Source organism: Microtus pennsylvanicus, chromosome 2, assembly GCF_037038515.1.
Source record: "Microtus pennsylvanicus isolate mMicPen1 chromosome 2, mMicPen1.hap1, whole genome shotgun sequence".
Taxonomy (NCBI): Eukaryota; Metazoa; Chordata; class Mammalia; order Rodentia; family Cricetidae; genus Microtus; species Microtus pennsylvanicus.
This window is the reverse complement of record NC_134580.1, coordinates 47089782-47233960: the sequence shown is the minus strand read 5'-3', so window position 1 is coordinate 47233960 and position 144179 is coordinate 47089782. Positions and strand designations below refer to the sequence as shown.

Here is a 144179-nt window from a genome sequence, read left to right as displayed (position 1 = left end):
TGGGGAGCTGAGGAATCTAGTCTCTTCTCTAGACCTGGGGTTTAAAGCCTCTGAAGAGTTTTCCTCCCCTAATGGGTTGGTCAGTTTAAAGAAAGCTGGATGGTTGATTGGCCCAGAACTGTTGAGTGACATGCCCTGATCCAGTCTTGAGCTTGTTGAGCCAGTTCATCAGTAGAGTCCATGGCCTGCTGTTGCCTCAAGTCAGGAGGGTGAAGAAGCTGGCTATACTGGAGATTGGCCACCTTTATTACCTAGCCATGGCCCCTCTCCTTATCTGCCTACCAGGGAGTCTGAACTGTTTCGAATTTAGAAGATTTGCTTACTTTTGCAGAGCCCTGGGGTTCTGCCTCTATCAGCATAGAAAAGAAACAGCGGTGCAACAGGGGTGGCTGAAGAAGAAAGTATCCTTCCCAAGGGGACATTCCAAGAGGACCTATGAGTCAGCACAGTCAGAAAGAAGGCGGGGAATGTCCCAGGAGGAACTGCTCAGGGACAGGGAGTTTACAGAGTGACAAGAGGCCCTCGCTCATCATAATTCAAAGCAATGAAATATTCAAACTACCTGTTCCCCCTGACTGCTGGTCCATCCTGAATGCACCCATCAGAGATCCTGGAAACCAGCCTATCTCCTTTGACTTGAACATTCCTTTGACTTTTGACTGCTATACATAAAAACGGTTTCCTTTAAATAAAAAAAATCAGTAAATACAGAGTTAACATGCTGTAAAGTTTTAGATAACAAAGGATAAGGGTCCAGACTCATGTATATTTGCATTAACACACATAGACTTAAATACATAAGACAATAATGTCTTTCTTATGATACTGCTGCACACAGCTTCTTCCCCAGAGCAGATGTGTTGAACCAGCTCTGACCATTCCTTCGCTGATGCCATTTGGGCTCTTCACAGATTTTGGAGGTTGCAGATACCCGTGGAAGCCTATTTTCCCACATGTCCTTGTACACAAGTACACCCTACCCCCTGTTCCTGCAAAGTGGACTTGTGGGTGGGAAGATTTGCATTTGACCTTTTCAGAGAGGCTTCCAGTTGACACTTTAAGAGGATAAACCATTCTGTACTTAAAGCGACAGTGACTATCCACGGTCTGCCTTCTTCCTAGAAATGATGGTACTCTAGGAAGACGTTTATAAGCCAAAGCATCTTGAGGCTAGGCAAATGGCACAGTGAAGTGCTGGCTGTGCTAGTGTGAGGAACTGAGTTTGGGTCCCAAACACATACTTAAGAGCAGGGCATGGTGACACGTGACTAAACACCAGTACTGGGTGGGACAGACAGGCAAAACAATGGGGTCTTACTGGCCTGGTCCTGGTGAGCCTCGGGTTCAGTGAGTGGTTTTGTCTCAAAACCAAAAACCAAAAGCCAGGCTGGGTGGGGAGGGATGACTCAGCAGTTGAGAGTAGTTGATGCGCTTGCAGAGGACCCAGGTTCCATTTCCAGCACCCTCATCTACAGCTTGAAAACTTCCTGGAATGTTCCAGTTCTAGGAGGTCGGCTTCTGTCTTTGGACCTCTGTGGGCTCTTGGACGCGTGTGGTGCACATCTACACCCTCAGACATGCAAATCATACAGAAGAATAGACGAGTAAGTGGAGATTAAAGAAACAGAATGGGGAGTGATAGAGGAAGATGCTGACCCCTGGCTTTACAGGCGTGCACACATACACTGCACACACGCCATTATATCTTCAAGGAAGGAGATCTGGCACCTTGAGACATTTCTAAGGACTGTGAAAATATAATCAAGGATCACAATAGGCAACGAGACAGATGGAGTCTTTGAAAAAGAAGCCTGTTCGTCAGATATAAGAGCGTTGACCGGTTTTTAGAACAATTTGTTTTAAAGGTCACAGTAGAGTATCAAGCTAGCAAGCAGAAGTTCAAGGCTGGCAGTTCACTGGAGACAGGAGGAGTCACATCTCAGCCTGGCAAGAGGGCTCTGCCAGTAATGGCACCTGCCACCAACTCTGAATTCGATCACCAGGATCGCCATGGTGAAAGGAGAGATCCGACTCCCACAGGTTGTCTTCTGACCTCCATATATGGGGCTGTGGCATGCGTGTGTCCACAGACACACAAAATAAGTAAGCAGATACAGTAAAAAAGTAAAACGAGCCACGTCTTGGTTGTTTCATAGATGGAGCTATGAGAGAACAGTAGAGTTTTTGGGCCAAGGTGTTTAGCTTCTCCATCTCTCAGACTGTGCATAGAATCTTGTGAATATTGAAGGAAATAATGAGTTTAATCCAGCGCTTGGCATGTAATGAGCCTTCGTTTCTGTAAAGCTCATCATTGAGGCAATTAACACCAGCAGCCCAGCTCAGAACCAGCTGGAGCAGAACTGAGGATTAGCTGAATTTGGCCACTTAACTGCTCAATGACAAGGGCAGTTAAATTGCTGGAGATTTGTTCTAACATTTATTATGTTGTTGCAAGAAGAAAGTGGGATTAGTCAAAAGGTTGCATTGTTTACGGAGAAAAGAGCAACTCTATATTTGGTTAGAAAATGCAAGAATTCAGTGCAGGATGCATATTCCCGCTTCTCTCTTAGCGGCACATGCTGTGCTGCGGGAATCTGCTGACAAGCACACCTGTGACGTGTACTCAGCATCCAGACAGAGTCCACAAGGCTGAAGTGGGGTCTTGGTAGATGAAGGGTAGTTACTGAAAGTTCTTCAGGTGGTGGGTGGGCCAAACACATCCAAAATATCCTCCAAATACCATGACCGAGGGGCTGGAGAGATGGCTCAGCAGTTAAGAGTGCTTCCTGCTCTCTTAAAAAACCTGGAGAACTGGAGTTCAATTCCATTGCCCATATAGGCGGCTTACAATTGCCTGGAACTCTAACTCCAGGAGATTTGATGCTCTGTTCTGGCTTCTACTGTCACCAATACATGGACAAACAGACAGACACACACACATGTACGCAGTGAACATACACACACACACCCCTAAGTAAACATAGCATCAATCTTTAAAAAAAAACCACCTAAGTACTGTGAACAAGTTTGTGACATCTGTCCAGGTGGCACACCTGCCTGAGAGAGTAGGCCAGTAGAGGGATCATCCGTGGGTCAGACATGCTGGAAGTGTGTTGGGGGCTGCAGACCCTCAGACCCTGAACTTTCTATGACCTCTTGCCTGCTGGAGGAAACAACTTGTTTTCCTATGTTTGCAGCTGCTCTGAGCAGGAAACCCATGTGAGGTTCTGATAACAAGGAAGTGGTTTCTGGTGGGCTTGCAGTAGAAAATCCTGAGAGCTAGGGTGTGGCCACTAATCAAGGAGAGCACTATATAAGCTGCCTGGAACACAACAAGATTGGTATTCTTGCTTCAAGAGTGACCCCTGTCTCTGTGTGTTTTACTCCCCAGACCCTTGCCTGACCGTGGTTCCAGGTGGTGCAGGTGGGGATAAAAAACATAGGCAAACTTCTTGAAGAGGCTGCCATCTGCCTATTCTAACATTGCCTCTCTCAGCAATGTTGCCTTCCCAATTCCAGCATCTCCATAAAAGATTGCTGTTTGTCATATCTTACAGCATTTCCTCTTCAGAAACTTGGTATTCCATTACCTCAGTATCCTCTGACTTCATGGTCTTTGTTGTCCCTTTGGTCTGAGTCAGAGCCAGGGATTAAAGTTAAGTTTGCCTTGAGAAACACTAGTTGAATGAGGAAAGGGACTGGTGTTTGAGAAGCCTCTGCAGGCAACAAAGAGAAGGTGAATTGTAAGGATGGGGGTGGATTCTTAAAACAAAGTCTTTCAAGAGGCAGAGTAAACTTGTAGAAAAGTAATAGGAATAATGAAAAATAAGCCATGTAAAGATGGAATATACACAGAGAATCTGGATTATGTATATTATTGTGTTTTCTTTGAATTTTTTGACTGTGAAGGAGCTAAGTACAGAGAGACAGTTCATTGTATGGACTGCTAAGCTAAATTAATATATATACTTTAAAGGTATCTTGATTTCAGAATTTGGTTCTAAGGATTTTTTGCTTTGGAAAAGAGGTTCTGTTTTTGTTTCCACAGAAGATGAGAACATATGGATTCCTTTCAGACTAATGTCGTTTGATGGAACAAGACCCCCAAAAGGTCACTGTGAACACCCCCAAAAATTACTTTGCCCAATATAAAGCAGGAAGTAGTTTGAAGAGAACTATGCCCAAATTTCCTAAATGATTGTTTCAATTGCCATGCTTTCCCTATGGAGGCTGGTTGAAGAGTCTATGCTTACTGAAGGTTGTGGGGTTGGGGAGCAGCTTGGGGAAGTCATGGGCATGCTGGAGGATATCTGGGATGAAGAGTCCCTGGTATCATGTGGGGGAGGTCCAGGGAGCTGGGGGAGACTAATGATATAGAAAAGGGGGGAGCTGGGGGAGCCTGAGGAGGCTTGGATCTCAGATAGTAGTGATTCGGAGTCATCTCTCGGGACTGAGTCTATTCTTTTACCTAGTCCTAGGAGAAAAAAAATCCCTTTTACTGCCCCCCCTCCCCGCTAGTGAGGGGGAAGTAGAAGAGTTGTGGAGACAATTGGCAGAACTTGAGTCCAGAAATATCCAGGCATTCCCTGTTATCAAAACTGTGGATCCCCAGGGGGATAGGCAGAGGCTACATCAACAGTTTCAGTTTAAGGACATAAGACAGCTTAAAGAGGCTGTAACTGCTTATGAGCCACATGCTCCCTTTACTGCTGCCTTGGTGGAGTCCTACATGGATCAAAATTTGACTCCTAGTGATTGGATGTGGCCTTCTAGGGTAGTGCATAGTGGAGGGGATTATTTGATTTGGAGGTCCAATTATCAAGAGAATTGTATGAGACATAGCAACATGGAATGCCACAAGTATCTTTGAAAATACCTTGCAGTTAGACCTCCTGAGTAAATTGGGAGCATGGGGACCTTGGGAGAGGGTTGAAGGGAAGGGGAGAGGCAGGAAGGGGAGCTGAGAAAAATGTAGAGCTCAATAAAAATCAATAAAATTAAAAAAAAGAAAATACCTTGCAGTTAAACCAGAGCCCAAATAAGACTTTCCATGCAGCTGTCTTCATGTCTATGTAAGGGCCATTTTTCTTTCTTTTAATTAACCATACCTTAACTTCTCTCAAGTTTCATGTCATTTAGGCAGCTGTTAGGCCAACGACACAGTCGTTGTTGTGGTCGGTGTGCCAGGCCTGGTGCCCATCCCCATGAACGTTACCCACAATGATCAGCTGGTGCTGAGTTGCCCCCACTGAGATTTCGGGATCACCATGTTGGTCACTATGGTCCCTGTTGTGGCCTCTGCTGCAGCAGCTGGAATTGCCATCAGCCAGATGGTGGCTGTGGCAAGCACTGTTGATTCCCTAGCTGGACAGGTTGCCATTGCCTCAGAGACCCAACATTCCCTTAATGAGCATCTTTGCCAGGGCATTTTCCAACATAACCTACAGACCGCCCTTTTACAAGAGCAGCTAGATTTCTTATGAGATTTGCATATGGTTAGTTGCTCCTCTTCCTTCCATCACATTTAAGGCCAGTCAAGAACCTTAGTGCTATTGTCGATCAATTGAATTCTTATCTTAAGGGACCATGGAACACACAACTTCTTAATTTTACTGTGCCCCTTGCTAGAGATCCACTTCCATAGATTCTCTAACTAAGGATATTCTTTATTGCCTAGCCTTGCTGAAAAGCTGGTCTGGGACTATTGCCCTAGGAACTCTTATAGCTGGAAGGTTTTTATTGTTCTGCCTCTTCAATAGCAGCAGCAGCAGCAGCAGCGATTTAATATCCCTACTAAGCAATTAATGCTTGCCCAAGTAAGTGGGCTTCCTCTGAGCGCAGTATGGGTCAACATGGTACGAGAAGGCCAGTGAGCCAGAGACAGGTAAGACAGCAACCTGTCACAATCAACCTAAGACAGAGGCCTTGCGTGCTGAGGCAAGTGTTCTTGATGATGGGTAATATGTGAATTTGCACTTCTGTAACCTAAGACAGGCCTGGTCTAATTATGTAGAAAAGGAGGAGCTGTTGGGGGCTGCAGACCCTCAGACCCTGAACTTTCTGTGGTGTCTTGCCTGCCAGAATAAACAACTTGTTTTCCTATGTTTGCAGCTGCTCTGAGCAGGAAAGCCTTATGAGGTTCTGATAACAAGGAAGTGGTTTCTGGTAGGCTTGCAGTAGAAAATCCTGAGAGCCAGAGTGTGGCCACTAATCAAGGAGAGCACTATATAAGCTGCCTGGAACACAACAAGATTGGCATTCTTGCTTCAAGAGCGACCCACGTCTCTGTGTTTTTTTTACTCTCCAGACCCTTGCCCGACCGCTGTTCCGGGTGGTGCAGGCACCACAGAAGTGCAGGGCGGTGCAAAGCTGTGGTGACACAGAGAGGGACTGGAGTGGTGGGAAAAGGTGTGTGTGGAAGGTGTCCAGGAGGTAGGAGAGCCCTCATCCTAGTCTCACTTGAGGAGAAGGGGGGGCAGGTAAAAGACAAGTTTGTTGAAGCAGAAAGAGAGGTAACTCTTGCCCCCAGGTCAACTAGGACTTCTGAGAGTTCAAAGCCAAACTATGGAACTTTGGTGCATGTTGGTATTGGTTTGCTGATTGTAATTTTTTTTTGAAACAGGGGTTCTCTGTGTTTAGCTTTGGAACCAGTCTTGTAAATCCTTCTGTAGACCAGACTGGCCTTGAACTCACAGAGATCAGCCTGCCTCTACCTCCTGCGTACTGGGATTAATTTTTTTATTTTTAAGATTATAATATAATATAATGACATAATTTTCCCCAATTTTTATTTTTTCATTTTACTTTTCTATTTCTTTTTTTTTTGTCAGGAAGGTGATTTTTCACTCAGGAGGCAGAAGCAGGCAGATCTCTGAGTTTGAGGCCATCCTGGTCTGCGTAGTAAGTTCCCGGACAGTCAGGGCTATATGGAGAATCCCTGTCTCAAAAAAACAAACCAACAGACAAACAAACAAAAAAAAAACAAAGCAGAACAAAACCAAACCAAATAAAAACAAAAACAGGTGATTTTGACTCATTGTAGAAAATTATAGAAAAGAATTCAGGGAAACCCCTGTAACCTCATCAGGGCAAGACAGCTCCTCTGAAGAGTTTGCTGGATTCTTCACAGCCTTTCTCCTGATGCACACGTTTTCTCGAAGACCATGCTTAGCACTGTGGGCATGGTTTGCCATGGGACTTGTCTCTTCTCCATAGCATTACATCATCACATGTCCTCAGAGCTGGTCTCTGAGCAAAATTTTTAACAGCTGCCTAATATTCTGTTGTATCACCGAGACATTTTACCCAGCCGTATCTTATTTTTAAACATTTATGTTGCTTCCATTTCCCCCCCTGCTTATCAGTCACATCAGCCTGGTTATTCTTATACATAAATCTTCTGTGTTTCTGACTGCTTGGAAATGGAATGACTGGGTCAAAGGGAATACCAGTGTGATACTCAGAAAATGATACCCGTTTCTGTTCTCGGCTGGTTTCTGTAAAGCCTGGGAACTGAACAGGCGCTATTTATGTGTCTCCCTGGATTCTCCATATCTGGCCACCCACCACTACTCAGAACCTACTCTTTTTTTCCCCTCCCGATCTCCCAATGGGAGTAGAGCTGGAATCACGTCAGTTTATTAAGAAATACTTGTTTTAGCTTATTGCCCATGGAATGTTGAGGACTCTTGGTTTCTCAGGGCTGGAGATGGTACATTTTCTCTCAAAAGTCTTACAATTCAGCAGTTGAGAAGGAAGATCCAAAGAGATCCTCAACACTTGTCCCCAGGGAGTGTCCATCCAGGGGAGCCCAGGTCAGGCTCATGGGAGAGCGGTCAGAGAGAGACTCAAGATTGGGGCTTGGTCAAACGGGGTCGTCATGGAAACCTTGGATGCGGATGGGATTTCTGGGAACACTGTTAAAAGGGAAAGTAAGAATAGAGGGCTTGTTTGGAGCCTGGGGCATGGTGTTTACAGAGGAAGAAAAACCAGCTATGGGAAGCTAAGGATGGGTGACCTTTTCCCAGCTGTGACCACTCTGGTTGTGGAAGTTGTAGCTGAGGCCCACTTGGAGTGTGTTCAGGGAGAGGCACGTGAGCATGTTCGGAACAGCTGGCATGGAGCAGGCTCGTCTGAGCACTGTGGTCTTCAAATGGATGTGAGCTTTGGGGTGCTCTCTGTGCTACCTCTTTGCCCATCCTGCCTAGGGTAGGTTGTTGTCTCTCCTTCATTGGAGTAGCATCAGGACTGGTCACACCCCCATTTCCTACCTCTAGGACAATAGAGTTGCCATGTACAGGGACTAGGACTATCCCAACAGACCAGGGCCAACCTGGCGGAATGTGAAGCTGTCTTCCCAGCCTCCTATTTTGGGTTTCCTCTTGGCTGTCTTCATGCTGGTTTATCTCTCTTCATACCCCTACAGTACTTGGTGTACCAGCTCAGGAACTACTGGTATTTATTGCCAGACTTATTGCACAAGTCCTCCTGAAAGAGGACATTGTCTGATTTCTTTAACATCTCTGCCTGGAGGAACTGCAGACTAAGGGATAGGGCTCACCTTCCCTTCTCTATAGCACACACACACACAGAATAATAAATTTCCCATGGTCTTGTTGTGGCTGAAAGTGTCTAACATTGGTGAGGAGGATAGCAGGTTAGAGGCTTGGGGAAAAGGTGAAGATTAAGTCATTGCTAAGGCCATCTGCTGAGGAGTTCCTTCCTTGCTTAGAGAGGTCAGCCCCTGCTCTGTTAGGACTTTCAACTGGGGACTGATGAGGTGGCCCGGGGGGCAGAGGTTCTTGCTGTGCAATACTGATGTCCTGACTTTGATCTCTAGAACCCACATAAAGGTATAAAGAGGAAAGAAACTCCACAGAGCTTTCCTCTGACCCCTACGTGTGTGCTGTGGCATACATGGCCTTACATGCACATATGCCACCACCACCACTGCTCGTGTGTACTGTGCACAGTAATGTCAAGCTCCTGTTATTTTGTACAAAGGATCCTAGCAGAACCAGTAAGTGGCTCTCCATAAGCATACATGGAGATCAGAGGATAGCTTTGTGCTGTATAATAATCATGGTTGTGGTCAGAGCTGCCTTCTATTAGGAAGCCTACAGGCTACAGTCGGGGTGCAGGATATTTTCTATGCATTTGCTCATGCATTCAAATCCTTCCTCCTCTGTCCTCAAAGACAAGAGTGAGGTCAGGTTATTAGGAGAAGTCTGTCTATAAAAGCAGGGCTAAATGCCCAGGCCTTGCCCAGAATGCTGCTCTTACAATATAGGAGACACTTAGGGTATGGGATTGGGCAAGAAAGCCACAAGTGTGGTGATCTTTCTGGAAGGCTATCTGTGAAGCATTTTATGAACAGTTGGTGATTCTACTGGGGTCCTTTGTACAGGAAATTTACAGGAAATAAGAGGGGCTTGATTTTCCTGTGTATAAACTAGTTCGCAATAAGGCCTCTTAAAATCTCCCCTTGGTACCCAGGAGGGAACGTGGAGTGAATAGTAAACACTAGATGACATCACTGGATCAGTGAAGCAGAAAATTTCACCAACAGGGGCTTAAATGTTCAACCATCTATTGTTTTGCTTAGGAGCTTGAAGCAGGCATGCTGAGGTCGTTCCACAAATTCTAGTGTTTTTTCAAGTATCCAGCATCATTCTTCATTTCTGTATCTTTCCCCTTAGCTTCTCATTATCTTAGTTCTTGGAAATTTATGGCCACAAGATGGGTAAAATGTCTCCAGGTCTTGTATCTAAATTCAAGGGAGAAGAAAAACATTTGTGTGCAAGGGTGTGGTGGGAGATGAGGTGGAAGTATTGAATGTGTGTCTTAGGGTTTCCATTGCTAACACCACCACCATGGCAACTCTTATAAAGGAAAACATTTAACTGGGCGTGGCTTACAGGTTTCCAAGGTCCATTGTCTTTATTGCAGGACATGGCAGTGTACAAGCAGACATGGTCTTGGAGAAGTGTTGTAGGAGCTGTGGGCTGCATTCCTGCCGCCTCAGCTCCCAGCTGCCTGGCTAGCTTATGCCCCGAAATAACAACACACAAATTGTATTCTTTTAAACACTGCTTGGCCCATTATATCTAGCCTCTTCTCGGCTAACTCTCGCACATGGACTAGCCCATTTCTAATAATGTGTGTAGCACCCCAAGGTGCGCTTACCGGGAAGATTCTAGCCTACGTCCATCCTGGGTTGGAGCTTCATTGCTTCATCGTGTCTGCTCCAGAGAGCAGAGCTATCGAGTCTGAGCTCACTTCCTCTTCCTCCCAGTATTCTGTTCTGTTTACTCCACCCACCTATGTTTTAACCTACGAGGCCAAGCAGTTTCTTTATTAATTAACCAATGACCTTCCTCCATCAGAGAAGGAGCTGAGAGTTCTACATCTTGATTGGCAGGTAGCAGAAGGAGTCTCTATACTGGGTGTAGCTTGAGCATGTATGAGACCTCAAAGCCTGCACCAACTGTGACATGCTTCTTCCAACAAGGCCATGCCCACTCCAACAAGGCCACGCCCACTCCAACAAGTCCACTCCCACTCCAAGGCCACACCTTCTAATAGTGCCACTCCTTGAGTCTATGGGGGCCATACCTCTTCAAACCACCACAATGTGACCACATCACAACTGGACCCTTTATAGGGAAGCCTCTCATGTGACTTTCTGTTTCATTGACCAGAACAAGGTCAGATGGACAAGCATAGTCACAGGGAGAAGCTGGGGGAATGGGAATAAGTTTGCCATCCCCAATCAGGCCAGTTTTAACTCAATCTGGGAGGCAGATGCAATGCTTTCCTGAATGAAATTGGGATTCTGATAAGGAAGAAAGGTGGCTCTGGATAGGTGTCTTCCATAGTAATAACTGGCATTGGCTTTTCAACCCTCATGGCTATCCCCACACTGACACCGTGTATCAATAGTATCCCTGTTTCAACCCACGAAGCTAGCAGTGAAGATGGAGATGTGATTCGCCTGAGATCAACTGCTGCTGAGAGCTTCTCATGACTTGTCTTCTATTCTTAAGAGTCATTTCATGTGCTTCCTTTACAATCCCCCTTAGTGCCCATGCACCCTGGAAATTCGCGAGCTTGCTGCCCGGTGGAATGCTGGCATGGCTACTGTCAGGTGTCAGGGTTGCATTGGGGGACTGGGGGCTGTTCCTTTGGAAATAGCAGGAGAGAAATGATCCGTCTTCACTGTGTAGCCCAGCCTGGACTGAAACTCACAGTCTTCCTGCTTCTACCTCCAGAGTGCTGGGATTATAGGTGTGTGCCACCAGACCAGCAAAATATCTGTCAGCCTTGAAGAGCCTGTACCGGCGTTTGGAGGAAGCTGCCATGGAGAGGAGCTGGTATCTTTGAGGCCTTCTTAAGACCAGGACTAGAAAGCTGTATCTGGAAGAAGAGAATTTCACCGAGTAAAGGTTTTTCTATCTGCGGAGGAACACTCATAGTTGCTTATTTTCAGCACTTTGGCTGGTAATTAGTTTCTGGCTTAACTACTACCCCCTGCAATAAGAAGTTCTGACCATGTCTGCCCTACCAGTCGTGAATCTTCTCTTGTGGAGCAGGAGTACCAGGAAATGCTGTCCTCTGAATATGATATATGATATCATATATATATATGTATATATATATATATATACATATATATATATGATATCTAGCTGGCTGTTGTATACACAGGACTGTCACAGACCAAGTCAGTTAAAGATAACAGCATGGATTAGGGAAGGGCTTCTGAGATCCTGCCCCCTAACTGAGGGGCTATTGGTGACTCATAGCTGCTGGAGTAACCTTTTTTTTTTTTTCCCCGAGACAGGGTTTCTCTGTAGCTTTGGTGCCTGTCCTGGAACTAGCTCTTGTAGACCAGGCTGGCCTCGAACTCCCAGAGATCCATCTGCCTCTGCCTCCCGAGTGCTGGGATTAAAGGCGTGCGCCACCACCGCCCTGCTGGAGTAACTTTTATTTAGAAGTATGTTCACTGGTAGGTTCTCCATGCCCAAGTGGAAGACGCCACACTTAGGAGCATATGGACAGCACCAAGTTGACTCAATAGGCAGGGCTTAACAGAGCTGAGAATCCTGACTGAAACCTGTTGGTGATAGGATGGGGCTGGCAGCTAGAGTGATCCCTCATTGGCCTATATCAGGATGTGGCAGAGCCTATGGCTCCTCTGCAATGTCCCCTTCTTTGGTGAAGATTGCACAAGACTGTGGTTCCCAGGATTTTTGGAATATTATCAGTGGTCCTGTCATAAAACAGAACACATTTAAACAACCCAGTTCCCCCAAGAGCTTTCATATCTTTATGGACATTGAAAAATGAATTTTAAAAGTTCATAAAATACCACATCTTGGGATAAAGTCTAATGGTACAATTTTAAAGCTCAAGCTAGAGGGATAATTATATTTGAGTTGAAGATGTGTTTGTAATGTTGAATATGAAGTTTGCTACTGTCTTCTACACTTTCCTCCTTGACCGTCTTCAAATCCAAGGTTTGCTTTGGCACCTGCCTGACACCCCCCACCCCGTATTCAATGGACAAAATTCCAACTTTCCTACTCCTTTTACTCACTTTTTATAGTATATGCTTGTATGTAAATGTGTGTGTGTTTGTGGGTTTTGTGTGTGTGTATTTGTGGTTGTGTGTGTATTTGTGGCTGTGTGTGTTTGTAGGTTTTGCATGTGTGTGTGTGTTTGTGGGTTTCATGTGTGTGTGTTTGTGGATTTTGTGTGTGTGGTTGTGGTTTTGTGTGTGTGTATTTGTGGTTGTGTTGTGTGTGTTTGTAGACTTTATGTGTTTGTGGTTTTGTGTGTGTGTTTGTGGTGTGTGTGTGTGTGTATCTGTGGTTTTGATGCGTGTAGGTTAGAGGTAGATAGTGAGTGCTTCCCTCATTACTCTTCTGCCTTCCTTTTTGAGACCCTGAACCTTGAACTCACCATTTTGACTAGGCCACCTGCCTGCAAGTCCTGGTGATCTTCCTGTCTGTTTTCTCCCACCCAGGGCTGGGGTTATGGCATGTGCTGTTATGTCTGGCTTTCGTGTTGGTACTGGATATCTGAGTGGGCCCTCACTTTACCCACTGAAACATGAGAATCATTTCTTTTTGTTTGTTTGTGTTTTGAGTCGGGGTTTCCTTGTGTCGCCCTGGCTGTCCTGGAACTCAACCTGTTCCAAGTCAAGATGAGACTTGGCTGGTCTCCATCTCAGAGATCCCTGTCTCTGCCTCCCAAGTGCTGAGATTAAAGGTGTGCACCACCACTGCCCTGCTGAGTATCACCACTTTTAAGAAGACAATGATGGGCACTGGAGAGATGGCTCAGTGGTTAAGAGCACTGGCTGCTCTTCCAGAGGATCTGAGTTCAATCCCCAGCAACCACATGGCAGCTCATGACTGTCTATAACTCCAGTTCCTGGGCATCTGACACCTTCACAGCAGTGCACATAAAAATAAAGTTGAATGAATTATGTAAACAAGTTCATGTGAAGTTTTTTTAAAAGGAGGCAGTGATGGGTAAGTTTAAGTGTCAACTTGACTGAGATAAAGGATTCCAGAGAGCTGGTGAAACATGATTCTGAGTGTGTCTGTGGTTGTGTTTCTCTTCGGTCCTCCAGTACCCATTTATCACTTCTCTTCTGTTTATCTCTCATTGGTTCTGTGACAAGGAGCACACGGGAGCCAAGTATAGGGTTTGTGAAGCCACAGCACAGCGTAACTTCTTACCCTTCTGTCTGAGGGAGCACAGGGAATGGAGAGAGAGCTCTGTGTGCGTGTGGCCTTTGGCCACTTAAAGGGACCAGCATTTATGAAGGAGCAGGCCCATGACCTAACATGTTCCCATCAGCCTGGGACTGTTGCACTGAGTGCTGCTCTGAACACTTGGCAAGTGTGCTCTAATCCCTCTGTGATGGATCTTACATAGAGAATTGCTGGATTGTGATTATAAATCCACAACTTCGCTTGCAATATAAATTGCTTCCCACTTTTTGTGTTTTGGCACTGTTCCGATAGTTGAACATTTTATGGTCTCCCTTCAAGGTCACCAGCTGCCTCCACATTGCCAATCCTGGGGTCCTTTCTGCTTTCCATCCCAACTCATTAGTAACTTTTGATGTCATTGACCCTTTTAAAAGCATACGCCCCACATGGAGCCTGGCTTCTCTGGCCTGCTTACTACATTGGTCTCATTGGTCTCCTATTCTCAACGTGTGAATATTGTGGTAGCCCAGGATCACCCCCCGCCTAGGTTTCTTTTCTCTTTGTGTACATTCTCTAGGCCTTCTCCTCTGACTCCTGACTAAGCACTGATGACTGTCAAGTTTGTTGCTTCATACTCTGGGATGGCTATTTTGGTTGTCAACTTGACTACATCTGGAATTAAATAAAACCCCAAAATGGCTGGACACACCTGTGAGGGACTTTTACTTAATTAAATAACTTGAAGTAGGAAGATGGACTTTTAATCTGGGTCTTTGAGGTGGTAGGACACACCCCTAATGTGGACCACGCCTACTGCTGGATGTCCATATAAGGGCATGGAAGGAGGAAGCCTCTCTCTTTTGTTTGTTTGTTTCTTTTTTGTCCTTCTAGCAAGTCCATTCCTCATTCCTCACCGGCACGAGAGCCGACCTCTTCAGGATTCCAGCACAGGTTGCAGACCCATGAGACGTCAGCCTTGTGAACTGAACCCAGCTGGGTTATTGGACCTTCCATTCATAGGCGATTGTTGGATTAGCTGGATTACAGACAGCAAGCCATTCTAATAAAGCCCCTTTCTGTGTACATAGAAAGATTCATTCTATAAGTTCTGTTAGTCTAGAGAACCCTAACTAATACAAACCCAAACCCCAGACTCATCTTACTATCCCCTCTCAGAAGTCTAGAAACACCTCCAACATCTCAAAGGAGTGCTCCAGATCCTGCCTCATTTCCCAAGGAGGCTGCCCTGTGCCCCCTTTCCTGGAAACGGTAGCGCCACCACTCTGTCTAAATATGAATATACATATTTATATAAAGTAAATTAAAGGTGTGTGGTGATGGTACATGCCTTTAATCCCAGCACTCGGGAGGCAGAGGCAGGAGGATCTCTGTGAGTTCAAGGCCGGCCTGGTCTACAAGAGCTAGTTCTAGGACAGGCTCCAAAGCTACAGAGAAACCCTGTCTTGAAAAACCAATATATATACCAGTTTAAATTTGTCCTTTCTCTCATATGTGACATCCAGCCCATGAGTCAGTCTTCTTGGATCTATATTTGAAGCCTGCTCGGAATCCAGCCGTGCTCACCACTTGCTCAAACCACCACCACCTCTCACCTGCATGGTGGTGGGGCCCATCTATCTTCCTGGCTTTCTCTCTTACCTTCCAGTCATCAATTTCTGCCCAGCAGCTTGAGGAATTAACCGTCCCCCAAACCAAAGCATTAGCGCCTCCTGACCATCCCACCCCTTCAGCTTCCAACCTTACTCACTAAAACCCCAAACCTTCACACGTCCTTCTAGTCTTCTCTAGTCTCATTCTTCTCTTGGATTTTACCTCTTGAACCCGTCTCCCTACTTAACAAGGCTATCTGCTAACTCCCCTTGAGCACCTGGCATCTTGCTGATCTAGACTTGCTGTGCGCACTCAGCCCTAAACATTTGCACTGGCGCTTTCCTTGTTTGCAGCATTGCTTGGTTTGTTTGGATCATTTCTCTCCATTCTGCTCTCTGAGATTAAGTGCCACCTCCTGAGTGACTCTTTCCTCCCCTCCAGGCTCCCTTCCCCACTGCCTTTTCTCCCTTTTCTCCCTTCTTGTGTCATCACCTAACCTGAAATGAAAAGAAAGCTTATAGTTACATGTTTATATCTTTGTTTATTTGTCCATCTCTTGTGTACACAGTTGGCGGTCTTTGATGTGTTTAATGTTATATCCCTAAGGCCCAGTACATCTAACACAGTGTCGACTCTTAATAGATATTTGTTGAATGAATGACTATATGAACTAACTACTTATAAGCCACATAAAATATACTTCAGAGTTTATGGTTTGAATGCAAAATGCCTCCCACAGGATCTCATTTCGAATGCTTGTTCTCCAGATGGTGGCGCTGCTTTGGATGGTTGTGGAAACTTTAGGGGTGGGACCTAGCCAAGGGAAGTAAGTTCCCAGGGACCAACTTTGATGCTCCAGCCCCATTTCCTTCCTGCCTGGCTTGTTGCTTTCTGTTTTGCCACTAGGGAAACAGCCTCTGCCACATACTGGCATAACTTTCCAACTAAGTTGATCCACGATGCCTTCTCCTCCATGATGGATAGAAGCCCCCTGAACCCCTTTTACCTCCCTCAAATCACCCTGCCCCCATTGTGCTTTGGTGGGACCTCCTCCACCCTTTCTTTTGGTGAATTCTGGGAGACTGAGAGTAAGCCAAGGGATTATTTTGCTTTGTGAGAAGCTAGCTTTAAAAGCTCATGCTAACATGTGTTTTATCTCTTCAAATTGTTGAGATGGTGGTGGTCTGATTAAGATGTTCTTCCCAGTGACCCATCCTGGGTGGGGGGCAGGGCCTGTCTACCACAAACAAACAAGCAAAAGGTCCAACCAAGGAAGATGTGTTCGTTCCTTCCCAAACCCATGAAGGGAAAGGAAGAGCTAAGACCAATTATTTAGGAGGCCCAGTCTTTGACTCATACTTCAGAAGAGGAAGATTTTGATTCTGTAAAGGGTGGGTGGGCCCCAGGTGGTCTCCATATTTTGAAGTTCCATGAAGACTCCATCGCAGGCAGAGAGCTCTGCCCTTTGACCTCTCACTGCACCCCTGCTAGAACTGCTGTCTCTGGTAGTGGAGTTTTCCCCTTTGCTTTTTAACTGATATAAATTGTTTTACAGTTATATATGTGACCCTGAACTTGCACAGCCGGACCACTTCCTGCCTAGGCAGGAAGTTTCTCAGAGTCTTTGCATGCAGTTCTGCCTCAGCTCTTGGCCTCTGTGTTCCTCTGTCTGGAATATTCGCCCCCTCTGTGGGGCTCTTATCCTTCATGGCCAGGTCACCTCGAGTTCATTTTACATACTCTGCTAAGATGTCTGTCCTACAGGGATGGTCTTTTAGGAAAAAGAAAGCGAGAATCCTTTCCATTTTTTTCCCTAAACAGTTCCTGTAAACTAGCAGGTTCTCAACCTGGGGGGGGGGGTCACAATTCCTTTGGGGGCTGAGCAAGCCTTTCACAGGGATCACCTATCAGATATACTGTGTATCAAATATTTACATTACGATTCATCACAGTAGCAAAGTTACAGTTCTGAAGTAGCAGCGAAAATAATTTTGTGGTTGGGGATCAGCTCAACACAAGAAACTATATTAAAGGGTTGCAGCCTTTAAGAAGGTTGAGATCCACTGCTGTAGACTAACTGAAGAACTGCGGGCCCACCCCCTCCTCTCCCCATTTCATTTACCCCACTGGAACTTCCTGAAGGAAACCTTTCCTTCTGGGCTTCTCTGCTGCCTGCTTGGTCCTTGAGGAGCATCCTTATGCGTGTCCTGGTCTGACCCGTGTCTACCTTATTCATGCTGGCATTCCCAGCTCCTCCAGTGTGGTCAGAACTGTGCTGGAAAACAATTGGGCGCGTATTTATTGCTAATGTTGATGTGGGCTCTGACTGTTCCTGGAGCAATGGCGTAACTTGGTCACCTGCTATTGGTGTGGCTTCTTGACTGCCTGCCTAGCCACCCGGTCGTCCATCCAGACTGGAACCTGACCTGCTTCCGACCTGCTCCTGCAGTGCCGATTGGTATATCAAAGCCCATGGTGGCCTTCAGGCTCCCTCGGTATCTCAATTACCTTTACACATTTCGAAGTACACGCTAGCTAGCGTCCTAGCCCTTCTCACCTCCTCCCCTATACATAGCTCCCTCATCTCACTGGCTACTCCTCCTTTTCCCAATCTCACTTCTTTCTTTCCCAAGAGACAGCCTTGGCAGTTTGGAAAAAACTTTCCTTTTCTGCGAATGGAGCAGCCATTTCAGTTTCTTTACTGCATCCCCTGCATACAGAGTTGGAAGCATTGAGAAGATCCAGTGGACTATAACAGAGAGAAGCTGGAATGCTCAAGAATGCCCAAGAGCTTTGTGGCATTTTCTGTATATGTTGGAAGATGACTCTTGTTATCTGTTGCTTATTTTTGGGGGGCAGCCAAGTTGTTAGAACATAAAACTGTTCCCAGCCTTTGAAAGACTTTCCCAGAGCAAAAGAAAGGAAGTTCCTGAGTTAGGGAGGTGAAGAACTGGGGATTCTCCCTAGGCAAAGGAGGGCCATGTTGGTCTGTAGCAACTCCTTTGATACTTCTAGCCCATTAATTCTAATTATCTCTGACAGCTTGGTTAAGGACATCACTCTTGCCCAGTATCCAAGTTACGAAAGCCAAGTTATTTTTGTGATGTGGTTTGGTCCACAGTGAATAAAATTAACTGAGGGTCAGTGTAGTGGGTACTATATTGGAGGATTTTCAGGTATTTTTTACATTGAAATTATAAAATTTTATGTGCATTAGTGTTTTGCCATGGGTTTCGAATTGGAGTTACAGACAATTGTGAACTGTCCTGTAGTTGCTGGGATTTGAACCTGGGTCCTCTGGAAGAGCAGTCAGTGCTCTAAACCACTGAGCCATCTCTCCGGCCTCCATGTAATATATATATATATATATATATATATATATATATATATACACATACATACATATATATATATATATATATTTGGTTTTCGAGACAGGGTTTCTCCGTAGCTTTTTTGGTTCCTGTCCTGGAACTAGCTCTTGTAGACCAGGCTGGCCTCGAACTCACAGAGATCCACCTGCCTCTGCCTCCCGAGTGCTGGGATTAAAGGCGTGTGCCACCACCGCCCAGCCTCCATGTAATATTTTTAATAATTCCATAAAATGGGTCTTGTTACTTTTGATCTATAAGTGATGAAACCAGTATTTTACAAATGACGCAACTAAGGCTGAGATGAAATAACCGGTTCAAACTTACGCCATCTCCGGTGTCAGAGGCTTGGTTCTTCCCATAATGCACTTGGCTTCTTAGAGCCCTCTGTTTGTCATCCTGTAAGGTCAGTGTTTCCCTGGGTGGGGCTTCACAGCCACCTGGCTCCATGTTAGGAAGACTCAAGGATTGAATCCAGATATGTGGAGCCCATTTAAGAGAGCAGAGCCACCCTGGCTGTCCTCTGCGGCAGACTCTATAGGTGCTTCTAACGTCATTTATGCCTGGAACTCTCTGGGGTGGCAATGGATATCTCAAAGGACTCCAAACCCTCCAGATTCTGGAGCGTTGATTTCTAGACTTGATCTTGGCCTGTTCGCCTTCTGCTCTGGATCCTGTCGTAACGAGGGATGGAAACCAGTGAACCCAGACCGACTGACCAATCTTGGCTGCTTATTATCATTTTCAAAGAGATTTTATTTTAAATTATGTGTATATGTACATCTATCTGTATGTAGGTTTGTGTGCACGAGTGAAGTGTCCAGAAGGGGCTTTGGAGCCTCTGAAGCTGGAGTTATGGTCTGTTGTAAGCCACTCTATGTGAGTGCTGGGAACCAAACTCTGGTCCTTTGCAAGAAGAGTGTACTCTTTAACCACTGAGCTATTCCCCCCACCCACTCAAGTGAGAATAATCAGAGTTGGAAGTACAAGGTTCCCCAGACAAGACCGACCCTGGATTCTCAGCAGCAAAGCACGGAGGAGTGGGTCTTGCTCCATCTGGAGACACTTTAACTAACCCTAGTGACTGTTGAGAAAAGATGAAACATGTGCTTGAGTTTGGCTTCTGGGGGACTTCAGAAATTTTCGAGCAAACTTTGGTCCTTGGCTGTGGCCTGTCAAGTAACTTTGCCTTTGTTATTAAAGGCTTATGAATTGGGCATTAATATTACTCCCATTTTGTTGGCACAGAAACCCAGATTTGAATAAAGGCCTTAAGCTACAAAAAGGTCATAAGTGATTAATTTAAAGTCACATAACTTCTATGAACCAAGCAAGGGGTCACATGATGTTCCAGGCCTTGAGAGGTGGAAGCAGGAGGATCAGGTGGCCAGGGCTAGCTTTGGCTACAAAGTGAGTTTCCGAATATCACAGGCTGTACTAAACCCTGTTTCAGAACAAGCGGACACATGTTCTGGTAGCAAGTGATATTTGCTATTAGAAACTAACCCCATGCGCACACCAGGTCTGGAATCTCTCTAGCTTCTTTCACTTTTGATGGGATAAATCAACCAACGTTTTATTCAGTGGTGCTCATATTGAACTGGATACTGGTAGATGCTTCAGGGACTTCCACAGTGTAAGCCAGTCTGCCCCTGCCCCCAGACTCCCAGTGTGGTTAGAAACATGCTTGTATTTAAGAACCTGCAGTGAGTTCTATGGGTTTGCTGTGGTGCTTGCTCTGTGTTTGAGTGTGAGAGGCTGTGTGTGTATGTGTGTGTGTGTGTGTGTGTGTGTGTGAGAGAGAGAGAGAGAGAGAGAGAGAGAGAGCAAGCGAGCGTGTGTGTGTGTGTGTGTGTGTGTGTGTGTGTGTATTCAGGGTGAGGAGTCCAAGGACAGTGTCATCTATATAGTGAAGAAAAGACAAGATGGAAGATGGGAGACTGAAGACGTGGGGAACTAAGCATCCTGCCTGCCTGGGGGGGGGAAAGAGAATTCCCTATGGAGGTCAGGTCATGTTCAAAGTCAAGCACAATGCATTTGTTTAGGCAGCTGATCTAAAGTCACTGATCTTATTGGGCTGAGGATTGAAGATACAGGAGGAGTGCTTGCTTGGCAGCCCCTACTGTGACACTTTTGTGTATTTGGATTAAGAGCCAAGTGGCATACGTATGCTTTCCCCACACCCCTGTGTTCTCCCCTGCCAGTTTTAAATGCTAGCCACAGAGCTTACAACAGACTTCTTGGTGCTGGGTCTTCCTGTTCTCTCTGCTGTGTGGACAGGAGGCCAGATGACCATGTCTATGCCTTCTCGGAGGCTACCACCTGTTGCTGTAAATCTGAGGCGATTTCATCATGTCTTTGCTCCGTTTACTTTCAGTATCTTATAACTGCATCTGGATGAACAATCTGTTGTCTTCTGTCTTGCGGCAGCTTGTACAGTCACAAGGGGATGTTTCCTGGGCTGTCACTGGGGGTTTGTGAACACAAGCTGTGAGTTCAGAGATGGGAAACGACAGTGCTTAGCTTTGATGGCTGTTGACCTGCTCATTCTCCTTAACTTGTTATTGGGAAAGACTTTAAAATAAATCACTGTTGTGAAGGCCAAGCAGACCCTCACCACCATAGGACTGTTGCTCCTATGTGGGGTCTTTAGTGATATCAAATGGATCTCTAAATGGTCTCACTGAATAAATCATCAGGCATGTCCCTAAAGTAATGGAGGATTTGGAGTAATGGAGGAAGAGCTTCCTGGATATACGCTTTACTTCCTCCTTCCTCTTCTGTCTATACAAATGAACGTATTTTTCATAGCCATTTGAGGGTTAAGGGCAGACATCCCTTTACCCATAAACACTTCAGAGTATATTTCCTATAAGCAGTGTGCGAAAGAATTGGTCCTGGGGTGGGGTGAGAGAGCTAAAAAGCAAGCAAACAAACCAAACATACAAGAAGTCCCAGGCTGTGCCTGGGAACAGTTAAGTATCTGGGGCATAGGGTCAGCGTGGGTACTCTTGTAAGCCTTTTAGATATCTCAGTGTACAACCAAGGCAAAGAATTGATGTGCTAATGGACAGGAGAGACTCACACATAATAGGATGGCTTAATACGTTGCAAGGAAGGAGGAAGGGCCTGAAGGCCAGGTTTTGGAATGGATGATAACAACTTTGGAGGGTGACAGTTACACCAGCCAGTTCCAAGAACTCATTTTAACATTGAGAAACTGATGGCCAGTCCCCAGTTTGTGAGATACTTGCATCACTTAGTCCATGGTGCCCATGAGGGCTAATAATAAAGATTGTACAAAGAAGTTTCATACCATCAGCTCAGATGCATGAGTTGTTAGTCCGTTGTCACATCTGTTTTATTTCTGTCTGTGTAGACATATTTTTCCTGAATCATTTGAGGACTGAAGGGAGACTCTGGACAACCAAACACTTTGGCTCATCTTTCCAATAAACAGGGGTATTCACATGACACGGTGATGAGGCAAAAAACAGGGACCAAACAAGTGAGCAAGGCACAGTCTTGCTCTGCTGCAAGGACACGAAGCGCCAACATTTTGGCAGAGACTGATTTGCCCTGGGAAAAGGGCAGATGGGGGGCAGGGAGTGGGGGAAGCTGGAGGTGGCTTTGTGTAGTTGATCCTAAGTTGTAAATAAGGATGAAATTTAGAAAAAGCTGACAGTTATTCATCAAGACCTGGCCGTTTGGGGTCTAAGATTATAGAAGTTACTTACGGCTTCATTTCTTGGACTGTCATGAGGGGGTAGCCATGTGGCTTCTAACAAGACCACATTGAGCAACTGATTATTATAGGTATAATAATCCCAGGCTGATTATTATAGGTATGTGCTTGGCTTCCTGGGTGGACCAGGGTTGCAGTTGGGGGTTAAATTTCTGTTTTTATATAGGGTTTGTCCATTGTCGTTTTGAACAATCAGTCTCCCAGCATAATGTTCAAGCTGAGATTTAACTTTGGATTAACAGTGTAAACTAGCCCTCCATATTCAATTCTACAATTGCCCGTCGTATCCTTCACAGGAATTCTCTCTTCCTTCTCCCCAGCCCAACTGCAATGAAGACCATCATGCATTTCACAATGTGGCCATGTCTTTCACACCTCTTAGTTTTACACACTCCCTCCAGTTTTGTTTATTTTTCAGAACATTAACTTGTGTGTGTGTGTGTATGTGTTCCTGTGTTCGAGAATGAACACACATGAGCCTGTGTGTGTAGACAGGTATGCGGAGGCTAGAGATCACCCTCAGGTATTTTCCTCAATTGCTCTCCAATTTATTTATTTATTTCAAGACAGGGTCTCTCGCTGAATCTAAGCCTTGCTGATTGGCTAAGCGGGCTGGCCAGCAAGCTGATTGGCTAAGCGGGCTGGCCAGCTAGCTGAGCACAAGATTTACAGGTGATTGTTAGTGTGCCTTTTTTTTTTTTGACATGGGTGCTGGAAATTTGAATTCAGGTCCTCATGCTTGCACAATAGGCTTTATTGAATGGGCCCTCTCTCTAGTCCCTACATTAGCATTTTGCAGCATACAGGCCAGCACTTTATACTGGGCACACCCTACCATGTGTGTATCAAGTGGATATGAAAGTCCACCCACAGGCAGGCAATCTCCGGCGGCCCTTCTTCCTGAAGCCTTGCCCTGGAGACTCGGAACTGTTTGGGTTTTTGCAGCCCAGGTGACAAGATCATCAGGTCTCATCTTGGATACAGAAAGTCACGTCTACATGGAGGGCAGAGGGCAAGCCTATAAGCAGAGAGTGGTACTCAGAGCCGCACTCCTTAACAGATGACCCATTCCAAGGCCAAGAGAACTTCTGAAATGCGCTTTGGTTCCAATTTTGGAATTAAGTTCTTTCATAAGTTCAGCTTCCTGCTGCACTGTCTAAATGTAAACATTGGCATGCCAGCCCCCATCTCCTCCTCCTCCATTTTCTCATCTCTGCCAAGATGCCAGAGACATTTTCCAGGCCCTGAGGGAGAGAGCCAGGGTGTTGTTCTTGCAGAAAAGGTTCCTGTGGCAGCCATAGCCACAGGAGGGTGGAAATAGCGTTGTGTTCTTTAAGAACATCAGACATGATTGATCCGATGCAATTCATGATTACCGATTGCATTTTGGGTCAAGGAAGGAAATTGTGGGGAAAAAAACATTGCAGGCTGGTCTGTGTCACTGTCGAGCTTAGCCCTCAGTAACCTCCAGATCCCGGCGAAGAGGCATTTCTCAGTTTGTCAACCCCCTGGATTGTGGCTAAACTCTCCCCTGTCTCTGTCCTTCTTAGTACACCGAGCAATAACAGGTTTTTATTTATGGCTGATTGAGCTAAAATAAGTTTGCAATGTGCAGCACTTAAGTCTCTGGTGTTCGGTATCGGATTGTCTGGCTTAAACCTTTGCTGTCTCACTGAGTGTTCCCAAGCAAAAGGCTTATCTTCAGCTTCCCACTAGGGAAATGGGGACAGTATTAGCTGTTTACAGGACTGGAGTGAGGATAGAATGCCTCAGTAAGTGACAGGTTTAGCTTAATGGCTGATAAATCATAATCCTTCACTGAATGCTAACGTAATTATTACTTTGCTTATCACTGAAGTGATGACCAGCTAAAACTTGCTTTTGGTTTTTGGTGGGCATGATGGAAGGAGTGTGGGTTTTGGTTTCAACCAGATCTGAATTTCAACCCATCCCTGTCTGGCTGATATTGAGCAAGCGTTCTGAATGTGTAGAATGGGAAGGGTTAATGTCTCTGTAGTTTGTCTGAGGAGCTGACAGGAGCATCCATTCAATGTGTCCAGGGCAGTGCCTTGTCCTGAGTGGGTGCTGAGTAATGGCACCTGCTAGTTCTTTGTTTCCCTCTCAACCCTTCCTGGCCACACGTGGGTGAGCACCGGGTTTTAAACAGAAAGAGAGCAGCTATGTTAACTTGTATCAAGAATTAAAAATCTTTAGGATCATTATGACCGTATCTATTTACCATTTAATGAATATGCACACAGGTCTAGCAGGCTCTCATCAAGACAGTTTTCTTATCTGGGAGTTTTCTTAAGGCTTAGCTAAGAGAGAGGGAGCATCGTTGTGTTCTGGTTCTCTCTCCCGCCCACCAGTCTTCATCCCTCTTTATCCTTTTCCATTCTTTTCTTCTCTTTTCTCCCCCCTTCCTCTCTTTCTCATCTCCTCTTCCTTTTCTTCCTTGTACCTTCTTTCTCTCCCCACCCCCTCCACCCTCTTTATTTGGCATTGCTGAGGCAGCATTGGAACTTAGATCCCCCTGCCTCCGGCGTGCTGGGATTACAAGAATGCACCACCACACCTGGGTTATAATACCCCCTCCCTTTTTTTTCTGTTTGGCATCTCCAACACAGGGACCCAAAGACTTAGTCCACATCCCCATGGTGCATCCTGGTCTCTCCTAGGAATCTTCTCCACTCAGTTTTTGAGGTCTTTCCCTCCTAAGAACTATTAAGTTGCTGGTCTTTTGTAAGATGGGCCAGCTAAACTGGGAGGTCAATGGGTAATAAATAGTAGCCAATCAATTTTAAAGAGAGAATTTGTGGCTCAAAATCATAGATATTTTAGGGTGAAGAGAGCACCATTGAATAACATTGTATACATGTATAAAAATGTCTTGTTTTTACAACTAATATGCATCAATATTATAATAAAATAAAAACTCCAAGCTCATCACCAGAGACAAATCAAAAGCCACTTAAATCGTATTTGCTTCTTCCAACTGACTGTGGGAAGCGGTCAACAGACCACCAATTAACTCTTTGGTTTTTTTCTTTTTCTTGGTCCCAAATGAGCGCTTAAGCCGGAAAGAACACACAGACCGTGACCCGTTCCTGTGCAACTGTGACAGAACTGGGGCAGCCCTGTACCTGTAAATCAGTTTTCCTGTCGGAACTCCTCGGAGCAAACCTCCAGAGACATTCAACCCTAGCCAGAGTTCACCCACACTGACTAGCCCTTTGAAATTTTATCTGCAGATAATGGCAGAGTCCCAGCAGCGTTGCCTTCCAGAAAGGACCTGTTGTCTGTGACAGACTCCAGAAAAATCTCCAAGGTCTCTGATGAGATTTGCCTTTTTGGAGGAAGAATTGTAATGAGGATTATAAAAGTTTCCATACCGTGTCTTAGACAGAGATCTTTAATCTGGCAAGCATGTATATTTTAAGGTTCAAAAATTGGAAGACAGTCAAATCTTCAGGTTCAATTTAGATTAAACTACTGATTCATGAGTACCTAGGCTTAACCATCTTCTTTGCTGAGGTTTTATTGACACAGAATTTTCTTAACCCTGAGAGCTAACCAAACTGGAGACTACAAACAGCCCACACTGAATTATTAGGGCTCAAGTCAAAGGTAATTTGGGGATATAGGGTGAGGGAAATTTGGATGTATGAGTGTGTTGGGTTTCCCTGTTGAGTATGCAAGTAAGAATTTTAGTTCATGAAATCAGAATCACACGACACTTGCTTACAGTACTGCTTGGGTCACTCTAATCCTACTAGAATGGGGATTTGGGTGGGAGATGGTCTAGAACTTTCCATCTTGCATCGATTGCCCTTGTAGTTCTAATATACAACAATGGCTGCTTTTAATGATATGCAGCTTCTAAATTTTCTAAAGGTTATTTATCTCCAACCAAACTGAAGACAAAAATTGTTTGGCTTCATGTTTCTGTCATCTACTACATAATGACAAAGTGTCCTTGAATAGTGGTTTAAAACAATAATTTCGTTTTATTTTACATTTTTGGGCCATGTATTTGGACAGGGCTTAGTTAGGTCACTCATCTCTGCTCCACGTAGAATCTGGAGGTCAAAAGATCCATTGCCAAGATGATGCCCCCATATGACTAGCATCTGGTGCAAGTGGCCAGGTAGGGGCGCTCAACTGGACTGTTCCTGAGGAGACTTCAGTTCCTCCCCAGCTGACTTCTCCATGGAGCTTGGAATTTCTCACAGTGTTTGCTTGTAGTTTGATAAGAGCAGCAGTCAGCATTGTGGCCCCAGAGAAAAAGCTCACCTGTCACTTGATTTTAACATAAATCTTTATTAGAACACAACTATGCTCATTTATTTCCTCTTTATCAATGTCCCACAGCAGCGCTGGCGAGTAGTTGCAGCAGAGACTTTGTGGTCTAGAAAAACACAGGTTATTTGCTCCCTGGCTCTTTGCAGAAAATGTTTGCCAATCTGTTGTCAAGGGGTTGGTTGATCTGTTTAGCCTTTTCTCTTCCTTCTTGATTATTTCAGTGGGCAAGTTGAAGGAGTCTTATTTCCATATTTCTGTGGTTTTAGATATTTCTCTCCACCAGAGAGGTTCTCCCTTAGCTTGTACATGGTGGAGACTATAAGCACTCTGAACTTCTTAAGCTAAAAAGGTTAGCATCCTTTATTTTATTTGACCAACTGGTAGAACAGATGACCCAGTGGTGTGGGAAGTCCTTCTGTATATGTGTTGCTTTTATTAGTTAATGAATAAAGCTGCTTTGGCCTGTGATAGGGCAGAATAAAGCTAGGCAGGAAAACTAAACCAAATGCTGGGAGAAAGGAGGTGGAATCAGTGAAAAGCCATGGAGCTGCTCTTAGGAGACAGTCTCACCAGAACCTTGCCAGTAAGCCACAGCCTCGTGGTGATACACAGATTAAAGGAGATGAGTTAGTTTAGGATATAAGAGCTAGCTAAAAATATGCTTGAGCTATTGGCCAAAGAGTATTGCAAATAATATAGTTTCTCTGTGATTATTTTGAGTCAGGATGGTCAGGAAATAGATGAGCAGCCTCTGGCAACAACCCAGCATAAAGAGACAAGAACTTTTAATTGAATGAAAAGATAACAGGTTTGGGAACCATCAACTTTAAGTCCCAAGCAGACATTTATTGTTTATTAGCTGTCCAGGATCTAGTCTACCTTTCTGTAACAGTAATTGATCCCCCTCCCCACAAGAGTTGCTTTGGTAGAATCAAGGGGCCTCTTCCAGTATCATCTTACACAAAATTAGACATGTGACCAAGGGGATGGATGGAATATTAAACTGATTCATCCCAGTGACCGTGGCCTGCAAGGCCACCATCTGTCTTTCCTTGTTGCCTAGAGCCCGGCTGACGCTTTGACTATGGCTCATTTTCAGACATATTTTCTAATATTTCCTTTAAATTTCATGAGCTATCTGGTGTACTTTCAATTCTGTAATTTACAATAAAAATAGTTAATTGGATTATTTCTAGTGAAGAATCTTCTCTGTGGCAAAAAGAACAATTTACAGAGTTAAGAGACACCATGCAGAATGGGAGAAAACATTTATAAGCCACCTGACAGGCAATTCATATCCAGTATATGTGGGAACAAAACAAAATATCTTATCACAGTCAGAAGAAGGAAAGAATCCAATTAAAAATAGCCTAAAGATTTGAATAGACATTTCTCAAAAACAGATTAATGACTAAGAATACGGGGAAAATGTTCAGTAACATTGATCATTAGGGAAATACAAATGAAAACCCACAGTACAATATCACTTCAGCTCCATTGGAATGGCTAGCATCAAAAGACAAAAGACAACCAACCAAAAACCCAAACAAAACAAGTGTCGGCAAGATGCAGAGAGCAGGGAACCCAGACAGTATTTGTGGGAATGTAAATTAATATAGGAAACAGTATGGAAATTCTATAAAAATAAAAATAAGACCATATGACCCAGCCATCCAGCTAAGGAATGACATAATAACAAAATTATTATGCCAAGAAAATATTTGCATGCCTATATATATCGCAGCACTACTCAGAATAGTCGATATATAATTAATTAAGGTGTCTATTGTTAGATAAATAGATAAGGAAAGGGTGATAAATACACAAAATGAATATTATTTGTTACAAAAAGAATGAAATGCTACAAAAATTAATTTATATTAACATGGATGTATGTGAATATTACCATGTTGAGAAGAGTCAGACCCAAACACCACATGTTTTTATTAATCTGTAGGGATTAATATGTCACACTCACAGAGAAGTGGAATGGAAATGTGGTCATTGGAGAGTGGGAATGAGAACAAAGACAAAGCTAGATCAGATGGAAGGCACCAAGGTAAAGAGGAGGGATTCGCACGGGTGTTCATGGAGGGCACCAAGACATAGAGGGGGGATTCGCACTGGTGTTCATGGAGGGCACCAAGACATAGAGGAGGGATTCGCACTGGTGTTCATGGAGGGCACCAAGACATAGGGGAGGGATTCGCACTGGTGTTCATGGAGGGCACCAAGACATAGAGGGGGGATTCGCACTGGTGTTCATAGCACAACAGAATAGCTATTATGTGTGCCAATCTACAATAGATGTAGAGAGAACCAGAAAGGAGCATGAAAGTTCCCAGGATAAAAAACAAATGCTTCCTACCCTAACGATAGAAGAGATAGATAGCCGGGCAGTGGTGGCATGCCTTTAATCCCAGCAATCGGGAGGTGAGGCAGGCAGAGCTCTGTGAGTTCGAGGCCATCCTGGTCTACCATCTACAAGAACTAGTTCCAGGACCGCTAGGGCTGTTACACAGAGAAATCCTGTCTCAAGATGGAAATAGAAAACACTATCCTGAGTGAGGTAAGCCAGACCCAAAAAGAGGAACATGGGATGTACTCACTCATATTTGGTTTCTAGCCTATATAAATAAAGGACTTTGAGCTTATAATTCGCGATCCTAGAGAAGCTAAATAAGAAGGTGAATCCAAAGACAAACATATAGGCATCCTCCTGAATATTAACCTTCATCAGGTGATGAAAGGAGACAGAGACAGAGACCCACATTGGAGCACCGGACAGAAATCTCAAGGTCCAAATCAGGAGCAGAAGGGGAAGGAGCACGAGCAAGGAACTCAGGACCGCGAGGGGTGCACCCACACACTGAGATAATGGGGATGTTCTATCGGAAATTCACCAAGGCCAGCTGGCCTGGGTCTGAAAAAGCATGGGATAAAACCGGACTTGCTGAACATAGCGGACAATGAGGACTACTGAGAACTCAAGAACAATGGCAATGGGTTTTTGATCCTACTGCACGTACTGGCTTTGGGGGAGCCTAGGCAGTTTGGATGCTCACCTTACTAAACCTGGATGGAGGTGGGCGGTCCTTGGACTTCCCACAGGTCAGGGAACCCTGATTGCTCTTCGAGCTGATGAGGGAGAGGAACTTGATCAGGGGAGGGGGAGGGAAATGGGAGGCGGTGGCGGGGAGGAGGCAGAAATCCTTAATAAATAAATAAATTTAAAAAAATAAAAAGAAACCGAGAGAGAGAGAGAGAGAGAGAGAGAGAGAGAGAGAGAGAGAGAAAGAGAGATGGAAGATCTTCTAACCCTGATTTGACCACCACATGCTGTACACATGTATAAAATTATCATTCTGTCCTCCATAAATACATATAAATATTATGTCTCAATAAAAAAAAGAGGGGGGAATTGGCTTCTCTTATTTGTAACTGTTGCTCTTAAATTATTATTAATCATTATTATTATTATTGCAGTATGTATTAACAGCATCAGCAAGGTTCATACAATTTGACCTAGCAATTGGGTCTTCCTGTGCGTTTGCCTAGGGCAATGACAAGAGCTGAAGAAGGTCTTATCAAGTTATATATAGCTAGAGTGTGGGCTCTGAGTTTGCCAGCCTGGCTACAGTCCTTGTTGGCAGTTGCTATATCACATAATCTCTGGCCAGTTCCTCAGACTTCAACCCAGATGTGGTTGCCATTCTTCCAGTGTTGTTCACATTGATACTTCCTTCCTGAGGTTCACGTCCTCTGGTCCAGGTCCACTTTCCATTGCAATGGCAAAATACCTGAAGCTAGACACTTTAAAAAAAGATATTCTAGATTTTGGAGACTAAAAATCAATGATGGGGAGTGTCTTGCTTGTCTCACCGTAGTTGCATTATAGCATGGTAAGGACAAAAAGAAGACATCGTGACTTCGGGTGGTTTCACTTTCTAAGCAACTCTCGAGAGAAGAGACTTACCCTGGGAAATTGGCATGGCGTCTTCCCAATGGCAGCCTCCTCCAGTGACTTAGTTCTAGGTCGTACCCCTTAACACTACCTCAGTGAGCACCAAGCATCTAGCACATGAACCCTCTGGGGACAAATCACCTCCACACTTTGGCATGTCCAGTGTGGTTTCCTCCCCTCTTAGACAAGGTGACCTGGTTGCTAGCAAGATACTGTGAAGATGGTGGAATGTGACCTCTGAGCGCAGCCGTACACACTGTGGTTTCCACTTCATCCTCTCCAGCGTTGCTCTATATGGAAGACACACAGCCGGGATGGATGGTGCTTATGTGGAAATATGCAAGCAGCTGGGACCCCCTGTGGTGTGGGTGAATTGTCTTAGAAGCTCAGCTCAGCTGAGTGTGGAGGCTCCAGATTGGTTACTTCTCAGGTAGCCACTCCTTCTTTCTAGTCATTTTCTGCTATCCTCTTTCAATTATTTAGACGTGTCTTCCATTAATCTCCGGAAACCCAAAGAGGTGGTAGGTTGAACACTGGAAAAGCCAGAGTTCCAGTTACAGGATCTCTTTCCCCTTAAGAATTTAGCTCTCATTTCTAGGGCAGCACCTGATAGTCATGACCCCAAAGATCAGTGAATCATGCAGTCATGGGTTCTGGAGATAATTTAGTAAGACTGAAAGTGCTGTCAGGAGTGTTTTGGCTGACATTCTCCAAAGTACTGATTGCTCCTCCAATTATGCAACTGGCCCCTAGACCCACACTGTGGTGTGATTTGAGTCTCACCCAATTAAGCATGTGACACAGGACTCTCACCTGGCACAGCAAGCTCTCCTGAAGGAGCTCAGGTTCTCGTTGTAGCCTAGGGAAATTATTCCAGCCAGGATAGTTCTCTTTGCTTGCTTCAGAGGAGGGACAATGCACCAATATTTATCCTTTCAATTATCTTTTCCTTCTGAACCAAGGTCAAAGATGATTTGGGGAGCCCTATCATTGATTTCATCTCCTAGCTTCTTGCAGTGTTGTTGGCTTTCCTGGTATAGGAAAGATGTCTCAGGCTGCCTCAGCCACCAATGTACTACGTCCAGTAACTGTGGACGCATTTATACAGAGGAAGATTTTGTCTCCTACCCTTGTAGACAATGTGGGACACTAGAATAGAAGTAATGAACTCGGTTTCAAACCCCACCTCTCTGTAAAGGACATGTCATGAATAGAGTCGTTATTATATTTTTCTGGGCTTAATTTTTATCAGCTGAGTAGAAGGATAGAAGGTGTGGTGGTTTGAATGAGCATGGTCCCTGTAGGCTTCTATGTTTGAATCCTTGGTCCCCAGTTAATAGAACTATTTAGGGAGGATTGGAGGTGTGGCCCACTGGAGATTGGCTTTGGGGTTTAAAAAGCACACCCTAGAGCCAGTTTCTCTCTTTCTTCCCACTGCCTGTGGATCTGGCTGTAAGTGCTCAGCCTCCTGCCTGCCTGCCTGCCTGCCTGCCTGCCAGCCATTGTGTGTCCACCATGATGACCATGGGCTAACCTGTGGTGTGTGCCTCTTCATAGGAATAGAACAGTAACAAAGACAGAAGGTTTTCCATTAGCTTTACCATCTTTTAATTTTCTTTGCAAATACTATCTACCAATGTTTTCCCTTCCATTCAATGAAGACTTTTTGAATATTTATTGTGTTCAGCATTTTAGGCATTATTAAATATATGAGTTTTGTTGTTATCTTCTAGTTTAGTTTAGGGGGGAAGAAAACATATCTTTTCCATGTCTATACATGTGTCTGTGTGAATGTCTGCCACATGGGTACCCTCAGAGGCTAGAAGTGAGTGTTGAATCCCTTAGAGCTGGTTTATAGACAAGTTTGAGCTGCCTGATGTGGGTGCTGGGATCCAAACTGGCTCCCTCTGATGTGGGAGTGTCATATATCAATCTGTTGATTTCATTGGTTAAGCAATAAAGAAACTGCTTGGCCCTGATAGGTTAAAACATAGGTGGGAGGAGTAAACAGAACAGAATGCTGGGAGGAAGAGGAAGTGAGCTGAGAGACGCTCCTGGGTAGACTTGACAGCTCTGCTCTCTGGAGCAGATGCCATGCTCCCCTCTCCCGGGCACACGCGATGAAGCTCCGACCCAGGATTGACGTAGGCTAGAATCTTCCCAGTAAGCGCACCTAGTGGTGCTACACAGATGATTAGAAATGGGCTAAATTAATATGTGAGAATTAGCCTAGAAGAAGCTAGATAGAAATGGGCCAAGCAGTGTTTAAAAGAATACAATTTGTGTGTTGTTATTTCGGGGCATAAGCTAGCCAGGCGGCCAGGGTGCTGGGGACGCAGCCTCGCCGCTCCTATTACTACTTTCCTCTGGAAGGGCAGTACACACTCTTAACTGCTTAACTATTTCTCCAACCTCCCAGAAAACACATCTTAAGAGAAGAAATGGGAGGGAGCATGGGTGCTTCAAGGGGCTACCATTACTACACTCCTAAGAAAAGGTCTTGAAAAGGAGGTGATAGCTGAGACGAAGCCTGATCACCCATAATATTTCTTGATTGTATGGATGAACAGGAAGGAGTTTACCACAGGAATAACTACAGGGAGGACATTTTAGGCAGGAAACAGCAAACACAAAAATCCCAAGGTGGAGAAGACCTTAGCTTTGAACACTAGGAAGGAGGCAATAGATTGGAGCACAGTGCTGTACACAGAGCACTTGGAGACACAGTCAGACATAAACAGCCCCCAGAGATAAGGTTTAGGAGTTGGCTGTATACTGAGCGCAATGACAGAGTCACCTAATCTGATTTATATTTCAAAGTAAAACACTTTGCGGTGTGATACCACTTCCTATCACCAGAATGACCAGACAATACAAATGTTGAAGTTGTGGGGCAATGGTAACTCTCACTCACTGCTGGTGTAACCAGTTTGGGAAACTGATTGGCTGATCTGTAAAGCTGAACCCATGTATGCCTCTGAGTCAGCCCTTTCATTCCCCATTCTATACTGCATATATATATATATATATATATATATATATATATATATATGCATACTGCATAATACACCACTGAAGTTCTGCACAAGAGTGCTGCACTAACTCCAAATAAGAAACTAGTGGATGCTTACTGAGAGGTTAACACATGTATCTACGGTGCTGAGCTGCAAAGCTCAATACTATAAGCAACAAGAATGAATGAGCTTTAAGTGCATATGACAACATAGTGAATTTTACAACTTAAGGTTGAGAAAAATATGCCAGAATGACAAACTCAGACTAACTCCATCTGTACATAATTCAGCCGTTCTAACAAGCTAGAAATCAGTGGTAGTTACCTTTGGAGAGCAGCTGGAAAGGGAACAGATGGGGCTTGGGATCCAATATTGTCTTATTTCTTGATCTGGATGCAGCTTCCAGGAATGTGTTTGGTGGACTTCTCTAAATATCTTCTTGTTCTTGGCCTGCTCGAGCCAAATGGGCTTTGATCTCAGAGATACGGATTGATAAAGATGGAGGACTATTTACTTAGTGCCACTGTTGACTGTCATGTACTTTTACATTTATGATTACAATTTTCTCAAGGGTCGTGGGCAGATGAGATACATACATGAGGAAATCTTCCCAGAGTCCCATTCCTATTCCAGGGAGAGATGGATCTCAAACTCAAGTCCTTGGATCTCATCTGAGGCTTACTGATGTTTCTGTTTCTCCACGATGCCTCTCTAGATGGGAACAACTGGTCCCTTAGGCCCCCATCACCTCCAGGACTCGGGAAAAGCTACATTTGCCTTGGAGCAGTCCAGTCTTGAAACTTATCCAGGACTTCTAGATGTTATCTCTATTTATACAGTCTTATCTCTAACTACCTTTAAAAAGCAAAAACAATGTTTTTGATTAGGAGGGTTGAAAATATTGTTAAGACAAAATCAGGTTGGAGGCCCATTAAACTCTCTGGGAGAAATGGTTATTTTCACCATCAGGTCTTCTCAGTTCCAGTGCATGGGCATATGAAATTGTGTGTGACACATTTTTTTTTGTAACCACAAAATTTCATGAATTTCCAGTCACTGAATAATGGAATAAATCGTCATTCCAGACAAAGAGAAGGGGGCAATTTTGAGGACAAAAGTATTTCCTTGAAGACTTATTGAGAAACAGAAGCCTTGGCTACATCCACAGGGAACAAGCCATTATGGGATAAGTGTCCTGTGCCTTAGGCACGAATGTGAAGGTCACATTGTCCAATTAGGATGAGGGGCTGGAGGCTAAGCATCAGAGCTAGTTAGTCTGTTTCTATTTATTTATAACTGTAGCGAATAGCTAAACATTGTTTGTCAGTGACAAACAGGAAAACACTTTGACCAGTTGAAGAGAGGAGGCCACCAAGGAAAACTGTCCCTATAGAGTAGGTCCTTTGCTACCATTCTTGTTTGGAATCTGTATCAGTTACTCCTGTTTCTGTTTTAAAACACTGTGACAAGGATGGATTTATGGGAAAGTTTATTTTGGCTGACGGTTCCAGATGTGCAACCCATACAATCAGGGTAGGCATGGTGGCAAGGAGATGGCCAGGGTGGGAAGTGAGAGATCACATCTTCAACCTCAGAAAGGATAGGGAGAGACTGAAACCCCTCAAGCCCACCCCCAGTGACATATTCCTCCAGCAAGTCTCAACGTGCTAAAGGTTTGCAAACAGAGCAACCGACCAGGCCAAGTGCTCACGTACATGAGCCCGTGGGGATTTCTTATTCAAACCGCCGCAGAATCTAATCAGGTGGAGGCTGTTAATTCTTCCGCACATAAAAGGACTCATGGGTCTAGAAGGCGAGCCAGGATCTTTGAGGTGGGAGACCACTGAGGGGCTTAAACATCAGATAAAGTGGATTTATTTCTTCCCCGTTCCCACTGGAATTGGCTGGAGGACCCTAGTGCCAGGAAAGAGTGGGTGAGGAGAAGAGAGAACGGAGCTGTGTTAGTTCTGTTGGTGACACTCTGACTCAGTCACAGAAACAATGTATAGAAGGAAAGACTTTGACTCACAGATTCATGGGGTTGAAGTCCATCATTGGGAGATTTGGCTGTAGGGGCAGTCAGTGTCCATCATGGTTAGAGCATGTGCTAGAGATAGTTTCTATGGCTGCAGATGAGAGAGGAGAGCAAGCTGGCTGGAAACACCGAATAGGATATCCCTTTAAGGCCTGCCCTTCGTGACCTACTTCTGAAGCCCAGATCCTAACCTTCCAAAGATGCCCAACGCCTTCAAAATAATACCATATGTACCAAGTATTCAAACTGTTTCTTAGTTGCTTTTCAACTGCTGTGAAAAACACAGTGACTGAAAGCAACTTACAAAAGAAAGTGTTTCATTTGGGGCTCATGGTTCCCAAGGATTAGGGTCCATGACCATTTTGGCAGGGAGAATGGCAGTAGGCAGGCAGGTAGGCGTGGTGCGGGAGCTGAGAGTGTGTATATGTGGTGTGTACATGGGGTGAATGTGTATATGTGGTGTGTACATGGGGTGAGTGTGTATATGAGGTAAGTGTGCATATGGGGTGAGTGAGTGTGTATATGGGGTGATGTGTATATGTGGTGAGTGTGTATATGAGGTAAGTGTGTATATGAGGTAAGTGTGTAGATGAGGTAAGTGTGTATATGGGGTGAGTGTGTATATGCAGTGAATATGTACATGGGCTGCATGTGTATGAGGAGGCCAGACATTGGTGTCAGGGGTCTTCCTTGATGACTTTTTATCTTATTTTTTAAAGTAGGATCTCTCACTGAACTAGAATTTGCTGATTGGTTGCACTGGCTGGCCATCAGACTCCAAGTTGGTGGCTGTGCTTGATTGTCAACTTGACCACATCAGGAGTGAACTAAACCCAAAGCTGCTAGGTATACATACCTTTGAGAGAATTTCCTTGACGGAATCATTTGAGATTGGGAGGCGCAGCCTAAATCTGGGCCACACCTTCTGGTAATATCCTGTATAACGAACATGGGAGAGCGGAGCTTTTCTCTTTGCTCGCTGGCCTTTGCTCTTCTGAACAACCATTAAATTCTTGGACTTGACTTTGAGAAGCAGCCTTGTTGGGGCAGTAGGACCATAAACAGTAAGCCACTCTATTAAATCCTATTTATAAATATATAGACTATACACCGAAGGAACGTTCTAGTTCTGCCTGTGTTGGGATTATTGGCAGGTACTTCTCTGGGCTTTTATGTGGCTGCTAGCAATTGAGCTGAAGGCTCAACAGGTTTCCTACCCTTCCCCCTTTCTCAATTGTGCTGCATCCTAGATGTTAGCTGTATTATTTACCTTCTAATCTCTGTGACCAAAACATCTGATAGAATCCACTCAAAGGGAGGGTAGGTGAATCTTGGCTCACAGTTTCATAGAGCTTTCAACCCTTCATGGTGGGCAGAAAGCAGAGATTTTGACAAGAACCTTCCAGGGCCTACCCCTCAGTGACTCACTTCCTCCAGGTACATCCTATCTCTTAGGAGCTCCACAGCCTTTAAAATAGTTTTCACAAGTTGGGAACTAAGAACTCAAACCATGAGCTTGTGGAGGAACATTTCAAAGTCAACCCACAACATCTGCACGGGTGTGCTTACGTGCATTTAACCCCCGCTTCCTGGTGGCCTGCTCTGTTTCTGGAGCCTCAGGCACAGACCTGTGAACATAGCAGTCCTGCCCTGATCTACATGAGGTAACTGTTAGGTCGCATGTCAACTCCCTAAACTCAGGAGAGGAAACAGACTCATAAATAACTGTAATTAAAGGTACAACGGGAAGAAGGGAGGGTTGGGAGGGGATAATGTAGACAGGTTGAGGGCTGCTTTCCACAGGGCAGCTGGGGACAGATGTGTAGGGTGCTGGAAGACCATCCTGTGACTCGCCATGCCTGGGCAGGCTAAGTGAGCAGCAAAGGTTTTCCATTAGGTTTCCATTATCACTCTCTGATCTATTTCTTCAGGGTAGAGTGCCACAATTGTCACTCCTGTGGTGAGCCACCAGTGGTCTTGGTTCTAGGTCTATACCTAGAGTCAAGGCCCCTTTAAACATGTTAGCGTTCTTTTTCCCTTCAGATAAGCAAGCCAAATAAAACAGACTGGAGGTGGTGTTTCGCTCTGTTTTCTTTGCCAGCCCTGGACAAAAGATCCCACCTCAGAGGTCCTGCTAAGGATGTGCCTGCCTTGCTCCTTGGTTCTCCTGTCAGCATGGAAAGAACTCCTCTCTAGCCCCCCACACAGCCCTTTCCACGGGCCTTGATTTATTCTTTGCCCGGAGGAGACTTTCTGGTCTCAGCACGTGGGTGGAGACGATGGTCTTTTGAGGGAAGGGCAAAGACAGTCTCTGATTTTGAACAAGGCAGACCTCCAGGCTTATGTCTTCCTAAGTTACCATCATTGTGGATTCTTCGATTCCCAGCTGTGTCCCGAACGCTCCATTTTCTGGACCACTGACAGTACGGGAAGGTGACTGGGGAATTGGGGTTCATAGGCCTTGACACTTTAATTCAATCAAATAAATGAAACAAACATGAAAAGAGACTCGTGGAGATCTTTAGGGAAAACAGAAACCAAATTCCCCACATGAAGAGAGAGGAATGGCGTTGGAAAGGGGTTCTGGAATTCCTGTGAGCTTGCAGGAGAGCCAGCATTTCAGAAGCTGACCCCACTCCCAGCAGCTCCTGCGCTAAATTCTGCTCCAACATGCTGTCACCACAAAGGGTCACAGTGAAAGGCAAGAGCAGGATGTGGTGGGTGACACTGTGCACACAGAAGAGTCCCCTTAGATAAGTCTATATGCCTGGTCCTGTAACCTCTCACAGACCCCCAGCTCCTTCTTATAAACATCTCTCTCTCTCTCTCTCTCTCTCTCTCCTCTCTCTCTCTCTCTCTCTCTCTCTCTCTCTCTCTTTCTCTCTCTCTCTCTCTCTCTCTCTCTCTCTCATCTATCTATCTATCTATCTATCTATCTATCTATCTATCTATCTATCATCTATCTATCTATCATCTATCTATCTATCTATCTATCTATCTATCTATCTATCTATCTATATCGTGTGTGCTTGTGCACATGTGTGTGGTTGCAAGTGTGTTCGAGGCAGAGGACAACCTGCTGGAGTCAGTTCTCTCTATTATGTGGGTTCTGGGGATTGAACTTAGGTCACCAGACTTGGTAGTCAGTGCCTCTACTTGCTGAAGCATCCACTGTCCCTCTGATTCTTCTAGAGGGACATTTGCCAACCATTGGAGTTGTAGGAGGTTGCTTAAAAGTTGTACCTTGTGCCCATTTTCCCTATGCCCTTTGAGTCTGTAAAATGATTCAATACCCTTGAAAAAATTCAAGACGCTGAGCATCTTCTTGGTGTCAGGCCCAATGCTAGGAGTGTGGGATCTAGAAAAGATGACCCCTGATGATGTGGAGATGTTGGGATGACTTAGTGTTCTGGTGGTCCTGCAGGGGCAGGGTGGCATGAAGACCGTTAGAGTTCTTGAAGCACAGGATATCTGCAGTGGGTCAAGCTGTGCCTTCTCCCAAATGCGTGTCCACATAGAAGCTCAGAGTCTGGTCCTGTTTGAAAGTGGAGACTTTGAGGGCATAAAGGAGGAAACCGATGATGGCTGGCTGCATTTAGGCCTGGAAACCTGATGAGAACATCTCCGTAAAGATGGCTCAAGAGGAGAAGGCCATGTATATGAGGCAGGGCATAGGCCAGTGAGCAAGACAACGACGATCCTGGAACACTGAGCATTCCTGGAATCACAGAGGGAGAAGCAGGAAAGCCCTCCTCTAGAGCCTGTGCAGGGACCAGGTACTTCCTCCTCCGGAACCACGAAGAATGCCTTCAATTCTCCTAAAATGCCCAACTCATGTACGTTGTAAACGTAGCCCTCGGCAATGAATGTCATGCCTGAGGACCCAAGACAGTCCCGAAGAAGAGCCAACAGACATCAGTCCCTGCTCCCTTGTCCCTTTTCTATCTGGACCAAATATGCTGGGTGGATTCCATTGCTCTGTTGGCTCTGTGTATGGACCAGTGGCTGGAGGTGGAGGGACTCTTCCTTGTACTCTCTGTGGTTTTCAGATTGAGCACAATGCATTGAGCACAAGGGATTCTGGGCTCGATTTGCTGAGCTTCTAAATGAGTGAGTGAATGCATGAGCAGAGAGAGGAGTAATGTGGAAATGGGGCAGGAGAACCTTCCATCAGAAGGGCCAATTGCTGACCCTTGCTAAAAGTAATTAGGAAGGTTTCCCACTGGGACTGTATAGACCAGCCAGTAGCAAGGGCAGGTAGACATATGCATTGACAAGGAGAAAGTGTTCGAGCTGCGCCCAGTGTCCTTCTATGGCAGGCACCCGATGGCTCATTATCTGTGGTGACCCCTCAGGGGGTTAAACATTCCATTTTCAGATGTGGACTGTGAGGCTTTGAGAGAGAAGGCTGCTGGGAAACCACTGTCCTGCCAGCGAGGAGCAGAACTGGAATCTGATCCCGGGTCTTCTGCTCCCAAGTTTGTGTCCTCTGCATTGCGCTGCTTACGCCATCAGCTGCCTTTGGGAAGGGGTAGTAGTCACGGTCCCCGAGGCTGACATAGAGCTTAATGTCTTCCAAAGTCTAGATCACTAGAGGAGGAATTCTCTGGAAAAATGATCCAAGAAGATAGCGAGCTGGCAGAGCACCGGGGTTCAGGGCCAATCCCTGTGTACCTTCAGCCGGTCTCGAGACGCATTCTCTGGGCAAAGCGGTCATTGTCTTCCCTATCAGATTCCACTCCATTACAGAACGATGTTCATTATCTTCAGATCTTCAATAACTTAGATTTTATTTTTATTTTATATGTCTGGGTGTTTTTGCCTGCGTGTCTGTCTGGGCACTAGCAAGTGTTCTGAACTCCCGAACCCTCTCTCCAGCCCCACCTTTGATCAACTTTAAATCTCAGACATCATCCGAGTTCCTACCTCTTTTAAGTCAGTCAGTCTGGTAATTACGTCCTTGCTGCTCCAGAGTTGCACGGACCATCCAGTGCCCTGGAGGCCAGTGCCCTTTTTCATCTTCTCGTTTGTTCCATCATCTGTTAGCCAAGAACTCAGTGAGCATGACCCTGGGCTCTCCAGGGACCAAGATTCTGCTTTGCCTCCATGAAGAGCTTCTCTTCCAACTTGGCCCAAGAAGATCCTGTGATTAGAGGGTTGGAAAAGTAGGTCAGTTGGTAAAATGCTCGCCGTGCAAGGATAGGGATTGGAAGTCAATCCTCACTGCCCATGTTAAAGGCTGGGCATGGTGGCATGCCTGTAATCCTAACACTGAGGATGAGATGCGGGCAGGGTTTGGGACACGAGGATCCCTGCAACTTGTTAGCTGAGCAGTCTAGTCTAATAGTCAAGTTGCAGGTCAATGAGAGACCCTGTCTCAGAAAACAAGGTTATTCAAGGTAAAACAAGGTTCAAGGAAGAATGACACTTAAGATTGACTTGCACACACATACACGCACACATATACACACACACGCTCCGACTTGTACATTTGCCACATACCTGCATGCATATGTACACACATAGACATAGAAAAGAAATAAGTTCCTGTAATGGTACAATGTGGAAAAGGCTAGAACCCAGGAGGAAAGACAGGGTAGGAAGCTGGAGAGAGCTTCACAGAACAGAGGAGATGAAGGTTGGGAAAGTGACCGCGAGGGAAGTCATCATGGCGGAGGGAGCAGTGGGCGCTAAGACACAGGAGTGTGATGGGTGTGGCACGGTGGGCATGGCATGAGGGAGCTGAGGGAGATCTGGGAAGGGTGCAGTGTGTGAGTAAATGCAGTCATAGGGTGTCCTCTGGACATTCGTACTTTGTTAGAGATGGTGATGTCAGTCTCTTCTAACTCAGGGTTTGGTTGTGAGGGGTAGATCAAGACTATATTCTTTCTCACAGAGAGTGGCTGCAGAGGAGTCAGCCATTGGGAGGGCGAGTGGTGACTCTAGGCCTTGGAGGTGAGTGTTTCTCTGGAGCCCCTGGTACTTATAGACAGAAAATCAAATCAGGAGGGGTCTGTGTGGGATGGACCATGACAGCCTCTGATGGGTCTTTGACTCAGTATCTGGGTGGACATGTCTGTGTGTTTGATGGTGACCCCAGGGCAGCCAGACCTCCTTTCCAGACATCTACTGTGAGTTGGGCTGAATAGGCATTGCCCAGCTCTGAGGACTGGCCTCTCCTCCAACCCTGCTCCCATCGTCTACACTCCCTGACTCAGTTTCCCCCTCTGCTACTGCCTTTTCTCTGTCAGCTCCTTTCCCATTCTGTCTGCTTACTCTTTCATCATGGGACGTGGGGGAGGGGGGGAGAGGGGGTTGACATTTTCTTTGGTGTTGTCTTTGCTGGCCCTTAGTTTCATCTCCTCCTCCCTCTCTTGCTGTCTGTGGAGAGGATTAGTCAGGCTGCTCGACATTTTTTTTTAACTTGAAACCTTTTAGTTTAACTGCTGCTAACTAAATATACTGTGACCTCAGCAGCAGTCTGCGAGCTGTACTCAGTCAGTGAGACCAAGGAAGAAGACTCATGCCCAAAGCATCTTTCTCTTTCGCTTTGGATAGAGATTATCCTCTGCAGACTGGAAAGGGCCGTTTGCACGCAGTGCAGTTTGGACTTGGGGTTTGGTCATCAGGGGTTTAGATGTGTAGGTGCATAGATGTCTTCCACCAAGACATCCCGGACTCCCAGAATTGGCCTGTGGCATGCCACCTTTCTTTATGAACCCTAGGAAGTGGTTCACATAGTTCTTCTGTCTCCCGGAGAGACTTGGAAGAACTTTGAATAACCACAGCCCAAGGCAGCTTATTAATGATTAGACAGAGGAGAAGGAAATAAAGTCAAGTCTCCTACAGGATATTACAGACAGCGTGGCTTTCCCATTCCAGAAAACAGGCTTCTTTAAAAGTATTTCTGTCTCTAGGCTCCTGGCCATGCCGTGTCATACCCACCAGGACCCACCAAATTCAGCTCAGGGTGAGAAAGGGGGCCGGAGGGAAAAAACAGAATGATGCTTAGCTGAGGAGCTTGGGCCTGTATCCAGCACCTACACAAACTTCCCTCTAAGGCAGACACACACACACACACACACACACACACAGAGAGAGAGAGAGAGAGAGAGAGAGAGAGAGAGAGACAGATAGACAGACACACACACACACAGAGACCTATAGACACATGCACACAGAGAGAGACAGAGAGAGGGAGAGAGATACACACATGCACACAGAGAGAGACAGAGAGAGAGGGAGAGAGAGACACACATACACAGAGATCTCAGAGATGCTGTGGATCTGACAGCTTTCTTCACTTACCAAAATCTTAGTTTACTTGTTATATGTTTATGGAGGATCTACATTGACAGTCAGTGAGAGAGCCATGGCAGGGCAGAAGAAAGCAGAACAGATAATAGAGGGGGGAGGCTCATCAATTCATTGCACACAAGATGAGGGTCTTTATTAGTTTTCTTGTTTCAATGACAATACATCTGGCAGAAACATAACTTTTTTATTTCATCAGCAGTAAAAGGAGCTATAATCTCGACTGCATTTATATAATTAATTCAGACACTTCTTCCAAATAGGTTTTTAGTTTTTTCCCTTGGTTTATGTGGTGAAAAGATCTATTCTAAGATAATATTATCCCTCTGCATTGAAATTCCTCTGGGAGAAATTCTGGAAGGCAATACAACCAGAATACAAGTAAGATTTGGATTTACCCTATCCTTATGTGCCTCCTGTATGCTGTGATTACCATTAATGAATAAAGAAACTGCTTTGGACCTATAGCAGGGCAGAACTTAGCTAGGCAGGGAAAACTAAACTGAATGCTGGTAGAAAAGAGGCGGAGTCAGAGAGAAGCCATGTAATCCAGCCAGAGATGGACATCGGAACTTTACCTGGTAAGCCACAGCCATGTGGCAATATATAGATTAATAAAAATGGGTTAAATTAATATGTAGGAGTTAGGCAATAAGAAGCTAGAGCTAATGGGCCAAGCAGTGATTTAAATAATACAGTTTTTGTATGATTATTTTGGATCTAAGTGACCGGGAATAAATGAGCAGCCTCCTGCAACACTCACCCGCATGAACTGAAAGGGTTTAAGAAAATTCTAAACAGATATGACCTATTTTAGCACACACATGCACGCACATGCACACTTTATGTGTATGTGTATTTTATCTGCATATATGAGCACCATGTGTATGTCTAGTGCCTGCAGAGGTCTGAAGATGATAATATACAATTACATATATTTTCTGGATTCACCCATCCAAGGAGAGAGACATACAAGAACTGAGACTTCAGCCATATCCCCATTTAACAGTCATGGAAATGAGGAGACAAAACTGAGCCATAGTGAGGAGAAGCAAGAGCAAGAGGCATCGTGGAAGTGTGAAGAGGAAAGTAGCTCAAGGTGGAGGGCAGGCAGTGATGTGCTGTGTGGTCAGTTGACGTGGGCAGGAAATGCAAGTGGACTGTTTGGGCAGTGTTCGCATCGCTGGGTACCTTTCCAAGTTCGTGTTTAAGAAGAGATGGGACCAAGAGCCTGATTAAAACATCTTCAAATAAAATGGATTTGTTGGTAGAATGCTTGTCTAGCATGTACAATGGGTTTGGTCCCCAGTGAAGCATAAGCCAGGAATGGTGGCACACACCTGTAATCTCAGAACTCAGAAGGTGGAGGCAGGAGGATTAGAAGTGCAAGGCTACATGGTGTATTTGAGGTCAACCTGGGCACATGAAATTCTCTTTCAAAAAGGGGGAGGGAGTTAGAGAAAGGGGCATCAGGCTGAGGGAAGAGCCGACGGTCAAGCAGTGCCCCTGGACCACAATATCACCTCATGAAGAGCCTGAGGTGAAAGCACAAAGGAGAAGCTTTTGCAACACTGGGGAGAGAGACACTCCAGCATGCAACGCAGAATGGCGAAATTTATTCCAGATGCTCCCGTGGGTGGGAAACAACTTTGCTTACGTCCTGAGATTGCCTGGCATTGGCCAGGACAGGACGGGGTAGAGAGTAGCCATGGTGGTCTTCCGTGCATATGGCAGAGTAGGACTCTCGTTCTCCACCAGGCTGAGTGAGGGGGTCACCTTAGGATGCTTTTCAGAGAACCCCTGTGTATCCATCTTGAATGGGACTCAGTGATGTTTCCAAATGTCTTCCCTGTGATTATATCATCTGGGCCTCACTGAGAGCCTCTTATGGGCACTTCAACTTTTCCACGGGCCTGACATTGAGGGAGCATGAGGGGCACTTGGAAGTAAAGGGGCCACAGGGAGGGACAACCCTGATATCCAGAGGGCAATGGTTGCTGTTGTTGCTGAGGAATCTGTTGGCTGTCCCCAGAAAAGTCATTCTTATAACACTTACTGAAATGAAACCCCACACTAATTCTGCAGTTTTAAAAGATCATCTGCCAAAAGCAAGCTTTTGTTCTGCTCTTAAGTTTTTCGTTGCAGTATAATTTTACAGACCCTAGGTAGCTACTGAACTGAGCCTACTTTCAATGTACCGTATCCACAGAATGTAGGGACACACAGTCATAGCCACAATAGTTTTACAGGCTGACAACTGACCTGAGTGATTCTAAGGGTCCTCTTGGGCTAGCCCTCCTATTCTGGATGTTAAGGATGAACTCTGTGTGTGTGTGTGTGTGTGTGTGTGTGTGTTCATCCATCCATGTCCATAATTATTTTTTTTCATGTCCATAATTCTTTGTTCCTCTGGGAAACATCCTCTGTCTTTTCCATGCAGTTTGGGCTGTCAATCAAGTAGTTAACCCCACTTCCATCTGGAGGGGTGTGGTACAGACTTCGCCAGTTATTCTAGTGCAATTTCTGGCATTGGTTCAAGAGGTAGGGGTGGAGTTAGAAAAGCATCCACAGGCTTTTTTTTTTTTTAACTACTCTAGAGAGTGGTAGTCTTGACTTCTGTCAGCTCTAGGCTTTTGGAGCTGTGTTGCAATTTATTGCATCACACAGCATTTTAACCGAGATAAGTTCCCATGGCCTTCATGTGAGGCCGGCCGTGTGGGGTATGCACTGGAGAGTCAGGCAGGCGTGGTCAAAGAGTCTGTGAGGTAGCTGTCCGTGGGACGTCCAGGTGTCCGTCTCGGGGTCATAGCAGTCGAAGGAGGCTGAGTCCTCAATGTTGCAGTCTGTGGTCAGCCTCCGCCCACCTGTCACATACAGCTTGTTCCCCATCACTGTGGCCCCATGGTGCATCCTGCGCTCCTTCATGTCTGCACATTTGACAAATTTGTTGGACCGAGGGTCATAAGCAAGAATCCTCCTCGTGTAACCTGAAAATGGAATAACACGGACAGCTGTGGGTGGCTCACCCAGGGCTGTGGGCCAGCGGTTGCAGCTTCCTGATCCCTGCCTACTCAAGGGTGGGATTCTGGACCAAGGCCTGGGTGTTCGGGCACCCTGCTGCAGCCTGGCATGTGGAAGAACTGAGGCTGGTATCTGGATCTCTCTGGCTATGGTCCACATTTAGGCAGCCATCTAAGTCGTCTGTAGAGTAGGGGTAATTCTGCCTTCCGGGGGCTTCTGCAGCCCAGTTGGCATTTTCATCTCTCCTACGTGGCCCAAGAGATATTGCCATTCAGGGAAGGAGACCTTCTTTGAGAACACAGAAGTGAATTCCCATGGCAGAAAGTTATTTTAAGGGTTACTATTTTACTGACGGGCAAACCAAGACATAGAAAGATGAGTAACTTGCAAAAAGTATATAATCTCTTAATGATAGTCATTTAAACCCAGGTCTCTTTGACCCCTAAACCAGACCCCCCCATATATATACATGTGTGTGTGTGTGTGTGTGTGTGTGTGTGTGTGTAATGCATTTACAGAGAAATGATGCATTGGTAGCCATTGTTGTTGTTATTAATAGTATCGTTGTTATTATTATTATGTATTACATTTTTTGAGACAAGATCTCACACTAGTTTGGTCTGGCACTCACTCTGTAATACAGACTGGCTTCTGTGTTAGTTAGTGACAATCCTCCTGTCTCAGCCTCCCAAGTGCTCAAATTATAGGTGTGAGCCATTACACCTAGCTAGTCTTAACTCCAGGAAACATCTCTTCTTCACTGTGTCTGGAATGATCCTGCTAGCTTTAGTTTTATCCCGGCAACAGCTCTGCAGAGTGGGTACAGTTCCATCTCTTGTTTATAGAGCGAGACTGAAAGAAGCTTTTAGAATAGCTTTTCCAGTTTTGCACACTCTCCTCAGAGGATGGATGTGCTTTTCGGAAGACCTGCCTTGTCTGTCAACAGCCATTTTCCCCTCAGAGCTGCCGGTTTTGTTCCCCACAGTCAGTCTCTGTTCACTCACCTCCCACAATGACAATCCTCTCTCCCAGTACCACTGCGGGGGCACACACGTTCTTGATCATCCTTGTCTCCATCTTAAACCATGTGTTTCTGGAAATGTGGTAAACCTGAGGGGGAAACAGAATCATTGTACCAAATTTTAAAGCTAATGTCTTTAAAAGGGTAGAAAAGTAATTGTTTATTACATTTTTACAAGATTGAGAGAGAGAGAGAGAGAGAGAGAGAGAGAGAGAGAGAGAGAGAGAGAGAGAGAATGCGTGTGTTTGATGTTTGATGTAGTGGTGTGTGTGTGTGTGTGTGTGTGTTTGATGTTTGATGTAGTGGTGTGTGTGTGTGTGTGTGTGTGAGTGTGTGTGTTTGATGTAGTGGTGTGTGTGAGTGTGTGTGTGTTTGATGTTTGATGTAGTGGTGTGTGCGTGTGTGTGCGTGTGTGTGTGTGTGTGTGTGTGTGTAAGTGTGGAAGTCAGAGGACAACTTTTGGGTTTCTGTCTTCTTCTTCCACCATGTGAGTTCCAGGACTTGAACTCAGGTCCACAACCTTGGTGACAAGCACCTTTAACTGCTGAGCCATCTCAGTGGCCCACATAGTCATTTACAGGGTGAGTCAGAAATGGATTTGTTTCTTTCTATTTCTTTTCAGGTTTTAAAGTGCAGGTATTACTATCAATAAATGAACTCTTGCTGGTAGAAAGAAGAATGTATTGGAAGTTACTCATGTGACCCCCATGAGCCAACGACTGTATTTTCCTTAGCCGGACCAAGAGTTATGCATTGGGGTAAGCATTTCACTTACCTTCTTGGGATATTTGACTATTTTACTGAGAAACGGAGCAACTTGGATATTTAGGAAGCCAATTATTTTTCCAATATTTTTTATTTCTAGATCATGTTTATATTTCTAAATGTCCCTGTGTAGCAAAGAGGGTCAGAGAACCAGGAATAAGTTTGAGGCTATGTAAGGAAGGCTTTGGAACAGTTTATGCCTGAGAGGAATTAGGGTTTTGAGAAAGAAGAGAAGCAAGGGAAGAAGACAAATCAAAGAGAAGGCAGACTTATGAGCCATCCTCTGAGATGTGGTTCAACCATGATTCCTTCTTCTGTTCATTTCCCCAGTTTAAAATTCAAATATCAAATGTAAGCTCCTTAGTCATAGGAAAGATGTAGCACACAAGAGAAAGGATGGACTCCATGTAAGAAAAGAAGATGAAAACCTATTTGTTTACAGAAGAAAACGACGAAGTAGTTGTCACTGAAACTTTTCCATATAAAATAGAATTTCTAGCTTCATCAAAGACCCTATTCTTACTATTTGATAACAGTTTGGGGCTGGGGATGACTGGCATGTATGAAGGCCCGTATCAATCTCCAGAAGCACATAAACTGGGTGTGGTTGGTGCCGCCTGTGATCCTAGCCACCAAGAGGTAGAGGCAGAAGATCAGAAGGTCATCCTTGGCAACACAGGGAGATCAGCCTGGGATCCATGAGATTTTATTTCTAAAATAATAAATAGGGGCGGGAGAGGTGGCTCAGTGGTTAAGAGAACTGGCTGCTCTTCCTGAGGTTCTGAATTCAGTTCCTAGCAGCTCACATGGTGGCTCACAGATGTCCTTAACTCCAGCTCCAGAGAATCACATACCCTCTTCTGACCTCTAGGGACACAGCATGCAGGTGATGCCCTGACATATATGTAGGCAGAACATCCATAGACATAAAAGTAAATGTATTTTTAAAATAAATAAGTAGCAGGAAGAAGTTGGCATTCACAAACCATTTTTCAGGCAGCCACTATTTCTTCCTCGTTTTTCAGGTTACACGATTGATGCTCACAGAAACTGAGTGACTTTGCCTAGCTAGATTGAGTGGTAGTGATAGCTTCTGGTTCAGTCCAGAGGCCATGCTTTTGATCACCAGGGTCATGGATCTGTTGAGGGAGTATGGCATTTCCTGATAGTTTTATTATTATTATTATTGTGTGTATGCTTGTGTATATGTGTGTACTCTCATATCACGGCATGTGTGGTGATCAGAGATCAAGTTTGTGAAGTCCGTTCTCTCCTACTTTTACTGGGTTCTGGGAATCAAACTCAGTTCAGACTTTGATGGCAATCCCGAATCAATTGAAATGTCTTAAGGTGCCTTGATGGATGTTTTTGAGACCAAGACCCCCCTAGGACCTACATCATCCCTTTTTCCTGTGGAAGCCCGGAGGAGGCTGAGTAGTCACAATGGCTGGGAAGCCCTATTGCTTCATCTGAAACTACACTGGTGACACACTCCTTGGGATGTGGCATCCTGGGGAGAAAAGCAAAAGCTGGCTACATACAACTTGAGTGACGATTTCCTCCTGACCTTCTGTTCTCTCAGCTTGGTGTTGGGTCTCAGAGACAGATTTATAATTTCCTCTCAGGCCTCACAGTACCTCAGAGAGACTGTGGCCAGGTAACAAAGGATGTTTGACCCAGGTAGGAAGTGATACTCCCTCATGCTGTGGGATTTGCTGTCTGTCATCCAGAAGCAGAGGTGGAAAAAAAAGCCAAGTAGAAAGGGACCATAGACGCTTCCGCCTTGTCCAGTGACACCATTGAAAGACAGTGCTGGAAAGAACATTGGCTCCGCCTCTGCCCGAAAACCCAACCTGCTTTATCAAGTGAGCCTCAGCATTCATTTAAACTGTATTTAAGTGCGTAGACTGACCACTTCAAAGCTAAGGCTAGGCTGGTAAGGAAAGCATGCATACAAACGCTTCCACCCACTCCTGGCTTTCCTTGGCCGTACTACAAAAGGATCACTCCCAAGTCTGTATTTGTTTGGCTTTGTGGGGATCTTGGTTTGGTTGCACTCTGTATTTCTTGACCTGTTAACTGGAAGTTTATTTGAGCTTGGCATTTTATTCTTAGGGAACTGGTGACAGTTTTGCGGTGTGAAGTCACTAGCCCATTTGTTGATTCTGTTTGGAAAAACAGTCAAGAGAGGTGGGAGGAGGTCTAGCTTTCCACAAAAGTCCTCTGGTGGATCTGTTTTGAGGGTCAGAGTAGAGCTTCTCCCAGCTCGGTCACAGGGAGTATGGGCTGCAGAAAGCTGTGGAAGTAGATTCCAGTGCCGTTCAGTGTTTAGCCCCTTTGCCTGGGCTTCTGGGAGAATCTCCCAGCTCTCCTCTCTGGATCTCCTCCAGTTCCTTCTCTGCAAGCATCTAGAGTAGTGGCTCTCAACCTTCCTAACACTACACCCCATTAATACAGTTCCTCATGTTGTGGTGACCCCCAATCATAAAATTATTTCATGGCTACTACATAACTGTAATTTTTGCTACTGTTATGAATCTTAGTTAAATATCTTATATTCTGGATACCTGATATGTGACCCCTGGGGAAGGGTTGTTCGACTCCTAGAGGGATCCTGACCCACAGGTTGAGAACCACAGATCTAGAGGGCGCTAAAAATACAAAACTGATTGCTGCCCCATCATCCATGAACACTTGGATGCTCTCTCTGCCCCTACCCTCACAGGTTACCATCCCAGTTTCTCAACAAGATTTACAAAGTCCAGCTGTAGCAGCTTCATCTCCACTAGCCATTCTGGAACGTTCTGGACTTTTGATAAGAGGGGCTTGGAGGCAGCATCTGGGTGGAGGAGATTGCTGGGGTAGTGTGGGAAGGGCATGGTGAAGATTATATGGGGGCTAACACCTGGTCCCTCCCCAGCTACCATCTGGCATGCGGCCTTCCTCCTCCTTGCTCTGCCTGGCAACTGTATGCTGTGCTCAGTCCCTCAGGTGATGAGCTGTGCCTCCTCTTTTCTTCTGAGCCCTTTTACAAAGGACCCTTACCCAGGATCCGTCTCTCCCTCTGCAGATAACTCTGACATCTTCAGCTGTCAGCTCGTCGCTCCCACTCAGTCCCTCTGCTGCTTGCTTATTTTAGCATCGTAGCATCCGCTCTGACGTCTCCCTCCTCTCTCATTCTTCTTTCTTATCTGTCAGCTCTCTTTCTCTGTGCTCAACCCAGCTTAAGCCAAACACAGAGTTTTCTTCAAAGTCTCTGGACCCTCATGTTCTTTGCGATTCTTTGGTCCCATTTAAGACATCTCCTAAGTTCTCAGTGCCTGTGTCTTCAGGTTCCAAATTGCAACTGTCTTATCAACCCCTTGAGGGTTAAATGTAATTTTCTGTTTCCTCCCAGGTCTCCAGGGCCTTTACAGTGGCCAGTGCTCAGCATAGAGCATATGGACGAGCAGAGTCCACTCCTGGGGGTCTTCTATAGTAAAGAGAAGCTTACCATTTGTGGAGTAGTTGTTAGAAGCCTGCAGGAGGCTGGGCAGCACTTGCTATTCTGGTTGGCCTTTATCAAACACACTTCTCAGAGACTGTATTAGTGAAATGAATTTCTCCTGTCATTTAAGGCCCAGGTTCCCAGGCATAGCCGTATTTTACAGCCTCCTAGAGACTTTCATAAAGCATAGATGCCAGGGTCCCATGCAAAGAGATTTTGATTCAGCAGATCCGAGGTCAGATTCTAGGGGATTTGTTGGTGTGCAGAAGACTTGTAATGGGGTGAATGGTACCACTAATGTCCTCTATGACTTCACTGTCCTATTTTTTTAAACATGTTTCAGCCTGAACTTCTAGGTTATTTTTCCTTCAAGTGAAGATAAACTCTTTGTGGATGGGGGTATACTTGACATAACTTTGTATTAGTCTCACAATAAAAATTGATAAGTCAAAAAGCACTAAAAAGTTCCTTCTCTTCATTCCTTGTAAAAGGCAAATGTGTGCATGTGTGTGTGCATGCTATGTGTGTGCCTATGTATATGTGTGTGTGCCTGTATGGGCATGTGTATATACATATATACACACACACACAAACAAGCATGCACATACACTATTATATACAGCATATGTGCATGTATATGTGTACATGTGTATATTCCATTATGTCTGCATGTGTGCATATGTACATAGGTGCATATATGCATAGATATGTACATGCCATGATAAGTAAGAGTATATGGATATACACACAAATACATACAGGTATGTTTATGTGTATGCATATACAAGAATGCATATATGCACATATATATGACATCTGTGCATATGTATGTGCTATTATATATGTGCACACAAATGCACATACACACAAGTACACACATATACATGCAAGTGTATAGATGTGTGCACATATGTTTGTCATATGCATGTATGTCTGCATATGTCACTATATATGTGCACGTGCATATATGAGCATATCATATAATTACATATATGCATATATGTGTCTGTATGTGTATTTATACTGTTTGCTATACATGTTAATGTGAATGAATGTACACATGACTGAACACATGCACATGTATGTGTGCATGTATGTATACACAATTATATATGCGCTCGTGCCTATATCAGTGTATCTGTATATAATTATGTGTGCATGCTTATGCTGTTATATATGTGCATGTGAATGCATGTTCATATAACTGAAGACACTCATATGTATGTGTGTATATGTATATGTCATTATATTAGATATGTTTATATATATGTGTGTGTGTATGTGTGTGTCTGTGTACACACACACTTGGCATTTACATGGTGAGAAGGACCAGCTGATTACCTGGATAAGGCGCACAGGATTCTGCATGACGTCCTCACCCCCGAAAAGATAGAGCCTTTGGTCCTTCACTGCCACGGCAGGGTGGAGCACGGCCACTGGCATGTTAGCCATGCTCTCCCAGACATCACGGACGCTGTCGTACCTCTCCATGGAGCCCAGGAGCTCCTGCCCTGCTCCGGTGCCCCCAATGGAGAAGATGAAGTTTTTGTGGGTGGTGCCCCTGTGAGAGTAGCGGGCTGCCAGCATGGGCCGCCCCAGCCTCCACTGGTTGAGCTTCAGAGAGAAGATGTAGACACTGCTACTGATGAGACTCTTCCCCTCGCTGACAACCATGCCCCCAAGCACGTAGACACTACGGTGCAAGGTGACGGCGGAGGCCTTGTACAACCGCGCGGGGAGTTTGGCCAGGCTCTGCCACTGACCCGTCCGTACACTGTAGAGCAAGACGTCCCTGGTGGTCTGCTGGCTGTCCTTCCGCCCTCCCAGGAGGAGGAGGAAGTCTTGGTAGGAGCTCCTTGGGGGGATGTGCCGCAGAAGTTCGCAGTCCTGGGCGCTGGGGCTGTACAAACAGAATATTTGCTTGCTGGCTGTCTCCAGGATGGCCTGGCAGGCGGGCGAGGACTGGAGAAGCGCATCGCTGGCGATGAAGTGGTGGAAGAAGGCTGGGTGGATGTACTGCAAGCGGACCTGCTGCAACAGCTCCTGCATGTGCTGCCACCGGGCCTTCAGGTCGTGCTTGACCCAAGCCATGAGGGCCTCAAACACCGCTTCCTCCTCTCCACAGAGTGCGTCATCTCCTAGGTAGCGTCTCAACTCCGCAGCGCAGAGCTCCTTCAGGTCAGCGGATGCTGCTACCTCCGGGAAGCAAGTCAGGGCCACCTCCCTGGCTTTCTTCTTCAGGCTCTCACAGCTTAGGATTTCTGCGAGTCTGACCAGGCCCAGGCAGTTGCCGGGGGTCAGCTGGCTCTGCAGGTATGATGAGCAGGCCTCGAACACACGGGGGTACTGCAGCATGGCAGCTGCCTCCATCAGTGGGAGGACGTTGGCAGCAGAGATATGCACCTCTCCCGTGTATGCATACGTGATGACCTGCTCCAGAGTGGTGGAGTCGAGGCCTTGCAGCTGCACTTTGGCCTCCCTGCTCTCCCGGAAGTGACTACAGAACATGGCCTTGAAGTAGGGGCTGCTGGAGGCCAGCACGTTGCGGTGGCAAGGGACCTCCCAGGCTCCTGAGCAGATGCTCACATCCGTCAGGATCTTGCTTTGCCTTAAGCTGTTGAGCTGTCTCAGCAAGTCGGAGGAGAAGTTGTGGTCTTTGAAGACAACCCCATCTGGCAACTCCTCATCCATCCTACAAAGAAGGAGGGAAGTCCTAAGTGGAAGCAAGGGCAAGGCTTTCTGGTAGCGCATACTGTGGGGGCTCCAAGCCTCATTCACCGCTATCTGTTTACCAAGTGGGACCACAAACAGAACACACTGAAGATGAAAGAGGAAACCACACTCCCCGCAGACCACAAAGTGATCTCCTTCAGGCTGTGCTTATCCTCAGAGATAAAAGACACATAGCATCTCTGGCTAATCTTAGGCATCTCCCAACCCAAGCTGATGGTCAGGGACTCACATATGAGCCTGACACGAGAGAACAGTGCGTGCATTTGACAAGAAATGTATGCTTTTGTCCAGATCCTCAGCAGGTTTGTCAGTAAACACAGCTATGAATCTCTTTCTGGGGGTTAGTTATTCCCCCAAGGCTGACATTCTGGGGGTGTGGTCTTCTGGTCACCAGACAAAAGGGAGGGGTCACACGGGGCCGTTGCAAAATCTAGGGAGAAAACTGCATGGGCTTTGGGTTTTTAAAGATGGCATTGACAGAACAAAGACCAAACACTTCTGTGGCTTCACTGGTGACCCAGGCAGTCTGCCGGCCGAGGGATAAAGTGCTATAGGGACACTTACCTTGTTTCACTGCAGTGACATCCACAGGTGCTGGGTCTGTCTCTTCCCCTCAGAAGATTATTTCTACTTTAGGCTCAGAGTAAAGCCATAAACCCCAGGCCTTGCCTTCTGTTGGCAAACTCTCCGTCCTAGGAGAGTTCCTGGTTTGTTTATGCTGCAGGCACTTTCACAGCTTCTGGGGCTCAGTGCAAGGGCTGCCGGGCAGGCAGACAGTGTATACATTCCAAGCCTAAGAATAGCTGCATATGTACTTTCCAATGTTATGACATGTGACTTTCCAGTTGCCTTTTGCAGCGACCCGAGGGCCTGCAGGGCCGCGCATGCCCACACGCCTTGTTTCCCTGGCGAGTGTTTACATCGGCAGAAATAGAAAGGGAGGAACAAATTCTCTGACCGAGGCTTTGCTGTCCATTTGGACGCATCCCGAGTCCCTTGTCCTAAGAGTGCCTTGGAACTCTAGATGTCTGTAAACAGGCTGCTGTGACCTGCGCAGAATCATTGAAGAGAGCCAGCTCTGGGTCACAGTAGAGGTGGCAGATAGTCATAGGAGAGGCAGGGAAAGGACAGAACCTTGGGTGCTATGCAGTAGGTGTCCATCTACCACCTCCTGCCTGGCGGGACTGTTGTGAGAGCTGTGGTTTCCCTTCCAGGCCCCAAGACAAAGGAATCCATAGCAAATGCTGTGGTCCTTTTTTTTTTTTTTAAATTTGTCAATCATTCTGGGGTTTCTAGACTTGTGAAAACTCTGACCCTAATTAGGCCTCCTGTTCCCATGGTTCTCTCTCTCTCTCTCTCTCTCTCTCCCCCTTCCTTCTTCCCTCCTTCCCCCCCCCCCCCCCCCCCGTCTGTCTCCCTGTGTGGATGTGTACTCTGACTTGTACTAACTGTGTTTGTCCCTGTCACCTGCCCCTTCTGGACACCTCCTAGCTGCTCTTCAGCTGGGCTCCCTTAGACCTCAGGCTTCCTGTTCTGTCTCCTCTCACCAGAGAGAAGTGAGTTAGGAACAGGAGGCAAGGCTCTTTCCAGGGAGAAAGAGCACAGGGAAGAATAGGATGAGGAGAAAGAAGAGAAGGGAGTGAAGAGGAGAGAAAGGAGGGATGGAGAAAGAAGGGGGAAAGAGAAAGCAAGAAGGAGGGAGAGAAGACAGAGAGGAGGAAGAGGGGGAAGAGATATGGAGGAAGGGAGAGAAGGAGAAGGAGGAAGAGAAGACAAGTTGGAGGGAGACAGAGATGGAAGGAAGAAGAGGAGGAGGGGGAGAAAGAATGAGCAGAGTAGAAGGAAGAAAAGGCAATGTGGAGGGAAGAAGAGGAGGAGGAAGAGGAGGACAAGAACGAAGAGAAGTATTGGGGGTGTGGTGGAGGAGACAGGACAGGGGGCAGCCAGGCCCCCAGTGATGAGCAGCAGAAGCCTGGAAGACTTGGAGGGGGAGGTGTGCCCCTCCCTTCACTGCTGTCCACTATTGCTCTAGCCACAAGCGGCAGCGAGGTCTAAGCCCTTTCCCCACACTGCTGGGACTTTCACAGCAGCCTCTCCTGCTGATTTTAGCCCTGGTTTGTGGTTCTCCCATCGCCACTACCTCTACCATGTTGCCACAGAGTAACCTCTGGGCAGACAAGTCAGAGCCTGCCAGGCTCCGAACCACACCTCTGCTGGCTCTCCCTGTCAGCAGTACTTCTTAGCAGGGTCAGGCTGGTCTCTGGCTCTTCTCAGAGCCATGTCTTCCACTTATGTATTTTTATATTTGCTCCCATAAACAACTTATGGATCCATGCACGAATCTGACAATGTTTCTGTTTGGTGCCTGGCTTTTAGGGCACTCAGGGCAGTGTAGAAAAAGCAGTCACACTCAGTTATAGGTCATACCCTGAAAGAATTCAAGTGTCAAGGTCACAATGTACATCCACCAATGCATGACATAGGGTTCAGGGGTCTAGGGGCAGAAGTATCAGTAGCAGAGAGCCTGTGCCAAAGGGGTCAGGGACCCAGGAGATGGAGTGGAGATCAGAGCCGAGGGCAAGGCTTGGGGATGCTGGCTACTCCCCGGCTCCTGAGCCATGCTGATGATGCAGGTGAGCAACTGCCTCTCTAAAAGAGGCCTGGTGACCCTCTGTCCTGTACGTGGGACTTTTATGTGCCTTCTTCTCTTGATCCTCTCTTCTGTTTTCACTGACCCCATTCGTCCTTCGAAATGTAGCTTGTGCCAGCTTTTCTGAAAGTCTGCCCTGCTCCTCCTTGCCGATCTGCGCTGTCCTCACGCTCTCTGCACCTTGGAGCAGTATGTGCCCCAGACTTCACAGCAGTCTGCTGGCCCACTGCATCTCTCCCATCAGTGTGGAGCCTCTGAATGTGAATGGCTTGCGTGCTTGCCCTCTCCCCTCCTCCCCCCTCCCCAGAGTCCAGTGCAGGATGTGACATCTAGTGGGTGGGTTCTGTTCAGTTCCTAAACTGAGCAGAATTGAACAGAATTGGAGTGGGTAATGGGGAAAGGGGGGGCTCCATGGGGGTCCCACCTGCTTTGTAAGGGTATGAGGGTTATCACTTATGCTTTGTGTGCAGAGAGCAGTGTGACCCCCAATGTCCCTTACTTTAATCAAATCCAACAATGTCACTAATGTGATAAGCTGGAGGCAAATAATCGCTTTGTATATCAGAGTAAAAGCAGAGTGTAGGCTAAGGACCGAGCTTTGGTCTTTGGGAGCTGGAACAATGGAAACACAGCTTCCTCAGGGCTTTGAATGCCTATATCACCATTCTTCCTCTGGCTGCTAAACAAGCCGAGGATGTTCTGAGGGCAAAGAGCAGAGGCCTTCCAGAACCAGGCTTGTCAAGTGTTTGGATAAGCCTGGGTATATGTGCATAGTGTCTGATCAGTTACAATAGATCTTTTAGTTTCTAATACTTAGGAAAGAGCAGGCTCCATTCTGATGGCCTGGCCAAGTAAAATTTGGGAAAAGACACAGAGCTGAGCTGTGTAACACATAGCAAACACACACACACACACACACACACACACACACACACACACGCACGCATACATCTCTCCCACCCACGAGTATTCTCAGCCAACTTGTTCATACATCAATTTCTCTCTGACAGTTCTTTTCTTTTTGTCTTAAATTCCTTAAGAATATATCTTAGTTTAGAGTTTGAGCATATGGTGACCTGAAATAAATGAGGACACCCAACTCTATGTCCTTCCTTTTGAGGGAAGCCAGTGTCATAGTGAATCAAGGCCTAGATTTTGGGAACAGGGGAGCTGGGGACAATCTTGGCATTCTTCTCTCAGAATCCATGCCAACTTGGGCATATTATTTATGTTCCTCCAGCCCTGACTTCCCATGTGTTAAATGGGGTTCGGCATCCTCGTCACACACCAGTAACATGTGTGTAGCTCTGGTAATGTTCCTGGCCTAATTAATATTATCCTATTGCTCTGAACACAATCTCATCAGAGTCTGGAAGATCGTGGTATCTGGTTTGCACGGTCTGATTTGGTTTCCTGTTCATTTTAGCTGTTTATTTCAGTCCTGAGCAAAGAATTGAGATATCCTATTTCTAATCCTGCAGAGACTCAACCTTTGCGGTCTTGAAGTCTAGTCAGAGCTCTGCCACGAACTGGTTGCATGTTCTTGGGCAAGTTACACATCTCTATATACTGGGACCCATCTGGCCTTGAAGGTGTGAACCCTGACCTTTTTAGCTGTCCTGCTATGGTTTATACTCCAGGAATCCTCTGCACGGTGAGGGATAGAAAGGCACCATGAAAGGGTGAGCCTCGTGCTGAGGCCTCTTCAGACTCCTGGCTCATCTCTGGCTGGAAGCCAAGTATAAAGCAGAATGTCAGCCAGAGCCTTTTATGACTTTGCCCTTCTAAGTGAATCCAGGGAGCCTCCATTTCCTGGTAGAACTCTGCTCTGGCTCTGGAGGCCTATCTTTCACATCTGTATGTGCGGGGCTGGATTCGCCCGGGAAGGGTAGGCCAATGTGTCACCAGTAGGCTTGACTTCTGGGATCAAGAATCCACGAAGGGGAAGAGAGCACAAACCCCCTCCCCCAGCTCCTTCTGCAGGGCTGTCGTTCTTACACACGACCCCCACTCCAAGCCTGCATTGTCTGCAAGGTCCTTTGCTCAGGAATAGTTATCTGCTCCTACACTAAGTCTACCCACCCAGAGCGGTGAGTGCCTGCCTACCAGGCAGGCCTCAAGGACCCCCAAAAGGGAGCACGTGCACCTTCAGCTTGTGCTGCAGGGTCTCCTGTGTTCTACTCGTCCCCACCCTGTCCCCCAAGTTCCTCCTTTTGTCCGCGGGTCATTGGACTACCAGGTGTCCATGTTTTGGTGCTGAGGAGTTCCATCTGGATCGGACGGTTCCTGCTTCTACACTGAAGAGATACACCCAGAGAGTCAGTCACAGCAAAGACTGGACCAAAACACCAGGCCTCTCCTGGCTCCATTTGAAGGAAGAGATGGGAAGGCGCCAATGCAAGAATTCATCCAACAACCTGAAAGGCAACATGACATCACCAGAATCCAGGGATCCCGAAATAAGAAGAATTGTACACCCTACTCCAGAAGAATTAGAAGAAATCAACTCAGAAGTGAATTATATGAAAATAATAGAGGACCTTAAACAGGAGGTGAAAAACTGCCATAAACAATTAGAGATTACAAACAAAAAGGTAGAGGAAATGAATAAATCGCTCAAAGATACCCAAGAAAACCAAGAGAAACAAGAAAAAGCAACCAAACAGGTAAGGGAAGCGGTTCAAGACTTGAAGAATGAAATGGAAGTAATGAAGAAAACACAAACCGAGGGAAGGATGGAGATGGAAAATCTGGGTAAACGAACAGGAACTACAGAGACAAGTACTACCAACAGATTACAAGAGATAGAAGAAACTATCTATCTCTTCAGACACTGAAGATACCATAGAGAAAATAAACACATTGATCAAAGAAAACAGCAAAACCAACAAATTCTCATCACAAAACATTCAGGAAATCTGGGACACAATAAAAAGACCAAACCTAAGAATAATTGGGTTAGAAGAAGGAGAAGAAGTACAGCTCAACGGTCCAGAAAATATATTTAATAAAATTATAGAAGAAAACTTTCCCAACCTAAAGAAAGATATTCCTATGAAGGTTCAAGAAGCATACAGAACACCGAATAGACTGGACCAAAAAAAAAAATCTCCTCACCATATAATAATCAAAACACAAAACATACAGAATAAAGAAAGAATATTAAGAGCTGCAAAGGAAAAAGGTCAAGTTACTTATAAAGGTAAACCTATCAGACTTACACCTGACTTCTCTCTGGAAACCATGAAAGCCAGAAGGTCCTGGATAGATGTACTGCAAAAACTAAGAGACCATGGATGCAAGCTCAGACTACTATACCCAGCCAAGCTTTTGTTCACTATAAATGGAGAAAACAAAATTTTCCAGGATAAAAACAAATTTAAACAATATGTAGCCACAAATCCAGCCTTACAGAAAGCAATAGAAGGAAAATCACAAACCAAGGAGTCCAACAATGACCACAATAAATCAGACATCTAGAGACCCTTCACCAGCACAACTCAAAGAAGGGAAACACACAAACTCTACTACTAAAAAAGTGACAGGAGTTAACAACCACTGGTCATTAATATCACTTAATGTCAATGGACTCAACTCACCTATAAAAAGGCACAGGCTAAGAGATTGGATACGAAAACAGGATCCAACATTCTGCTGTTTACAAGAAACACACCTCAACCACAAAGACAGGCACCTACTCAGAGTAAAGGGCTGGGAAAAAGCTTATCAAGCAAATGGACCTAAGAAACAAGCAGGTGTGGCCATACTAATTTCTAACAAAGTTGACTTCAAACTTAAATCAATCAGAAGAGATGGAGAGGGACATTTTATACTCATAACAGGAATAATTCATCAGGATGAAGTCTCAATCCTGAATATCTATGCCCCTAATATAAAAGCACCCATGTATGTAAAAGAAACATTACTAAAACTCAAGGCAGCCATCAAACCGCACACACTAATAGTAGGAGACTTCAACACTCCTCTCTCACCAATGGACAGGTCAATCAGACAAAAACCTAACAGAGAAATAAGAGAATTAATGGAGGCAATGAATCAAATGGACTTAACAGACATCTATAGAGCATTCCACCCGAATAGGAAAGAATATACCTTCTTCTCTGCAGCTCATGGAACCTTCTCGAAAATTGACCACATACTCGGTAACAAAGCAAACTTCCACAGTTACAAAAAAATATTAGTAACCACCTGTGTCTTATCAGATCACCATGGATTAAAGTTAGAATTCAACAACAATGCTACCCTCAGAAAGCCTACAAACTCATGGAAACTGAACAGTCAACTACTAAACCACACCTGGATCAAGGAAGAAATAAAGAAAGAAATTAAAGTCTTCCTTGAATTCAATGAAAATAAAGAAACAACCTACTCACACTTATGGGACACTATGAAAGCAGTCCTAAGAGGAAATTTCATAGCACTAGGTGCCCACTTAAAGAAAACAGAGAAAGCACATATTGGAGACTTAACAGCCCACCTAAAGCTCTAGGAAAAAAAAGAAGCAGACTCACCTAGGAGGAGTAGAAGACTGGAAACAATCAAACTGAGGGCTGAAATCAACAAAATAAAAACACAGAAAACAATCCAAAGAATCAATGAAACAAAAAGCTGGTTCCTGGAGAAAATCAACAAGATTGATAAACCCCTATCCAAACTAATCAAACGGCAAAGAGAGAATATGCAAATTAATAAGATCAGAAATGAAAAGGGGGACATAACCACAGACACAGAGGAAATTCAGAGAATCATTAGATCTTACTACAAAAGCCTGTATGCCACAAAACTGGAAAATGTAAAAGAAATGGAAACTTTTTTAGATAAATAGCATATACCAAAGTTAAACCAGGACCAGGTGAACAATCTAAATAGACCTGTTAGTCGCGAAGAATTAGAAGAGGTTATCAAAAACCTCCCTACCAAAAAAAGCCCAGGACCAGATGGTTTCAATGTGGAATTCCACCAGAACTTCCAAAAAGACCTAATACCTATACTTCTTAATGTATTTCACAATATAGAAACAGAAGGGTCATTACCAAATTCCTTTTATGAAGCTACAGTCGCTCCGATCCCAAAACCACACAAAGACTCAACCAATAAAGAGAATTACAGGCCAATCTCACTCATGAACATCGATGCAAAAATCCTCAATAAAATACTGGCAAACTGAATCCAAGAACACATTAGAAAAATTATCCATTATGATCAAGTAGGCTTCATCCCAGAAATGCAGGGCTGGTTCAACATACGAAAATCTATCAATGTAATCCATCATATAAATAAACTGAAAGAAAAAAACCATATGATCGTTTCATTAGATGCTGAAAAGGCATTTGACAAAATTCAACATCCCTTTATGATAAAAGTCTTGGAGAGATTAGGGATACAAGGGTCATACCTAAATATAATGAAAGCTATTTACAGCAAGCCAACAGTTAACATCAAATTAAACGGAGAGAAACTCAAAGCCATCCCACTAAAATCAGGAACACGACAAGGATGTCCACTCTCTCCATACCTCTTCAATATAGTGCTGGAAGTTTTAGCAATAGCAATAAGACAACATAAGGGGATCAAGGGGATTCGAATTAGAAAGGAAGAAGTTAAACTTTCGTTATTTGCAGATGATATGATAGTGTACATAAGCGACCCCCAAAACTCCACCAAAGAACTCCTACAGCTGATAAACACCTTTAGTAATGTGGCAGAATACAAGATCAACTCCAAAAAATCAGTCGCCCTCCTATACACAAAGGATATGGAAGCAGAGAGGGAAATCAGAGAAGCATCACCTTTCACGATAGCCACAAACAGCATAAAATATCTTGGGGTAACTCTAACCAAGGAAGTGAAAGATCTATTTGACAAGAACTTTAAGGCATTGAAGAAAGAAATTGAAGAGGATACCAGAAAATGGAAGGATCTCCCTTGCTCTTGGATTGGGAGGATCAACATAGTAAAAATGGCAATTCTACCAAAGGCAATTTATAGATTCAATGCAATCCCCATCAAGGTCCCATCAAAATTCTTCACAGATCTTGAGAGGACAATAATCAACTTCATATGGAAAAACAAAAAAACCTAGGATAGCCAAAACAATCTTATACAATAAAAGAACTTCTAGAGGCATTACCATTCCTGACTTCAAACTCTATTACAGAGCTACAGTAATGAAAACAGCGTGGTATTGGCATAAAAACAGAGAAGTCGACCAATGGAATTATATAGAAGACCCGGATTTTAACCCACAAACCTATGAAAACCTCATTTTCGATAAAGGAGCTAAAAGTATACAATGGAAGAAAGAAAGCATCTTCAACAAATGGTGCTGGCACAACTGGATGTCAACCTGTAGAAGAATGAAAATGCAAATCAAAACAACTTTGAGATATCATCTTACACCTGTCAGAATGGCTAAAATCATAAACACCAATGATAGCCTTTGCTGGAGAGGTTGTGGAGAAAGGGGTACACTCATCCATTGCTGGTGGGAATGCAAACTTGTGCAACCACTTTGGAAAGCAATGTGGTGGTTTCTCAGGAAATTCGGGATCAACCTACCCCTGGACCCAGCAATACCACTCTTGGGAATATACCCAAGAGAGGCCCTATTATATGACAAAAGCATTTGTTCAACTATGTTCGTAGCAGCATTATTTGTAATAGCCAGAACCTGGAAACAACCTAGATGCCCTTCAATGGAAGAATGGATGAAGAAAGTGTGGAATATATACACATTAGAGTACTATTCAGCGTTAAAAAACAATGACTTCTCGAATTTTGCATGCAAATGGATGGAAGTAGAAAACACTATCCTGAGTGAGGTAACCCAGACCCAAAAAGATGAACATGGGATGTACTCACTCATAATTAGTTTCTAGCCATAAATATAAGTCATTGAGTCTATAATTTGAGATCCTAAAGAAGCGAAATAAGAAGGTGAGCCCAAAGAAAAACATATAGTTATCCTCCTGGATATGGGAAGTAAACAAGATTGCCGGGCAAAAAATTGGGATCTTGGGGGTGGGGTGGGATGGGGGTAAGGGGAGATGGGGAGAGAAAAGTGAGAAGGGGAGGATGGGGGGAACTTGGGGAAACGGGATGATTGGGATAAAGGAAGGTTGGATAGGGGAGCAGGGAAGCACATATCCTAATTAAGGGAGCCATCTTAGGGTTGGCAAGAGACTTGAACCAAGAGGGGCTCCTAGGTGCCCAGGGCAATGTCCCCAGTTAGTTCCTGGGGCAGCTGAGGATAGGGAACCTGAAATGACCCTATTCTATAGCCATACTGATGAATATCTTGCATATCACCATAGAACCTTCATCTGGCGATGGATGGAGATAAAGACAGAGACCCACACTGGAGCACTGGACTGAGCTCCCAAGGTCCCAATGAGGAGCAGAAGGAGGGAGAACATGAGCAAGGAAGTCAGGACCACGAGGGGTGCACCCACCCACTGAGACAGTGGGGCTGATCTATTGGGAGTTCACCAAGGCCAGCTGAACTGGGACTGAAAAAGCATGGGATAAAACCAGACTCTCTGAACATGGCGGACAATGAGGGCTGATGAGAAGTCAAGGACAATGACACTGGGTTTTGATCCTCCCCCCTCCATCCAGGTCTAGGAAGGTGAACATCCAAACTGGCTAGGCTCCCACAAAGCCAGAACATGAAGTAGGATCAAAACCCAGTGCCATTGTCCGCCATGTTCAGGACCTTGGACTTCCCACAGGGCAGGGAACCCTGACTGCTCTTCGGACTGGAGAGGGAGGGGGAGAGAAGTAGGGGGAGGGGGAGAGGAGTGGGAGGATGGGGAGGGAAATCGGAGGCTGGGAGGAGGCGGAAATTTTTCTTTTATTCAATAAAAAAAAGAAAAAAAAGAGGATCAGGAGAGAAAAGGGAAGAATAAAAGGCTTTGGAAATAGAAAGAATGGAGAAAAGAATAAATGAAAAAATTTGGATATATCGCACATCTGGACCGCACATCTGGACTGCACATCTGGATCGTACATCTGGATCACACATCTGCATTGACCATCTGGGATGCACATCTGGATCGAACATCTGGAATGCACATCTGGATTGAACATCTGGAATGTACATCTGGATCGCACATCTGTATTGAGCATCTGGATCACACATCTGTATTGCCCATTTGGAATGCACATCTGGGCCGCACATCTGGATCACACGTCTGGATTGGCCATCTGGAATGTGCATCTGAAAATTAAGGATCATCGTTAGAGTCAGAAGTTTGAGTATGAGAAAGCATAGCAGAGACTTCTCTAATGGTACAATTTCCTGTCTCTTCTCTAAGTAGACAGAGAACTACTTCACCATGCCATTGTAATGGCAATCCCAGGGACCAGTCATGGCCATTGTGACTAGAGTTACTGATACACTAGGAGAAGACAATAATGACTCTGTCTCACAAACCTAAATCCTCAGAACAGGTGTGGATTGAAGGCTGGAGGCTCCCTGAAAGATTATTTGTATGATTCTTGCATGGTCAGTCAGTGTTTGTGAAAAGTCTGTTGGTTTTAGATTATTCCCCCACAATATGAAAACCAAGTAACCCAAGAGTCTAATAAAATATAGTTCATATTAATTCTCTCATGAATAATAAAAAAATAAAAGAATCCACCAAGCAAGTACATACATGCACACACATGAGCACAGGGACATGCACACATGTGATACATGTACATATGTGCACGCGCACACACATGCCCTCAGGGTTTGTACCCTGCCTGCCTAGAGAACCCTGGTGACGGTGACTTCGAGGAGCAATGCTGCAAGGACATACTGCCTGTGAAGATTCCACAGCAGCTACTGTCTTTGGAAGGGCACTTCCTGGTCCCACAGAGGGCAAATGGAGGACAGATGTGATGAGCAGATACGACAGGTTTGGGACAACTGGATCTATAAAAGCTGGAGGATGGAGTTTGTTGGGTGATGCCAGCCATCCTGAGTCACCAGTGCCATTCTGTGGGCCAACCACTTGCAGCTAATACACTGAGGAACAATTGCAGCTGTATTCAAAGTGTGTGTGAGCATCCTCAAAGGCTGTGTGTGAATACCACATGACTAGTCCGAGGGACTTGAGCATCGGTGATGCTGATACCCAGAAGGTCCTAGAACAAATTCCCAGCAGGTCCTGAGGGACAACTGTGTGTAGCGTCTCTCTATCCGAATAGTAGTCTCCCTTGCTCTGACTTTTTTTATTCCTCCCAGATTGTGGCAAGTTGGACAAGGAATTTGTAGTCCACACAATAACTAGAGGGGAACTGTCCCTTGATCAAGGGGTTTTCTTGACTACTGTCCCCTGGGATCAAAGACCTGATATTACAGTCACTAGCCACAACTCTTCCTTCATCCAAGAAGACACTAGGGAGACAGAGGTTGTCTCTGTTCTCATTGCATCTGGTAGGGATGATAGAAAAATAATTCAAGAGCCCGAAGTGTTCTGAGAGGAAGCCTCCCTTAACTCTCCTCCCCACATAGCCGTCCTTCCTCACCCCCATGCGTTCTGGCTACCCATAGGAGAACTCACATACATGTCCTTGGTGAGCTCTCAGCAGCCTGTTTCAATCAAGTGTTTCTCTACACACCACACACACACACACACACACACACACACACACACACACACACACACATTAATTTGGAACCCCTTGAAGGTCGGGAGACCTCTGGTCCCCACCCTCCATCAAGAAGTGTGCTGGAACTGTTAGCGTATATTATGTAGGAGACTGTTTATTCTTTTCCTTTAGATTGTTTATAATTTTACTATGTCTCTAAAAATTTCCCCAAAACAATTTTGTTTCTTTCAATTTCACGCACACATGTGGGTAGTATATTCTGATGTCTCGCCCCTCCGCACCCCCATCCCTCAGTGTCTACCAACCCTTCATCTTCCTTACTAGTCCCTTTGCCAGGTCCGTGAGTTTTGGTTTTGTCTGATGACTCATTTAGTATGACCAGGACCACCTGTGTGAGCACTGGATCGGGACTATACATTGGAGCCTAGAGGGTTCACTGGTGGGTGCACAACTCCCCCTACCTCCACCCCCAAATCTGTCAGTAGCAAATAGTTCAGCAGGGAGAGGTGGCACCCCTGAGCCCTTTCTCCATTCATGCCTGATTGTGGTTAGGACCATTTTTGTGTAGAACCCAGAATGTTTTTAATCTGTGTGATCTTTCCTTTTAAATTAAAAACCCTGTATTTACTCATTTATTTTTTGGTGTATGTTTATACCTGTGTGGTGTGTAATATGTATGCACACGTGCATGTGTGCACCGGTGTGCATAACTTGGAGCGTTCACTTGGATGCCAGAGGAAGATGTCCAGTGTCTTCCTCTATCACTCTACCTTGGTTTTTTGTTTTGTTTTGTTTTGTTTGTTTTTTTGACCTAGAGTCTCTCACTGAGCCTGAAGCTTATTGTTTCAGCTAGACTGGCTGGCCAGGGAGCTCCTGTGCCCTACGACCCTGCCCCCCAACACTAGGGCTGTAGGCATGCGTGATCATGCATGAATTTTACGCAGATACTAGGGGTCCAAACCCATGTCCTTTTGCTTTCACAGCAAGCACTGATCCATCTTCCTGTTTTGCACCTTAATTGGGGGGACAAGGTCTGTTGCTGAACCTAGAGCTTATCAATTTCACTAGATTTGCCCAGCCAATGAGCTCCAGGGATTTCTCTGGCATGAGCACATCCTACTGTCTTCCACATGTCCTATTGCCTGCTTGAGCATTACAGTCTCTGAAAGGATACAGGGATTTTGTGAAGTGTGTGTGTGTGTGTGTGTGTGTGAGAGAGAGAGAGAGAGAGAGAGACAGAGACAGAGACAGAGACAGAGAGAGACAGAGAGACTACAGTCTAACTTCTTCCAAAGACTAAGAACTGGACAGTTTTAAGACTGCTGTGGTCATTTTGTCTTTGGCCAAAGGGTACACACATAGAAGAAACGAACTCTCCTTGTACTGACTTTTAGAGACACAAAAATTCCTCTTTTCTTTAAGGCAAAGCCTGACAGGTAATTATTATTACCCAATAATTTTCTCAAGGCACTGCAACGTCTTTGTCAGTATTCCATGACTTCCAGATCCAGTCTCCGGGGTGTGGGGACAGTCTCCAGGGTGTGGAGTACTCACCAGTCTCGTAAATAACTTTGTATGGACAATGGAAACTATTATGAAAATATATGTAACTTTTTACTAGAACACCAGTTCTTGAGGCTGAGTCCCCTGGACCTACCTGGGATGGCAAAGGCGTTCCTTGTCATCTCTTTACTTTCTCTCACACCTGAGTAATCAAAAGGTAGGAAGAGTGGGCAAAGCCAAACAGAGTTGATTTGGTAACCTCCATTCCGAGGAAAACTTGCCAAAGGCCCCAGGGCTTTGGATAAGGAAGCAGGAAACACCTTCCTGTGTTTTCACTCTCAGGGACAGGCTAGTACAGGCAGGGATTCTCAGACATGACCTGGAGGTCGGAGAGTCTGCTTTTTAAAGTCTCCATCTCACCCAGTTGCTCGTAGATGGTGCATAATGCTGGTGATAGGAACCGCAACCAGGAATTGGCTCTGCCACCTGTGACACTGGTATATATTGCTCATGTCCAGAATTTCCTTTAACCCAACCCAAGTGACAGTAAGGAATATGCTCTGTTTGTGGTGGCTGAGGTAGGACATTGGAATGAGTGTGAGCTTTCCAGTTGTCAGAGAGTTCTCCAGTAATGGTGGTCACAGGGCGGCTATTTCAGATAGTTGGGGCACCTTCTGTCCCATGTGATGTCACAGACTGTGTTTACTGGCTGTGGATTAGGTTGGAGAAACATAGATCCCATTTTTGGCAGGCCACACAGCCTCCTTTGGGAACCATCTCTTCCCCGAGTTAGTTCAGACAATGACTTACCCAACAATGGAGGAGAGTTTCAGGGATAAAGAAAAAGAGACTGTTGCAGGAGGCATTATTAAAATGTGAATTATCCCTAGAAAGAACATTCCAGGCAGGTTCTTTGCTGGTCAGAGGAGCGTGTTGGGGTCTAAAACGGAAATCCTTGGACAGGTAAGCCAAGCAAAACCAAGACTTGGCTTCACAGCTGCGCCTGGGGTTCTCTGAGGGCCTTTGAGAACCCCCTCCCTCCCTCCAGCTCACCATGCAAGGTGCCCAGATGGTCTGATTTCGGTCTTTCCCTCCTGACTTTTCAGGTCATTCTTTCTCTCCCTAGGCGCTGCTCCCCACCCCACCCCTCTGTTATCCCTGCAAATCATTCTGATCTCAGACTTGTGTGGATGTGAATCTTAGCTGTGTGACATGTGGTCAAGAGGCAGGATCTTCCTCGGACTTGGTTTCCTCATCTATAAAGTGGAGATAATGATAGGCCAGGTGGTTTTGAGGCAGGGTTTGCTAATGAGGTCTTTCATTTAAATAAGCTATTTCTTTTTATTTATTTATTTATTCATTCATTCATTCATTCATTCATTTATTTATTTATTTATTTATTAAGGATTTCTGCCTCCTCCCCGCAACCGCCTCCCATTTCCCTCCCCCTCCCCCGATCAAGTCACCCTTCCTCATCTGCTCAAAGAGCAATCAGGGTTCCCTGACCTGTGGGAAGCCCAAGGACCGCCCACCTCTATCCAGGTCTCCTAAGGTGAGCATCCAAACTGCCTAGGCTCCCCCAAAGCCAGTACGTGCAGTAGGATCAAAAACCCACTGCGATTGTTCCTGAGTTCTCAGTATTCCTCATTGTCCTCTATGTTCAGCTGGTCCGGATTTATCCCATGCTTTTTCAGACCCAGGCCAGCTGGCTTTGGTGAGTTCCCGATAGAACATCCCCATTGTCTCAGTGTGTGGGTGCACCCCTCGCGGTCCTGAGTTCCATGCTCGTGCTCCGTCTCCTTCTGCTCCTGATTTGGACCTTGAGATTTCTGTCCCGTGCTCCTCTGTCTCTGTCTCCTTTCATCGCCTGATGAAGGTTAATATTCATGAGGATGCCTATGTGTTTGTCTTTGGGTTCACCTTCTTACTTAGCTTCTCTAGGAACATGCATTATAAGCTCATTGTCCTTTATTTATGGCTAGAAACCAAATATGAGTGAGTACATCCCATGTTCCTCTTTTTGGGTCTGGCTTACCTCACTCAGGATAGTGTTTTCTATTTCCATCCATTTGCATGCAAAATTCAAGAAGTCATTGTTTTTTACTGCTGAGTAATACTCTAATATGTATATATTCCATACTTTCTTCATCCATTCTTCCGTTGAAGGGCATCTAGGTTGTTTCCAGGTTCTGGCTATTACAAACAATGCTGCCATGAACATAGTTGAGCATATACTTTTGTTGTATGATAGGGCCTCTCTTGGGTATATTCCCAAGAGTGGTATTGCTGGATCCAGGGGTAGGTTGATTCTGAATTTCCTGAGAAACCGAAACACTGCTTTCCAGAGTGGTTGCACAAGTTTGCATTCCCACCAGCAATGGGTGAGTGTACCCCTTTCTCCACAACCTCTCCAGCAAAGGCTATCATTGGTGCTTTTTATTTTAGCCATTCTGACAGGTGTAAGATGGTATCTTAAAGTTGTCTTGATTTGCATTTCCCTGATCGCTAGGGATGTTGAGCATGACCTTAAGTGTCTTTTGGCCATTTGAAGTTCTTCTGTTGAGAATTCTCTGTTCAGCTCAGTGCCCCATTTTATAATTGGATTGATTAGCCTTTTACGGTCTAGTTTCTTGATTTCTTTATATATTTTGGAGATCAGACCTTTGTCAGTTGCGGGGTTGGTGAAAATCTTTTCCCAGTAAGTGGGTTGCCTTTTTGTCTTAGTGACAGTGTCCTTTGCTTTACAGAAGCTTCTCAGCCTCAGGAGGTCCCATTTATTCAATGATGCCCTTAGTGTCTGTGCTGCTGGGGTTATACGTAGGAAGTGGTCTCCTGTGCCCATGTGCTGTAGAGTACTTCCCACTTCCTCTTCTATCAGGTTCAGTGTGTTCGGACTGATATTGAGGTCTTTAATCCATTTGGACTTGAGTTTTGTGCATGGTGATAGATATGGATCTATTTTCATTCTTTTACAGATTGACATCCAGTTTTGCCAGCACAATTTGTTGAAAATGCTGTCTTTTTTCCATTGTATACTTTTAGCTCCTTTATCGAAAATCAGGTGCTCATAGGTTTGTGGGTTAAAGTCAGGGTCTTCTATTCGATTCCATTGGTCGACTTCTCTGTTTTTATGCCAATACCAGGCTGTTTTCAATACTGTAGCGCTATAATAGAGTTTGAAGTCAGGGATGGTAATGCCTCCAGACAATCCTTTATTGTATAAGATTGTTCTGGCTATCCTGGGTTTTTTGTTCCTCCATATAAAGTTGATTATTGTCTTCTCCAGATCTGTGAAGAATTTTGATGGGATTTTGATGGGGATTGCATTGAATCTATAGATTGCTTTTGGTAGAATTGCCATTTTTACTATGTTGATCCTCCCAATCCAAGAGCAAGGGAGGTCCTTCCATTTTCTGGTGTCTTCTTCAATTTCTTTCTTCAAAGACTTATAGTTCTTGTCGAATAGGTCTTTCACTTCCTTGGTCAGGGTTACCCCAAGATATTTTATGCTATTTGTGGCTATCGTGAAAGGTGATGCTTCTCTGATTTCCCTCTCTGCTTCCTTATCCTTAGTGTAAAGGAAGGCAACTGATTTTTTGGAGTTGATATTGTATCCTGCCACACTACTAAAGGTGTTTATCAGCTGTAGGAGTTCTTTGGTAGAATTTTTGGGGTCACTTATGTATACTATCATATCATCTGCAAATAACGAAAGCTTAACCTCTTCCTTTCCAATACAAATCCCCTTGATCTCCTTATGTTGTCTTATTGCTATTGCTAGAACTTCAAGCACTATATTGAAGAGGTATGGAGAGAGTGGACATCCTTGTCGTGTTCCTGATTTTAGTGGGATGGCTTTGAGTTTTTCTCCGTTCAATTTAATGTTAGCTTTTGGCTTGCTGTAAATAGCTTTTATTATATTTGGGTAGGATCCTTGTATCCCTATTCTCTCCAAGACCTTTATCATTTCTTACTGAGAGCCTGGTCAAGCCCTCCTGTAAATAGCTCTGTTGGGGGCTGGGAATGAATGCTTGCCCTGTTCTGTCTCGGAGCTTCCGAAGGAGCAGGAACTTGGGTCCTGAAGGACCAGCAATCTGGAGACCAGTGCCCAGGTGAAACAACAAGCCCGTAAAGCCAAGGGTGTGGTGATTCACAACAAACTCAGGGCTTTGCCACAGAGGGGAAAACAGCGGCAATTATGTCTTATGAGCTGATGCCCATTGTAGTTCACAGAAGAGGCAAGGGGATTGGAGTGGGCAGAGTGAGGAGCCGGCTGGTCACGGAAGGCTTCTGGAGTGGGTGGGGATAGATAGGCGTGGACTGGACAATGAATGACACCTGTGGTGAGCAAATCTGAAAGGCGGAGGCGGGGGATCCAGAGACACCCTTCCCGTAGAAGGGGAGCTGAAGGGAGGGCAGGAGGCAGTCTGGAGGCTCGCGCTATAAAATTTTTCTCTTAGCTTGTAGTAATAGGGGTGCAGCGGCAGGGCTGCGTCCCCAAAACCCCCAGCCGCCTGCCCGCCCGGCTAGCTTATGCCCCGAAATAATTACACACAAACTGTATTCATTTAAACACTGCTTTGGCCCATTTCTATCTAGCCTCTTCTAGGCTAATTCTCACATATTAATTTAGCCCATTTCTAATCATCTGTGTAGCGCCCCTAGGTGCGCTTACCAGGAAGATTCTAGCCTATGTCCATCCTGGGTCGAAGCTTCATAGCGTGCATCTTCCCTGGAGCGGGCAGCATGGTGTCTCTCTGAAGGCGTCTGCTCTGGAGAGGAGAGCTGTCGAGTCTGACCTCACTTCCTCTTCCTCCCAGCGTTCTGTTCTGTTTACTCCACCCACCTAAGGGTGGGCCTATCCAATGGGCCTAGCAGTTTCTTTATTGCTTAGCCAATGAAATCAACAGATTGATATATGACACTCCCACATCATTAGCTGAGGCTAAAGTGGTCTTCTCCATGCTCAGGACTCAAGGGCAGATCAGTTTTTCCCCATTTGATCAACTTGTCCCGGTTGACAGTTTCATTTATCTAATAGAAAAGGAAAAGATTTGACGTGGAGGTAGGAGTCAGAGTGCAGTCCAGTCCCATCCTTCTTGCACCCGCCTTCCATCTTTGTACAGCGTTTCAGGGGAGGAACACCCATTCTATGTCCCCGGAAATCTGGGTGCAGAAATGTGGGTAGTGACTGTGTTTTCCTCCAGCAGTACAGGGATACACACAGGGAACTTCCTTGAAGGAGTGCCCAGTCCCCCTGGGGACTCTGGGAAAGTCAGGTAGATCACCTCACATTTCTTCACTCCCCTGGCCACGTGACTTGATAGTTCCCTTCATTACAAGGACTCTTCCTCAGCTCCGTTATCACCTGGGGTGAATCCAGGTGAAGGTTTCTCTGACCACAAGAGGAGGCAGAAGTGCTGGCCCAGTCCATGCCTTTCCAGATCTTGCCTGTTCTGGCCCTGCACCTCCAGAAGTGAGTCCCCTCACAGTTGTTCTCATCCAAGTCCCCAAATAAACGTAGGTGTAGTACAAGTTCTAATAGGTCTTATCAATAAAAGCCCAGAGTCAGATATTGGGGGAAATGCTGAGAGATCAGAGAGATCAAGAAGCAAAACCACAGCCACCTGACCTCTCAACTTCCCAGCCCAAAAGACTGTGCAGGTAGTTTTAGCCAACGTTCTGAGCTGGAGGCGGCAGGAGTCTCCTTCCTGCCTGTGGGTACCCGTCACTCTTCTGCTTCATTACACTTGGGGTTTGCAAACGACTCGGGAATGATGTCTTCCTGTTTATTCTCTGTGTCCCTCGATAGAAGAAAGCTCTGAACAGATGGGAGCAGCGCCCACAGTGGGCACCACGACTATTTGCTGGGCGAATATGTAGCAGACAGACAGAAGCCTCAAAAGCCTAACCTGAGGGATATATGGTTTTATAGAAGATTACGAAAAGTATCAATAACACCTAAGTGGGGAGATGTCTGATGCAATAGATATCTGGACACCAGTTCTTCTCTTCTTGGATTTAAAGCAGTCTTGGATGGAGTGAAGTAGTGACTAGGGAGGGGATCTTCTTGGGAAATGGCAGCCTTGGTTTCAGAACCAAGGTTCTACCCGATGTTGACAGGGCAGCAGGTTTTCCTTTGGCTACATGGAAAACTCAGTTCCCAGGTTGTACCACATCCCAAATCTGATCTTTAGGAGTGCTGTTGAAGCCTCAACCTTCTCTGAGCATCCCAGGGAGTGGCTATGGAGCCAAGGGTCACTATGGAAACTGTTTTCTCTGTACCATATACATTCCTGGCTACTGTAGGCACAATTCATTGCTTTTCTGAGTCACTTTGAGACAGAAAGTAAAAGCCATTGCCTTTTGGGATGCTTTCCACAGGCTCAGGTGTTTGAACATTGGCCCTTATCTGATAGAACTCTTTTGGGGAAGACCATACAGTCTCTCATACAGTAGGGATGGCTGACAGACATGGGTCACAGGGGTCAAATATTGAGAGTTGTAGCCTAGCTTACTTCTGGCCTGACTCCTTCCCCTATCCACCAAGATGTGAACAAGCCACACTGCAGACACCTACTGCCACTGGCAGATTCCTCCCAGTTCTCTGTCTTAATGAACTTGACCCTCTAAACTATGAGACAAAACAAGCCCCTCTTCCCTCTTCTGCCAGGAGTGCTTTTGTAAGGAGAATGGGGACTGACTTTTCTTCTTGTGTTTGGCATGAAGACCTTATCCAATGGTAAAGACAGCCAGTGAAGTTCTTGGATGCATTTCCAGATTTGACAGCCTGTTTTGGGAATCAGTCATACGCTTCCTTCTCCTCCCATGGACCTATGACAGCCACACAGCATCTTGATGAAACATTAGTTTGGGGGCTAGCTATTGGCAGCCCTGAGCTACCCTCTATTCTGCTAACCCTATGGGCCGGTCAGGCCTACTCTCCACTCTCACTGTTCTTTGTGGCTTCTACCTTGTCAGAGTGTATAGGACGTCCCTTCATCAGCGTTGTGGATCCATGGGACTGATGCGGCATGAGTTACATAGGAGAGGTGCTACCCGATGACCCACTGACCTTGAGGAAGGCAGACGTCGGGGATCCGTCCTGGGAAGAGGCAGTTAAAACTTCTTTGCTCTTCTTGGAATCTGCCTTGGAAACCTGTTCTCTGGATGCCATTCCTCCTTCCTCTGCTGGCCAACAAAAAAACGTTAATCTTGAGGCAACTGCTGTGTAATGTCTGCTGGAACCAAAAATCTAGGTGACTGACTACCTTTATGTCAGCTGATGGCTAAGCGGTCCCATTGAACCAGATTAGAAGAACAATAGAGAGACTCAGGGATGCCTCTGCCCAGACTCCTCCTGCCAAACAAAAGAAACAAGCAGTCAGTAAATTAGGCAGTGGGTGCTCCCCAGAGCCCCCCGCCCCAACACATTTTTCTCATTAGCTACATCTCTTCTTATCCTTTCCCCAACGTCTGTTTCGGAATGTGATTTTTATGACTCATGTTCCTGTGTCTTGTTTTGAAAGACACAAATAAATGACTGTAGGCATAACATTGAATGGCCTTGCTTTTGGAGTACAGTATGATGGCTAATCAATTAATTATTCTTTTATTAAACAAATATGGCAGGTGACTCGTTTATCTACCAGTGTGCTATGAGTACTGCTATGTCTCAGCTACTGTTCTAGGCATCAGGGAGACAGTGGAAGAGGTAGGGGAGAGGTGAGTAGATGAAGTCAACCGATCAGGCTGCTAGGATTGGAGGTCAGTGCTATGACGTCAGTCTGTGATGGAGAAGGGGCTGGAGGGGCATGCTGGTTGACATTTGTATACTTTTCTGTTGCTGCAATCGTGACCAAACTATGACCAAAAGCAGCTTAAGAAAAAGAAGTTAATTTTGGCTGTGGTTCCAGAGGGATAGAATCTCTAATGATATGGCAGCAGGCAGCAGGCAGCAGAAGCCACATATAAGAATCAGGACACATTCTCTCTCTCTCCCTCTCCCTCTCTCTCTACCTCTCTCCCTCATTCCCTCTCTCTCCCTCTCTCCTCCCCCCTCCCCCCTACACACCCCTTTAGGCATAGTGATGCACGTTTGTAATTCTAGATAAAGCTGGGGAGGGAGATAAAGGCAGATCCCTGATACCAGCCTAGTTGTTCGGTCGACTCCAGGAGAAAGAGAAAAGATGTATTGAAAATCAATGGTGCTTAAAGAACAACTGAGGTTGTCCTCTAACTTCCACATACATGTATACCTGCACATACATGGATGTACACACATTCACATACAACAAAAGGACATTAAATATTCATCTTTTAAAGATACCTGTTGTTAGCCAGCAGAGTTGCCCTGTTTTCTCCAGAGGTAGTTTGTTCTCATCTATGAAAGTTCTTTCGCTTTGGACTCTTAAGTAGGGGAGCTTCTGGAAAATTCGTCCCCATGTTACAGATAAGAAAGTTGGGTCCCAGAAGAGCAAGGTGTGCAGACATAAGGTGTGTGTCTTCTCATTTGTTCTCACTCACTCCAGTCAGGGGCTAGGAGGGAAGAGGGGCAGATGGTGATAGGGTCATGAGACCTTTGACCAGAAAAGAGTCGGGGGTGGTGATCACAGAGGGATTCATGTCTCAGAAGGAGGAAAAGATGTGCACACAGTAGAAACCCTCCCTTCTAGTGCAGGTGATGGTTGATGGATCTCTGTATCTTAGCCTGTAGCAGCGACTCAGAGGTTTATGTTTGAGATGAAAATGGGTATCGATTTACTGAGAACTTTTACTGAAGAATGAGCTACAAACGGGCATGCGGTGTTTTTATGACTTTTCTTGTAATGACAGAAAAAGCAGCGGAAGGAAGAAGGGAAGGGCTTAGTCAGGCCCAGAGTTTGAGGACATAGCCCACTGTGGTGGTGAAGGGCTGAGGAAGGAGCATGAAGAAGCATGAAGTAGCTGGTCTCCTGAAAGCAGGAAGAGAATTCTGCCCCTCAGTCTGCTCCTTCTTTTTATCCAGTCTGGGTCCCCAGCCTGTGGATTGCTGCAGCCCATACCCAGGGTAGATCTTCCCTCCCTAGTTAAAACATCTCTGAAAATCTGCACACAGACATGTCTAGAGTGTTTCCTAGGTGATTTTCAATCTAGTCAAGTTGATGATGAGTTTAATCATCTCTTTCATTTCCTCCTCCTCTCCTTCAGCATATTCAATTCCACTTTCACAGGAACGAGACAGGTCTTTCTCTTCATAGTTGATCAGCCTATTTAAGAATTAATGACATTATTTTACAACATTGGCAAACACAACAGATATAAATAGATTGGGACACAAATACAGTTTGCTATTGCAAAATCCATGATCCTCCAGAAGACAGGGGACCTCCTACTCACACCTCAAAAGCTGCCAGCCCAAACAGCAACCCTGAACCCACCAATAGGTTTTGCAGAGAGAATAGCTCAACAGCTGTTCGGACAAACAGGTTAAGGGGGTTGAATGAGGAGAACTCTAGACAGAAATACATGTATTCAGTTAACACTGGTGTTGGGCAAACACGGGAACGCAAGACTTGTGTGGAAATGATTTTGCTTTTATGGTTCTTTTTCCCCGCCCCTGGCCCAACCTTTTCAAAAGACTGGTTCAAATTTGAACTGGTTCAGTAGGATTTGAAAAACAACAACATCAATATTGTTTTCAGGGCAGTAAAAAACAATTAATCCTTGGGTCAGGTTTGGAGTTCAGATAACCAGTGCCATCCACTTGGGTTGGTGAGTCACATTATCCTAGCCCACATCACTCCTCCCTGTGGGGAAGGATTCAGAATCAGTCCTTGTCTTCTAGTCCAGAGTCTTAAAATGTCTCACGTCTCTTTTGTCTTGAGCTGTCTATCTTCTAATCAATTCTACTGAGTCACAAAAAAAAAATCACTAACAGGGAAGTGACCCTAAGCCTACAGAAGTTGACAGTGATTGGTACCTTATTGTATAGGAGTCCCACATAAATCAATAGCTCCACACAAATCAGGTGCTCATGGAACAGATGGTTCCTGCCAGCTGGGAAGAGGCCCAGCCCACTCCGGAAGCCTTGTCAACTTTCCAGGGATTAGCCCTAATTTGAGCTCCCCTGATTTCTCCCGTTTGCGCTTATCTCTCGGATTCCCTCCTTCTTCTGTGTGGAGTCAGTATTGGCTGAGCATGCTTGGAACTCATGGAGTTGGTTGCTTTAAAAGCAGAAGGTATCCGTATCTTTATTTTAGTTACAAAGAAGCCACGGAATGTTCTCTTCAGAGCCTAAGATACAATCCCTTAGGCATAAGGGGGATGGAAGTTTGAGGGACATTCAGCAACGGCCCATCCTTTCTCCTACAAACTCCACCAGGTTGCTGGCTTCCACAAATAATAGTACATCATACATTTAATTTATGCAAATGGAATTTATTTATACAAATTAAGTTATCTCTGTAAGTGCACATGCACGTAGGTAGACAGGATGTTGATGTGCTTTTCTAGAGTTCAGACACTAGAGTAGTGGTCTGTGGTGTGGACTGATGACTGTTAGGATTTTTACAAGTTGCCTAGTGGAAGGAGATTGGATCACAGGGGATTGTCTTGTAAGGACCGAGGCTTCTTATTCTCATGAGGAGTCCTGAGTGGCTAGGTTGTTCTAAGCTAGTCTGGCATCTCCTACTTCTTGGCTCACGCATGCACACTCTTCTTATGTGTTCTTGGTTTCCTTTCCACAACTCGGCCATGCTGTGATGCAAAGTCACGGCACTTAGCGGGTTCCAGCCGAGTACTGCCAGACCGTAAAACTGAGATGTCTAGATTGTAAATTAAGTAAAAAGAAAATCCTGCTGAGTGGAATGGAAAGATAGTCAGTGGCAACTGCTGGACACTGTGATTTTTCTTGATTCTTAGGATTTACTCTAGAAGTTTCCCTCCTAATATTTCGCCTCATTGTCTTGTTCTTAGATGTCAATTGGCCTCCTAGCAAGAACCATGTGGTCCTGATAATAGCTGAGGATATCATATGAACCCATTTAATAGAAACGCACATGGATTTTGATCTGTCTATGCCGACATGTGTATTGTATATTTGCATATGGAGAGACCAAGTATCGAGCACTGTTGTATGAGATGTGTCGGGCTACAGTTGTAAGTACCGAACAGTAGGACCTGATCTGTAGCATCTGTCAGCTCCTTCACTGTAGATACGGGAGCCTGCTTCAAGATGCTGACATCATGTCATGGAATGTGAGTTGGGGACAATAAGCAATAGTACATTAGCATGTAGAAGTCTCACCTCTCAAACACAGTGGGCGAAATGTGTTGGGAAGGCATGCAAGGAAGAACATGTACCAATTTCATAGCATCCATGTTCCAATCTCATAGCATCCATGTACCAATCTCATAGCGTCCATGTTCCAATTTCATAGCATCCATGTTCCAATCTCATAGCGTCCATGTTCCAATCTCATAGCATCCATGTACCAATCTCATAGCGTCCATGTTCCAATTTCATAGCATCCATGTTCCAATCTCATAGCGTCCATGTTCCAATCTCATAGCATCCATGTACCAATCTCATAGCATCCGTGTACCAATTTCATAGCATCCATGTACTAATCTCATAGCATCCATGTACCAAAAGACCCCTGCCCACTAAAGCTCCTTGGCCTCTCAGCCTGCTTGGGGCCACACCCATGAAGAAGCTGCCAGTGGCTCCTCAGCTGGGAATGGGGCTCATGACCTGTCCCCCTTCAGTGTTGGAATGTTGTCTGCTTTTGTCGTGTGTAGCTCTTGCGCAGGCCACCACAGCTGCTCTGAGTTCAGGAGTGTAGTTTTATGTCATGTTCAGAAGACTCTGTTCGACCACAGTGGCTCCTACAACCCTTCTGTCTCCTTGTCTGGGATGTTCTTGAGCCTCGACAAGAGGATGTGTGGTACAGATGTCCTGTTTATGTCTGAGCACTTCGTAGACGCTTATATAGTCTCTTCATTTGAACTACCTGGCTTTCTTGGTGAACTGACAGCATTCTGTGCACTAATGGGGGCATCTGTTTTCAATGCCGGCTTCAATATGACATAGAGGCAGCCCCGTATTTTCTTACCCTGGTCAGTGGAGCCCACCACAGTGAACGGAAGACAGAAAAGCGGGTTAGTGACTGCGGACTCGTTCTCACACACAAACATGCTCTATAGCATGGTTTTTGTGGTCATCCAGTTTGGGATATGAATTCTAATTCTGTTGCTTACGAATGGGTTTTTAGCCAGGTGAACTAACACCTCATTTTCTTCAAGTTCTATATGGAGGTCCTACTAACGCCATAGGGTTATGGATTAGGTATCAAATTGTGATACTGAGCAGTTGCTAGGCACAGATCTCATCCAGTGTGGGATAGCTATGATGGCTTGCCCAGGGTGTCCAAGCTATCGTGACAGTTGTTGCTTGGCTCCGTGAGGCTATAAGACCAGCATCTGGGAATGGAGACTTTGTTGTTGCAGAGTCAATCCACCTGAGAAGCAGGGCATTGACTGTGAGCCTGTTGGCACTTTGCTTAGTCTACCTGTATTTGAAGATCAGAAGGAAGACTCAGGTGAGCCCTATGCCCAGAGAAGCAAGGAAACCCAGCTGAACCAGGAACACTTAGTGAGTTTCCCTTCGAGTTGCATTTCACAGAGGCACGTCTTCTCTGTCCTCGATGCTGGCCTTGACTGCCATCCAGGTGACGGTTGATAAATGTCACTCTTTGCCATCCCCCAGTACATTTGAAATATATCACAAGTTCTATATTTCCCCAGGCCAGAACCCCAGTTCATCAAGCCAATTTGGAAAAGCAGCTGACGGAGGCACAAACCATAGCTGTGATTAACAGAAAGACTTTGAAACTGAACACACAGAAGGGAAACGAACAAACTGTTTTAATCTTGTCTTTATTCCGCTCTGGCCATTTAATCTCTGTTTTGGCCCTGTGCATCTGGAAGGCATATAATTTTCTAAACATTTTATTATAAATGTTCATTTTTTTTCACCAACTGCTGGTTTCATATGTGCTTAGAAAGCATTCACTTAAAATGCTAAAGTAAGATCAGAGGCAATTTAGGTTGTTGCTAAGCCGGCATTCAAGGTGAACCGCTCAAGCATTTGGAGGATGTGCTATTGATTTCAACAGTTTGGCCTTGGGGTACCTTACATGGCTGAGAAAGCAATCCAGGAAATGAAGGGTTTTCATGGAAAAGCCCCATTTTCAAGCTTGATTTGTTATGCTCAGGAGTCCCGATAAAGTAGCCTCTCCCCGCGTTCCTATTGCTCTGGTTTGACTCAGTGCAAAAGAGCCACCAGCAATTTCTGGAAGTCCCCAGAGGTGTCGGAGCGAACCATGTCAGAGAGAGACTTCTGATACTTCTCCTGGAACTTGGCTTTTATCCCCCGAAGGTCGACCTGTAGGCACAATGACAACAGCAAGTGGGTGACAATACTGATTGTGTGTTGACTGTAAAAGGCAGGCACTGTCCTAAGGCATCACAATCATTTATTATAGCTTTAAACAGCCCCTAGGGGCTGAGCTGGCATTATTTATGTCTTGAGGCTAAGAAAAGGGAAGCCTGCTTTAGTTTCCTAAAAGTAGAAGCGTTGCACATGTATTCCATTAAAACTTTATGTAAGGAAGCTAAAATTTAAATTGCATATATTTTCATGTGTTACAATGTATTTTTCTTTTGCATTTTTTTTAAGTTTTCGAGAAGGAGTCATTCACGGGTGGCAGAGCTGTACACAAGCGGGTGGGAGGTGAACCCCATTTGCTTTCCAAGACAGTCTGACAGGATTTGGTAGAAGGGTAAGCGGATTTTCCAGACAGAGATTTAAAGTCAAGCATTGTGGGCTGGAGAGATGGCTCAGCAGTTGAGAGCACCGACTGCCTTTCCAGAGGACCTGGGTTCGATTCCCAGCAACCCCTATAACTCCAATTCCGAAGGGATCCAGTGCCCTGTTTCTGCTTCCCTGGGCATCAGGCAGGACAACAGTTCCAGTGGACACATTTCAAACCAATCGCCGTGTGTAGGGCTTATTTTGAATCTAATTCATGAAAAGTTTAAGAATCCCGGGCTTGAAGAACCATTAGGAGGAGACTGCTCCAAAGACTCGCTGTTCTGCTTCAGATTCTTTCAGCTTTAAAAGCAAGGGTTGCACAAAGTGGGGGGGGGGGGCGGGGGGGTGGGGAGATTAACTCTAGACTCCAGATGGGACAAAACTAGTCCTACAACGAAACAGTTTTGTTTGCTGTGTTTTGGTTCTGGTTTGAACTCTGCCTTACAAGCCAGGCCTACAAACAGTAGACAACCATCGGGCTCCCTTCTCTTGCTTCGGTGAGAGGCCAGGCTGAGACAGAGAGAAGAAGGAAAGATAGGAGAGGGTCAGGGAATAAGGGGTTGTCTGAAGAGTACACTGCTCTCAAGCCAGAGACTACTGGAGGACGGATGCTGTGAATGGTCCTACTGCCCTGCTCGGGCATCCTCTGCCTAGCTGGAGGCCCAGCCGTGGGGGAGGGGGAGGATGATGGGGTACAGGATTGGGGAAGCTGGCCTTTGGTTCTAGTGCAGGAGGAAGATGAGCGGGTCCCCTAAACATATACGTGCCTGGGCCTGAAGCATTCCAAGGGGACTGACCACAGGTAGAGATTGCCTACACTCACATAGGGGTCTCTTCTGAGCTGGAACTGAACATCCCATGGTCTGTATCCAAGGGAACCTGGAATGCTGGCGAGCCCTCTGGTGAGGTCCAATCTCTCAGGGCCTGTAGAGCCCTGGTCCTCTCAAGACTTCTCTAGGGGCTGTGCTGCTGAGGGCTGGAAGGACAAAGAAGGTAAGCCCCCCCTCCCCAAGGGAGGGAGAGAGACTCACACAGGCTAGAGAAAGCAAACTTCCAAGGAGCAGAGAGGCTGTTCATAGGAATAAGGGGGTGGGGGAAGGGGAGGGCATGGAGGAGGAGGAGAAAGAGGGGGAGGAAAAATTCCAGGAACAGAAATAAAAAGGAAAGAACTGCCTTGCTGTGAGGCTATATTTAAAAACAACGTCAGATGTTAAGTGTTTGTCGAAAGACATGGATCAGAATTTGGGCTGGTACCTCTCCCCTCCCTCTCTGCTGAACATTTTTTTAAAAAAGATGTCTGTGGTTTTCAGCAGCTTAGCTCCTTTGGTTTCTTCCACAGCAGTGAAATGCCCGCCACTTCCCCTTCTTTGCACACCCCCTTCTGACCGTGGTCTGACAGCCCAAGTGTTTGCTGTGCGGCCTGGTGGCTGCTGCCAAGTTCCTGGGCACATCTTCCCCCCTCTTTCTAATGCTCCTGTTCTTCTCTGAGATGGGGAGCAAACTCCTTGGGGAACGGAAGCCCCGTTCTTTTGTGTGTAAACCACTAATATGCAGGTAGTGCATAGACAGATACTCAGTCTTATCTGTGCTGTCAGATTTGGGTGGGGAGAGATGGTAATTAGACATAAGTCTGTTTAACATGGCTCTTGGAGAGGTCAGGATTGAGAAAAAGACCAAGAAGCCTTTCTATTGGTCTTTTGTTTGTTTGGTTTCAATGTTTCTGTTTGTTTGTTTTCTGAGAAGTCATACTTCTAAGGTGTACTCTGTTAAATGAAGCGACCGAGGAGATCATTTGCGTGCTATCTCCTTCTTGCTGCAGGATGACCCCTTTCCCTGCCTCTGGTTTGTCTTCCCTGAAATAGAGCTGGGCGTGGCTGTGCTACCTTGGAACAACTCCACCAGTTCCCCTTTACATAGCGTCACCAGCTCTCTGGAGCCACAGATGACAAAAATAGAAGCAACACTTATTATTGTATTTTAATGAAAAGAAGAGGGCTGAAGCAGAGTCCTACGCGTTCTGCATATTCTGAGAAGGAAAGGGCTGTCTTTGTCTTACATTTTTGATATGTAGTCCAATAACAACAACAACAATAATAATAATAATAATTGCTAATGACATTAATTGGGGAAAAAGACTGATTGGGGAAAGTTCCCTTTTGGGGATCGAGTGTATCTTACCTCAGCCCTGGTCACGATGATGCGAATTAATGTCTTCTCATCTGTCCCCATACCCTTCATGGCCTTGTAGAGTAGGTCAGCAAAATAGCCCTCGAGGTCCTTGGCACATCTCACTGGGAGGGAAGGGAAAGGAGGATGTGAAATGTTTTCGTGGTTTGCGGAACAATCTAGGGACCCTGCATAAGCACAGAGTGTCCAGGCTGTCCGTTGGCCATCTGAACTTGACAGGCAGAGGTTTTTGGAAGGATCTGACTTTCTACCACTGTGAAATGAGATCTAGAAAGTTCCCTGGGTCAGTGGAGCATGGCTCTCCAGCCAGAACGGAGTCCAATCCACTGCAGAGTGAGGAGGATGGCCTCGATTCTCGGCAAGCTCTGGGGAAGGAGAGGGACCCCTCTCCCACTCATACTGTGGAGGTCTGGGGTCTCACTCACGGACACAGCTGGTGCTACCCAGCGGGACCTCTGGGACTAAGCAGGCCTCTGTGGGAAACACAGCTTGACCAGCAGCCTTCCATAATAGGACCTCAGAGCTAGAAGGTTTGCTCAGCTGGACCACGCCCTGCCTTCTGGGTCCAGAAAGCTCTGCGCTCTTTGTTTTCCTTACTGCATTTGTTTGGGCGTCTTCTGTATTATCACCTGCAGGACCCCAGCATCTTTCATCTGGTCTGTGGGACAAAGATTCTCGTCTCTACTATAAAGATTCCCTCTTTATGCTTCTGCTGTGCACTCCTTTCTGGTCCTCCTTTGTCTGCCATCTTTGCTCTGTTTACAACCTGATGAAGCTTACTCTTTGCTCATCAGCCAGACAATAGGGTGAACTTGCATACTGGAGGTAAGTGTGCTGGCTAGTTTTTTTGTCAACTTGACACAGGCTGGAGTCATCTGAGAGGAGGGACCCTCCATTAAGAAAATGCCTTTATAAGATCGGCTTGTAGCCAAGCCTGAAGGGGGCATTTTCTTAATTAGTAATTGAAATGGGAGGGCCCAGTCCATTGTGGGTGGTGCCATCCCTGGGCTGGAGGTCCCATAGGTGGGGAAAGAAGGCTGAGGAAGCCGTGGGAGCAAGGCAGTAAGCAGCACCCTCCATAGCCTCTGCATAAGCTCCTGCCTCCAGGTTCCTGCTCTGCTTGAGTTCCTGTCCTGCCCCCTCCAATGATGGACTACAATACAGAAGTATCAGCCAAATAAACTCTTTCCTCCCTTAGTTGATTTGGCCTCGGTGTTTCATCACAGCAATAGAAACCCTAACTAAGACAGTAAGGAAGCATTTCTTGCCCATCCTCCCAGGCTCATAGGCATCCACCATGGCAAATACTTAAGAAAAATGAACCATTTACTCCTTAGGTTGTCGATAGCTTTCTAGAAAGCATACCGGTATTTTGTTTCTTTAAATTTTGTTTTATACTTTTTTTTTGAGACAAGATTTCATTCTATAGCCCAGGCTAGCCTTGAACTCAAGAATCCTCCTGCCTCAAACGGGAGTCATAGTGCTGGAACTACAGCAACTCTTCAGTGTTAGTGATAGTAATGCACTCACTATAAGTGTGGAATGTGAGCCTTAACCTGTGCTGGAGCAGGGCTTTCATTTCCTCCTCACTCTCTGTGTGGTTGGCGTTTCTGAGCGAGGGAGAGGAGCAGAACCTAGGTCAAGAGCTGTTCTTTTTTTCTCTCCATACAGCAGTTAGCTAAGTTTCAGTGGAAAACCAAAGCGCTAGGTATTTTCTCTCTTTATCCTAACAACGATCCCCAAATTCCTGGTTTGAGGTGGGTGGGAAACCCTGTGCTTCTCTGACAAGCACATACTTGAAGCTCCCTATGGTCCCCGGGCTGTCAGAGCTGCCGGCATCCATAGGGTTTTCCTATCCCACGGATGGATGTCCAAAGGTCATCTCTCTGTCAGTAACAAGTAGAAATCCCTCGAAAGGTTGGACCAGGACAGCAAGGAAATATCTGTAATAGACCCGTCTCTGTCGAGAGGGAAGAAATGAGAGCCGTGGCTCTCCATACTTTGATCCTCTTTCCTTCAAAGAGCAGGACTTTGCAAACTTAACTGAGCATAAACCATCACCGGGGAGCTTATAAAGTGGCTTTCCGAGCACCTTCCCTTTTCTGGTTTCTCTGTGGTAAACCAGGGGTGGGTTCTGAAAACTTTCCTAAAAGGAGATTTTGAGGCAGGCAGTCCATGAGCTCCACTGGAGAAGTGTTTGTTGTGGTGATCATGTGATCTCAGCCCCTATAGATGTGGCATCCCTGTATGTAGTTAGGGGATGTCTTTACAGTAGATGGAGTAGGGGTGGGGTATCTAGAAACGAGTCTTTGTGAGGATGATGTACAAGGTCTTCTCGAACCGCTTTCACCTTTGGAACCTTGAGTCTATCAACTCCTGTAGTACACAGCTCCCAACTCCAGAGCCTGGCTTTTTCCTTCCTCTCTACATTCTTATTGTCTGTTTCCTGTCTTTTTCACTGCGGCTTAATATATTTGTGTGCATCATTTGTGGACATTCAACTCCTTATGAGCAAGAACTGCATCTTTCGTCCTCTGATCCCACACTGAGCACAACTCAGGAAAATGCTGTCACTTGTACCTTCTGACTGGACTCTGGAGTCTTTCTGGTTCTCACGTCTCAAGTTCAGGCAAGGTCTGGGCCCTCAGAACTCATGTAGAGCACTCTAACCATTTGGGAGAGCCTCCATGAAGCCCAAAGGACAGCTGCTCACACAGGGCTCATGTGTGTTCAGCATGGGGCGTGAGCAGTGTGGGTAACATTGAGAGTTCTGCACACCAGACTGATGTTGGCTGGTTTGAGTGTAGAATGAACAGTGGGAAAAGGTCAATGGCTGACACTGTTTAAAACAAAACTTGTACAAAAAAGAATCTTCCAAACTCCACAAAGGAGTTTGGCAATGGGAGCACATTTTTTAGGTTCCAGGGCTGCTAGTTTGGTTCTTCCTCTTCTGGGGGACACGTCTCTCCATCCCTGTGCCATTTGGGATGGTTCCCTGGACTCGCTACCACAGCAATGTGGACAATGGGCAGTGTCTTCATTCCAGGACTTGGAGAAAGGAAAAGGGAGCCTGCCAGACATGGCCCCATGCCCATCTCTTTGTTATTTCCTGCCTTTGGGCAACACCTGCAGAGAAGGTTCTGGGGTTGGATTGGCATGGCCAAGATCTAGCCTCCCTCCTCTCTGTTTCTAAACAGACCTCATTCTTTGAGAACATTGAAGGGAATCCAGTGGGAAAAAAGGAGACCCTCTGGCCATCAGGCATGTGCAGAAACTTGTCCAGAGTTCCTAACTGTGGGGGCTTTTCAGGGCACGTCATAAACTGTCACCACACTGCTACCTGAGCTTAGACAACAGTCCCAGGCTTTGACAGATGCTCTCGGGGACCTACACCCTCAGTTCCAACCACAGGAGACACTGTGCTGGGCCTCTTAGATGCTCTCTTTAGGACCTGACACTCAGTGCCAAGGCTGCTTTGCTGATAGCTGATTGCTGATAGCTGATTGCTGATAGCTGGGTCCTTTCTCAGAAGTCCCCTCCCAAGTGGGAACTGGCTGCTTAATGTTGCGAATGGTCCTGGAGGCACAACCTGTGTCCAGTGGCTGGTTAGTGGGCAGTCACTAACAGAGTGCAGAGACTTGGCTGCTGGCTTCACTATGGACACCCCACCTTCAGAGCTCCCTACAGAACAAAACCCCATCACATCCACCACAGGCACCCAGTGCTGCTTCTGAAATGATTCCTATAAGGATAACCCCATCTCTCAGCATAGTTCTGGGGAACCCCCCCCCGGGGCAGCACCTCCTAATTTTACTTTACCTATAGTTAAGTAGGCCTTCTTCAAGTCTCCTGATGTTTCTTCTTCGATGGCTTCTTCTATGTCTTTGCCTATGAGCTGGAAAGACAAAAGAAACCCAGCCATTACTCCAGTGTTGCTGTGGGCCTCAGTACCCCTCAGCTTCCTTCAGAAAAAGTGCTGCTGTCTTCCAGATTCAGTGCTGTGCCCTGAGGGTGCCTATCCTGCCTCTCGCATTGCAAGGTGGCATGGTTGTCCCTGCTCCCATTCAAGAGGGGACTCTCAGTGCTGAGGAGCTGACTGAGTTAACCCCAGACAGTGCCATTACTGTTACATTGTATACAACGCGTTACATTGTATAGCATTAGTTTGCTCCCTCCCGCTTTTCAAGTTCCTGGGAAGCTGTGGTTGAAACTCTAGCCTGTGTCTCCTCCTTCTCATCTGTCTGGGAACTGAAGACTCCACCATTTACAGTCTGGGTAAAGAAGGAGAGGCTGTGAAGTTCATGGTGAAACTTGATCTAATGGTTCATCATAGAGCGGGGCTTCAAGGGCCGGAAGCCAAGGGCTGACCACATCAAAATGCCACTTTCCTTTACTGCTGGGTGGTTGCTAATGCTCTTATACATTCACTACTGGCTCACGTCGCTTGGCACCGTATTACACACTAGGTTTCTTCCCAAATATTTACAGAAACTAAAGTTAAAGTAAATTGTGCCTATCCTTAGCACAAATACTGTGGGGACCAAGCTCAGAGAAGGCAAATAAAGAGAAAGGAATACGCTCTGTTGGGTTTGAGGGCTTTTTTCTCTTTCTTAGAAATTGTCTTTTGAAGACAGAACACAATTGATCCTAAAAATAATCGAGACATTTGAGTACACACTAATAGATTTGGGGGGGTTATTGGAAAAACAAAGGCAAACCAAACATTCTTTGCTATGTGAGGACAAAGTGTGTATGTTTGGGGGGTTATTGAACAAAGGTCTTCTCACCACCCACATATCTAGAAGTTTTTTTTGAAATAGAGGACATCAGATTAGATCAAGCCTCCCCCCCCCCCACCCGCCCCGGGCTGCTGCCACCTTTCTGGGGTTTGATGTGAGAGTCGGCACTTTGTAGGATGGGTATCATTCCCCGGAAACTGGGCTCTTATTGTGCAGACTGAGATTGTATTTCATGAGGATGTTTTATTCACACAGGTCTGGGTTTAAAAAACAAAAAACAAACCCACAGTAAGCCACTTTTTGTTTCTATTGTTAGAACTGAGCCTGAACAGTGGTTTTCAGTTTTCGGTAGACTCTCAGCCTCCAAAGGGGACAAAAGAGGAACCCTGCAGTTCTGAGGAGGCAGGAGGTGGCCTCCTCAGCTGCGTTCTCGGCGTCAATGCCACTCTCTGACCTCTAGGGGGCGATAGTCACACGATGTCTTTTCTCTTTGGGCCTCACCCTTTATTTGTCCCTGCCTAGGTAGGGATGAACATAGTCTGAAGACAGCATGCTGACCCATGCTATTGGAACCCTCCTTTGCAAGCTTTATACCTGGTTCTTTTTTGTTTGTTTGTTTCTTTTTGTTTCTCGAGACAAGGTTTCTCTGTAGCTTTGGGGCCTGTCCTGGAACTAGCTCTTGTAGACCAGGCTGATCTCGAACTCACAGAGATCCGCCTGCCTCTGTCTCCCGAGTACTGGGATTAAAGGCGTGCACCACCACTCCCAGGCTAAATACCTGATTCTTAAGGTGCTCTCTGGATTAATTTAGGTTTTCTGATCTTAGGAACAAACTAATCTCACAGTAGATAAATGGGCTATAGTGCCGGCGTGGCACTTACAGAAAGAGTAGGGGACACACGCTCTTCTTCTCACATGTGTTCCCCCAAATGCCAGCATGCCAGCAGTGAATGGGCCAAAGCCCCTTGCGTGAACCTAGGGATATATATATATATATATATATATATATATATATATATATATATATACATGAAGATGCTGACTAGGGAGGTGCATAGGACGGAGGCTGTGGGTATGTGCACGGACCATTCTTACTGAACCCTGTTTGCAGAACTCACTTTGGCTCTCTAACTGTGTGAGTCTTTTGTGCTTACTAAAGCCAGGGCCATGATCATTGTGCATGGTTGGCAGTTTCAGAGGCTCTGTTGCTTGATCTGGAATTGGGGAGTGAGTCAGAAGCTAAGACTTGGGCTTAAAGGGGGTTGGAAAAGGGCAAACCCCTGAGCTGTCGTGCCAAAAATGAAACCCACCTCTGTTCCAGGACCACGTACTACGTAACTCCAGTGGTCACATACTAGTGTCTTTGTGCTTTGGCTAGCGACTTATCCAAACCTTACAGGGAGGGCCTGACTTCCAACAGCAGGGTAAGCTCTTAAAGAAAAACAGCAGCAACGTTCAGCAACAGTCCAGCAACACTTTGGATTAGAGCTACTTTTCTCTACATGATCATGAAATCAGATCATTCCCTAATTTGTCCATTGTCACTGTTGGTCCCTAAGGGAAACAACAAACAGTGGCTAATGTTTACTGAAGACCTACCATGGGGCAGGCACTGATGTGCTCTGGTTCATTCATTGAATCCTTCCTAATGCAATCTAAATCCTCTTGGTAGTATTAACTCGATTTTACAACCGGGGAAACCAAGGCACAGAGCCCCAGTAAGACAGAGCTGACTTCTCAAACTTAAGCATGTGTCAGGTTCAAGACTCCAACCTAAGGAAATGTGGTTCAATAGAACCAAAGACAGGGCTGAGAATTGTCATTTTAGTGGGTTCTCAAGTGACTATGGTGTCTCTGTTTGGGGACAAATTTTGTGGTAATGGCCTAGATCCTAGTCACTTGTTTTTAGTAATTTATTGAGATAGTCACTGATTTGGGGGGTGGGGAGGTGATCTGTAGTGATCACCCATGTTAGCCATCCTCAGAAACTCCAACTATGGTGGCCTCTGTGTCACAGATAGAGGACATAGATCACATACATATTAAGTCCTCCAGCTTAGTAGCCACAGGCTTCAGGCATGGAGGAAGGGGAGGATGGGGTCGGCTGCCTTTGATCATGAGACACTGGGCACAATTTGAAAGCAGGGGGCCCTTAAGGCTTACGTACAGTAAGGCCACAATCCCAAAGCTTTGTCTTTTCATCTGCTGGCCGCACACACGCAAGGCTAGTTTGAGTGAGGAACAGCCAGCTCCGGCCCGGCCCGAGGTAGAGCTCAGCTGGGAGCGGTGGCGTTCTCATCCACTCTCTGCTACCGACTTGCTGTGTGGTCCTGATAAGTTACAGATGGCTCCTTGCTTTGCAGACTGGCCTTGTCCAGCAGTTGTGGGCCACCATAAAATAGCCACTCAGCCCATGTGGTAGTTCTGATATTGTTGTGGAATTGAAATCAGGCCCAGAGCATAGAAATGGTTTGAAGAGGTAGAAGCATTCTCCAGAAACAAAACAGAAGACAAAAGAAATCTGAAACTCCCTGTAGGCTTTTTTTTTTTTTTTTTTGCAAATTAAAGGTTTTTCTCTCGGAAAGGGACTTATCACTAAGGACCTTGAAGCAGCCAGCTCATTCTGCTGGCTCATGGCAATCATGAGATTACAAACATAAAATTTATGCTTGTTTTTCTCAGGAGCCTTTTTCTGAGATATGGCAGTCAGTCCTGTGAGGCTGACAGTAAATTGTAATCATAAAAATAAAAGCAAACATTTGTATGCTTGCCACATGGCAGATATGGTCCTGAGCCTGCATCCGATCCTATGCTTACAATGTTGTGAGCGATGATGAAGCCCATGATCGGGTCTTGCAGAAGGGGAGGGGAAGGTTAGTCTTTCGCTGTTGGTAGATCCAGGATTTGCATCCTGGACCCTCTGAGTCTAAACCTTTGCTCCTAAACATGACATTTCTCTGCTGGCTTAGCTCTGCCATAACCCAGAGTATCCCAACCTTAGTCCCACATTTGGGGCTGGTCGATTCTGCACAGCTGAGCTGTTCTGTATGTGTTTAGCCGTATCCTGGGCCTTCCTTCTCCTACCATTGAGAACCACTGATGTAAATGATCCCATCCCCAACACTCGGTCTTACACCCCGGATCTTGGCTTCCTTTAGACATAGCTCAGGACCACGTCAGAAGGAACCCTTGAGCCTCAGGGCTTCACTACTTACAATCTGATAGGCTTGGAAGGTGGCACGCAGCTGCTTGTAGCTCCTCTTGGCCAGGACTTCATTGAAGGCAAGCTCATCGGTACCCCAGCGGCCTTCCCCTGCCTTTGGGGCCAAGTGCAAACAACGTGAAAAGAACCCGTGCAAAGAGACGGAACATATACTGCTGTTGACACTGGGTAGGCAGGCACTTAAATATAATGTGATGCAGACTGCTATGACTACCATGTCACACGCTACAGCTGTGTCTCCCGACTGTCAGAATGTGGTGAAACATCCTTGAATCTGCAGCTCTCAATGTATCAGGAACCAATGTGACAGGGCGCGCTCCCTATTGCTACCCTTGTACGCCAACTCAAGGTCTGTGTCCTCAAAAGCCCCTGGCGTTATTACAACATCCCTTACATTCTGGTTTGGACTCTCTACCTTGTGGGTTCATGAGAAGAAATAAAGTAGAGATCTGGTCCATCATGATATAAGAGAGGAAGGTTATTCTCTCACCCTCTTGTAAATGCTCAACAAAACTCCCTTCAAACCCACAAAGCAGACCCCACTTGGGGTATTTACTTTGTGGGTAGTCCCATCTCTCTTGGGAGTACACGCTTTATTAATAAACTTCGGCATAAACTATCTATGCTGTTCAGCCAAATTCTTTCCTTTATGAATGCAAGAGCAAAGAGGCCCCCATAAGACTGTGAGCAGGCCTCACTTACAGAGGACAAAATCTGCATGCGATAGAAGTCATTTGGAAAGAAGGCACATTTGAAGCCTCCAGCCTCCAGATATGCGACATATCTGCCTGTATTGTTATTTATTCCATCCTGTGTTCCAAAATGGATCTGAGGTGGTTGGCTCCAGAGCATAAGAACAGGAACGAGTCTTTATAATATGATTTTTGCAGATTATAGCATATATCATTTATCAGAAGACATATTTCATTCCAAAGTAACTCCCATTTGCAGGAAACAAAGAAATGCCTGTTACAACAGCGCTAATAAGTGAAAACCAAAAGAATGCGTGGAGCCAGGTGCATGCAAACACTTACATCATACAAATCTTTGGCATCCTGACCAGCCAGATCTTTGTCCACGGTACCTTCTTCATCTCGATTGGCCTACAAAGATAGATGTATTGCCATTAGCTCAAGTTCCTGCTTGATCACAGAAAAGCTGAGTGAGCCCTGTGATACAGGGGTGACTTTGGGGGAAAGAAGGGGTGGGTGCTGAAGTGCCACTCAGCCTGACGGAGTGGCATGGCTGCTCTTTGCTGCCACCTTTTGGGAAATACTGAAAGCAGTCTTATGTCTGTGGTTCTCTCTCTCTCCCCCTCTCCTCTCTCTCTTCTCTCTCTTCTCTCTCTCCCCCTCTCCTCTCTCTCTTCTCTCTCTTCTCTCTTTCTTCTCTCTCTCTTCTCTCTTCTCTGTCTCTCTCTTTTCTCTCTCTCTCTCTCTCTCTCTCTCTCTCTCTCTCTCTTTCTCCCCCTCTCCTCTCTCTCTTCTCTCTTTCTTCTCTCTCTCTTCTCTCTTCTCTGTCTCTCTCTTTTCTCTCTCTCTCTCTCTCTCTCTCTCTCTCTCTCTCTCTCTCTCCCCCTCTCCTCTCTCTCTTCTCTCTCTTCTCTCTTTCTTCTCTCTCTTCTCTCTTCTCTGTCTCTCTTTTCTCTCTCTCTCTCTCTCTCTCTCTCTCTCTCTCTTTCTCCCCCTCTCCTCTCTCTCTTCTCTCTCTTCTCTCTTTCTTCTCTCTCTCTTCTCTCTTCTCTGTCTCTCTCTTTTCTCTCTGTCTCTGTCTCTCTCTCTCTCTCTCTCTCTCTCTCCCCCTCTCCTCTCTCTCTTCTCTCTCTTCTCTCTTTCTTCTCTCTCTTCTCTCTTCTCTGTCTCTCTCTTTTCTCTCTCTCTCTCTCTCTCTCTCTCTCTCTCTCTCTCTCTCTCTCCTCTCCTCTCCTCTCCTGTCCTCTCTTATACCCAATGGTCACTCTCCAAATCCACAGTCTTCAGTGAAAGCTAATAGTAACCTCGTATCCACTAGGAAGCAAGCATCCTCCTTCGACAAATACCACATGCCATCAGTTGGTGGCCAATGTTAAAGAACTCTGAAAATTGGTCATGGGAGACTATGGATGTCTAAAGACATTGGTAAATAGCAGAGTGTTAACATGACCCCAGTGACCTTTCCTTGGGTATGGATGGAGCAGTAAAGCAGATGGGATGGTATCTCATGATGACATCATGTCAGATAGTGACATCATGTCAGATAGCATGGCAGTGTTTTGCTGGTATAATCCAGATCTCTCATCAGACAAATGAAGCCAAAGGGAAATTATCCTGGATGACCCCTGGCCTAGCCAGATGAGCGTTCTTAAGGAAGAACTCTTGCTTCTGGCTTTGAAGAAAGCAGGCAGCTGGTGGCAGGGGTGGAGGGGCATGCAGCAGGAGTCTGGAGAAAGTTCCAGAAACTCCTAATGGCCTCTGGGTGATAGCCAGAAAGGAAACAGTCACATCAGACAATGGGCTCCAAGGAGGTGAATTCTCCCTGAGCCTTGGGTGGCTGACATGTTGATTTTCCTCTGGTGAGATTACCCGTGAAGGTGTTTGCTAACAGATATCTGGACCTTGGCCAATGGGCCTTGGTGGATAATGGGCCATGATGCATTGAGCTGTGATGTTTGGGGTACCGAACCATAAGGCAACTGTCCGCTCTTCCTTCTGTGCTTGAAATCTACACAGTCGTGTCTCTTCAGTCAGTGTGCTGTGTTCTCTGCTGTCAGTGTGCCCAAGTGGGGCAGTGAAATGTGGAGAGTGGACAGAGGTCTGTCAGTGAGAACTGGATGACATCTGTCTGTCTGGAGCCTCCGGGGCCTATGGTGCAGAAGATCTTAAGGACCCATTCTATTTATCTTCACCTGCAGCAAGGACACCAGAATCTTTCTGAGAGTTCCGCTTGTGTCGCCTTTGACATCAGATTCAAGGTTCTTGTCAAACACTTTTGAGGAAGGAAAAGGGAAAGGGGAAAGTGGATGACTGAGTTACGAGCAATTTTATAAACAAAACAAACCAACCCAACAAACAAAACTTAATCCGAAGCCAGAACAAACGTTACTTACGTCTTTGGTAGGCTTCTTTGATGGCAATAATTTCCTAGGAAGATGGTAGAGACAATTAGTGTCCGAGCTTGGAGCCAGTAGGAAACAGAGATGAGGCAGATGCCCATCTCCAGATGCAGGGGGCCTTTGTGACTTCCTACTGAGATGGTTGTCCCTACAACACAGGGAACAGGCCTATGGGGAATCTGCCAGCGTAAAGTGACCTTTTCTGTGTAAACATTTCAAACATATAAGTAGTGTATGCATACAGTCTGCTTAGACATGGCGTCAACTTGGGGGATCTGTCACCAGACAAATGAAGACAATATAACATCTGTCCATGAAAAAAAGAAATTCTGTCATCTGTGACAACATGGTTGATTCTGGAGTACATGGAATGAAATAATCCAGACACAAAAAGTCATACATCCCATGAAATCACTCATTTATGGGGTATGAAAAAGATAACCTCATAAGTATGGAAAGCAGAATGGTGGTTACCAAAGGCTGGAGAGATAGGGGTCCACGGTACTAAGTAACAGTGTATGGTGGTTTGAATGAGAAATGTCCCCCATAACTCAGGCATTTAAACAGTTGCTGGCTTTGTTTGTGAAGGCTATGGGAAGGTACAGCCTGCTGGAAGAAGTATGTCACTGGGAAGGGGCTTTGAGAGTGTATAGCCTCATGCTGTACGGCTTCGTGTTTGCAGTTGAAGATGTGATCTCTCAGCTTCCTGTTTGTGCTGCCATGCCTTCCTGCCAAGACGGGCTTTATGCCCCTGGAACCATAGATCACAATAACTCCTTCCTGCTCTGAGCTACTCTTGGTTTTTATTACAACAACAGAAAAGTAACTGGTACTCATGAGACAGGAATGAGTTGTTCCAGTGGGCACAGTAGGACAATTGGAGTTAACAAGAATATATCTTATAGTTATATAATATATATATATATATATATATATATATATATATATATATATAATGGCTAGATATAACTAACAACAGATAACTAACAACTAGATATAACTAACAACTATATAACTAACAACACGGCTAGAGGAGAGGACCTTGAATGTTCTTACCATAAATGGATGATAGATACTTAAGGTATTCACTGAATAACCAGGGTTTCACTGGCTATTCAAACTTGGCCATGATACTTTGTCTATATGTATCAAACTATTGCACCTTGGCCCAAGCATAGCTACATGGACGGCATGCCAGTTAGTACTAGAAAGGCAGAAGTATTACAGCTAAGCTATACCATTCCCTATCTCTTAACCCAGGCTCATTCCCTCATCCCCACCTGTACAATCAAGGCTAGAGTCTAGTGTGTATTTCACAGGTTCCTATCTCTGTCTTGCATACTTGTATCTATGCTTAGTGTACTATCCTCCAAGCCAAATGTCAAGCATCTTTGTAGGCTCAGTTATGCCCACTTGCAGAAGACCATCACAGCCCGGCTAGTTGACTACTGACCTTCCCTCATGGGAGAAGGGGTGTAGAGGATCGTGGAGCCCTTACCTAAACATACAGCCGGTCATTCCAACCAGTTCTATGGAATTCTTCCCTAATTGTAATGGTGACATCAAGGAGGAGCAAGAGGTATATAGGCCGAGAGGGACTAGGGAAGGGAGCCGCATTTGTGCAGTCACAGAGGAATGGGCACACACACTGGGTGCAGACCTTGCAGTGTGGCTGTCTTAATGCCACCCACACTCTTGCCTGTAACTCCTCCCTCTCTGCTCTGTACTTAAGCCTAATAAACTCATTGGTTCCCCAGAGCCAATTTTGTAGAATCATACTTTGGTTTGTCACTGGGACCTTAGAGGAAGACATTGTTCCCATCTCCCTGAGGAAAGAAACCTTAGCAACAGAATTTCTAGAACTATTTTGTATACATCATATTTTAGCCAGTGGAAAACAGTGCTGATTGTTTTGTGGCTTGTTTCTAGATCCATACTGTCCTGGAGGTCCAGCTAGCCTCTAATGCAGATCGTCTATGTTTTTCTGGGAGAGACAGAAAGTGTCCCATGCTAGGAGACACCCCAGTTGACTTAGCTAGCCTCCCATGGGTGGCTGCTTAGGTGGTTTCTAGTTTGCCTCTGTTTTAAACAGCGGGCAGGGTCAGCAGTGCAAGCTTCCCTCTAGATTGCTGGCAGCAATCCTTTGACATCATCCCTGTCAAGTCAAGCCTCAGAGCGGTCTCAACTTACGCTCCAACCAGCAGTGAGTAAGAGCAGTCATTTCCCGGTACCCGGCTCATAAGGGAGTGGAAAGGAAAGTCAGACGGGAGCAGGTGTGGGCTGTGATGGGGGAGGGAGGGCAGGCCAGGTGGTAGGGCTGTCGTTTTGTTTATGCAGCTCCCTTCCTTTTGTTTTCAACACCTGCTTGAGCTTAGCAGATGTATTTCTGCTTATTGTCCACTTATGGACACCATGTAGGGGGATGAACTTCCTCCAAGGGGGCTCAGCCATCCCTGACGCTTGAGTGACCTGTCCCGCAGGAGGTGGGACCAAGAGCTCAAGGGAGACTGACCTTATTGCTTCTTGTGCAGAGGATTTCTATGAGCACAGTCTCATCGGTGCCCACGCCCTTCATGGCTTTCTGCAGCTGCCGAGCGGCATATTCACTGGGGCGGTCCAGAAGGGCCAAGGCTGTCTTCTCGAAGTTTCCACTCAGTTCGCTCTTGAGCACGTCCTCTAGGTCCTGCAGGGAGCACATGGCAGATGACTGTGGTGTCGTGGGAAGAGGAGGTGAGCGTCTGCCTACATCACTATATGAGTTTCAGGGCCAGGACACCTGCTCTAGACCGCAAGAACCGCTTGATCTTGAGGATAGTGGTCACCGCAATTACCCATTCCTCTTTCCCCTACCCCTCAATCTGGCTGAGAGGCATCTTGCTCAAGGGCTGAGGTGCCAGCCCCAAGATGAATTACAACAGAAAGAATATTTACACAACATTTTAGAGTTCTGAGAGCTTCTCTTAGCGAAATTCCACATAGGCCTGCAAAGCTGGCAGACGAACTGCGTTATCTCCACCCAATAGACTGCAGAAAATGAAGAATTTGCCCCAAACATTCAGCTAGAAAAGACTCAACAATTTCCACTACTGGTCAGTGTTTTTATATGGTTGAGTAGCAAGACTTATGCCATAGGGTCATGGGGGAGTCAGAATCCATGAAAAACTCTGCACTGTGCCCACATCCAACGGTCAAAAAGTATTCATGGTAATATATATTATGCAAGAATATTGTTAATACATCCAGAAAAGAATTTTCTGAGTAAACACAAATCAGCTGTTTCTCTGATTATACCTCTGAGCTCCGGGTTAGGGAGAAAAAGCTGGAAACTTTTATACAAGGGGATCGGCTGTGTTCAAAGGGGACTGCGGTATCATGCCTCTGTTCCTACTGTCACTTTACCTACCACTGCATCTTGTGAAGGCAAGCCTGCCTCAAGACTGTAGAGTATGGGTCCACTAAGATATCTGAAATATATTTTCCCAGCTCAGATAGATAATGCTTAGGACTGCAGAGAGGCCGCAGCTCCTCTGTCTTTTGACCCACAGGCATGAAAGCCCAGCTGGTATTTTATATGCATCCATGCCTAAGAAGCAGGCTTCAGGAAGCTCGGATGCTTGTCCCAGCTTCTCTAATAACTGCCCATGGTTCCTTGGTGTCACTATTCTCGGGGATCAGCAAGTGTGAAGATTTAGGGATGAGTGTTTGACCTCCTCTGAAGTTTTAAGCATCTCTTTGGTGGTCTCAGCTCTCAGGGGTTCATCAAATGCTTGGCACAGGACAATCTCCTGGCTTTTGTGCTAGAACATGCTCTCTTATTTCTCAGCCAAGCCCCTAGACCCACGTTTACTTTTGTGTTGGACAAAATTCAAGGTGTCTTGTGTCTGACTTTCTATTTTATTGGGCTATAAATAGAAGTAAGTTGGAGGATGTCTGTTTAGAGACAGGCACGTAGAAAAGGTTGAAAATTCTACTTCTACCCAATGAGGTGAACTGGAGACTCACTCATTTTCATAAAAAGTGACATCAACAAGCCTGATTATTAAGAGAGATGCAAACAACAACACCTGCAATAGCACAGCCTTTGACCATTTGTTATATAAATAAATAGCCCCATTATGGCACCAGTCTTTCTGGGAATAAACGCTGGCCTCGCTGACTGAAGACTTGGACTTCTTTATATGTTGACAAATTAGTAACTAAACCTAATGAACGCTTGAAGATTATATAACAACATCAACAACAGCAAGAAGAATAAAAGGAAAAGGGAGAAAGAAGTAAATGCTAAAAGTTAAGGAAACTGAGAGCTCCTAAAAAGTTTTCTGTACTGAAAGCCACGACCAATCAGAATGCTGAATTGTGGAGCCCAGCCCCAAAGCATACATCTACAATACAACTCTTGCCCCTAAGGCTCAGGGAAAGAAAGATGTAAGAGCCAGAGAATCCAGGAGTTTGCTGTGAGATTGGGTCTCCTAGGAATATCAGAAGCTACCCCATAGAGTCTCATCAACATGGCTGTCTAAACACAAGCTGAACAGGGACAAGAGCAATAGACACGCCCAAGTGGACAGAAGTGGGGGAGGAGGCACCACGGGCCCTTAACTCCACAGGCAACTGGTGAAAGCTGGTACCGGGAAAAATTCTCCTCCACAGGGAAGAGTTTATCAATTGGCTATCCAATACCAGATAGTCAACCCTGGAAACATACATACAAGCAACATTATACAGACTGAACAGGTTGCATTGTATATTTAAGAATATATATATATATATATATGTGCATGTATAAAGATATATGTGTGTGTGTGTATGTATGTATGTACGTATGTATGTATGGAACAACAATGAAAAAAGAGGCCATGAATTTGAAAGAGAGCAATGAGGGTTATAAGGAAGAATTTGGAGGGAATAAAGGGAAGAGGGGAATGATATAATTATATCATATCAAAAATAAAAGAAAGAATTTTAGTTTTCTGAACCAATAATTTATGAAGAAATATGAATATACTCAAGGACAGCTGAGTATAAGAATATTTCTATATTAAGCCCCACTTGTGGGAACTGGTTTTCGAATCATTCTCCTGCTTATGAATTATTATGTGGAAGTAGTCCAAATTGAATGAAAAATGAATAAATATAATAGAAAAATGAAGTCAATTAAGAAAACAATGAGTTGCCTGGCAGTGGTGGCGCACGCCTTTAATCCCAGCATTCAAGAGGCAGAGGCAGGCGGATCTCTGTGAGTCTGAGGCCAGCCTGGTCTACAAGAGTTAGTTCCAGGACAGGCTCTAAAGCTACAGAGAAACCCTGTCTCGAAAAACCAATCCAAACTAAAGAAAACAAAACATCAAAAACAAAAACAAAAAACCCCAATGACTTAAGGGTATTGATTTATAGGCATTAAGTTGGCCTAGCAATGTCAGTCCTTTGTCTAGCCAATTAAAAGTTCCAAATACATTTTTCTCAGACTGGATTCTAACTCTAGCCATGTTGTCCCTCCAGAGGAGGCTGAACTGGCTCAACCCTGCATACCTTGCCGTACTTCATCTTGTACTTCTGCTTTATCTGTTGCCTCTGCTCCGATGTCCTGATGGATAAGACCTCGATGATGGCTGCCTCATCCGTTCCTGAAGTGCAGGAGACAGAAACAAAGTCTCAGTGATCACGAAATGTGATGAACGCTGCTGTCATCGAAGAAACCATGACTCTGACTTAGAAAGGGCCAGGGTCTAGAACGGGGCTAGATGATCCTGAAAACCTTATTCTTTCCACTCAGACAAATATCCATGGAGACCTCCCCGGTGTGCAGTGCAGTAAGAGGCACGGTGAGAAAGAGAAATGTCTATGGCACGTTCCCAAACTTAATTCCCAGGGGAATGGAAAAACATCTGCACTAACTCTGAGCAGGAGCATTGGTCAAAATTGGCCGAAGGTAGAAGGCTCCCAAAGTTCATCAGGAGACAAATGGCTGAAAAAAATATGGGGTACCATACAGTAGAGTGCTACTGGGTCTCAAGAAGGACTAGAGTACAGAAATGTTAGACTCAGTGAAAGGGACCAATCACAAAAGACCACAAATTGTAGGATTCTATTCATGTGAAAACCTAGAATAAAGGATTTCGTAGAGGCAGAAAGTGGGTTAGGGATTGACAGAGAGGACACAGTGTATGAAAAGATGAAAGTATTCTAAAAATCAATCAGTTATCTATGGCCATACCATCCTGGACATACCCAATCTCATCTAAAATCAATTAACTATGGTTGGGCTACATATATTTATAAATGCAGGAAAACGCTTGTATCGGTTTGAAAGAAAATGGCTCCCAGAGGGAGTGCCACTAATGGGAGGTGGGGTCTTGTTGGAGGAGGTGTGACTTTATTGGAGGAAGTATGTCACTGTGGGGGTGGGCTTTGAGGTCTCCTATGCTCAAGCTATACCCAGTGAGACAAACTACCTCCGTTACCTGCATATCAAGATGTAGAACTCTCATCTCCTTCCCCAGCACCATGTCTACCTGCATGCTGCCATGCCCCACCATGATGATAACGGACTGAACCTCTGAACTGTAAGCCACCCAATTAAATGTTTTCCTTTGTAAGAGCTGCCATGGTCATGGTAATAGACACCCTTCACATCAATAGAAACCCTAACTAAGACAACACTGGGATGTATATTTTCAATGGGGAAATTAGATGGTTTATAAATTCTATCTCAATAAAGTTAGTTTTTAAAAGAAACCTAATAAAGGGTATGGTTTGTTTCTTATCTTCTTATCTATCTGAATAGACAAGATTGAAGCCCAAATTGTCAGAATATTGATCTTATCCACAAACTCGTGTGTGTGTATGTTGTGTGTGTGTGCACATGCACAAAAGACTTTGATACCTCTAGTTCCTCACCTACAACCTGGTGTCAGGTAGTTCAAAGGTAGGTGAGAATGAGAAGGGAGAGCCCAAAGAATACAGCAACAATTGTATACCACAGACAAAGCGCAATATAAATGCCCAAGGACCTGGCACTGCCTCACATCCACAGCAGGCTTGGGTCCATGCCACTCTACTAGGGACGCTCACCAATCATAGAGTATGCTAGGGTCCCGCAACAACATTCAGCAGTTGTGAGCTCTACGAGGCACTTCTGAGGCCATCTAGTCCTAGGTCATAATGATAGATGAAGAAACTGAGAAAGGCAATTGCATTGGTTCCTGCACACATCCTTCTAAGCTGCAAACCCTGTAACTACTTTACCCTAGCTTCCTGTTAGTTTCTCCCCACCCCCACTACCTTCTTCTTGGTGTCGCATGCTGCCTGGCCCTTTTTTCCCCTGCCCTCTAACCTCAGTTTCTAATTGGCCTTTTTCGTTGTGATCCTCTGTTCAGATGGCCACTGCTCTTTGCTGATGAGCTCCAGACCAACCCCCGAGCTGAGCTCTTTCCTCTGAGTTCCTCTCTTATTTCCAGCTGCCTGCGGCCTCATTGTCAATGCTCTTCAAGGTATTTCTACTTGCAGTGTAGCATAGCTGGATTCCTTTGGTAAATCTTTAAGTCCCTTCTCTGCCCTATTATTTCATATCCATGCATGACATCACTTTAGTTAGCAAAACCAAAGTCACCTACAGGGTTCACCTCTGTTGCCTTTGCTTCTTAATGCCACTGCCAGCAAATCCTGACTGCTTTTAGTCTCTCTGATGCAAGGCACTGATCTCTGCAAGGTACGGCTCATTTCACCCCATAATCTAAATACCATTAATGAGTAGTCATGTCTCCTAGGGTTAGATCAGAATCCCAAAACGGAACAAGACGTCCTGCAACTTGGTCTCAAGCTGATCTTCTAGACCCATCTCTGTGATGACTAACATGAGGCTCACTTAGCTTCTCTTAATGATATTTGCCTGTAGATCAGTTACTTTCATAAACCTTGAAGAGTCAAATTTCTGTTTTCTATGTTCTTCCATAGCCAGTTATATAGCCAGTGTTAGGACCCATTGTAGGATTGCATATATGTGAAGCTGTGAGACTGGGGTCTGGGTCCTGGGAAGTCAGTGGTCACTTAATTGTAATGGGCACTGCTGCGTGGCAGTCACAGCCATCTTGCTTGAGCCACAATGGGAGCTTGGGGGAGCTGAAGGTTCTGCCAGGTCCACTGACCTGTGTTTCCTATGCCATAGTACTGGAAATGTGAGACTGAATTAAAAAGGCTCATCTATGACTATTTTTACCTTTAGAAATTATGATTTAATTTTAATGTGAGCTTGTGTTTGGTGAAAGAACAAGAGTTAAAAATAAATTGAATAAGAAGGAAATACTAAGTCAATAACACTTGCATTGGCAAAACTTTGGGAAAGGTCATATATATATACACCTTACAACGAATTATTGACTCTTCAGGGATGTGGGCAAGTCTGACATATGCTTGAGTCTCTTTACACAGTGGATTATGGTAGTTTTAGCATGTTCTGTGAAAGTGCCGTGATTGTGGATGGAATGTGGAAAGGTTCTGGTTAGAGATAAGAAAGGGAAGAAAATAGAGCCTGGAAAACACCTGTGTTCTACCTTCATTTTGGCTTTGCATCAGCACTTAAGACTGTCTTTGGAAAGACCCAGCCAGAACTTAGAAGAAGAGAGATGCAGCCCAGGGGACAGAGAGCCCTGGGATAGCCACTGTCCTTGGGCCAGTCATTTCATCTCAAGGATTATTTCCACCTCTGTAATTGTGGGAAGATTTCAGCTAGTTGGGTTCAACCACAAAAAGAGAACATCCTAGGATGAGCTCACTTGCAAAAATAGCAGAAGTTGATTGCCAGTCTCTTCTCTTTCTGGTCTGGTTCCAACACTGTTATTCATGTTGTCTCTCTTTGTGTCCCCCGGGGCTTTCACCTAGGTGACGTGTATCTGTGTACTCTACGACGTTTTCATGGCTAACTTTTAAATGTTTGAGTGCCAGAAATCTCACCTCAGAAAAGATTTCTTATTCTTTGAAATATCATAGAATGTCCCTTTTCAGTTCTGTGGACCCTCCTTTCATTGGGGGTTCTTCCTGTCCTTGTCAAGGACCTCAGTATTTCAGGCTTAGACCCTAGAGCCTCCCATACCTTCCTGCCTCCATTTGGTATTTTCATGTCTTTCTGAATAAGTGAACGCATATCTGTATGTATGAATGGCAGGAGAAGTTTGCATACCATTTGATAGAACTTTGACTCTGCATTGGTTTGAGTTGTATGTTATACTAAAATGGACTATATATAACAAAGGCCAATAATAAATATTCCCCACTGTGATGTCATATGCAACCTGTATCTGGACAATCAGGGAGACATGAGTTTATCAGAAAAAGTTTGATTCTGTAGAGTTTCCTTTCTTTTAAATAAGAAAGATCTGACATATTGGTATACCCCTATAGTTCAAGTACCAGGGAGGCTGAAGCAGGGGGGATTACAAGCTTGAGACCAGCTTGGCTACATAATAAATTCAAGACCATCCTGGTTCATGCAAGACCCCATGTTAAAAAAAAAGGAAATCAAAACAAACAGCAAAAACACAAACACAAGATGGCACAGTAGTTGTGGGAGGGTTTAGCACCAGCCTGCAAGTAGAAAGACAGGATAATGACACATAGATATCCTTGAAGTCGTTTGAGACCAAATCTCAGGTTGATCCTAAAAACTGATTTTACAACCCAAAGAAGAAGCAGCTTGCTGAAGGTGACCTCACTCAACATTTCACGGTCGGTGCGTCTTAGAAGCAGGCCCGGCTGCTGAGCGATTTCCTGTAAACATTTGTAATGGTTTGAGGCACTCAGGCCAGCCCACTGGTTCTGGGAAAGGCTTTAAAACTGAACAAACACAAAACAAAACAAAGACCCTCCGTGCTGGCTGTACTTCAGATACTGGAGGGGAGTAATTACAGCGCTCTGACAGAGCCAAAGTGATCACCAGCCTGGAAGCACCCGGGGGCATCTGTGGTATGCTTTCCCCAGCAATTTTCTGGAGAGTAACTGGATGGTATGGCATTTTGGCAGGAGGGAGCCACAGTGTTTGAAGGCCGCAAGGTTCTGTGTGGCAGATAAACAAGGCTAAACTAGCAGCAGAAGCTCCAGCCCACACTGACTGGTTGACCCCAGAAAGCTGTGTTCCTAGATCTGGAGCTTGAGGCAAGGCTTCACATTCTCACATGGGGCGGGGGTGGGGGCGGTGAGCACAGGGAAGGCAAGAGAAGGGATGGGTGGGCCTGGATCCTGTCGCTGGAGGGGACCACCAGCTGGCATTTGCTCCCTACATTCATTTCTAGAGGTTATTGTGTCAATGACCACAAATTCAATGGCTTCAAATGACACGACTTGCGTCCCTATAGTTCTGGATGCTGGAAATCTGAAGCCACTGTACTGATAAGTCATAGTCCCGGTTCTCCCAGCTTCTTGGTGTTCTTTGACCTGTGATTACATGAGAGCAGTCTCTATCTGTCTTCCCATGTCCCCAACCTGGCTACCACCATCTTTCTCTTCTGTCTTTCTTAAAGACGCCCATCACTGGATTTAGAACCCACCTAGGTTGCCCTCTTCCTAGCATCCTTAACTCAATCACATCTACGAAAACCCCTTTTCTAAATAAGGACAAGGCCATTCTCCCAGATTCTGGGGGCCTAAACCTTCTAGAGGCCTCCATTCAACCTTTTGTGATGGAGAACAGGTTGGGCCTGCTTAGTATACAGGCTGACCTCATTGGATCTGAGCACACTGTTAAGAAGAGGCTTAATTTACCATGTAATGAGGGCCAATGGGGTGCTGTACACAACACATACTGATAGTGCAGAGAAGAGTGCTGGGCTGAAGGTCAGGACCTGAGTTCTAGGCCATATGCATGCTCTGGAGTAGTTGAGTATTTTGACCTCTGTGCACCTCAGTGGACCCGAGTTTGACCCAAAGGTGTGGTCCCAGGCTCTGCAGTCTTCTTACTGAAAACTATTGGAGATGCAAAATGGACAGTCCCTTCCTTCCCCATGTTTCTCAAAGACCCCTTGATGACTAGCATGCCTTTGGACATCTAGGAGCCATGCATAGACCATCTCTGGTGACTTTGTTATCTAAAAGGCCACTGGTCCTGCTGGTCCATGTACTGGGCATTAAGGCGTTCCCTTTGGTGGCATCGGGTGATGGTGATGACACCGTAAAGGGTTAATTTAAGCAGAACCTGGTGGAGGGTGTGGTGCTGAGGAACTGGGAGAGGGGCAGCATTGGAGCCCAGGCCGAAAAGGAGAGCCAGTGTTAGGGAGAGGTTGGGGACCATTTTGGGTTGCCCATGACCTAGATTGTCCACATACTTAAGGCATTGTAAGACACTAGGAGAGCAAAAAGACCCCAAACTGTAACCTAAGTTTTGCCTCATTTGGAGAAATAAACTATCATTTTACATGAAATGAAAAATGAAATTTATGCCCTGGAAATGCTGAAACATGCAATGGCAGCCCGTATATGGTGGTTCTGTTGAACTTGCCCGTTGGGTTTCATGGTCTAAGTTAATGAGGATGACTGACCAGGTCTCTTCCTCAAGAGGGCACAAGATCTCATTACAGATGTTGTGAATCACCATGTGGTTTCTGGGAATTGAACTCAGGACCTTTGGAAGAGCAGGGGGTGATCTTAACCACTGGGCCATTACTCCAGCCCATCATTTTGTCACCGACTATTATAATTCTGACTTGCCTAGGTGAGAGTGCCTGTAATCTTTGCTACATTTGGGGCTTCTGGCGTTCCATTCAACCCAGCAGCTACTAATCGACCAATCATGGCTATTTAGTACTTGAAGGGTGATTGATGCAAATCAAAATATTCCATAAGTACAGAGTACATGCCAAATTTCAGAGACTTAGTACAAAACAACAAAGAAAAAAACAAACAAAACAGAGTCTAAAATACCTCATTCATAATTTTGTCAATATTAGGGTAAATGCTATTTTTATATAAATTGGGACCAATGGAACTAAATCATCAAAATAATACATCTTGTATTTTTTTTTCTTCTAAAATTTGGCTTCTTAAAAAATTAAAGTGAAGCTGGGCATGGTGGCTAAACAAGGTGATGATGGACAGGTGACGTTGAGCTGGGCAGTGCTCACACAGGCTTCTCTACACAGTAAGAGGCCCTTTGGCTCCATTCTGAGTCGCATGAGAACTCTGATTTTGGCATTCAGTAAATGCTCAGCCCGGATGTTCTAGAATGAACTCTAGGTGATAATGGAAGAGTTCATGTTGAACATGCTGCATCATCACCATACCCAATAACATACTCCCGTCTCCACCCCCTGGCCAGGCATCTGGCCTTCCCCACAGAGCATCATGGAAGTCTCAGCTGCCTGGAAAGTACCCCAGGGTTTTCTTCCATGTAGTAAACCTCAGGTGTAAACACCCTGAATCTTCCATGCTGTCTGCCGGACGTGAGAATAGAGATGAGCCATAGCTGTACGTAAGCAGAAAACCACCGCCTCTACGCTTTCTCTGATTTCCCCAAGCAGTCACTGCCCAGCAGGGCTGTCACTTCTAGATGCATCTTCCTGGCCCTGAATCCAGCTCTTTTTGTTTTTTTTTTTCTGGTTTGTTTTGTTTTTTTTCTTTTTATTTTTAATTTATTTATTTATTAAGGATTTCTGCCTCCTCCCCGCAACCGCCTCCCATTTCCCTCCCCCTCCCCCGATCAAGTCCCCCTCCCTCATCTGCTCGAAGAGCAATCAGGGTTCCCTGACCTGTGGGAAGCCCAAGGACCGCCCACCTCTATCCAGTTCTCATAAGGTGAGCATCCAAACTGCCTAGGCTCCCCCAAAGCCAGTACGTACAGTAGGATCAAAAACCCACTGCGATTGTTCTTGAGTTCTCAGTATTCCTCATTGTCCTCTATGTTCAGCTAGTCCGGATTTATCCCATGCTTTTTCAGACCCAGACCAGCTGGCCTTGGTGGGTTCCTGATAAAACATCCCCATTGTCTCAGTGTGTGGGTGCAACCCTCGCGGTCCTGAGTTCCTTGCTCTTGTTCCCTCTCCTTCTGCTCCTGATTTGGACCTTGAGATTTCTGTCCGGTGCTCCAATGTGGGTCTCTGTCTCTGTCTCCTTTCATCGCCTGATGAAGGTTAATATTCATGAGGATGCCTATGTGTTTGTCTTTGGATTCACCTTCTTATTTAGCTTCTCTAGGAACATGAACTATAAGCTCAATGTCCTTTATTTATGGCTAGAAACCAAATATGAGTGAGTACATCCCATGTTCCTCTTTTTGGGTCTGGCTTACCTCACTCAGGATAGTGTTTTCTATTTCCATCCATTTGTATGCAAAATTCAAGAAGTCCTGGTTTTTTACTGCTGAGTAATACTCTAATATGTATATATTCCATACTTTCTTCATCCATTCTTCCGTTGAAGGGCATCTAGGTTGTTTCCAGGTTCTGGCTATTACAAACAATGCTGCCATGAACATAGTTGAGCATATACTTTTGTTGTATGATAGGGCCTCTCTTGGGTATATTCCCAAGAGTGGTGTTGCTGGATCCAGGAGTAGGTTGATCCCGAATTTCCTGAGAAACCGAAACACTGCTTTCCAGAGTGGTTGCACAAGTTTGCATTCCCACCAGCAATGGGTGAGTGTACCCCTTTCTCCACAACCTCTCCAGCAAAGGCTATCATTGGTGTTTTTTATTTTAGCCATTCTGACAGGTGTAAGATGGTATCTTAAAGTTGTCTTGATTTGCATTTCCCTGATCGCTAGGGAAGTTGAGCATGACCTTAAGTGTCTTTTGGCCATTTGAAGTTCTTCTGTTGAGAATTCTCTGTTCAGCTCAGTGCCCCATTTTATAATTGGATTGATTAGCCTTTTACGGTCTAGTTTCTTGATTTCTTTATATATTTTGGAGATCAGACCTTTGTCAGTTGCGGGGTTGGTGAAAATCTTCTCCCAGTAAGTCGGTTGCCTTTTTGTCTTAGTGACAGTGTCCTTTGCTTTACAGAAGCTTCTCAGCCTCAGGAGGTCCCATTTATTCAATGATGCTCTTAGTGTCTGTGCTGCTGGGGTTATACGTAGGAAGTGGTCTCCTGTGCCCATGTGCTGTAGAGTACTTCCCACTTTCTCTTCTATCAGGTTCAGTGTGTTCAGACTGATAATTGAGGTCTTTAATCCATTTGGACTTGAGTTTTGTGCATGGTGATAGATATGGATCTATTTTCATTCTTTTACAGATTGACATCCAGTTTTGCCAGCACAATTTGTTGAAAATGCTGTCTTTTTTCCATTGTATACTTTTAGCTCCTTTATCAAAAATCAGGTGTTCATAGGTTTGTGGGTTAGAGTCAGGGTCTTCTATTCAATTCCATTGGTCGACTTCTCTGTTTTTGTGCCAATACCAAGCTGACACGTAAGGTCATGCTCAACTTCCCTAGCGATCAGGGAAATGCAAATCAAGACAACTTTAAGATACCATCTTACACCTGTCAGAATGGCTAAAATAAAAAACACCAATGATAGCCTTTGCTGGAGAGGTTGTGGAGAAAGGGGTACACTCACCCATTGCTGGTGGGAATGCAAACTTGTGCAACCACTCTGGAAAGCAGTGTTTCGGTTTCTCAGGAAATTCGGGATCAACCTACTCCTGGATCCAGCAACACCACTCTTGGGAATATACCCAAGAGAGGCCCTATCATACAACAAAAGTATATGCTCAACTATGTTCATGGCAGCATTGTTTGTAATAGCCAGAACCTGGAAACAACCTAGATGCCCTTCAACGGAAGAATGGATGAAGAAAGTATGGAATATATACATATTAGAGTATTACTCAGCAGTAAAAAACCAGGACTTCTTGAATTTTGCATACAAATGGATGGAAATAGAAAACACTATCCTGAGTGAGGTAAGCCAGACCCAAAAAGAGGAACATGGGATGTACTCACTCATATTTGGTTTCTAGCCATAAATAAAAGACATTGAGCTTATAATGCATGTTCCTAGAGAAGCTAAATAAGAAGGTGAACCCAAAGACAAACACATAGGCATCCTCATGAATATTAACCTTCATCAGGCGATGAAAGGAGACAGAGACAGAGGAGCATGGGACAGAAATCTCAAGGTCCAAATCAGGAGCAGAAGGAGACGGAGCACGAGCAAGGAACTCAGGACCGCGAGGGTTGCACCCACACACTGAGACAATGGGGATGTTCTATCAGGAACTCACCAAAGCCAGCTGGCCTGGGTCTGAAAAAGCATGGGATAAATCCGGACTAGCTGAACATAGAGGACAATGAGGAATACTGAGAACTCAAGAACAATCGCAGTGGGTTTTTGATCCTACTGTACGTACTGGCTTTGGGGGAGCCTAGGCAGTTTGGATGCTCACCTTAGGAGACCTGGATAGAGGTGGGCGGTCCTTGGGCTTCCCACAGGTCAGGGAACCCTGATTGCTCTTCGAGCAGATGAGGGAGGGGGACTTGATCGGGGGAGGGGGAGGGAAATGGGAGGCGGTTGCGGGGAGGAGGCAGAAATCCTTAATCAATAAATTAATTTTAAAAAAAAATATGGTCACCTTCCTGTCTTTAAAACAGTGCCAGTGCCTGGGGAAAGGATTTTCAGAATGAAAAGGAAAATGGTGACATTACACAGGGAGCTCTACGCTCTTCACCTTGTAATAGTCAATCTTATTTAGACAGTAGTCTCCGAGTGGGCTGCCGATGGTACTGTTAGAGACAGCTAGGGACTCTGGGGCTGCAAACCTACAGAGCTGTTACATCAGACAGAGACCTGGGTCCTCTACTAAAACCTTACTGTTTAGCTCTGTTCCTCAATGCTTTGACAAGCACCATCATCCAAACTACTTATGATAATAATAAATCACTTCTCCCTACTTAATGAAAAAAAAAATAAAATGGGGCACTGAGCTGAACAGAGAATTCTCAACAGAAGAACTTCAAATGGCCAAAAGACACTGAATCCAGCTCTTATCAGATCTGATTCCTCATGACCTCCCACGGAAAAGGCCGAAGTGAATGAGACAAGATGAAGATAGCATAAGCTTGACTCCTAAACAAGTTCCCCATGACTTCAAGGTCAAATTAAATGTCACAAGATTCAGCTTCCAATACCCTAAAAAGCAACGAGCCCCTAGTATAACTTTGAGACCTCATTGGAAGAGATCAACTTGAATTAGCTTAGAATGCTTATGACAGGTAGGTCACCTCCTGTCGCTATGGGAACGTTGGTCATGACATCAAGTTTAATCAATTTCAAAAACAAATAAATGAAAAAAATTATTTCATACCCATTCCTTTGCAGGCTTTGTACAGCGTTTTGGCATCGTGGTCTGCATCAAAACCCTGACGGATTTTCTCTTTGGCCTGGAGAGAAAATAATCAAAAAGGGGACAATGCAGACATTCTTTAATTAATTTTGCTGGAATTGATGTTCAACTAGAAGACATCGTTGCCAACCAAACAAAGGACAAATGCCAACTCTACAAGTGGATTGTTATTGAAATCAACTTGGGAAAGCTTTGGCCCCAGAGAGATGGTTAGCGTTCCTTGGGGCAGCTGGCCTTGGGTGATTGTGGGAGAAGGGTCTCCTTTGTGCCCAATAATAATTGCTCTGGCCAACTCTATGGTGAGTGATTTTCATATCAGCCCATCTTTGGGGTGTCCTTTTCTCTCAAACAAACCCTGACACAGCGGGCCAGTCCCTGGAGAATCTGTCCTCCGTGACAGATATGCCAAGGACATCCAGGAAACAGGCTTTTCTGGCCAAAGCTGAGGAAATCTTATTACAGATTCTTTTGCTGGCCTGGATTGGTGCCACCCACACAGGAAGAACATCATTAAGTTTGTCAGAGACTCTATATGGGAACCGACAAGATAGTAATTTTAGTTTTTCAGTTCTCTTGGGAGAGAAAAGTCCTGTTTGTATATTGAGCTTTGTCTGGTATTTCAGTCTTTGGAGCTACGGCACGCACTGATGTGTTCTTTTATTTATGCCGATATCCTTATTATTTGCATAATAATAACAAGGCTGTGAGTGTGAAGGTCTTTCTTCACTCAATCAACAGACTTTGTTTTGATTTAGCTATTTTTAAAAGGCGCTTTCATGAGCAGTAACCTGGAAAACAAATACCATTTGCATAAATGACAGGTACTATGAACTTAAACAGATGGCGATTAAAATTGTAAAGGTGGGTGAGGTCGCCATTCTGTGCTAATAACCCTGCATACACCTGAGCTCTCTCAGCTGTTGCCTTTCCTCACTCTGTGAGGCACCCATGTGTTTCCTTCAGTGAAGGTGGCTTAGGGGACAGGGGCCACGTCGCCTTTGCTCCACTTTGGCTCCTTGTGCAGAGGAAATGAAGAGCAAACCGCCCACGGAACCATGGGCGTGCGATATTTATCTGCTTAGCATCACCATTTCTTGGGTGGATTGCCCCACCCCCATTTTCGATGTTTCAAACAGAGTTGACAGTCACGAGGCCTGGTCATGGTCATTGTCGGTCAGCATGTGGACACCTGCCTTGTCACTCTGGCTGTCGTGACTATTTCAGGACTGAGATTACAGTTCATACAGAATCCGCCTTCCCCTTGACTAATATTCAGAGAGGGGAATGAGACTTTCAACTGGCCCTGTGGAGCTGAGGGACTCTTAATTTACAACTGTTTTGGTGGCCATTTTGCCCACTGGGGGAGAAGGGAGAAGATGAGAGCAAGAGCTAACGAGGAGACAGGAGCCTGGGTGAAGGAGGAGGAGGAAAAGGGCAGGGGGGAACATATCCCCAGCATGGCAGTGTCTGGATCCTTGACTTCTGTTTCATTAGTGACAATTATAGACTTCACACTTTGACCAAGAAAATATGAGTTGGGTTTCTGCCCTGGTGACCTAAGTGTCCTTACCCAGTCTGTAGTCTGACACGAATGGAGAATCCCAGGTTCCGAGAGTCAAAGGAGTCCTTGGACCACCCCTCATCTTATTTTGGATTATGAAGGCGTGGTCCATCAGTTTAAAAAAAAACAATTTCTTTAAAAAAGTTTTATATTTATTTATGTATTAATTAATTGATTTTGTTTGTATTTGTGGGTGTGTGCACATGAGTGTCTATGTGGAGGTCTGAAGATGACTTGTAGTGTTCTTATCCTTCCACCATGAAAGTCCTGGGGCCAAACTCAGGCCGCGGTCTCGGTGGCAGGTGTCTTTACCCACTGAACAATCTTGCCAGCCAGACATGGTCTGTATTGAAGTATTTGAAACAAGCCAGGAGACGGACTGGCACTTTTAGAACATGGCTACATGCCAGCCAGTTTATAGACCTTCTTTTGTTATCTACAGAGAAGAATGACCACGACTCTCATAGTGTTTATTATAGGCGAGGACACCTGGTTTCAGCATGCACTGTCCTGCTCAGGCCTTCTGCTTGGGCAGAGAACTGGCATTCCCAGTCTCCTTACCCTGCTCTCATATGGGTTTGAGAAAGTGTACCTGCTGCTTTTGCTGGCAAGATTTGCCACACTATTTTCATGACTCACTACCAAGAGATGCTCAAAACTGATGAAGAATTCCAACATGGTGATATCAGAGTACTTGGGCAAACATGGGGTTCTTTGAACATGGGACCCCATGAGGCCACACAGACATACTCATGGAACCCACCCTGCTTTTCTTCTTTGATGTGTGCATGCGTATGCCTGTGTGTGTATGTGTGTGTGTGTAGCATGGATTTGCCTGGCACATAATGTTGAGTGGACTCTGGATCTGAAACACCATCATTGGCAGGGAAGGACAAGGACAAGGCCCTGCTCTATGTAGGAATCACTGTTAGCCATGGTGGCTCTCCTTTCCAACCTGCTTGAGAAGAGAATGAAGTCTTGTTCTTTGCAGCAGCAGGGTTAATGTTGTGTCATGTCATGATTTAAGAGAACGAGCAAGAGAGAGAGGCAGAGGGGGAGGAAGAAGGGAGGAAGACAGACAGAGAGAGGGGAGGAGGGAGAGAAAGAGGGAATCTTAGCCTGTTTGGATTTTTCTTCTTTGTGCTGGGTCTGTCTCCACAATGACTGTATTTATGTCTCTCAGTGGCTCCTTGGCTGACTGCGGGATGTCCTGGGGCTCCTTTGGAGAAGCTGGGACAGGCTTTCCTCTGGAATGCACAGGTAGCAGGCACGCCATAGCCTTTGTTCATTGTTAAATGGGCAGTTGACTTTGGGTCCTGGTCCTGTTTGCCAGTCAGGAGATTTTAGTCTCAGAACCAAAGCCACGGGGCAGAACTTCGTGTAGGGGAGGAACTGGGTTAGCTACAGAGCTGGTGGCAGGGACTCCAGCACAGGTTTGCACGTTCCCAGGTTTTGAATGAGCACAGAGACACCCTGCCTGCTTTGAACGTGGAGGGGGAGTGACAGCCTTTGTGTCTTGATGCGTTTGTTTTGAGCGGTCCTGGCACCCAAGGACACTCAGGAAGCAGAGCTGACACAAGAGAGTGAATGCCAGTAACAATCAGTGTGAAGGCCTGGGCCTGAGCCACGGGAATCATGCTTCAACTGTGATTCTGTGATTCTGCTCCTTGGCTGTTCCCTGGGAGTCGGTGTCCTTCTCTGCAACAGACAATGTCTCTCTGGCAAGGCCCCGGCTGTCATGAGACTACAATGAAAAGGCCAGTTTTGTGCCACATGTTTGCTCCACACCAACGTGAAGCATCCCGCTCTCACAGAGCCCCCCAGTGTCAGCCCGTCCTGGCTTCTTCAGTCATCCCTTGCCTTTCTGTCTTGTAGTGATGTCTACAACATTCCAGGAAGGGATATTTGTGGAGATATCGACTACACACGCTTATGAGGCAGGATCTCATGTATCCCAGGATGTTCCTGAACTCACTATGTAGCCAAGAATGACCTTGACTCTTAAGACTTCCACCGTTTCTTCCGAGTGCTGGGAATATAGGTGTCACCACCATGCCAAAATGCCTGGCTCACTTTTGCATATTTCACCAACAAGTTTGGAAAGTTGAATGTATATATATACATATGTGTGTATAAATATATATGTACATAAGTTTCATATTCTGCATATTTTGATTCATGTATATTTAATATACATCTCTGTACATATATAGATATAGATATATACCTATATATGTATCTCTATATCATAATGTCCAAACTTTATTGCAGTTGACCACTGAAGACCCAGTAGTTAAGGTAACTAGATTGTGAAATGTTATCCACTACTAGCTGTATAATCTACCTGCTGGCAAACATTCTAACTTACCACACTCTTTGTTGCCTTTATCATACCATCTAACATTTAAGGAAGGGGATTTTTTTTATTTACAAAAGAGCACTTGTTATCTTGCTTTTAAAGTTTTTATTGGACTGGAGAGATGGCTGAGTGGTTAAGAGTGCTGTCTGCTCCTCCAGAGGACCTGGATTTGTTTCTCAGTACCTACGTGGCAGCTGAGGATGGTCTATGCCTCCAGTTTCATAGCATCAGGCGACCTCTTTTGGCCTCAGCAGGCGCCAGGCTCACACGTGGTGCACAGACATATTTATATTCAAACGCCTGCTCGGGCCACCATTGGTCCTGAACACTTGTTTGCAGGAGGGAGGAAGAAAAAGGAAGTAGGAATAAAAAGGCGAGAACGGATAGAGAAAGGGAAGCACTGTTCAGAGAGGTTAATTGTCTCTGATATATTTTAATTAGTTCACGTGGCTCTTACATACTATTTATTCCTTTTTAGTCTTTTGTTGTCATTGTTGTTGGGTGTTTTTTTTTTTTTGAAACAGAGTCTCACTCTATCTCAGGCTAGCCCAAAATTCACTCTCTAGGACAGACTGTCCCCAAAGTCAGAGCAATTCTCCTGCCTCAGCCTCTGGAGTCCTGGAAATGCCCAGATTTATAACAGTATACTCTTATTTTCCAATCCTGTTGTTACCTAAGCAGAGAATTGGGACTGAGAACGGGCACGGTGAGTTAATGGGATTCAAATTTAGCCTGACTAGAAAGCCTGGCTCTTCAGCTTGGCTCTTCTTATTCCTCAGAAACAATACTTTATTATCCTTTTAATGAGAGCCGCCGGCTCATCTCTAAAGCAGACCTGCACTTGCTCTTGTGTGGTGTGGTGTTCAGATGCAGCCGCATCTCTAACAGGGTAGCACGATCATCACTTGGTTGGTGGCACGTAGAAGGGGGGCTGCCTGGTGACGTAAGGATGTAAGGGTCACTTGTGGCGCCGAAGCATTGTTGCAATGTAATAGGAGCGGCCCTGGGACTTAATATTTCCACCACAGGTCTCTGGAGGTCCTGGTTTGGGGTGTTCTGCTTAGTAAATATTTGAGAATGGTTGCCTGGTATCCAGGCTCTGAGCCAGGAGGGCTCAGGAAGCACAGAGGGCAGAGGGCTGCTGAGCCGCCAGGTGCTGCTGCTGGGGCCACGGTGAAGTAAGTGATGCTGAAGATATTGAAAGCAGGGGCCAGGATTAAAAGACGGTGTTTTCTGGATATATGAAACAGGAGCAGAGTGAGAGAGTCGTGTTGGGGATGGCCCTGGGCGTGCCTAGATTCTTCTTAGAGGCAGCAATTACCATTGCCACCATTTACAGCACCAGGAACCAATGTTGTCTATTCTGACCGAACTTACCTTGTACTATTTTTTTTAAAACAAAACAAAACAATATTCTTGAAAAGAATTAACAATTTGGAGGGTACCCGGCACAATGCACTGCATACAACAGGATGCCTTCAGTTACACACAAAACCCACGGAATGTTCGCCATGATCAAGGGTTGACATACGTCCTCACCTCCCCAAGTTCCTGTGTTCCCTTGAGTGCGTGAGGAGAGCACTTTGCGCTAGATTTACATGCCTGACTCATTTTAAGTGTGTGTTAAAATTTTGTTGACTAGCGGCTGGATGCTGCAGGTTGGGCTTGTTTTGCATGGCTGAGACTTTACAGTGGCTGATCAACAGTCTCCTCCCTGCCTTGACTCCTAGGGGCCGCTCCATGCACCATCCCTATGAGTCCCACTATTGTAGGTACCTCCCGTCAGCGGAGGGATGCAGTGTTGATCTCTCACTGACGGGCTTATTTTACTTAGCAGGATGCTCCCGGAGCTCATGAGAGTTGTCACAAATGGCACAATTGTTTGTTCTTGTTTTTTTAAATGCTAAATCACATTTAGTTGTAAAACTGCCTTGTATTGATTTTCAGAATGTTGTGAAGTTGAGAAAACCGAGGTCTGGCTTGAAAAAGGACTCCTTTGAGTTTCCCTCTCTGCCCTTGAAGATATTTACTCTTGACCGAGACACAAAGCTGTCTCCCATCTTGTCTTTTCCAAGTCTGCTTTCCCTTCTGAACATTAGCAAGAGTCCTGCCTCCCATGGCCTGCTGTGAGAACACAGACACAGAGCATTTGGCACAATGGTCGGCATGCGTTGGGCACTTGTTATTTCGGTTATCTCCTTCTGTTTTTACTTAGTCTGCACTGAGTTGAGTGAGCTCCTCCCACGATGCTTAGCCTGGAGGCTTCAATGTTGGAAATTAGGTTGTTGAGATAGCTTCTTTGTTAAAGTGCTTGCTTTGCGGGGATACAGATCTGAGTTCAATCCCTAAAACCCTTGTTTAAAAGGCTGGGTATGGCATTGCACACATGTAATCTTGGCCTGGGGAGGCAGGCAAGCACTCACTGGCCAGCCAGCCTAGCCTGGTCTACTTAGAGAGATCCTGTCTTAAAGAAACAAAAGCTAAAAACAATATGAATAGCACCTTAGGAATGGCATTTCGAAGCTGTCTGGTTGTCTTTCGACCTTTACACAAATGTGTGTACAATTGAACCTTCACTGACAAACATTCGAGTGCACACACACACACACACACACAAAGGTGAGACCTACCTTTACTACAGTGAACTAAAAATTACTAAGTGTACATTTTGTCAAATCCAAAACCACTTTATACTTTTAATTAGCATTAGGGATTACAAGCCATGGAGAGGAAAACTTAGCCCTGAGAATGACAACCCAAAACAGATGGCTTGTTACGTGGCAGACCCCGGTCTAGGTCATTTACGTAAAACCCTTTTCTAATCCCTGCAACAGCTGTGGAGACAGGTGATACGGCTGTGTGAGTTAAAAGACTGAGGCAGAGAGGTCCATGACCCATCCAAGGTCAAGTGATGGAACGACGCACTGGGTCCAGACACTTCGCTATTGACTTCCTATTACTAATGCTTTGGGCAACTGTTAAAATTAGTTTTAAGAATGGAAACTGCAGTCTGACTCTTTGAAAGATTGTCTTTCACAGAAGCATCATTTGACCTTTGTCCCCTGGCCAGAGAAGTCAAGAGCCTCTTGTCTAGATAGCTGTAGGATCAAGAGATGCTTAATGGAGCAAAAAATAGAAAGTGAAATGAAAACTGCAGCCTGGGTACCACTTTTTTACAAGGTAGTATGAGCCTCCATCTCTTCTTAGGCGGGCTGGGCATGCAGGGGAGTCTCTGTGGCCAGAACTGTCTCCCAGTGTTCTTTCCACTCAAGCAGGACCATGTGTTCTGCTTCTCATTTGGAAACTGAGATGAACATTTGCCTTACCCAACAGCCTCAGGAAGATTAAATGTTGGCCATTTGGCGTGATGACCCAGAGCTGGCAGAGGAGAAATCAGCTTTTCAATCCTTCCACAAGCTGTGATCCTCCTCTCCCCATCTTACCCTACACTTTCAAGTTCTCCATTCTTCCAGAACAGAAAAGTACTACAGCATGCTGTGTGTGTGTGTGTGTGTGTGTATGTGTGTGTGTGTGTGTGTGTGTGTGTGTGTGATATTTTAGCAAGGGTATTCTGAGGATTGGAAAGGCATGGCCAGTAGAAGGCCACTTCTAATGAGTTTTTTTGGGGGGGGGGTAGGTGGGAAGTGACTGTGTTCCAGCCCGACAAGCTGTCAAATATTGACAATAGGCAAAATATCACTTGGATAGAATCCATGTAAAGTGACTGCTGCTTTGTGTATTTCCCGAGGGGTCATGTTGGTAAGGCAAGGGAGGAAGAAGAAAGCTATTTCAAGTGGATTCCTAACTGAAATTTCCTGACTGGGACTGATTGGCACAGTGGAGCCTAGTGAGCCATTTTTGTTGTTGTTGCTGTTTTCTTTCTTTTTTCTTTTTTGTTTGTTTTTTAGACAGAGTTTCTCTTTGTAGCTTATTCAAAATGTTAAACACAGAGGGAAGAGGTTAATCATAGACTATTAGAGTGGAGTATAATTAGAGTCTTTTCAAATGGGTGACATAAAATACCAAGACCTGGAAGTCATTAGAACGCCCACTAGAAAAGGAATTCCCAGGCCTGAGAAATGACCCAGTGGGTGACTGTGACTGCCATCAAGCCTAAAGACTTGAGTTGGATTCCTGGGACCCACGTGGTAGAACTGACTTCCCCAAGTTGAATTCTGAAGTCTACACATTTGCCTCTGACCTCTGTATGTATACCACAGCATGTGATTGTGCATGTATACACACACACACACACACACACACAGAGAGAGAGAGAGAGAGAGAGAGAGAGAGAGAGAGAGAGAGAGAGAGAGAATAAATAAACAAAAAACAAAGTAATAAGAGAAAGAAAAAGGGTTCCTTTTTAGGTTCTCTCTCAATTCTTCTGGTTGTCTTTGCCAGGTCACGTTAGGGTTTCACACTCTTCTAACCCAGCAGATGGGCATCATAGGCCGAGGGCCATCACCAACCCATCATCTGTTTGAGAAACTAAAGTCGCAACATTCAGCCTGTCCAGTTATGTCTCCATGGCTACTTTTGTATGCTAACAGGATGTAAGTACTAACACAGTGGCCCTCGAGGCCTCAGGTATTTGCTGTGTCAATGACTATTCTCTTCCATGCAAACTACATTTTTCTCCCTCGCTTTAAAATCTGAGAGCAGGTGGCAGGATCGGAGCCATCAGCAGGCAACACCAAGTTTAGTTAGAATCTGATATCGTCTTTTGTTTTCTCTTATAGATATACACGGATGCTAGTTCACTACTCATGGTGCTAATCTAGAGTTTCCGCTTAAGATACATTCACCGATGCAAAAAAGCAAACAGATTTAAAAGCGGTCATTAGTAGGCCTGTTAGTAGATCAAGTGACATGTGTATACAGCCCACATCACGAAGGCTGTATTTAAGTCTGAACTCTGGGACACACTGGAGGAATGTGTCTAATCCTGTCCTTTTTGAGGTAAAGAAACTACAGTCTGGTTATGAAGTCACCTACCGGCAGTCACCCACTTGCTCATGGACTAGATTCCTGTCCCTGTAATGACCTCGTACCTCTAAATGGTTAGTCACTTGTATTTTGAGCCAGTTAGTCTGAACACGAATTATTGTACAGTTAAAGTTCATGAATTCAGAGCCAGAAAATATCCTCATGAGGTAGCCTCAGACACAGACAGTAGAGATTGAGAGACAACTTGAAACAATCAAGGGGCCATTTGCGTTTTAAGCATGACATGTTGGTTTCATTAAGTTGATTGTTTTCTTAGTCATGGTTTCCTCTGGGTAATCAATCTGATCAAAAGTTTCATTTTTTTTTTAAATCAAAATGCATGTAAGTGCTTGTATGGCAAACACTAAGACTACTAAACAGAAATCCTTGTTTTTCTGTGTATTCTGTTGGGCACATTCAAACCCAGTTTGAATCTTGCAAGAATATTTGGTGTTCTGCCATGTGGTTATTGCTTTATTTCCAAGGGGATCCTCCGTGATCACACCGGCTAAGAGGGGATCTTTCCCTAGTCCCAGTGCCTCTTCCCATAGGTATCCACAATTACTAATCTTGGGGTAAATCGGAGAGCCAGGACGTACATATAGAAACCTGAGCTCTGTCCACACGGGGGTGCTGGGAGTGTCACCGAGCCAGGGATTGCCGTGCATTCTGCTTTCTGAGTCGCAGTTTTGAAGTGACACTATGATTGTTAAGCTTTTGGGATAATTTGACAAATGAGGTTGAAAGAAGGCAAAGGGGGCTGGAAGGACAGCTCAGTGATTAAAGCTCTTGACTCACAAATGCAAGGCCTGGGGTTGAGACCCCCCCAGCACACATGTAAATGCATGGTGGGCGTAGTGGTCTTCCTGTAATTCCAGGGTGGAGAAGCAGGATGCAAGAGATTCCTGGAGCAACCTGAACAGGTAGAGTAGCTGGAGCTGGCAAGCTCTGGGTTCAGTTAATCCCTTATTGCAATGGGAAGAGCATTTGAAGAAGACTACTAATATCAACTTCAAGACTCTATACATATGCACACTCCATGTGTCCATACACATGTTGACATGCATACATGCATGTATACCACACAAAGAGAGACATATGCAAAAAAAGACATCAATTTGGATCAGAACTTGATATGTCTTATTTATAGATTGACTGTGTATTGAAAAAAATGAATGAAAATTCTTAGATTAGAAATAAACTCCCTTCTACTTTTATTCTATATGTTGCTACTTTCTTAAATTGATTTTTTTTTAGGTAAGGCTTCTGTATTTAGTTGGCTGTCCTGGAACTCACTATTGCAGACTAGGCTGGCCTGGAACTCAACAGAGATCCTCCTTCCTCTGTCTCATAAGTGCTGGGATTAAAAGTGTGTATTACCATGCCTGCCTTACTCTTTAATGGCAATTAGCATAGTTAGGGAATTTTCTAGAAAGACAAGCATTCTTAGGTTATGTGTGTTGATATGACATTTATCTATCAAAGGTGACTGTGGTATAGGCCAGAAGCAAGAAAGCCTGACTTAAGACTCTTCTATAGCCAGCAACTTCAAGTAGCAGGCATCATCGATCTTGAGGGCAGCAATGGACATTCGGAAGTGCAAATGTGTGACCAGTTTCTCTGTCGTGCTGAGTGAGGCTATAGGGAGATGAAGCCCGGAAAACTTTAGTGGGCACCAACCCAGTAGAAGATGTATGTAAATGACTTGTGGGGGATTACACCAATGTCTTTTCCCACAGCGTCGCTCTCTTCAGCTTAGCAGTCTGTCAGCCTCCTCATTACCTGTGTGGGGAAGCCTTCCTCCCCTGACCACCAGAAATCACTGACGGAGAACAACTGCTTCCCAGAACTGCCCATGTCTTTCTCAGGAGGACAAGGGTCAATCTTAGAGAGCTTTGCCCCTGTGATAAGGGCTAGGGTCGATGTGAAGGCAAAAGGCCACAGATATGACCACTGATGCAGATCTAGAGAACTGAAGGATTATGGGGACAGATTGTGCCCGTGTCCTGCTCTCCCAAAGGTGTGTAACAAAAGCATTGGCTCTCAACTCACCAGGAGTGGTTTCGCCTTCTGGGCAATATTGGCACCACCTGGAAGCATTTACAATGATCCCAAATAGGGCACGACTACTCTTACAGCCAAGGAGAGAAGCCATGATTGCTAAACATTCTCCGTAGAGAACCCCTCATGACCAAGTGTTATCTGAGCCCAAATGTCAATAGTACCAAGGTCCTACGTGACCAGGGTCTAGACAGCCTGTGCTTGTAATGACGCTGTCAACACATCACTTTAGTAGGTGTTGAGAGGCTGAGCTTCTAGTGGTAAGTGGGGACTGACTATGGCAAGATCTCCAGGCAGTAGGAACAAAGAACTGGGCTTGAAAGGTTACAAGCAGGCTGTGTCTTTCTGAGAATAAATCTGAAAGATGAGTAATGGGATAGGGTAACTAGGGAGAGAAATGGAGCTGAGAATCGACCTCAGCAAGAAGCCTGCTGTTACCTCCTCTGTTCTCTGCATCCTGGTTTCGAGGGCACCATGGTCTGTGCGGCAGGATGTCATGTCTATGTGACAGCTCTCAGTTGGCCCATTTTCAGGTCTTTTAGTAAAGTGTTGGTCCCAAGAACTTAGCGTGTCTACTAGAAGAGGAGCAACATTAACCATCTAGAAATGAGATTTGTGTCGTGGGGAAAGTGACCGTCTACCTAAAGATTGTCCACAGATTGTTTTGGGAGTTGGAGACCTTGGAAGGGTGTTAAATTTCCAGATATCTAATTATCTACCACTGTACTGCACCAAAGAAAGGGAGCTTAGAGGGTAGGGTGGCCGCTGGGGGACGAAGGCTGTTTCTCAATGGTGACAGGAGTCATGTCTCCAGGGGTTATGGCAAATGAAACATGGTTTTCATTAGAAAGGAATGATCCGCTTCCTTCTTATATTGCCAAAGACTGTCTTTAGCCAATTCACCCAGAGCGAAAACTTGGGATTTGTTTCCTATAAGATAAAAAATAACTGGCGTGTTCTAGAAGCCTCAAGAGTCAAAGAAGTTGGCAGTTGGGATTGAAGAGAGAAAATATTGGGGGCCAAGGTAGGCTGTTGTGGTATTACATATGCTGGACAGAGAGAGCTCTAAATAACGGTGTGGACAAGTTCTGATTTGCTGAGCAAGAAGCAAGGTGAAACAGCTGAGTTCACTTTAGCAAATTCCTATCTCAGTCTCTATCAAAACAATGAATGTTATTCTTTCCCCCAGTAAGAAACTTCGAATGTGCATTGGCTTCAGGCCTAGTAATTCTTTTCTTTAAAATGCCTTTTTGTGTTTTTCTCTCCCCCCATATAACACCCCGTTATAACTACTCAAATCCCCCATCATGAGAAGAGGGAGTTGCTTTACTTCCTATCTGTTTTTTGAGTCTTTATTATCTCTTAGGCATCTGAAAGTTAGTGTGAGTGGTGGGGACATGAGACATGGTATTAGTAAAAACCACACTTTGAAGAAATCGGCAGTGGTAAGGCAATGCTCCCACTCCCAAAGGTAAACTCAGCCTTGGCCATGGAGACCTTCCACCATGACCCAAGCCAGCCAGAATTCTCTGACATAGGGTGAACTCTCTGGGGCAGTACTGGAGAGCTTACCCTGGTGTTGAGAATGAAGGAGAGCTGTGGGACTGACCAACCCAGCAACCACCCAGACCCAGAGCTATGAGTTGGCCCATCCAATCATCTACTCCATCTATGACGTGCTGGAGCATGTAAAGGGGTTGGTCCTGAAGACCCAAAGTTACAAGATCAAAAAATATGGCTATTTCTCTCTCTCTCTCTCCCTCCCTCTCTCTCTCTCTCTCTCTCTCTCTCTCTCTCTCTCTCTCTCTCTCTCTCTCTCTCTGTGTGTGTGTGTGTGTGTGTGTTTGTGTGTATGTGTGTGTGTCTATCACCCTCTGACTGTTCTTTTGAGGTGGAGTTCCTTCTGGAACCTGGGACTTACATTTTCTTGGCTGAATTAAAATACAACAAGCTCCCTGTTTTCTGAGGTGTTGATGCAGGTGATGCTGGGTGTATGGAAGACATCTTCAACTCAACAGACACCAGCATCGAGCTTACTCTGATTCTGCAACCCTCTGTGCTGCCTTCCGTCTGTGAGACAGAAGGCCGTCTATCTGGGTACCCAAGCCAGGCACTGAAGTTGTCGGCGTCTCCTTTTCTTCATACACAGTCAGCAAACCGCACAGGGATTTGACCCTCACAGCTGCCCTACTCTCTCAAAGCCAGTGCCACTGTTTTGGTTGCTGGAAGGGGTAGAGGCCTTTCACTGTCTCCAGGACCATTGCTGCCCTGTGCTGCACTTGTGATGAGCGTTCCTCTCCCAGTCTTTCTCTCCCACATCTTAGCATGGCCCATCTAAAGGCAGCCCACATTTGTCACCTCATAAAGTGAGCTTGACTGGGGTTCCCTATTGCCTAAAGCAAGGAGGAAGTTTGGAGCTATGCACACGTTCAGGGCCATTATCTGGCATCTCTAGAGGCTTCATGGTGAGAATGGTCCATAGAGAAAGCCGAGACTAGCTTCCCTGGGCCTGAGAGAGGTTTATGCTTTCACCAGGGCTATGGCAGTAAAGTGTGAAGGGCTCTAGCAGACCATCTATCTGGGTGGCAAACACAGGCTTAAATACTGCAGAACTTATGGCGACATGTGTGTATGAAGTTGGCACAAGATACCCCTAGATAAAGTTCTCAGCACAAGTGAGATTCATTTTTCCCCAGAGAAACAAAGGAAAGAGAATAAGAGACAGGCAGGAGATAGAGGATTAGTGAGAAGGGGAAAGGAACAAGGGAGAGGGGCAGGGGTATTTGCTCCAGAGGGAAAACGGACTGCCTCTCTTCAGAGAGGAGACAGATGTGGCACAAAGGGAAATGGCAGTTTATAAAGGGAAAGGGGAAACCCTGTGTTAGGATGAGGTATTTAATTTTGATTGGACATATTGATTTGATAAGCCAAAGGGGGATTTTGATTGCTGGACTTTAATACTTTGATAGGCAAACTTTGGTAGTCAGCATCAGGAGGAGGAAGTGTGTCAAATAAGAAACTAGACCTTGGTAGCTAGCTTTAGGAATATATATGCAAGGCTGAGGGAATGGGGATAAGGGTAAAAGTCAAAACCTGTTGACAACATGCTTGCCATGCTCTGGCCTGGGTCTGGCCTGCTGGGGCCTGCCGGAGCCCATTCAAAGTGTCCATCTGAATTACCCACAGGGCTTGTTCAGATGAGGCCACTGATTCAGTGGGTCCTTGTTATACCCATGAGGCTGATCTGTAGCTAACATTTAGAAATCACCACGCTAGAAGTATATCTGCCACTAGGTCCCTGACTAATCATAGTAGGTAGGCTAGCTTCTTGTTTTAATATGAGCCTTAAATGAACCTAAGACACAATATGAGAACTTGTTAAGTTCACATCCATGCTGTATCTGTGTATGCTGAGTATACATGTTTGTGAGGGTGTAGCCATACTCCTGTGCATGTGTGTATGGAGACTACAGATCAATATTATTAGTGTCTCCCTTCATCAATCTCCACCGGGTCTCTTGTTGAATCTGGAGCTCACGGTTTTGCCTAGGCTAGCTGGCCAGCAAGCTCTTGGGCTCTCCTGCCTGCATATCCCTCGCCCAGTCCTGAGGGTTACAGATGCGCACCGCCATGCCCAGCTGTTCCGTGGGTTCTTCAAATCTGAACTCAGATCCGTATGCTCAGACAACAAGCACTTTACCCACAGAGCTGTCTCCCTGGTCCCCCATAATGTACCTCTTAATGGATGTCTGAATTGCCCCACTTTCTTTTGCTTTTTTTTGACACATTTTTTGTATTTAGAAGAAAAGCATAATAATTATCACTAATTACAAAGGACTAGAGAATGAATGGATCACTTCAGCCTGGGAAGCAGACACTTTCAATAATATTAATATTATGGCACAAGCTCATTCAAGTATTTTACAATTTTTTGTCCTGTTGAATGTGATATCCTAGCACATGATAAAGACAATATATGAGCGTAAGGTGGAACCTTCTCTGAAAAGCCCAGGACGAGTTTTCCTCTCCTGTGAGAACTGGGCTGAGAGTTCAGTTCTGCCTCTGCTATCACCATAGCTGGAGGAGAGAGTGGGGCTGGGGAGAATCAGGGGCCCTGTAACGAGAGAGGTATTCTGGGGCTCCCACACAAGGTAACCCAAGCCTCCGGTATGCTCCACCGTTAGCCTTGTCTTCACACCCTTTCCCTTGCTTCCAGACCCTCCAAGCAGCTTGCTTTCCTTTGTTAAATGTCATCAAAAAGGAGTGGGAGAGAGCAACAGAACAAACACATTTAACAATCTGACACGGGGCTCAGCACCTCTGTCTGAACCCGGGGTCCAGGCTGGAGCAGGGCCACGCAGCCTTCTCCTAGAGCAGCGCATTGTTCTGAGGCTCAGAGGGCAGAACACAATCTGCCCCTTGCTGGGCCCAGGCCAATGACCAACCCTGTACAGGCAGAGGATGAAGGAAGTTCAGTTTGGCAGGCTGCCTCTATCTCAGGTCTTGGATCCCATGGAAAGATGGTGATGAGGAAGTGGCTTGCTCTGCTGGCCCCTGCCACTCCTGGAATACTTGTCACAGATACATAGGTCCTAAGTTCAAGTGTCTTCAGAAGGTGAAGATGTAAACTACTCTGCAACGTCAACTCCTAACATGTCACAACAAATACACACACACACACACACACACACACACACACACACACACACACACACACACTCCCACCCCTCCTCTGTTGAGATGATAGTCTTGCCTTCCTGTCCCAAAGGGGCTTCCTCCCTCAGAGGGCCTGAGAGGATCAGGAAGAGGGCGGCAAACCTAGCCTGGATAGTCTAGATGGGAACAACTTTACCCCACCCTGGGCCTCAAAGCTCTGTGGTTCTGTGGTGCTGGATACAGTATAGGGCTGAGCAGGGAAAGGAAATGGGAAAGATAAGGAAGCCCGCTGTTTGGTGAAGGTGTCCCATAGGGCAGGTACGAGACTTTGGGGAAAGCCTCAGATCCCATTAGCAGATCCTGTTCCTATGCCGTTTGAGGAAACTCTCACAGGAGCTGATGTGGGATTCGCACATACTAAGCACCGGGAGGACAGAGTGGGGCAGGGCACAAGTTAAAAGCAAGAAGGTACCCAAAGACAGAGGGCAAGCTCCTGCCAGCCTGGGATGCTGTGTCCTAGTCCCAGCCTTTGGGAAAACAGAGGAGCTTGAGGAGGACAACGCAAATTTCAGTAACTGAGCAAGAAGATCTCTCTCACACACACACCCTTGTGCTGCCTGGGTCCCAGTGTGGGGGTGTTGCTTCACTTTCTTTCTGTTTGGGAGAGGAATCACACCAGTGTCCCCCAGGACAGTCATGAGGACTCTGTCCAGAGTGTGGTACAATGAAAGCTCAGACCCTGCAGATCACAGCGTGTGCCTATGTAACTCACATCCCAGTGAGCCCTGGATAGACACTGGCTGTCACCAACACTTCCGAGAGCCCATTTAACCTCTGTTCATCTTCACCGTAGCTCAGTTTTGGTTCTTGTTTCTGAACTGAGAACATGGATGCCAGGTTGCGTCAACGGGCTGTGTTTGAATGCATCTGCACTCTAAGTGGCTCCTGTTGCCTCCAGTCCTCAGATCCTTGTTTGAATCTGTTAGTTTCATTTCCTTCCTGTGTGAGTGCATCAGTGCTTGCCCTGTGTGTTCTGGGCAGCCCTCACCACCTTTTCAATGTGGCTGCTTTTATTTGCCATAGACAAAAAATCCTAGAAACTCAGGGCACATAATTTCAGTTGAAAAGTATCCAGACCTTGAATGAAATCCTATCTGTAAATGAATAAGGCATGCTTTGTGCACGGAGTATTTTGCTATCATCGGTCCTTCTGAGAACTTTCTATACTCAATGCAGGGACCCCAAAGACTAGCTTTCCACCATAAATACTTTCCTACTATGGTGGCTTCAGGGTGTATCTGCTGGGGGTTGCTTTGGTACCCTTGAGTGATAGATCACAGTTTAATGCACGCACTTGGTTAAAACTATCCCTTCTTCCCTGAGATTCCCTACAGTATTTTCACTTGCCTCAAGAGCTTGCCTTCTTTTCCCAGAATTCCCCGCTTGCTGGGCACCTCCCAAGTAAGGTATCACTTGGTCCACTTTCACCTGAGCTTCCTTTGTGTTCATCTGCCACTGGTCGCCAACCGTTCTCCCCATTAGATAATGTTTATGTTGGGTAAATATTAGCCCAAGCAAGTCTTTCCCTTGGCATGTCCATGGGAAATGCAGCAGGGCGCTGGACAGAGCTACTGTTTACCAGTCAGTTCTCTTTCAAAGACACTCCTGGAGACTCCCGCTTTTAATGGCAATGTGCCGAGCTCTCCCAAAGGTTAGGCGGAAGCATGGGACTTGAGTCACTTAGGGAACACTTGTAGGTCCTGATGTGTAGGACGACAGCTAGAGCAATTGATTTCAAATATCTAGGGTGGAGCCTGGACACCAGCAGATTTTAGAGTCCAACGTCCATCCAATCTTGGGAAGTTGAACCCAAGACTGTAAGCCTTTCCTATGTATGAGACTCCCCGAAGGAGCATAAGATACAGGTTGAAGTTCAGTAGCTCTGGGTGGTACTAAGATTGTGTGTGTGTGAGTGTGTGTGTGTGTGTGTGTGTGTGTGTACATTCCTGTGTTTTTGTGCCTCTGTGGAGGTCAGAGGTTGATACTTAGTGTCTTTCTTAATTATTTCTCTACTTGTGTTTCTTTTATTGAGACAGGGTCTTACTATGTGCTCTTGACTGGCCTGGAATTCATTATGTACACTAGATTGGCCCTGAACTCACAGAGATCCACCTGCCTCTGTCTCCCGACTCTCGGGATTAAAGGGGTATGATACCATTGCCTAGCCTGGCACCTTATTTTTGAGGCAGAGTCTCTCACTGAACCTGGAATGCCAAGATTCATCTAAACTAGCTGGCCAGAAATCTCTAGGGATCCCCTTGTCTCTTGGGGATCCTGGGATTATAGGTATGTGCTGCCATGCCATGCCTGACTTTTTACCGGGGTGCTGGGACTTTGAACTCAGGTCCTCATGCTGGTTGAGCAAGCAGTTTATCAACCGAGCCGTCTGTAGTCCCAGTTTCGCGTTTATGATAAATGTCCTGGTACTGCTGATGTTTCTCCTAGGGTCCCCCTGGACTCTCTTTATCAAAGCTGCAAATAATTTCCCAGAAACCACTCCTCCATTTGGCTTGTGAGCACTTCCGCATTTTTTGTGTCCCTCCTAAATCGTGCTTTCTCTCTCTATTATTTTGTCACAGTGGTCAGTTCAATTTCCTACTTTCCTCTAGATGCCAGTTCTCTTGGGGACAACCAGCACAACATAGCAGAAGTGATAAGCCGTCTAGCTAAACCTAAGTACAATTTTCAATGTATCTTATTCTTCTGTGTTTGATGTTCAGCAGCACAAAAACAGCTTATGCTGTACAGACTCTTTGACTATGGTGTGAGGATACTAACCTTGTGTCTCGGTTACTGCTATTCCAAACAGGTTAGGCACAAAGAATTATGTCTTTACTGCAGAAAGAAAGAGAGAGAGAGAGAGAGGGGGGGGGGGGGAGAAAGAAGGAGGAAGGAAGTTTAAAGAAAAGTAACTAAAGAAAAAAGAAAACCGGGACAGGTGAGATGGCTCAGTGGGTAAAACCGTTTGTGGTGAAAGCCTGGAGACCTAAGTTTGATCCTAGGAAGGCCTGAGAAGGGGAAGGAGAGAACTGACTCCACAGAGTTGTCCTCAGACCTCTATACATGCTTCATGGCATGCATACTCACACATGCACATATACAAGAATAATAAGTAAAACTAAGCCAGGTGGTGGTGATGCAAGCCTTTAATCCCAACACTCGGGAGGCAGAGACAGGTGGATCTCTGTGAGTTCGAGGCCAGCCTTGTCTACAAGAGCTACAAGAGCTAGTTCCAGGACAGGCTCCAAAAGCTACAGAGAAACCTTATCTCAAAAAAGCATATATATATATATATATATATATATATATATATATATATATAAAACTAAAAGCAATAAAATCACTAATGGGGAGGCAAAAGAAAAGCACAAAGCAAAAGTTTAAGTATTCTTTGGTTTCTGGCCTGGCTAAGATTTCAGACGTCAGTACTTGGAAGATGCATCTCCTGGCCATTATTCTCTTGATTGTACAATAATGTTATACAAATAGTTCTATGTAGATATTGGTCTGTGGAAGTGTTCTTAGGAATGTATGATTTTCCTAGGTATTGGATGGCCTAAAACTTAGTACACAGTACCCTGGATTGTAAGGATGGTCAAGTACTGGAAGACGAGTCCAGTGTCTGCCTTTATGTATGTATTTTAAATTTTAAATAGGTCAAATTTCATTTCATAATCATGGGAGTGAAAGAGCAAAGATCAGAGAGAGTGTGTGTATGCATTGATGTGGAGATCAAATATTAGAGTTAAGAGGAGGGTTCTATGGCATTGCAGGAAGTACCACGACTAAAATTTCTCAATAGATTGATTGGAGTAAGCAAGACACCACCTCGTATTTTAGGCTTGCAGAAACTAGTATTTTACTAATATTCTGCAGGAACTAGTACTTTACTGGTATTCTGTGACTCGATTTCAGCATTTGGGTTTTGGCTTGAAGATAATCAAGAAACTTGCTCGGGCCATCAATTTGAGCCATTTCTGGGATAACATTTATGTTCTTTAAGTTCGTTTTTCTGCTCTTTTAGGATGTACTCACTCTGCGCTTGTTAAATTTCCTTTCTACATTGTCACTTAACTTGGGGCAAAGCATCCTAGGGGTTTGTTAATGGCATGGGGCTGGGAGCAGAGAAGTCCAAGAAAGCTACATTTTCCCATTAGCTGCAAATATTGAAACTAGTCTCTCTCTCTCTCTCTCTCTCTCTCTCTCTCTCTCTCTCTCTCTCTCTCTCTCTCTGTGTGTGTGTGTGTGTGTGTGTGTGTGTGTGTGTGTGTGTGTGTTTGATCCTTATTTGCAAGTGATGCCCCATAATGAGCTTTCCAGCCTGAAACAAAAGACTATAGCTGGGTGATATTGCTTCTCTGCGAAATCTTATAATTTGAAAGGAAAAGTGCCTATGGACTGTACTTGAATGGGTGCAAAGCTATTAAAGTTGAGATGTCCTCTTTGGACAACCATTAATTGCCTTCTCAGAGGAGTAAGAAGGGGCCCTGGAATTCAAAAATGAAATTTATAAAAATTCTGCTCCAGTCTCACAAAGCAGCTGCCCTGGTGAAGGGTAATTTTTCAAGGGACAAAATTGTCCTCCAAAGTGCAGGTATGGGGGCAGTGGGCTCCTGAAACCCCTTGTGTATGTTTGAAGAATTTATAATAGACATAGTTTTTTACTTCTGGGAGAGATAACGAATAGATTACTCATAATCTTGCTAGACAGAAAAGGTTACTTATGTACGATTTAAAAATTAATGACCCTCTGAAAACAGCACTGTGAGTTTGTGACCACTGAGTGTCCCTTTCATACCAATAAAGGCAAACCCTTATATGCAAAGCTAGTTTGCAGGAAAAATGGAGTTTTTTTTAACCTGTGACACTTTACCCTAGTGGCATACTCTATAAATATGTTTATTAAATATAACGCATATATGAAATCTTAATGTGAGAAACTATGGTAGCTGCGCACAACCTTATTCAAATTCTTCCTGGACTAGCTTAAGATATTCCTATCTCAGCTTAAAAATCCAATTCAATTCTTATTCACCTTATGCCCCCAAAGATTCCGAACAGTAAGTGTTTTGGTCAGTTTTGATCATTTCAGACACGCTATTCATAAGCCTAGACATTTCAGAAGGAAAAATGGAATAGTCTGTGCCATGAATAAATGCAGATATTGGGTGTTTTGAAGCTGCTTGAAATAACACTAGAAGATTTTCACATTGTAGTCTAAGTCATATGGCCACACAGAAGTATCTTTAGCCTGCTGTAGTGATATTTTCAACAACAGGAATCTATCACATAAACTCTGAATAGGAATAGTCTAGGAGTTTTTGTGCAATTTTGCCACAAACTAAAAACTTTACGTATACATCCTAGAGATCCATGCAAGCCGTTCGCCCTCTGCAATCTTTATAGCATTATTTCAGACACCTTTTAAAAGCCCCTCTTACAAGACTTTTATCCAGCAGGAGAGACATATATCCTGCATACATTTAAAAAGCATTGTATACTCTTGTTTAAGCCAGCTTTTGAGAGCACCAAAGCGATGAAGCATGAGGATATCAATCATGAGTTCACAGATGAATTCTTTCACAGGCTAACCAAACAGAAAACTGATCCCCACAGCCAGGGAATACTTACGTGACGGTTCCCCATCTCCTCTTCTCTGAGATGGCTGTCCTGGGTTTCAGGAAGAGACCAGGCCTCCCACAGATAAAGTTTATAATGGGTTTCTCAGGGCATAATATCTCTTGTGTTTAATAAGTAACTTTACCATTGGATTTGAATACACTGTTGGGGATGGATAGGGAGTGGCCATAGTTCTGAATGGGCTTTAGCTACCCAGGCTGTATGGGCAGGCCATCCGAGAGAAAATACGCCCAGAGAAATGAAATGTAGACCTTTTAAGTTGAATTACATAATCACAGCTAAAAGGTTAAGCTCGCCTCACTTCTAATAGTTGAAAGAATTATTCTTTCTCTCCCCCTTCTTGTTGGAGATAGGTTCTCACTATATAGCCTGCACTAGTCTTGAACTGGAAGCAATCTTGCTTCAACTCCAGAGTGCTGGTCTTATAATCATGTACTCCCCCATCCTGGCATGAGTTTTTTTCGTAATTAAATTCTGTGTATATGTACATATGTATGTATGTATTGTGTATGTGTATGAACATGTGCATGCCATAGAGAGCATATGCAGGTCAGAGGACAACTTGCAAGTTGATTCTCCCCTGATATGTATATCTAGGGGGGCGAGGAGGAGGAATCAAACTCAGGTGATCAGCCTTGACACCTTTACCTGTAGATACATCTCAACAGTCCCAAGTTATTCTTGAATTTGTGGGTTTTATATCTATATCTATCTATAGAAATATATATATTTATGTTTAGATATATGTAGATATAGATATATCTCAAAAGTATTGTTGAGTTTGAAAGCATACACCTTTAATCCCAGCATGTGGGAGGTAGAGGCAAGCAGATCTCTGTGAGTTCAGAGCCAGTGTGGTCTGTATACTGAGTTCTAGGACAGCCAGTGCTATATAATGAAACCCTGTCTCAAAACCCATCTTCATCATCGCCATCATCATCATGGCATTAACCAAATATACTGAAGTTCCCATTTTATTCACATCACTATTGATATTTTATTACAAATAATTTTTGATGGGTACATTGAGTTGTATGGGTTACAATTTTTATAATCTGAATAGTCTTTAAATTTAAAAAATTATAGCTGCAGATCTGAGTAAGGTTTTTTTTTCACTAGAAAGATAATCATTAGAAGTAAGCCTACTGATCTCTTAGTCCCTTCTTCTAGAAGCTTGCTTCTATGAATCCTTCCTAAAATGGTCTATGCATATGCGCCCAGGTGGGTTTCCCTATTACCATCCATCTAGCTACCCATCCACCCATTCATCTGTCTGTCTGTCTATCTATCTATCTATCTATCTATCTATCTATCTATCTATCTATCTAATGATCTGGTATATGTATCTACAACAAAAGGGTTTCATGATGCATTTTGCTCCTTGCCTTGTGTGTTTCCTATACTAAAGAGATGCTGATCTGTTACAAGCACAAACTTGGCATTATTTAACCAGTCCACCATTGTTTTGGGGTCTTCTGCATTAATGTCTTACACCTTTGATTTTATTTGTCTATTGGTTGACTCTTGAAATGAGATCGCTTATGAAGGGCACAGGTACTTAAAATTCTAGTGGTTGCTGTGTTCTACGCAGGCATTAGAATGCTGGACTACAGTTGAGGGTGAGCTGACCTGCAGGCCTTGTGTTGAAAAGACAGAACAGACACTCTAAACTGGCACCGTGTTCCTTCCCACTTGCTGCCAGCATTCCCACGGCCCAACTTCTCATTCCTGCCAATTTCAAAGAGGAAGAATGGTGATTTGATAAATAGTTCCTCATTTAATATCTTTGAAATAATATATTAAGTTCCTTTAAAGCTATTTTGTGAATTTTTCTTCTGTTTTCTTGTACATGTTCTTTTCCTTCTTTCCTTCTTCTCTCTCTCTCTCTCTCTCTCTCTCTCTCTCTCTCTCTCTCTCTCTCTCTCTCTCTTTTCTTTGGATTTTCAAGACAAGGTTTCTCTGTGTAACAGACCTAGTCATCCTGGAACTAGCTCTTGTAGACTAGACTGGCCTCGAACTCACCGAGATCCACCTGCTTCTGCCTCCTCCCAAGTGCTGGGATTAAGGCTTGTGCCACCACCACCTGACTGCATGTCCTGTTTTCTAGTTGAGTTACTGGTCTTTGCATTTCTATTCATAAAACACTTTATAGTAAAACTGAGGCCATTGCCAAGTGGAGCAACTGTTTTTCATCAGGTTTTAAAAAATATTTTATTTTGCCTTTGGTCTGTTTTTGCTTTGAGCGTGTAAATGTCTATGAGTGAAAATTACGGAGCTTCAATGTGTTTGAATATGTTGGTGTTCACGTGAGAGGAAATTGTGGAGTTTTAGTGTGTCTGAATATGTCAGTCTCTACCTTCTCTTGCTTAGAAACCCTTTTTCTGCATTGAGATGCTGAAGTCTTGTGTTTTCCCAAGGCTTTTGTTGTTGTTATTGTTTTATTTTGTTTCCTTTGTTTCAGTATCTGGAATTAAATTGGGGGCCTTGGGTGCTAGGTCAGCCCCCTACAGCTGAGTTGGAACACTTGTTTTCCCTAAACTGGCCTTGAACTCACACTGTAGCCCAGGCTGCCTCAAGCCTCTAGACTAATAGCAATTATAGATCAGCAGTTATAACAGCAATTATAGATCTGTTCCACCAGCCCCACCTGAAACTTCTTTAAATTGCTTAATTAAAAAAATCCCACAGGTGTTTAGGCTTTTTATTTTTAGAGTATTTTTTAACATATACTTTAAATTTTTTATGTGTATGACATTTAATCGCATGTATATGTGTACCACATGTATGCTTGGTGCCTGTGGAGACCAGAAGAAGACCTCTGACTTCCTAAACCTGGATTACAGGTGGTTGTGAGTCACCTGATGTGGGTGTAGGGAACCGAACCCAGGTCCTCTGGAAGAGCAACAAGTGCTCTTAACTTCTGAGCCATCTCTCCAGTCCCGACTATTGGTGTTTATTTATGTTTCTCTCTTTTTGGAGCCCCACCATAGGTGGGTCTTGTAGGTTTGGTCGCTGCTACACCTAGGGCCCAGGCGGAGTATGGCGCACATGAGATGCTAACGGCATTTGTAGAAGGAAGTCTCAAAAAGGGGTCAGCGAGCTCTGCTCTAGCATTAACTGTGGGAAAGGACACTGTGACATGATCTAGGTCCCCTCCCCAAATGTCCTGAGTGCAGGTCACTGTCTTGGGCATGGTGTTTCACAGTGTTGTTTTCTTTTTTTCAAATTTTCCTTTTTATCGATTCTTTGTGGATTTCACATCATGCATCTCGATCCCACTCATCTCCCCGTCCCTTTTCATCCGCCCTCCAACCTTGCAACCACCCCTCCAGGATAAAACAAAATCAAATTTAGAAGAAAAAAAGAAAAAGAAAAGAAAAATCCCATTGTTAGAAGCTGTAGTGTACACAGTGAGTCTCACAGCCCTTCAGTCCGTGCATTGTTCCTTGCAAGGGTTCATGGCGTTGAGTTGCTGGTCTGGTTTGAGGTCTCTGTTTTTTGCTACCTCACCAGTACGGGGCCTTCACTAGGAGTCCTCTTGGATATTCTGCCATTGTCCTGTGTTGTGGGGATCCTTGGGTCTACAGGACCTGCCTCTTCATGTGCTCCAACAGGTCATAGATGGGACAGATATTGGGATGGACTGACTCATAGCCCTGGTTCAGGGTCTGGGTGGTTGCTGGGCTGGTCATCCCTTCAGCTCTCCTTCATCCTCAGCATGAGGGTGAGTTCTCCAGTACTGCCATAGAGAGCTCATCCTATGTAGTAAGCAGCAAGGGGCGGGGCCAGTTCTCCTCTCATGTCCTGGAGTTTAATCCCCTGAACCTACAACACCAGGGCCAGCTATGTTGCCTACTTGTGGTGTGGGGGTCACTCTGCCTAGTGTTATACCTGGTGAGAGGTAGGGCCAGCTCTCTCGTTCCAGTGACCTCAGAGACAGCTCTTCCACCTACCACAGGCCTAGAGGGACATGTGGAAGGGTCTTCCCTCTCTTGCCCACACCACCATATGGTAGATAAGGGATGGGGCTCCATCTTTTACGTTGACATTCTCAGGGTCCGCTCATCCATGCCTCCATCAATGCAATCACCTCTACTGTGTTGCCCAGGAGAGGTACAGGGCCCACTCTCCCAAGTTCTACATCTGGTGAGGGGCAGGGGCAGCTCTCTTTCTACCACAGGTGGCAAGGGTCAAGGGGCAAGGGGAAGCATCTTTCCCTCTCCCTCAGGTGATTCATACTTTTAATCCTGGTCTTTGGGAGGTAGGAGCAGGACAATACAGAGTTCAAGGCCAGCACTTGGCCACATAGTGAATCTGAGAACAATACCCTGGCTACATGACACCCTTCCTCACACACAAAAAAATCATTTGTGTCAGATGATAAGACGCCCCCATTCTGGGGCTAGGAATATGTACAGCCTTACTCCAACTCTTGCTTCCCACTCTGTCCCAATCCTAGCCAGCCAGGAAACACTGTGACTATAGCCGGGGTTAGTTTTTGGCTAGGTGATTGAAACTACTAACTTGTTAATAATTCATTTTTTTTCTGTTGGTACAAAACACCACCATTATTTTATGCTAAATTCTCTTACAACTTAAAACTAAAATTCTATGCAATTTTCTTAATTCCTGCTTCTAAATATGTTCATTTTTGTTGATATTTTAACTTTTATAGATTGTGGTCATAGACATGCTAGTTTCTGGGACAATAGCATTGAGAAAGATGGATAAGGGTTTATTTTTCTTCTTCCAATGCGTGGCTGCAGTTCTCTGTAAGAAACAAACAAGTAAGTACCAACAAGGGGTTATATGGGGTACATACGAGGCTGAGGTAGGGTGGAAAGGAAGGCTCAGAAGCTTTAGACAAGGGTTACAGGCTTAGGATATGAGCACAGCCCATTGGCAAAGAGGAAGGCTGGAAACACCCCCTCACCACCACCAAGACCAACATGTAATGGAGTAGGCCTGAGAAAGTCCATGTGCAAATGAGCTGGGAAGCACGCAGCATGTAACAGAAAGTCTAGGTTCCTTTGTGCACTGCGCTCCTGGGTTTCCAGGCTCCTCCTCTCTGCTCTGACCTGCTTCCTTTCTTTGAAGAGTTCTTTCTTCATAAATCCTCTCGCTTTGCTTGCTACTACCCATGTGTCTCCAACCTATCCCTTGTTCTGAGTCACAGGAATCTTGGTAGGTATCCAATAAACCCTGGTATCTGCTAGTATCAGAAAAAGGTTTTAGATAAAGAAAGGATGTCATATTAGAGATTACCATGTGTGTGTCATATTTCCTTTTAAAGGGAACAGGATTTTAGAGGGGCCAACATTTATTTAACATATATTTGAGATAGTCTTTCCATGTAGCCCAGGGTAATCTTGTAAATTGAAGTTTCTAGATTTTTTTTTAAGTGTCTTAACCTGTGCTAAAGATTCTACAGGACTGACTACCTGGCTAGAACTTCATAATTATGGAGATTTTTGGAATGTTTCAGATCTGGCTCCTTAATGGTTACCCATTGCCCATCTCTACATCCTACCTAATATCTTTGTAACTGGTCCACCAACCCAAAGGCTAGGGCATGCATCATCAAATGACATCTGAGGCCCATAACAGAGACATCTCCACTGGTCCACCAGCCCCAAAGGCTAGGACATACGTTGTCTCCTCTTTGCTATAACCTGCTTACCTGATGTTCCCACCATGGTATTTCAAAAGCACCTTTATTGATGACTTTCTTATCTTATGTAGCTATAAACACTGTCCAAAACTCCTTACCATATAGAACACAGTCTTTAGGAGACCCTAAATTGGTGTTCCCAGACCATGGTGATGTTCATCTGGCTCCAGAGTCTGGTATCGTCTCTTATTACCTCTGAGGTGAGAGGCGCATTTTTCTGTACCTCGAGCGGAAATCCTCCAGCTTCTACCTTCCAAGTGCTGGGATTACCCACATAGATTCATAGCTAATATTTAAGCTATGAATTAAAGGACAAGGTGTTCTCCTTTGAAAATACTCCAGACTGTATGGTAGTAGCTTGTGTTAAGGTTCGAAATAGGCAAAAGTTTTACAGATTGGAGGAAATCAAAGCTCAAAGACTAACTGGGTTCTAGGTCGTAGGGATGTGTGGCGAGTGTACAAAAGTCTCTTGTCTCCAAGAACTCACTGTGGGAAGAAGACAAGAAGACAAAAATAACCCACACAGTGGCTCCTTGCTATTTTTTTTGTGCCCAATTTCCACCTCTTTTGGCAGTTCCAGGCTTCCCAGGGCCAAGTCCTCCCTGCCCCACCTCTGCACTGCTTGGGAGTCATGCCCTATGCATCACTCACCCCTCCTAGAAACTTCCAGAGAATCCGTGTTGGTTCCTGGTTCCCCCCCTTTCAGGTTTGACGCTAGAAACTCAAAGGTCAGGAGAATGAGCATAGCGATTAGATACAAATCTTGCTGTGGAGATAACTTGTGTTCAAGGGTGCCTAGTTACTGAACACGTGAATACCCAGTTATGAATTTATGGCCCCAGGGAGGCGAAAGATAGAAAATGAAATAGTCAAGTCGACACAGCCTTTAATTTTCAAGATCACTACCACCAAGAGCAATCCTGGTTTTCTGTGTGTTCCCGAGGTCAGGTTTCCATCTGGCTGGAATTAAACTCTCCTAGGTGGCTTCTCCTTCCCGAGATGGGTGGGAAGTAGCTGGGATACACCCAGCAGCTGCAGTCTTGGGGACTGAAGGCATTTCTGAGATTGCTGGGTTCCAGGGGGAGAGGAAGAATAAGAATGAGGGAACATACTCTGCCGGGGTAAAGGTCACTGGCCCAGTGATGATGGTTTCCCTGCATCATCACAAATAATTAATTATTATAAACTGTAATACATGTTGCACAATGAAAAGGATGTGTTTGGTTTTTGTATTGGATTTTGAGGGTTCATAAAGTGGAGGTACACATGCTGAGAAGGTTGTTGGCAATGTGTGGGAGTATCTAGGTTGTCGTGATGACTAGTAGATTTGGGGGTCTGGCTACCTTTCTACTTCCACAGCCCGAACACCACAGGGGTCCTCCAGGATTGCTGCCCTAATGTGTCTCCCGGTTTCCATCTTTAGTCACTAGAGTACAAATGAGCCGGTGATCAACCTAGGTTTTATGGCTCTCCTGGCTATTACCTTCTGGTGGTTCTCCTGGCTATTACCTTCAGGTGGCTTTCCTGAGAGCCAGGGAAAGCCAATCTTTACAATCACCTGCCCCTCAGCCCCTCCAATGCTCGGTGTCTCCCTTATTCCCATTTCCTCTCTTAAATCCTCTCCCATTCCCATTCTCTTCCCCTTATGCTGTGTTCTGGGCCTAGTGGCCTCCTTGCTGTTCCTTAAATGCAGCAACCACACTCCGGCCTCAGCACCTTTGCGTGCACGGTCCCTTCTGCCTGGTGAGCTCTTCCTGCAGTCAACGGTCTCTATGGTGTGCACTTCCCCTCCTCTATGCTGCCATATTACCTCAGAATAGATTTTACTGACCATCTTTTAAAATCTGCAGCCCTCCCTGCTTCTGTGTTGTCGCCCCTTCTGAAGCTCCTACTCCTTTGTGGATTTCGTCCCCCGCACCCCCTTACCTATCATTAGATCAGTATACAGTATTTTAATTTATGGTAATGAATATGGAACACAGTGCCATTTACATAATACTCATGAGCCCCTTGTTTTTCAGCATATATTATTTAAAACAAAGGAGTTAATTATGACAGATACATACAGGTTTTTGTTGTTGTTGTTGTTGTTTTTTCGAGACAGGGTTTCTTGGAGCCTATCCTCGAACTAGCTCTTGTAGACCAGGCTGGCCTCGAACTTACAAAGATCCGCCTGCCTCTGCCTCCCAAGTGCTGGGATTAAAGGCGTGCGCCACCACCTCCCAGCTCTACATACGATATTTTGATTTTATTCCTTCCTATTACTCTTTGTAAACTCTCCTTCTTCCCACCTTTGCATCCACCAAAGCTCCCTTTCAGATCATGAGTTTCTCCCACACCTCAACCCCTTTTACACATGCGAGAGAGAACATGACAGCCTCAGTGGATTGGTGAGTAAATTTTTATTGTCAAGTGAAGCAGACTGTGAGACACTTAGGGGATTAGTGCAGCTAACTTCAGGTGTGTTTATGAGGGCATTTCCAGATCTGATTAGATAAGGAGGCTTTGGCCTCCTCAGTGGGTTAGTCCCCTATGGGAGCCTTGATGCGGTAGTATCGCCGAAAGGGGCTAAAAGTAGGAGATGGGTCACTGGGGGCATGTCTGGGGGTGCTGTACCCTACTCCACTTCTTCCTGTATTTTCTCCTCTCTGTTTCTTGTCAGTCACAATGTGAGCTCCTCTGCTCCTCCATGCCCTCCCTGGCGTGACGAAATGAGCTCTCTGAACCTGAACCAAATCAATCCATCCACCTTTGAAGGTGCTTTGTCAGGAATTTTGGTCAGGGCGATTGTTATTCTTTTTTAAAAATGCTCTAAGATCCCCCGTGGCAGTAGGCAGCAGAAATGTTGTAGGTCCTAAATGGTGGCGGCAGGCCATGTGGTGGCAGGCAGCGGGCCCTGGGAGCAGCCAGTCCCAGGCAGAGACAGCTGCTGGTCTCAGAGCAGTGGTGGCGGGCCATGTGGCAGCAGGCAGCAGGCTTCAGGCAGAGACGGCTGCTGGTCCCCGAGCAATGGCTGGTTCCAGGCAGGGAGACACATGGCAGGCGGGCAGAAGACAGAAACATGAATAGGAAGGGTAAAGGGGGAGACAGAGAGAGAGGGAGAGAGAGAGGAGAGAGAGGAGAGAGAGGAGAGAGAGAGAGAGAGAGAGAGAGAGAGAGAGAGAGAGAGAGAGAGAGAGAGAGAGGAGAGGAGAAAGAGACAGAAAAGGGGGGAAGCAGAGAAGTGGGAAGAGAGGCAGAAGTGAAGCTGCCTCTCCAAGAGGAAGATGGAGCTCAGGCCGGAAGCTGAAGATCAGCCTGCCTCAGCGGATGGGGAGGGGAGTGGGTGTGGCTTGTCTCTTAAAGGGACCAAAACCATAACATTCCCAGGTCTTCCTTATAATAAAAAGCACGCACGTCAAGGAAGCAGAAAAGGAAGGGCCCAAGATGGCGGTGGGCAGGTCAGAGGTAATGAAAGTGGGCGTGGCTTGTCCCTTAAAGCGACAGGAAAGCACAACAGCGATGGTAAAAATACCGAATACACTATTTTCCTTTGTGTGTATTTCCCTCACTGGGACAAGCCTCAAGAGGGCATAGATGTCCCCATCATGGTCTTGACCCCTTTGCTCATATTCTCACTCCTCCCACTCTTCAACTGGACTTTGGGAGTCAATCCAGTGCTCCGATGTGGGTCTCTGCCTCTGTTTCCATCAATTGCTGGATGTAGGTACTATGGTAACATTTAAGATATTCATCAATCTGACTACAGGGCAAGACCAGTTCGGGACCCTTTCCTCTATTGCTTAGAGTCTTGGTTAGGGTCATCCTTTTGGATTCCTGGGAATTTCTCTAGTGCCAGGTTTCTTGCTAGCCCCATAATGGATCTCTCAATCAAGATATCTCTTTCCATGCTCTCATCTCTGTCCTTCCTCCATCTCGACTATCCGACTATCCGGTTTCCTCAAGTTCTCCTCCCTCCCCCCACCTTGGACCTTCCCCAAGGCACTGTGCCTTACCCTCTAATTGAGGAATGAAAGGGGGGTAGGGTGAAGGGAATGGGAGGAGGGGAAGGAGCGGGAACTGGGATTGGTATGTAGAATGAAAAAAAGATAGTTTGTTTTCTTTTTAAAAATAAATAAAATAAATTAAAGTTTAAACAAAAGAGGGCACAGAGATCTTCTGTTGGCTGCAGTCCCCTCAGTACTTAGGACAGCATTGTCTCTCACTAAGTAGGGACAGGTCTCAACTTACCACAGTAAGACCACTTATGTCTCAGGCTCTTTCCCAGTCATCTAGTCTTAGTTAAAATAGAAAAAACGTACATAGACTCTTAATTTTCCAAAGCTGAACACTTGCTCAGTCTTTCTTAGTGCAGAGAGAATAAAAAATATCTCATTTATGTGGTGTTGATTTTTGGACTGACATCTTCCTCCACATAAACAAAAGCAAAACTGTTAGTGTTTCTGTCGTGTTTGTTTACACTTTCCGCCTTCATGGTAGTTAATAAAGTCCCCAGAGTGGAGACAAGGCTATTGCTTGACATGCTTGGTACCCACGTGTCTGCAGACAGAGGTTTCTTCATAGAAACAGTTACTTGACAAGGACAAAAATGCTGACATTGGCAGGAAGGGATTGTAGCTGTTAAAAGCAGCACGTATGTCTACTTCTACACTTTCCAACAATAAACACCCTGCAAGTCACACGGGCTTCGCCCAAGCATCAACCCCAAATCTCACATAATGGAATGCTTCCTCCCACTCGGGCGGCATGTGTGAATGGGAACTTAGCCTACGTGCACGCTGCTGCTGGACTATAGGACATGTGACAGGTAGACAGGGATGTGACGGTTCCTGCCATTCTCATGCTCCAGAAGGGAAATAACACATCTATATGGGGAAAGACACCTCAATCAAATCTGCATTTAATGTCAGAAAGAAACACTAAGAGCACAAAGCTCTGGATTTGGGACCCGTAAGTATATCAAAGTCATTTCTACCTGGCTTCTCGTGTTTTTATTATAAAAAACTAAGAGTTCGGCTTCATCTTGCCACTTACTGGCAGGCCTAAAACACAAAGTTGTACTTGCATTTAGGAAGGCATATCAGAGTAGGGCCTGATGACACATGCCTGCTGTTGCTGTTACTTGGGATGCTAAGACAGAAGGATTGTGAGTTCAAGGTCTGCCTGGTCCACAGAAGAAGGCATACTCAGTATGGTTCTTATGGTTACTAGTGACTGGAAACTTAACCCTCAATAATTTAAGCAAACAAGCAATTGTTGGCTCCTAAAATTTGAGAGGCATAGATGGACTTAGGTAATCAACTAACAATGTCTCAGTCTGCATGGTCTCTCGGCAATTCCTGAGTTCATCTCCTCGTGTTTAGTCACAGAAGGGTGGATGTGATGCGAGTCAGCCTGATAAAGAAGTATCTGCTACAGAAGTGGGAAAAAAAGGCAGTGTTAGGGAGGCGAGGGAAGAGAAAAGAACAGGAAAGATAGAGAAAGAGATCAGAGAACTGGAGGAGGCAGGAAAACACTTCTGGCCCACACTGCAGAATCCCATTGACACATGATGTGGGATGCTACAGCAAACACTGTGTTCAGAATTGGTAGGCAGAAGAAACGAAGTTAACAAGGGTGCTTGCCCACCAGGACGTTTAGATCCACCTGTGTGGTAGAAGACACTAAAGCGTGTAACAGAAGACAGACTAGAACTCAAGTATCAAATGACTGTTCCAGGCAACAGCTACTGCAGAGTTGGGAAAGGAGAACTAGTAGCCACAGTGAAAAAAGAGTTCCTGGGGCGGGGTGTGTGTACCATAACTTGAGATTAGTGAAGTGGCAGGGGTGGGGAGGGACGTGAGGAAGGATGGCCTTGGGAATGGCCAATGCCCCTGAAGTGATGAGG

General features: G+C 45.2%; 2 protein-coding genes across 3 annotated transcripts; both read right to left on the bottom strand.

The window, feature by feature from the left end:
• Nucleotides 1–38686: 38686 nt before the first annotated feature.
• Klhl38 (kelch like family member 38) lies at nucleotides 38687–54889 on the bottom strand. Of its 2 annotated transcripts, none has more exons than XM_075960977.1 (4): nucleotides 54672–54889; nucleotides 52716–54066; nucleotides 47106–47211; nucleotides 38687–40909 (listed from the first exon to the last, which is right to left on the bottom strand). In XM_075960977.1, exons 2-4 carry the CDS (start codon nucleotides 54063–54065, stop codon nucleotides 40821–40823), a joined length of 1545 nt encoding a protein of 514 aa, XP_075817092.1. In that variant the 5' UTR covers nucleotide 54066; nucleotides 54672–54889; the 3' UTR covers nucleotides 38687–40820. The 2 variants fall into 2 exon arrangements, with proteins under 2 accessions (XP_075817092.1, XP_075817091.1); XM_075960976.1 differs by lacking the exon at nucleotides 38687–40909 and adding an exon at nucleotides 44675–46067 and having other exon boundaries at nucleotides 54672–54887.
• A 25909-nt stretch (nucleotides 54890–80798) lies between these two features.
• Anxa13 (annexin A13) lies at nucleotides 80799–122359 on the bottom strand. Its single transcript, XM_075962518.1, has 12 exons — nucleotides 122257–122359; nucleotides 121987–122117; nucleotides 111260–111335; nucleotides 100506–100600; nucleotides 97489–97659; nucleotides 94971–95004; nucleotides 94770–94849; nucleotides 92920–92988; nucleotides 91878–91979; nucleotides 87743–87818; nucleotides 83915–84027; nucleotides 80799–81307 (listed from the first exon to the last, which is right to left on the bottom strand). The coding sequence occupies exons 1-12, from the start codon at nucleotides 122357–122359 to the stop codon at nucleotides 81188–81190; spliced, it is 1170 nt and encodes a 389-aa protein (XP_075818633.1). The 3' UTR covers nucleotides 80799–81187.
• Between the last annotated feature and the right edge of the window lie 21820 nt (nucleotides 122360–144179).

What these genes read in the sequence shown, in the direction of transcription:
- Klhl38 (XM_075960976.1), bottom strand. Translation starts at nt 54,065, where the DNA reads ATGGATGAGGAGTTGCCAGATGGGGTTGTCTTCAAAGACCACAACTTC. An exon ending in ATCCTGTGCGCCTTATCCAG is followed by an intron (nt 47,212 to 52,715) that starts GTAATCAGCTGG and finishes TTTCCCCCTCAG; the next exon opens with GTTTACCACATTTCCAGAAA. An exon ending in GAGGATTGTCATTGTGGGAG is followed by an intron (nt 46,068 to 47,105) that starts GTGAGTGAACAG and finishes TTCCATTTTCAG; the next exon opens with GTTACACGAGGAGGATTCTT.
- Anxa13 (XM_075962518.1), bottom strand. Translation starts at nt 122,359, where the DNA reads ATGGCTTCTCTCCTTGGCTGTAAGAGTAGTCGTGCCCTATTTGGGATC. An exon ending in ATGCCAAAGATTTGTATGAT is followed by an intron (nt 91,980 to 92,919) that starts GTAAGTGTTTGC and finishes TTGGCCCCAAAG; the next exon opens with GCAGGGGAAGGCCGCTGGGG. An exon ending in TCATCGTGACCAGGGCTGAG is followed by an intron (nt 81,308 to 83,914) that starts GTAAGATACACT and finishes TTGTGCCTACAG; the next exon opens with GTCGACCTTCGGGGGATAAA.